General features: G+C 34.3%; 8 protein-coding genes across 16 annotated transcripts; 4 read left to right on the top strand and 4 right to left on the bottom strand.

The window, feature by feature from the left end:
- The first annotated feature begins 19543 nt into the window (after positions 1-19543).
- On the top strand, positions 19544-23970 carry LOC133032985 (probable serine/threonine-protein kinase PBL3). The gene is made up of 6 exons (XM_061107477.1): positions 19544-19939; positions 21194-21513; positions 21602-21737; positions 22354-22490; positions 22576-22699; positions 23209-23970. Exons 1-6 carry the CDS (start codon positions 19879-19881, stop codon positions 23601-23603), a joined length of 1173 nt encoding a protein of 390 aa, XP_060963460.1. The 5' UTR covers positions 19544-19878; the 3' UTR covers positions 23604-23970.
- Positions 23971-24265: 295 nt separating this feature from the next.
- On the bottom strand, positions 24266-27679 carry LOC133032986 (ABSCISIC ACID-INSENSITIVE 5-like protein 2). Of its 6 annotated transcripts, none has more exons than XM_061107482.1 (4): positions 27347-27679; positions 25899-26714; positions 25732-25803; positions 24266-24818 (listed from the first exon to the last, which is right to left on the bottom strand). In XM_061107482.1, exons 2-4 carry the CDS (start codon positions 26673-26675, stop codon positions 24738-24740), a joined length of 930 nt encoding a protein of 309 aa, XP_060963465.1. In that variant the 5' UTR covers positions 26676-26714; positions 27347-27679; the 3' UTR covers positions 24266-24737. The 6 variants fall into 6 exon arrangements, with proteins under 6 accessions (XP_060963465.1, XP_060963466.1, XP_060963464.1 ...); XM_061107483.1 differs by having other exon boundaries at positions 25899-26711; XM_061107481.1 differs by having other exon boundaries at positions 25899-26732; positions 27347-27657.
- Positions 27680-39731: 12052 nt separating this feature from the next.
- On the bottom strand, positions 39732-41428 carry LOC115720637 (UBP1-associated protein 2A). Its single transcript, XM_030649803.2, has one exon. The coding sequence runs from the start codon at positions 41333-41335 to the stop codon at positions 39980-39982; it is 1356 nt and encodes a 451-aa protein (XP_030505663.2). The 5' UTR covers positions 41336-41428; the 3' UTR covers positions 39732-39979.
- A 7856-nt stretch (positions 41429-49284) lies between these two features.
- Positions 49285-63925, top strand: LOC115719634 (la-related protein 1A). Of its 4 annotated transcripts, none has more exons than XM_030648749.2 (14): positions 49285-49896; positions 50715-51255; positions 51458-51617; positions 51765-51855; positions 51992-52063; positions 52306-52850; positions 54272-54341; positions 60957-61061; positions 61140-61447; positions 61673-61816; positions 61895-61958; positions 62278-62423; positions 62639-62743; positions 63283-63925. In XM_030648749.2, exons 1-14 carry the CDS (start codon positions 49618-49620, stop codon positions 63434-63436), a joined length of 2784 nt encoding a protein of 927 aa, XP_030504609.1. In that variant the 5' UTR covers positions 49285-49617; the 3' UTR covers positions 63437-63925. The 4 variants fall into 4 exon arrangements, with proteins under 4 accessions (XP_030504609.1, XP_030504608.1, XP_030504607.1 ...); XM_030648748.2 differs by having other exon boundaries at positions 54269-54341; XM_030648747.2 differs by having other exon boundaries at positions 52306-52856.
- A 116-nt stretch (positions 63926-64041) lies between these two features.
- LOC133032952 (early nodulin-like protein 20) lies at positions 64042-84883 on the top strand. The gene is made up of 2 exons (XM_061107438.1): positions 64042-65215; positions 84398-84883. The coding sequence occupies exons 1-2, from the start codon at positions 65044-65046 to the stop codon at positions 84760-84762; spliced, it is 537 nt and encodes a 178-aa protein (XP_060963421.1). The 5' UTR covers positions 64042-65043; the 3' UTR covers positions 84763-84883.
- Positions 84884-85210: 327 nt separating this feature from the next.
- LOC133032964 (uncharacterized) lies at positions 85211-86603 on the bottom strand. The gene is made up of 2 exons (XM_061107452.1): positions 86565-86603; positions 85211-86335 (listed from the first exon to the last, which is right to left on the bottom strand). Exons 1-2 carry the CDS (start codon positions 86601-86603, stop codon positions 85211-85213), a joined length of 1164 nt encoding a protein of 387 aa, XP_060963435.1.
- Positions 86604-94717: 8114 nt separating this feature from the next.
- LOC133032948 (early nodulin-like protein 20) lies at positions 94718-95684 on the top strand. The gene is made up of 2 exons (XM_061107436.1): positions 94718-94939; positions 95085-95684. Exons 1-2 carry the CDS (start codon positions 94759-94761, stop codon positions 95438-95440), a joined length of 537 nt encoding a protein of 178 aa, XP_060963419.1. The 5' UTR covers positions 94718-94758; the 3' UTR covers positions 95441-95684.
- Positions 95685-101553: 5869 nt separating this feature from the next.
- On the bottom strand, positions 101554-108653 carry LOC133032951 (protein argonaute 4-like). Its single transcript, XM_061107437.1, has 23 exons — positions 108498-108653; positions 107101-107349; positions 106797-107002; positions 106494-106703; positions 106252-106388; positions 106067-106164; positions 105903-106000; positions 105607-105769; positions 105390-105506; positions 105155-105262; positions 104963-105025; positions 104739-104852; positions 104481-104646; positions 104263-104375; positions 104043-104180; positions 103801-103928; positions 103490-103555; positions 103046-103109; positions 102857-102968; positions 102680-102753; positions 102425-102519; positions 102305-102336; positions 101554-102132 (listed from the first exon to the last, which is right to left on the bottom strand). The coding sequence occupies exons 2-23, from the start codon at positions 107344-107346 to the stop codon at positions 101957-101959; spliced, it is 2724 nt and encodes a 907-aa protein (XP_060963420.1). The 5' UTR covers positions 107347-107349; positions 108498-108653; the 3' UTR covers positions 101554-101956.
- Between the last annotated feature and the right edge of the window lie 35526 nt (positions 108654-144179).

The raw sequence follows: 144179 nt of genomic DNA, 5'->3' as shown, positions 1-144179 counted from the left end.
TGAAGCATTTTTATTATTAATATTTAAACTGGTTTTCACAGATTTTTAGTTATGCTTAATGTTATGAGGAATGTAAATAATCTATGAAGCATTTTAAACCAGTTTTGACCGTATAAGAAAATCATATAATAAAGTTAATTGTTTGTCTGATGAAACTGGTTTCAATTAACTTTATTATTAACATTTGTATTTTGTTATGATTTTTTATAGCGTCAAAACTGGTTTCACAGGTCGAAACTGGTTTCACAGTTAAAAACTGTTCTGTAATGGGGTTGCTCTATTTTTATGATATTATTGTATAATTTTAGTTTGCATACAACAATTTTATTATTGTATGATATTTTAACAATAATTTTTATTTTATTTAAAATAATCAGTTTCTGACACACATTATTTTATTATTTTCATAACTTGTTTTTTTTTTAAGTAACTAATTTTCATAACTAGTTTTTTTTTTATTGTTGTTCATAATTGAGTTTTAAGTTTTAATTTCTTATATGATTATTTGAAGAGCTGGTTTTTATTTGTTTGTTTTTATTTTGGTTGTTTTACTAACTGGTTTCTCACATTCCACTATTTTTTTTTTGTTATTCTTTTATGGTTATTATTGCATTTTTGTCTCTTTAATTTTATTTGTTTCTTTTTTTCTCTTTGATTTTAATTTCTGATTCTCTTTGTTATACTTGCTGCATATTGTATGTTTAAATCGGTTTTTGAGCAAGAAAATAAAAAATGAAATGTCAAAATAAAGAATGAAGTTAGAAGTTTGGTTATTAGGTATTGATATGAACTTTATATGTTCGAAACTGATTTTTAAATTTAGTATCGTTTGTAAAAGTTTAATTATTAGGCATTGTGTATTTTTCATTATGTTATTGATGAAAATATTTTTTTTGCCTCTTTTAATGAAATAATTAGTTTAATATTGATGACACTGATTTTAAAGTTAGTATCGTTTTTAGATTGTAATTTTTTTCATTATCTTGTTGATGAAATTAGTTTTTAAAGTTTGTATTCTTTTTAGATTATATTATTTTTTTTTCAGGATAATGTTGATGAAACTGGCATTTTTTTTTTCAGCTGTTTTTAATGAAATAATTAGTTTTTAACAAAAAAACAAAAAAAAAAACAAATAGTAGTCTAAATAACAAAACAAGTTTAATTTCTGTAAAAAATGAGATATAAAAATGTACACTTATTATATATTTTTATATATATACAAAGAGAAAAAAAAATAGTTTGAGAAAAAAAAAAGAGAGACACACAAAGAGAAATTAGAAAAAAATAAAAAAGAAAAATAGAGAGAGAGAAGAGAAAGAAAGAAAAAAAAAGTCAGCACTTAAAAAATGAAAAGAAAAAAGAGAGTTAAAATTGACTAAAATATATATACAAAGACAAAAAAAAAGTTTTTTGAAGCTTTAATAAGTAAAAAAACAGTAAAAAAGGAAAAATAAAATTAAAAAAAGTATAAATGTAAAAATTTCCTTGTCAAATTATAAATGTATTTTTGAAAAAAAAATTAGTATTTGGTGTAAATTTTCCAAATAGAAAAAAACCTTAAAATGTAAATGTAAAATAAAATAAAAAAAAAAATAAAACTAATTAAGCTATAAATAAAAACATGAAATATGGGTTTTGATAATAAATTTACAAAAATATGGCATATCAAATACCATAAAAAATCTTAAATGTAAAAAAATGTCATAGAAGAGTGGCAAACTTATAAATGCCATATTTTTATAACTTTTTTTGTAAAATCTCATATTTCATGTAATTTTTACAAACATTATTACACAAACTTTTGAGGCTATGGACCCCCTATACAAACTCTCATTTTATCACTAATATACAATCTCACATTATTTATTTTACTAACTAATCGCTTTTAAATTAAAAGTTGAATTCTTTAAAAAAAAAAGTTGAGTTAAATGAACTAGTTTTAATGATTTTAATAGATTTAATAAATTAAAGTTAATTTACCTAATTGTTTTCGAAATGTATATCTGTAATGTAATAGCTTGGGATCAAAAAATTTCAACGAAAAAATAACAGTAAGAACTTTTTTTACAAGTTATAATGTTATAACGTGAGCTCTAAAACAACATTTAGATTCTGATTTTAAGTATAGGCGAGCTAGGTCCAAAAATAATTATTTTTAAAAATAGACTATTTACAAAAATATAAAAAATAAATTAATATTATAACATGTAAACTTAATTGCATCAAATATGATTTTTTTTTTTAAAAATAAAACTTAAACATATGTGATAAATCATTATAGATAAGATGAAATATCATAAAAAAAATTTAAAAACTCATATATAAATTTTACTTCTATATAATTAAAACAAATTTCTTAATGAAAAATTCAATTTCTGAAATACAAATATACGATATATTTGGCTTCTCTGATTTATACTTCAAACAAAGAGAAATAAGTTTTAAAACATTAAATATGAAATTTAGAGAGACATTTACAATAATATGACAAACCTAAACCCATAAAAAAACTAAAAAAAAAAGCATAAAAAATAGGCAAAGTTAAATCAACCATATTTAATTAAAAAACTTTTAAATCTTATATTAAGTATAATTTTCTCTTTAAAATATATATATTTTTTTTACTGATTTTGAAAAAATACTACAATTTTTTTTTTTTTTTAAATAAGAGCATTAAAATATTTGTTTTCTTATGGCCCACTAAATTTTAGGGCCGACCCTAACAACATCATATAATCCTTTAATTTGGTTTAAAAAAATTTATTGTAGTTGCCCTGACGTATTATAGAATCATATTAGCAAAATAAAATTACCCTAATGTAAAGAATCATATTAACAAAATAGCCCCATGTAATATTGTGTTTACAACATACATACCACACATGTATATTATAATAGGAGTATCAATCTTAACTTTTTTTTTTTGCTGAAAAAAAAATTAGGTGGCGCACATTCAAAAATCTAGTGCATCTTTAACATTATAACAAAAAAAAAAAATTATTTTTAAAAATAGAAAATAGTTTTTTTTAATACAATTAGGTTTGTTTGGCTTTATTTTTTAAAACATTTTTCAGAAAACAAAATCACAAAAAAACAAAAATTTCAAAAATAACAAAATATTGTTTACTATTTTAAAAAATAATTCACTTTGAGCCAGTTTTGAAAATTTTAAAAACTATTTTTATTTTCATTTCTAAAAACACTTTTTTAAAACAAAAAATAAGAATGAATATCAAACATGCTTCTAATCTCCAACTCTTTCGGCTTAATAACAGTTTTGGAAATCACTCAGTTGAGACTTTAATATAGTTGCCAGCCCATCCCATGCTGGGAACCGTGGCCTAATCGTACTTCTTTTTTTCTTTCAATAGTGATTTTGTTTTTAAATGTACATGTACAGTACTGTACTGAAGATTACGTCATTTCACTGAAAACTAGATGCCTTACATTTACACCTAAGCCACAAGTTCCAAAGTACATACATACACTAAATAAGGAGGGAGAATCATCATTTACTTTTGAGGATATCCACAATTTTACTATACTTGTTATTTATTTATTTATGCTTTCTTTGCATAGCTATGTGACAACCAAATCACATGATCTTTTACTATCTTAGAAATGGAAGATACCCATAGTAGACATTGATTGACTACTTGTGGGTCTTGTTTTGAGCCGAAGCATATTAGGCATAACATAACTACTACTTATTCCCTATTCCCTAACAATGGGCCGATCGACTTAGCTTAGTACCACTAAAAACAATTCATGTTATAAAAATTGTTGCCAATAAAATGTCAATATATCATATATGACCTCTCTGTGAGATACTCTCTTATTTACAGAGTTTTGGTGAAGAAGAAAGCAGTGGAGAGAAGATGGAAAGAGAGAAAGAAACTGGAATGAAATGAATTGCTCAATCAAACTAGATTGGCCTTAGCTTTATTTATACTGGTGTAAATACAAGAAGAAAGAAAAGAAACAGAAATCGGTTAACCAAAACTGTTACAGCAAAACAGTTTTAACTGTGGTCTTGTATTTCAACATCCCCCCTCAAGTTGTACATGTCTGAAACATGTGTCAACTTGTTCCTAAAATGCAGAAAAGGTGTGGCAGCCAATGGTTTAGTAAAAATGTCTGCAATCTGGTGTGATGTATCAACATATCGGACATCTAATTCTTGTGTAATAACCTTGTCTCGGACAAAATGGAGATCCACTTCAATGTGTTTTGTACGAGCATGAAAGACCGGATTTGAGGCAAGAGAGCCAGCCCCCAAATTATCACACCAGAGAATAGGGCAGTGCTGAAAAGAAATTCCAACTTCTTTGAGCAAAGATTGAATCCAAACAAGTTCGGTGGTGGCAAGAGCTAAAGCTCGATACTCGGATTCAGTGCTACTTCGAGCCACAACAGTTTGTTTCTTCGAACACCAGCTCACCAAGTTGCCACCAAAGTAAATGCAATATCCAGATGTAGACTTGCGGTCATCGTAGCAACCAGCCCAATCAGCGTCAGTAAATCCTTGAAGATCAAGTGTTTTGGCAGGGGAAAAATGGAGTCCTTCATGAAGTGTGCTAGAGAGATATCTCAGGATTCTCTTGCAAGCACTCTAATGATCTGATGTGGGCGCTTGCTGAAATTGACTCAGTCGATTTACAGCAAACGCAATGTCGGGCCTAGTCATTGTGAGATATTGAAGTGCACCCAAGACGCTTCTGTACATAGTTGGATTTTTCATAGGAGTACCAGTATGTTGAGACAGCTTTGTGGTGGAGAACATAGGTGTTGGTTGAGACTTAGAGTCATTCATTTGAGTGGAATTTAACAGATCCTTTGTATACTTATGTTGAGTTAAGTATACGTGGCTGCCATCACGAATGACCTCAAAACCTAGGAAATAGCTTACTGGACCTAGGATTTTGAGAGCGAACTTGGATTGAAGTGTGGAGATGACATGTTGAACCTGATTTTGATCTTGGCCAGTGATTAATATATCATTCACATACACTAGTATTAACAGAAGTTTACCATTAGTGTTGCTGAAAAAGAGACTTGAGTCAGCTTTGTTGTTGGAAAATCCCCATTGTTGTAATGATTGTTTGAGTTTATCAAACCGCCCTTGGAGCCTGCTTTAGACCATAGATAGCCTTATTAAGTTTGCATACATGGTTGGAAAATTGGGGATCAACAAAACCTTGTGGTTGATACATGTAGACTGCCTCTTTGAGTTCTCCATTTAAGAAGGCATTGTTGATGTTCTCTAAACAACTCAACTCTATATTCAATCCTTATAGAGGTGATCATATATACATCTTTATATTAAAAATTATAAGTTTCCAACCTACTTTAATAACAAATATTGCATAAATTTTCCTCATAAGTTATGCAAGATGTCATGGGCCGATTATTTAAAAGTTTCTGTCTCATCTTATTGTAAGAGAAGTTTGACACTCATTGGCATAGTTTTAAACCAATTAAGCCTCGCATTTTATTCAATATAAGCTATCTAAGAATAAAAAATCTAATTATGTTCCTAAGTTACTTAAATAAACAATCAATAATACTCATATACACTTTGAAATAAATAAGATGAAGAATTGTGGAATACATTCATAATAGACAATTTACTAATAAGAGGATCAGTGTCTATATGAACATCATTTTAATATAAGCTCAGCAATGTGAAAACTCTTATTGTTCGTATTGTTTTTAAAAGTTCTAAAAAAATGAAAAAAAAAAAAAGTACGATAATAAAATGACACTCTAACTAAATTTTCTTACTAATTTGGCAGTGGGTTGTTAGTGCGCGAGACTATTAATGCGTGTTAAAAACGTGTGTTTGAATTTTCTTTTCCACACAGTAATCTCTTTTGGCCTCTTTTTAATTCTGTTTTTTTTTTGTCCTTTTTTTTCAAAAAAAAAAATATATTTATTCTATATAATAAAATTTTTGGTTTATGAAAAATTATTGGGTGATTTTTTTTTAAACTTAAACTATTCAAAAATAAGTTTTTTTTTTTTGAAAAATAATAAAAAAAATAAAATTTTACTATCGTAAGCTAGTTTCCCAACAAATATAAAACTAATTCCCTTAATAAAACTCACTTTAACTCTAAAAAAATAAAATATATATATATATATATATATATATAAATAAAACCTTACGATCCTAAGCTAATTCTCACAAAAATTTAGTCGAGCTATAACCTCATCCAGTGACGGACCGAGAATTTTTACTATGGGGGGCTTATTTATCATAAAAAAAATATTTATACCTACATTATAATCACTATTACTAGATTTATTTAATTTTGTGGGGGCTTTTCTACTATTTTGATCCATAATTATCAAAATAAAAAAAATTATATTTAATTTTTTAAAAGGCAATATTTTTGTTATAGCCCCCACATTATTATGAGTGGGTCCGTCTCTGACCTCATCACCTTAAGTGACATATGCTCATCTCATCACCTATTATTACTCTCTCTCACACACTATATATATGTATGAATAATGTATGTATGTATGTATATATATATATATATATATGCTTACACTCATCAGTTATGAATTTAAGAAAATTCAATCCCATCATATATAGAGAAATTTACATGGTATACTAACTTTTGCCATTTTTTTACAAAAATACTGTCAGGCGGTATTTTTTACTTTTTTACTGTATTTTTTTTATAAGTTTCATACTGTAGTATACTGTGTTAAGTTTTCACTGGTGTTCTACTGGTGTTTTACTAGTGTTCTACTGTTATTTTGAGTTGTTCTGCTTTGTGTTTTACTGGTGTTTTATAAAAACACAATATTTTTGAAAAAATTTCCGTGTGACAGTATTTTTGTAAAAGTTAACCCAAATTCCAGTATTTTTGTAAATTTCCCTATATATATGAATTTTTTTTATAGCTATGTTGATAAAAATGAAAGACTAAATTAAACTCTGACTGAATTTAAACTAATATTTATTTTTATTGTGTATTCTATTAGTAAATTTATTTTCAACATTTGATTATTAAATCTTTATTGCATTTTTTTTTTTCAATTTTGAAACTTTGTCTCTGTTTTTTTAGATTTGTTATATATATATATAATGTATACAATAATATTATACATAAACATAAATGTATATATATGATGAAGCAGTATTTGCAAGAATTGTTTCCAGAATCAACGAAAGGGGATCTTGCATATGCTCGTGGCCAGATGATGAGAGAGAAATAATGATCAAGCTTATTGAGATTAAAAGGGTAATTTTAAAAATTTAAATTGAGTTTTGATTGGTAGGTAATATCAAAATTTTAAAAAAATAAAAAAGGAAGTAAATGTTGATTTTTTTTTTGCGGTTGATTTAGTTAAATTGTATAGAAATTTTTTTCTTTCATTTTTAGTGGTTAATTTTTTTTATTATTGATGTTAAAAAGAGATTTTACAAAAATATATATTTTTTTTTGTTATTTTTATATTTTTACTATCACATTTTTTTTACATATTTTTTATACTGTACTAAATTTTTAAAAATATTATGTTAAAGTTTTAAAATTGTAAAAATACCATGTTTCAGTAAAATTAAAAATAACTCTAAAACAACTTAACAAATAACATTAAAACAACTATAAAACAACAAAAAGATAACTATAAAACAACAGAAAAATAACAAAACAATTACCTAATTGCAATGTACAAATAATATCAACTCCTCAACATGCTTTTGTATTATGATTTTTTTTTTACTCAGATTTGACAATTTGATTTATCTTTTTGTAAGAAAATAAAAGATTATCGGTGATAGTTCTTGACGAACGAGAAGCAGACAATGTACACCTGAGATTTTTAAAGTGATACTAGTTAGTAAACTAGAAAAATAAATATGAATAAATAACACAATAATTCCTAGTAACAACGCTAAAAATTTGATGTGTGTTGTATGTGGTATCAAATTTATTAATTGCAATATGCAAACAATATCAATAGGAAATTAGAATTTCTATGCATGCATTAGGGGATAATTTTTTCCCTAAACTAATAATTTTTAACATTGAAAACATATGACTACTTTTCCAAAACCCCAAAAATACCCCTCTCGAAAACTCAAACCCTTTCTCTCTCCTTCCCTCAAACTCTCTCTGCCTCTTCCCCTTCGCCCGAACCCACATCGCACAACCCCCACACAACCCACTCCGATTGACCACTCCGACCGAGACCCGCACCCACCATTCCGATCCTCATCACCGCCCTTCGCGAACCCACATCGCACAACCCCCCACACAACCCACTTCGACTGACCACCACGACCAAGACCCACACCCACCATTCCAACCCTCATCACCGCATCACGAAGGAGACCCACTTCAACACGGAGACCCGAACGGTGCCCAACAATGTCCAAGGTTCAGATCTGCGATTTGGGGAAATCGCAGTTTGGGGAAGACGATGGCCTGATGGGGTCCGATGGGGACCCCGATGGGGGTCCGATGCATGTGCAAAAAAATTTAGTTTTTGGGTCAGACGGGTCCGATGCATGTACTGGAAAAACTTTTGGGTCCGACGGGTCCGATGGGGACCCCGATTGGGGTCCGATGGGTATGAAGAAAGAGAGAAGAAGAGATGGGATAGGGGATAATGTAAATGGGGGTATTTTAGGGATATTGTAAAATGTGTAATATCCCACAAATATTACATGTTATGTGTTTAGAGAAAAAATATTAGGTATTTGTAAGCATAAAAAATCAAATTTTCCATTTAAATTTTATGCTGAAATAAATTAGTAGGATCATAATCCTACTTATTACCTGATTAATCCATAATATAAATACAAATCCTAATTATTTACCATTAGGCTTATTGGGATATTATAACCATTCCCTCCTTATAGAAATATCATCCTCGAAATTTATTTAAATAATTCGAGAAATTACCTTTTATTTATCATTTTAACTCTCAAATTGCTCTTTCTATCTTGCTATATTTTTTTTCTGCAGCACTTTCTTAACTAGTGGAACTGTCTCATTTCATAGTACCTCCTCTTTCTAGTCCAAAACCTGGTCAAGATATTTTTCCCATATAATAAATTTATCTGAAGTTTAACATCGTCACAACTCAGAATATGGGTCGAGTTTGATATATATTTTCTTAGCATGGAGACATGAAGCACATTATATACTCATATGTCTCCATGAGTTGGAATACTCTTTGATTATCGGGCTAACCCGGTAGTGCATCTAAGAATGCTGCTAGAGGTTAGAGGGTACATTTCCATTAGCTTACTGGTATGTTGCTTGAATGGAACATGGCCTAAACCTCCAAGAGACGTTGCGGTGCACCTTGGCCATGAGTCTCAACACGAGATGACACAGGTAGTCATTCGTGGGTTGGCTTACATACGCGCATGGGACGGATGCACCATGTTGGGAAGAGACAGAGGTCTAACGTATGCTACTAATTTGGTGGCTTGTCTCGAGGGCCTGCCAACATGCGTAGAGGCATGGTGCCTTGAGCATTGGACCATGGACGTATGGGAGTCCTTGGGCGATGAGGGAGACTATTCGGATAATATCGAATGCGGCATGATTAGAAGCGTCGACACGTTAGCATAGTGTTGCATCTTGCCACCCATGCTACCTTGGTCACGAGTGACTAGGTGAGTGACGATGTTGGAATTTGCCTTATAATAGTGAGAACTTATGGACAACGCGAGTATCTTGGCTAGAGAGTCTCAATGTATGGATGCACTCATGGGTGCTTGTGAGCATGACTCGGCGGGAGTTATTCAACGCAAAAAATGAGCCCATTGTTACTCGGATAGTTGGAAGGTTGATCTTGGCTTAGAGAAGTCAAGGTATCGCACATGTGTTCCGCTACTTGAAAAAGTGAGCCCTTGACACTAGTCATAGATATAGAATCTATAACTTCTATAACTATTAGAAGTGAAACAATGGTTTCATTAGAGCTTAGCTTAACGTGATAAATGATAGAGCGCTCATTTTCGTAATTATATTAGTTTACTAAAATATAGGGGTGTTCATCAAACCGCTCAAACCGCTTAAACCGCCCGCACCGCAAAAAAAAACGTGGTTTGAAATTCTTTGCGGTGCGGTAGCAGTTTGAATTTTACCTAAACCGCGCGGTGCGGTGCGGTTTGCGGTTTTGAATTATTAAAACTGCGGTTAAAACCGCACCGCACCGCATGTTTTAAAATTTTAAATTTAATATTTATTTAGTTAAGCCCATACATATGAGTCCAACCCAATCCCATAAATCTTAAGGCAAAACCCATAACCCTTCACTAATCCTATACAAGTTTTGAAGTAATTTTCTCAAGGTGAGAAACAATCAAAACACATTTGATCATTAAAAATGTAAACATTACTACTACTATTTTTTCATTTCTTTCTTATTTTTTAACTGAATATCAAGATCAAATAACTTACTAAAAATAAAAACTTTAGGTACAATATGAATTATTTCAATTTTTTTGGTTTTCTTGTTTAGACAATTTTTTTTCTTCATAAAATTGACAATTTTATTTTACTATTGTTAATTGAAAAAATAAACGTGAATTAATTTAGTTTTCTATAAAGAAGAAAAAGAAATCAATTTTTATATATGCATAATGCATTACATACTGTAATCATGAAATATGAAGTGAAGGGTTTTATAAAAAAAATTAAATCAAATGAAATGAGAGATCAGAATTCGTTTTTGTATCTGTTGAGAAACCGCATAAACCGCAGAAACCGCACCGCACCGCACTATTTTTTGCGGTGCGGTTTTTGCAGTTTTTTAGTATCGCTGTGCGGGTGCGGTTGGAAAAATTGGAAAAATCGCATGTGCGGATTGGTTTGAAAAAATAGTTAAAAACCGCACCACTCGCACCGCGAACACCCCTACTAAAATACCATTTACAAGTAGCTAAATATTTTAAGGATAAGATACATTGAATAGTAGAACGGTAAATTTATTCTTACTCGATGTAGATCATCTATAGAAGATCTTTGATTATTTGGATTTAAACAATGGATAATTTATAGCGTATTAATACTTGGTATAGAGTATTCTATGTAATCATGAGTGCAATTTCAAATCTATAGTGGAATTAATAAGTTAGGAAATTTACTTCGTAAATCTTAGATCTACTTAATAGGAGCTTAGTTACATAGGCCCATGGTCCCTGCATTGTCTGGGATAATATCATCTTGTAGACTCAACTAATTGATTTAATAAGTCAATTAGAATTCGAAAATAGACTATGTCTTATTTGAGAATTTTCACCAAGTTTGGGTAATTTTGAGAAGAAAAGAGAAATAGGGGCTTATTTGTTAATTAGTACATTTTGTGAGTCTAATTAATAAATATATTTAAAGTGTATTTTATTTGATAATTATTAAAATAAAATTTGTATTTAAATAATTAGAAGAGATAAGTGGTAAAATAGGAAAACACACATTGTTTCATTTAAATAAAGTAAAATGACATAAATATAACTCTATAGCCCATGAGGAATTCAGCCCTAGAGTTAGACTTTAGCCCAAGTCTCTATTTTAAGCCCAATTTCATCTAACCTAGCCCTAAGTGAAGCCTATATAAAGAAAGTGATGAGAAGAGAAAATTAACCTAAGTTTTCATTATCGGACTATTCTATTATCTTCTTTCTTTGTATATTTCAAAAATTACATGTATTTTCTCTCAAAAATATTGTTCCGAAGGTGTAACATCCTATTCAAAGAAATGTTACGTGTGGTGATTGCATTAAACTAATCCCCTTAATCAGGATTCATAAATCAAGTGATTTAAAACCAATATTAAACTTAATTTAAATAAACAACTTGCAATATTACAAATTTATTTTAAACCAAAATATTTAAAGTTACAAATCCAGATCCTTTAAAATTTATTTTTAAAATATTACAAGTAATTTCTCATAGGCTGACCTAAGCAGCAAAATTAAAATTTCTACACGAGTCCCTGTTGGGCCCAACCCTCATGGTCTAGCATGGATGAAACATGTACAACTCATTTTCAAAACCCTTGAACTCATGGCTGAACAAACACCACTTCACTAATGCTTGCACATTAGAGCACTCGTGATACAAGGCCCAGTAAGACAGAAATAATAATACAACATGAATAATCATAATAATAATTACACTTCATATAGTACGATACTACATATATATATTGTGCCATTGTACTAAATTACATTATTCCATACAAAAATGCCACTATAATTAATATTTATGTAGCATAGACCTAAGTGTTACGCTCACACGTCTTTTTTACATTTAAGGCCTTACTAGGGTTTGTCTCGGTTATAATTATAGAGTCTAACCTGGTTATGCCTTACCTGCATAACTCTACTCATATATACATAATCCATACATTATGCTCTTATAGTGATTTATCTTGATGATGTTTATCAGGTCTAACCTAGTTATGTCTTATACACATAACGTTTGACATATATATGTAAATAATACATTCAACATATACTTTACTACATTAAGTTTTAGAGTAATAACCCTAACTTACATAATTCTAATAATTCACTCATCTAATACATTATTGCATGCTCAAGACAATATATATTTAGGGCAATAACCATGGCCGGCTATTTAGGTGTGCAAACAGTGCTAATGCACAAGGCCCAAAATTTGAAAAGGCCCAATATGATTTTTCTGATTTTTTTTTAACCCAATCTTCCATCAATGTGTCATGCCAAATAATAGAAAAAAAATAATTTTTCTATGATTTTTTTCCTTATTTAATGCCTTTTAATTTTTTTACATAAAATTTGATATTAGTTTGAAGTTGTATTAAAAATAATAACAATTTTAATAAAATTGTTTGAGTTTTTAGGTATTTAATTATGTAAAATATATTTTTGTAATATGATAATATTTAAAAATATTATTTACAAATTGTAATTTTTTTTTTGTTAGGGCCTACTTTTTAAAATTAGAACATGGCATCTAAAATATTTGAGACGACACTGACAATAACCCTAACTCACCATATATAAAATTTGAGGATGGTAACCCTAATTCAAAATAACATATTTAGGATAACCTTAACTCACAACACAAGTAATTAGGGGGCTAAAATAAGTTTCAACATTGGTCAGGGAAACAAGTTAACAAACTCAAAACCTTTATCTTCTTTAGTAAGTAAACTAGTGAAGGTATGCAAATAGGGATTAAGGATTTATTGGTTATTGAAGGGCTGGAGGAAAATATGACATATTTGAGGCTCCCTTTGTTTAGATATAGATAAAAGGATGCATACTTCAGTTTCCTTTTGGATAACCTTACCTCTAAGCTTCCAGGTTAGAAGAAAAAACTCTTTCAAAGGCTGGGCATGCTTCTTTAATAAGGTATGTTGGACTTTCCCTGCATGTGTATTCCATGCAAACTACCAAACTCTCCAATAGGCTTGTTACAAAAATAGATTACATGGTGCGAGATTTCTAGTGGAGTTTTGAGAAGGGGGACAAAGGCTTATACCTTAAGGCTTGGGATAAGTTGTGCCTTTCCAAGTCTCGAGGAAGTCCGGGTTTTTTCAAGACTAGTAAGATGAGCCAGGCTTTTCTAGCAAAGTGGGATTGGAACCTATTGATTGCTAGCAAATCTCTTTGCTACAAGGTTGTGGAAGTAAAATACCTTAAGGGAAATAAGCTCCTCAATTGCCATTATAAGATCTCAGACTCTTGATTTTGGAAGAATATTATTAAAGCTAGTGATATTCTTAAGAAAAGAGCGTGTAAATTGGTGGTTGATGGAAAATACACTAAAATTTGGGAAGATCCTTGAGTGACTCATGGAATTTTTTTTTACCCGAAACCTAATGGGGTGCCAACTCTTGGGCTAAACAAAGTAGTTGATCTTTCGATGAAAAATAGAGATTGGGATCTTCAGAAATTTTCCTTTCTTTTTGACCAAGAAATAATTGGTGCTATCTTAAAAGGGGGTAGAGCCTCGACATGGGGTCATGACTATTGAATCTAGACCAAGGAGACCAATAGTTGATTCTCTAGTAAATCGACGTATTTAGTTCAAGCTCTTCAAAGGCCCCCCAGTGTGATGTCCCCTTCTCTTTGGAATAGGTCTTGAAGTAGTAGAATCCTTGAACGACATAAGATCCTTTGGTAGAGTATCTTCTCTAATGATGTCCTCATTTGTTCAATATTGAGCAAGAGAATGCATATCAATGACACTCAGTGCCCTGTCTGTGGTGGTAATGAAGAATCAATGGAGCATCTCTTTCTCCACTACAATTCGAAATATCAACTGAGAAGATCATCCCCGTCGAGTATTTAACTTGTTTCTGAGATTGGGATTCAGATGTGGGACTGGATCGAATTCATATGGGGTTTTGGCAAAGGAGGAATCAATGCTGAGGAGGTTTTTTTTTATGTTTCTATTGTTGTGGACACCATTTGAAGAGCTCAAAATGATAAGGTACACAATAATAATCTGAGTAACATTAAATATTACATTGACTCAATTACTTACAGTTATGCAGATTACATAGTTTTCCTTCCTCATCCTACTTCTGCTTTGGTGGAGAGGTGGTCTCCTCCCCCTTAAGACTAGGTCAAATTGAACTGTGATGTTAAAGTGGGGGTGGATCATGGATGACATGTACCACGGTAGTTTCTAGAAACCATATCAGTGCAGGAGTTTGGGTGGCTACTAAGAGATTGCACTTTTCTAACCCTTTTTGTGGCAAGATTGTGGATTGTTGCTTGGCTCTCGATACAGCGTCGGGAAAGATTTATAAGTTTGTAATTGTGGAAAGCGATTCTAGTATGATCATCAACACTCTCAAAGAAGTGAGCTCTAGATGGGAGATTGATTATTATACTAGTCATTGTAAAATATTGTCTTTCCTTTTTGTTGGTTGTTTGCTTTCTTATATTGTAAGGACTTGTAATTTTTTGATCCATAATGTAATTAATTGGACATTTACCCACAACTAGTATGATATATTAGATATTCTCTATATTTATGAACATCTCTTTTAATGACCGTTATGAACATTTTAAATTAAAAACAAAATATCTAATTTAATAAGTAATCTTGAGTTGTTCAATTTTTTTGTAAGAATAAATAAATAATATTGAGCACCATCAAACGCATAAAATATCTATTCATGTGAATTGTGATGTTTAATAACAAGACTATTTTATACTTGAGTGAGACACACATTCATAACATACAAAGTCAAATTTGAAGTCTATAAACCTTTTGTCTTAGGCATAATATCACCATTTTAGTTTAAAATATTATTTTGATGACTTAGTCTCTTATTCGAGTCATTGTTTTATAGTTAACATTTAAAACTTGAAAAGGATAGGTAGGCCAGCAATGTGGAAAATAGTGTAAGAGGAAAAGAAATGTCATCCTCATCCGTACACATTTGTCAAAATAAAATTATATCATGTGGTAAATTTGTCAAAAATTGACAAAATATAACGAATTTTTCTTCTCTTTCTAAATTTACACTCAAATTATTTGAGATTTTCTTTTCTTTCAACTGAGAGTAATTTTATTAAATTCTCAAAAATTCATAAAAAACATAAATGTGTATTTTTATTTAATTTTTTTTTAATAAAAGTGGATTTTTTTTTTTTGACAAAAAGGATCATATAATGCAAATTTTTTTAGGATTATTTTAGTAGTTTAGATAATTTTAGAAACTATGTGTGAGTTATAGAGGTTTTAAACATGACATTGCATAATAAACTAGCTGAGAAATTCTAAAAGATATCAGTGGTCTTTAGTATTCTCTAATATATATTGGTACAATTACGTATGTGTCCTATATAATTTAAAATAATAATTTTTATAAAATATTACTAACCAATCACAAGATAACACATCTACACAATGTCTTATTGTAATACTCCAAGCTAATCTAAGATTAAAATAAGAAAAATACCTTTACCATTGTTCAAGCTATTCCAACATACACAATGAGTTGTTTTCGTCTACCTAAGAAGACTATTAATAGTATCCATAGTATGGCTGCACGGTTTTGGTGGGGATCATCGGAAAAGGATGCTAAGATTCATTGGTGTAAGTGGTCCGTTATGTGCAAACACAAGGAGCAAGGTGGTTTAGGATTTCGAGATTTGGGTCTATTCAATCAAGCTCTCCTAGCTAAGCAAATTTGGAGGTGTATAAGGTTTCCAAATTCTTTGTGTAGCAAGGTTTTGAAAGTTAGTTACTATCCTTATAGTGGGGTGTTGGAGGCAAAATGTGGGAATCATGCTTCCTTTGTTTGGCGAAGCTTGGTTTGGGGAAAAAAGATTGTTCAGAAGGGATATCGTTGGCGAATTGGTAATGGAAACTCGGTTCGGGTCCTTGAGGACCCGTGGCTACCTCGACCTCTCACATTCAAAATATATGACAAACCGCCTTTACCGGATCAACTTTATGTCATTGATTTGAAGGAACCCAATGGAGCTTGGGATAAGGAGTTTGTTAGAGCTGTCTTCAATCCAACAGATGCGGATCTCATTCTAAGTATGCCTACGTCGGAGTGGGATATTGAGGATAAAATCTTATGGCACTATAGTAAAGATGGTGAGTACTCGGTTTGTAGTGGTTATCGTATGGCGGCTGCTTTGCAGGTACGGGATGTACAATCGGATACTGAAGCCACTGAGAAATGGTGGAAGCTTCTTTGGAAACTCAAAATCCCCCCAAAGGTTAAGCACTTTGTTTGGAAGATGGCTCATTCTTGGATTCCAACTAATGCGGCGCTTGCTCACCGTAACATTTAAGTTGAGCCTTACTGTAGTCGATGTTCTAATGGTGATTATGAAACTGTTTTTCATGCACTTTGGAACTGTCGGGTGAACCGTGAGGTGTGGACTTCTGCTTGTTTCTATGGGAAGATTCAAAGATTGGGGAGGGAGGATGTGTTAGCTTTCCTGATGTGAATCTCGGCCACTTTTACAAAGGATGAGCTTGAATTTTTCTTGGTTCTTTCATGGAATCTCTGGTATGTTCGCAACTCTGTTACTCATGGGGGTCATAAACCCCAAGCTAGTGCTATTTTGGAATGGTGCAGTAAGTACCTCAGTGAGTTTCGACAAAGTAATGCACCCAAATGTGATCGGGCTCGTAGGGAGACTGCTTGTTGGCTACCACCAGCCACAGAGGAATTCAAAATTAATATTGATGCTGGGGTGAAAGTGGGGGCAGGAGTAGCTAGTACAAGCTTGGTGGTGCGTGATCATGTTGGGGCTGTTCATTCGGCTGCTGCAACAGTGGTGCTGCAGGAAATGACTCCACTTCAAGCCAAGTTGCAGGCGATTGCTGGGGGGCTGCAAGCTGGAATACAGTGTCAGTTGCCGACCTTCTCTGTGGAATCCGATTGCCTACAGGCTGTGAAGTTAGTGCATCAGGAAGAGGGTGGATGCAGAGATGTTGATGGGGTTCTTGCTCACATTAAAAGCTTGCTGCAGAATGTGAGGGTGAGAGGGCTTTCATTTGTTTTTAGGGAAGCCAATCAAGTAGCATGTATTAGCCAATGAAGCTTTGAATAACAAAGCTAGTGCCATGTGGGTTGGGGTTGTTCCCCCTTGTGCGAGTCAAGTTGTGCGAAAAGATTCGCCTAATCCATTGTATTGATTGTTGTTTGAATGAATCCTCTTTCAAAAAAAAAATTACATTTTATCAAATATTTGTATATATATCATTATGTACGCACTGTTAAGATTTGAATTAAATCTAAATAAATTGAAAAGGTAAACATAGAGAAAATTGCAATCCTTTGATGCAAATTCAAGATTTTGCTTTTTCAACTACCATTTTGAAATTCATGTATTAATTAAAAAATTGCAAGAAATATAGAGGTAATTATTAAATATTTGTTTTTTGAAATTGCAATTATTAAATAATGACCCCAAAATTCTGACTTCTGTAATTTTCCACGCTACAACAGCAAAGACAGAGAGAAGCCCAAAAAGTTAGGAAAAAGAGTGTGTAGTAGATGATGTTTACAATAAATGGGACCAATATAAAATTTTCCTTTTGATTTTTTAGATTATTTGTTGGCAAAGTAATAGAACTTCTAAAAAGATTTTTTGGTAGAGCTTTCACTACTTTGTTTGTTTGTTTTTTGTTTTGTTTTTTATATAAGGTTCACTAGTTTGTTATTTATGATAGTTTTTTAGTTTTATTTTTTCTCAATAATAGTCAATATTATAGTTATTTAGAGTGTAAATCTTAAATTTTTTTGATAATTTATTTATTTTATTACATCGATTACTTTTTTTTATACATATTATTGTAAAAAAAAATTATTTAAATTTTATTTTTAGCAAAAATTACTTAATTTTTTAAAAAAATTAATTGGTAATTATAAATAACTATATTATGGAAAAAAAGATGAACTATAAAATTTTCTCCAACCAACATTTATTTATTTATTTTGCAAGAATCAACATTTATTAAGGTGTGCTATTTGTTATTTGCTCGTTTATTATTATTTAGATCTCAAAATTAATATTCAATAAGGGTATTTTAAAATTAATTGATTATAAGTGAAGTAGTTTATGTTCGAGAAATGTTAAATGACATTTATGGTGCTTAACACGCTTATCAGGTGTAATATCGCTATTGGTGCAATTTAATATCGAGTCTCATTTATTTTAATTTAATAAAGATTATAAAAAATCGTTAACTAATTATAAAACATCATATATCGTGTAATAATACTTTATATATGGCTTAATATTTTTATATAATTATCTCATAATGCAACAAAAGTATATATTTTTCTTATTTTTATTAGGGAAATTTGGTTCAATATGCTCAAATGTAAAATATGGTGTTTGAATATACTACTAAATTAGAAATAGTATATTTATACTTTTGATATCTATTCTTCCTAAAAATACCTTTGCATTTCAAAAAAACTTCTCTCTCTAACTCTCTCACTCTTCGGCATTGAACCCCGACCTAGATTCCCTGTCGTCGAACACACAGACCCAAAACCTCGGTTGCAAGCCCCTGTCGTCGTCTTCTCTCACGACCTCTCTCGTTTTTTGCGTTTTTTTCTTTTAGTTTTGTAATTTTTTGTGATATTTGCGATGTATTTGCAATGGTAGACTAAATCTGAGGTTAGGAATGAAATTTAGCAATGATGAATGATATTTGGTAATATTTTGTGTATTTAACGATATTTTTTGATATAAATACACAACACATTGCTAATTATTGTGAAAACTTGAGTGTGATTTCAAAAAAAACGTAGAAAATAAACGAGTTGAGAACTCTAGCGATGGGTAGGAATTTTGGAGGTTTTGAAGTGGTTGAGCTCATGGATTTTGAGGCTTTAGAGTGGAGACAAGACTTAGTTAGAATAAAAGAGTGAGATTAGATAATCAGATATAAAAACACTTTTATGAAATGTAAATATATTTTCAGAAGAAAAAGATATTAAAAATATAAATATTTTATTTTTAATTAAATGGTATATTAAAACACATGTTTTAAAGTGAAATTTCCCAGTTATTAATTATAGTTTGAACAAATCAGTGTTATCTTATTTTTACACTAATGAGCCTTGAATTCTTTTTTTTTTTTTTGATAACAAATGAGCCTTGAATTCTTACGAAGTCATTCAACGGCTGATTGATTCGTTGACCAACTAAGCTTTCTCAAAACAGCTTTCCCATACAGTTCATCAATGGCCCTTGTTGACCCTTCTTCTTGCTTAGACGTGTATTCTTCTTCCTCCTTAAATATTTCTCTGTTTCCAAGTGGGTTTCTCATTTTTGTCTCTAAGATTATATGGGTTTTGAAGATTGATTACTTTTAGGAGACAATTTCTCACCTTTAAAGCTATTCATTTTCTGCCATGGGAAACTGCTTTAGAAAATCTGCCAAGTGTGCTCACGCTTCTTCTGTCAACTTTTCTGGTACCAAATTTACTTTCTTTATGATCAACCTATTCCTGTTTTCTGTCTTTAAAACCATTGATGAGTTAGATGGTATTGCTAGTTTTATACTTTTGGTTTCGTTTATGGTTTCTGTGAAATAGATTTTGATATAGATATTAGATTGAAATTGTGTTCTTATTTACTTTGTTTAAATTGGTTCACTAAAGAGGATCATTCACCACCCACTGTTATGATCCTCTAAAAGTCATCATCAAATAGGTTTGCAACCATTGACTTAGTTTAAAAACCTTTTGTTTTCCTTGCATTTCTTTATATAAAATCACAACATGTAATGTTATAATTATTCTTTGTTTCAAAATCCATATTGTTTCTAAACATAATTTTGGTTTAATACTTTAAATCATAGTTTTTTTTTTTTGTTCCTGAATGATGTTCTCTATTCCCCCTAAAAAAGAATATAAATAACATGATTTTGGTTGTAACTTGTTTACATTTCTGGTGGACAGTGAATTGTGTTTTTGTCAATTCAACCAAAAATGCTTCAGTACTCAATATGATGCAGAAAAGGATTTGAAGTTATCTGCAATTAAAATATTGTCCACATTTCTGTTGGTTTGGGGGTTTGTAGTCATATAGTTGGCTTTAGCCATCAATATCATCAGTGTTGTTGCTGCTATTGTTATTTATTGCTGGAGAAAGAAAGTTACTAATTTTAGTTAGATCATAGGATGGAAAGAAAATTACAATGCTAATTAGGATTTTTGCCCCTGAACTTTTAAGGTCGTTAAAAATGCCTCCTGAACTATTGAGATTGTGAATTTAAGGACTTTTTTCTAATTTCATTGAATTTTACTATTTCAGTGATTGTTTATGTACTAAACCATGCTCCCCAGACTTTGATAACAACCAAATCATGTCTCTTAAACTTTAACATGTACTAAATTATACCCCCTGAACTTTCATCCATGTTAGACTTTTTTACTAAAATTAGATAAAAATTCTTAAATCTAACAATCTCAATAGTTCAGGGGGCATTTATAACGATCTTAAAAGTTCAGGAAACATGATTTGGTACATGTCAAAGTTTAAGAGGCAAAAATCCTAATTAGCCAAATTACAATTGAAAAGAACAATACCAAGTCAAATAATGCTTTAAAATCGTGAGTGTTGTCTTTAAAATTGATTTAACATTATTCATTTTGTTGAGTCTTTCCAATTTTATTGGTAATCTATGATGATAAAGGTGAGTCTAATTTCTTCCTACCCTTTCAGGTGGGACAAATCCAGGTAGCAATGCCAAGATTGTCTCAGCATCATCATCATCATCACAGGACCCAGCATTAGGAGATGCTGCACCTGCCAAAGTTGATATAACTATTTTCGACACAGTTAAGTCCTTTAGCTTCATTGATCTTAAGAATGCCACGAAGAACTTCCGATCAGACAGCCTACTTGGGGAGGGAGGATTTGGGTGGGTCTTCAAAGGTTGGATTGATCCAAACACATTCGCTCCAGCTAAACCAGGTACTGGGACGGTGGTGGCTGTCAAGAGACTCAAGCGAGAGAGCTTTCAAGGACACAAAGAATGGCTTGTATGTGTAGATTAGGTCCCAACTTTTCTTTAGGTTTTTTTCTTGATTGCTTGAATCTCAAGTACTTGACTCTTTGTTCAACTTGCAGGCAGAAGTGAATTATTTAGGCCAGCTTCGCCACAAAAATCTGGTGAAACTCATAGGCTATTGCTCAGAGTCTGACAATAGACTTCTTGTGTATGAATTTCTGCCAAAAGGAAGTTTGGAAAACCATTTATTTAGGAGTGAGTATTAGTATATTTCCCTTATTCTCTTTTTTCTGTTATTGACCATATGAAAAGCTAACAACAATAAATAAATTGCAACAGTAGGGACAGCCAACAGTATATACCTAACAAAACCATTTTTTCCTTTCTCCTTTGACATAAATTGCAATGGTTAAAGTCATTGGATGTTGAATTACAGATCAATTGACATGAAGAGATTCCTTGAAAAAACTCTACAATAATTCCCTTTCTTTGTTCAAGTATCTCCTTCCAGTACTTGATATGTGTTTGTATGTATTTGTAACCATCTTTGATAAACCCAACACACTCTTCGTTACCTCAAATAATTTGTGTTCGAAATTCGACAACCATATAGTTTACCTCAAATAACTTCCATTGGGTAGAACTTAGTCGAATTTGATCAAACATGTAAACTATTATTATTGTTGCATTTTCATCCTCTGCTGATAAAATAATAACACAAGGCTTTCTAGGTTGATTTGATAAACATATATGAGAGAAGATTGAGGTTTTCTATAACAAAAGCATGGAATTGTCCCGAAAGAAGGATTAAGATTATGCATAGCTTAAACAAATTTTGCATTATGTAACCATATTTCTTTTCTTCTTGCAGAAGGGGTACAGCCAATTTCTTGGGCTACACGCATGAGCATTGCTATTGACGTTGCACGGGGGTTGTCTTTCTTGCATAGTTTAGATGCTAATGTCATCTATCGTGATTTAAAGGCTTCCAACATTCTACTTGATTCGGTATATATTAATGAAACTAATGCTACTTCCTTGCTGTTGTTGCATATGAATTTCAAGTCTGATAAAACTGTTTACTTTTATGTAGGATTTCAATGCTAAGCTTTCTGATTTTGGCTTAGCAAGAGATGGCCCTACAGGAGATAATACTCACGTTTCAACCAGAGTAATGGGAACTCGAGGCTATGCTGCCCCAGAATATGTAGCTACTGGTAAGTGTAACCTATTCAAACCCCTGTTTATTTGTTTTGAAAGAATAAAAAAGAGGACATTTTAAACTAGGAACTAGGAATGAAGTAAAAAAAAAAAGTAAACTGCTTTGCAACTATGTAGACCAATGACCTCTTTAAGAAACTCTAGAGAGAATTGTTTCACGCCAGTTCTTCGGAAACTATTGTATTCTCCTATCAAAACTGCTTACTCATTATCTTCAATCTTCATATAGGCTCTTCATTTTTGTTTGTGTATTTTAAACATCATACAAACTTCAACTTACTACTGTAAGCACATTGGTTGTGCTCCTTTTTCATGCTGATTCTGGTCCTCTTTCCTCCTTGCTTGCCCATTAATGGTCTTTACTACTAATATGATTTTCTAATGTTGCAGGGATTTTTTTTTTATGCTCCTTTCCCATTAATGGTTAATTTTTTTATGCTCCTTCCTATTATGTATTAAAGGCAGATTTTTTTTTTTTAACTCAAAACTGCTTCAATAATTGCAGGGCACTTGACTCCAAAGAATGATGTGTACAGCTTTGGTGTAGTCTTGTTAGAATTGCTCTCAGGAAGACGAGCAATGGACGATGATAAAAATGGTGGTGCGGAAGAAACATTGGTAGAGTGGGCGAAGCCATTCTTGTGCGATAATAGACGGGTTTTAAGAATCATGGACACAAGGTTAGGTGGTCAATACTCCAAGAAAGCAGCTCAAGCAGCTGCTGCACTTTCCGTGCAGTGCCTCCACACAGATCCAAAACATAGGCCACTGATGATCGATGTTCTAGCCAAATTGGAACAGATTCATACATCTAAAGATGTTTCGACCACCAGACAGTCTAGGCCGGATCATCAAGGCATCAGGCATTCAAATCATCATCACAGAACAACAGCAAACTAAAATCGAAAATGTTCCTTTGCTGTATGAAAAAAGCACCTATAATATTATAGAGAGTCAAAATCCTATTTGGCTCGCAGTTTGAAATCCAACAACAAAAATTGCAGCTCGCTCTTTGGATTTGGTTGATTTGTTGTACAATAACATCACACGGATTAAGTAGCTCATGTAAATAGAGAATTTTTTCTCATTCCCTTCTTTAGGGAACTATAGAATTAAACTAGCCATGCCCATTACTCACTAAGTAATGGGCATATCTATTCTACACCATTTTCTTAGAAGTGTTTGATTCTGTATTATGGCTTTAAACCTCATTAAGGAAGAGCATTAGAATGAAAGTATACAAGATAGAGGTGTTTGGTTAGTGATAGTCAATGTTTTGATATGAAGTATTGAAATATTCTCTGAATTTTTTTATGGTAAATATTGTTAGACAATATTATAAAGAATAAATACAGTAGCTGCTTGAAAGTATGAATAAAATATGTAAATGTATTAATAGAATTCTTTCTTATTTGCCCCCCAATCTTTACTTTCTCCCTCCCTCCACCAGTGATTAATTCCCTTTTTTTCCCTAACTGATTAATCCCCTCATTACATGAAAGTTGAAGCTCAAGCAAAATTAAAACGTTCTCTACTTCTATTTAAATAAAACCTCAATATTATTTTGTAACTAGTATAAGCCTTATTAATTATACTATAAAGTTGAACGAACAAGAGTCTTTTTTTTTTTGTTAATTTGGGTAGGTAATATCTAGAAAACAAAGATCATCAAACTACCATGGCTAACCTAATATGTATTAGAATGTTAAGATTGAGCACCAACACACACACACACACACCATGCACTCAATTCTATGGAGTGTGCACCAGCAAAACAGGACCAGAACTTATCAACATGGCACTTTTGCTGTTCTGTATGTATATGTATTATATATTTTTATATATTCCTAGTTAACCAAACATGTATACACAACCAAACACTAATGGATGGGTAGAAGTAGAACCATATTTGCAGAAGATACTGAACAAGAAATCTGGTGATGCAATCCTAAAACAGCTTCGATGCAAAGACATGGAGTACTGGCGGTCCAAATAATTCTGAATTTTGTTAATGGCGTTGGTGCATGTTATGAGTCAGAACGTAGCTGACCTTGTTCTTCGAAGCTGGTATTTTGGATCAGGAGAGGAATTATCTTCGAGCATAATCTCAACTTCCTAAACAGGGGGAAATGAGCAAGACGATCGGTTAATAGAAACCTCCACATAGGGATCACACATTTTATTTTAAGCATCTGAAGAGTTTAACATTGTATTTCACCTTCACTAATTACATAACAAATATAACTTTCTGTCATATATGTTGAGTCTGTAGAAAGAAAAAGGCTTTAAGCACAAAATACTGAAATAATGTCAAACAAAATAACTGATTATAAAGCTTGAGGATGGTTTGTTGTATTCCATTTGAATGATTTCTTTGTTTTTCAATTCAAGTCTCTGTAAACTTCAACCTAGATCCAAAATGCTAGACTTCTTTATTTCATCATTCGGTTACCTAAGTCCGAATTCTTGGAAATGTCTACAGCATTGATTTCTATATTAGAGTACAATTCTCCATGATCATTTAATTTTAATAGTAGTCACAGTACACCTTCATGCATATAAACCAGCACAGAACACAGCAAAAATTCTATACTTCAACTCCCAGTGCATCTCTCTCATAATGTTATTTAATGTAAAGCTTTACTTATCTGCACTTACCTATCAAATATCTGAGGTACATACTAAAATGGCAAACACATCCAAACTAAGGATTTCTCTTTTCATTAAAAAAGACAAAAACTAGGACCCGTCTAACGATACAATATTTGAGGACCAGGAAATAATGGCAATTCCTGTGGAGGAATCCAAGAGGGAGTCAAACCTCAGACCTTGTTGGAGCAAACCACATGCTAGGCCACTAGAGCTAGCCCTCTTGGGTACTATGAATGATACTTAAATTATCTATACAATGTCAAATCATTTGCAGTGTTAATGTCTTGGGTGCTTCCCTTGTAAAGTTTATAACACTCGAGGAAAGCCTTAGCAACCAAATACTAGAAATCGAAAAATCAGACATGAAAATTATCACCTTCTCTTTCTTGAGCCACGAGTTCTGTCCTTTTAAACGTGAAACCTTGCTCACCAATTCATTGTGGTAAGCCTGAATATATCCACAATGAATAAATCAACAAAAATAATAGGCAAAAGTATTTTTTTGACACATAGAAAAGCACATCTGCACTTAAAAATATATACCTGCTTTCTTGCTCGCGATCGGGCAGCTGACTCCCTGTTTTTGATTTTTCTCTTAAGCCTCCTTTCCATGCTCTTCTCATATGCATCCGATGAATCCCCTTTTCTCCCAGGAATTGTTGGGTCTGATAATGCACCAAGTAATGGGGATGGCGATGACAAACCAAACTTATAAGGATAACTCTGTGGTGTCACTGCATCAATGGGATGCAATCCTATGGGAGGTGTCACTGCATCAATGGGATACAATCCAATGGAAGGTGTCACTGCATCAATGGGATGCATTTCAATTCCTGTGGGTGGTGTCACTGCATCAATAGGGTGCAATCCTACCGCAGGACTAGGAGAAGCTTCAGCAAAAAGCCCTGCTTGTACCAGAAAGTCTTCTAGAGTTGTTTCACCAAGTGTAGGCTGTCTATCTTGGTCAATCATGTGCTCATAGTACCTCCGCTTCTGCCCTTGTTGGATCTCTTTCCACACATCATCGACTGTCTTGCTACTCAGAGCTCTAGCCAATGTTAGACTAGCTTGTCGTTGAAGCGATGATGATGAAGAAGTATTCTCCACATCAACTGTACTGGATTCCTTAGCTTCAGTAGTATATATGGTTTGAAGAAGGTCATGGAGATTCATACTTCCAAGTGGTTTGCCCATGTCTCCCAGCTGGTTATTAACTTCATCTAGAGTCAGGTTGTACCATGAATTCTGCCTTGTCAATGAGGATGGTTGAAAATGAGACTGCTGACCACTACCTTGAGATGCCATTGTCTGAATCCCCATTCACTAAGCATTCACTACCCCACAAACCTTCTTATGCTGCTATGCAAAAATCAATGACTACAACCCATCAGTTTATTTATTTATAACTTTATAAAAATCATTAATAAGTGCTTTCAAGAGCCAAAACTATGTTCATCCTAATTATTTCTAAACTTGTCATAAAGTCTAGTACCCTTTTCCCTTAAAAATTCCCAGGCAGGGCAAAAGAAAAACCCAATTGTCTTCTTTTTCCACTTTTCTTCTTTTTAATAAATAGGAAAGACACTATTATAGTATTTGTGTTAATTTTTCTAACCAGAAATTCACACGCAGTAACTGACGAAATAAAGGCTAATTCAAACGCTTCCATTTCGATTTGTCGTCACCACCACCTCCAAAAGAAAAAGAAACTTTCTTTTTCCTTTCTTTTCTTTTTCTTTTGTTTTTATTTGTTCACTTTTCAGTTCCTCAACCAAAAAACACAGCACCATTAAACTAAACCCAAAAGAAAGAATACCCATCTGAAGAAAGAAACTGATAAAAACAATTTATACAGCTTAATTACTAATCACAATTTTGTACAAATCCATAAGAATCGTCTCAAAGCATAAAGAGCCATCAATAGTGAAAAAAAACAATAAAGAAAAGCTGAAGAAATATACTTAATGTTACATTTATGTAAACACATATACCTATTTGAAGATGGAGGAAATGAGAAGAATCCGATCTGAATGGAAGTTTTTGGTTTGGGAGGTTACATGAAAGAATGGAACGTAATGATTGCGATTAAGGATGAATTGGAGTTGGGGTATGTGGAAAATGGAATGATGGAAAGGGACAAGTGAAGTGAGAAGTGAATGAATCCAAAAGAACAACGTTGTTTTTTGTTTTGGTATCGAAATTTCAATTCAAAAGTTTCGCTTTCAGTTAAGACCACCAACCAAGGAAGGAGTTCTTTCTTTCTTGTGCGAGCCTAATTCTCATGCCCACTTCGTTACTGCCACCTCGCCTCACTCAAATTTCTTATATTATATTATATTACATTATATTATATTATAAAAATATTTTGACACGATTTTTCTTTTAAAAAATACTGTGTTATTATAAAATAACATTAGAACACAAAACATACTAACGAAAAATAACAGTAAAATAATTAAAAAATAATCGTAGAACAATAGTAAAAACTTACACAATATTTTTGAAAAAAATTCTATCCCATAGTATAAAAGTAAAAAAGTTGAGATTTTCAGTATATGGTGTAATTATTCTTGAGAAACTTACAAAAATACTAACTTTTGGCCCAATCTATACAAAAATACTACCACACATCGGAAATAATTTTTATACTGTCTTGGCCAATTTTTTTTTCTTTTATACTGTAAACACTAAAAAAAATGAGGCATCTATCTTCCACACACACGGACAGAACCACCACAAGAACACCAGAACAATCGAAAAATAACTATTAATTCCGGTGAGATTGAGAAAAAAACAATAAAATCGACGTTAAATAAATAATCATGGCAAAACAACTGTAAAATAACACTAAAACAAATTAAACAAAAGAAAGGAAAACATGATTAAAAAAATTAATGTTCTGCACAACCTTAATACCAAATGCAATAGCAGTTATATTTGCAAGTCCAATCTTAAAAAACCAGAAGAAAAAAAAAACCTACTAAAACAACACAAAAATAGATGTAAAACAATAAGCAAATATAACCACTTAGAAAAACATAAAAGAACAACACACCTCAAAACTTTTTTTCTAGTGAGCTCGTCAAATGTATTTTTAGGAGATCCAAAAAAAAACCACAAAATAACCATAGAGAAGAAAAAATAAATGTATTTTATAGCCTCTATCTTCCACACTCACGGATAGAACCACCACAGCACCACAAGAACACCCAGAAAATTATCATTAATTCCAGCAAGATGAAGCAAGAACAGTGAAATCAACGTTAAAATAATTAATTATGCAAAACAACCGTAAAACAACACTAAAACAAATCAAAAAATAAAACAAAAAGAATAAACACAGTATACTGCAGTATAAAACTTATAAAAATACACAGTAAAAAAGTAAAAAATACTGCCTAGTAGGGGTGTTCAACAAAATTTACAAATTGTCCAACCCGAATAAACTTGTTAGGCTAAAATTAGTCTAAGTTTCGGGTCATATTTTCGGTTAGTTTTCACTCTTTGTTTCTAGTTTTAGGGCTATTTTACGCTTGATTCTTTTGTTTCAGGTCCCCGGGTGTTTAAAGAAAGTATTTACAAGAATTGAGGACAAGCAGTGAAAGAATCGAGAAGAAAAACCAAAGATTGTGTCGCTGCCTATTCCAGTCGCGACTGGGAACATGCCAGTCGCGACGGGAACTGGCAGAGAAATTTCAATAATTCGCTGCTTAACCCCGTCGCGACGGGGGCTTTGCCAGTCGCGACGGGGACCCAGTGACGGGATTTTTGGGCAGTTTCGTAATTTTGCGAATTTTAAGGATGAGACTTGGTTTAAATAGATAGAGTTCGTGAAAATTAGGGATTATTCAGATTTGGAGCCCTAGAAATAAAGGAGGAGGCTAGAAGAGCGGCTTGTGGCGACCCGGATCAATTGCTTCAACTAGTTCTTTCTCTTCTCTTTAATTTTTCTATGCTATTTTCTGTTTCAATGTTAATTATGGATGTTTTGAACTAAACTCCTATTTAGGGAGAATGATGAATGTTGTTTAAGTTTTTCCTAGTTAATGATTAATTGCCATTCCTTCAATCTTGATTTGTGAAATTATCTATATTTGTGCTTAATTCCATGTGTAAGCTTGATCACCTTCTACATGTTCTATGATCTCAATTCAAAATCTGAAAAGTGAGAATTGAGAATGCTAAAATTAGATAATCTAGGTTTTGATGTGAAACGAGAGTATTTGCATAGCCTTTGTGACAATTATATTATTGCTTAATGCTGATTTCATGTTAGTTTAATTAAGAGATTAATTAGAGAACATGTGATTTAGAACCTAAAAGATCTGAAAAGAGTTAGGTTAATTTATAATCTGTCATTCACTTCAAGAAAAGGATAGCGATTAGGCATTAACGATTGTGGTAAACTAACAACAGGATTCTCCTCCCTAATCTCTCATCTTGATTAATATTCACTTGTTTCTTTAAGTTTCTTGAATTTCTTTCTTCCTTTTTCAATCATAAATACTTTTGATTTGCCAAATAGAATTATAAGTATAGTTTAGTAGTAATTAATCTAATTCCCTGTGGTTCGACCTCACTTGCGTGAGTATACTACTTGATTGCGTGCACTTGCGTAGTAATTAATAATTTTCGCAACAAGTTTTTGGCGCCGTTGCCGGGGAATTGTATAAAGATTGATATTACATAAAATTATACTATCTTCTACTTTGGTTAATTATTTTTGCTTATTTCTAATCTGTTTCTTTTAGATTAAATTTTGTAATATTATTAAAAATTAAATTTTGTTCTAATTTGGTTTTTCTTTTTAGTTTTAGTATTAATTTTATTGTTTCAAATTTTTATCTTTTTAGTACTAATTTAGTTTTTTTTTTTTTTAATTTTACTAATGTTGTACTTATGAGTTTGACCTGCAAGATAAATCCATATGCTATATCTTGAGGATTTTGCCCAACAACACAATGAATCATTCTATTCTGCTTGGAGGAGATTTAAAGAGCTTGGAGAAAGATGTTATCCCACTTTCTCAAGTGGATGTTTTACGTGGCTCTTTTATAATGGACTTGATGATGAAACAAAAAGTTGGGTGGATTATGGAACAGAGGTTACTGGAGAGCATTTGTTAAGGAGAGGCCATGAAGCACTAAATCTGTTGAATGATATGGTAGATTTTGATTATGATTGGCATTGGAATCCATCACTTCATGGTTGGAGTCATCAATACCCTCCTTATTGTCCAAACTCACCCCAACCAATTGAAGAAGAGGAGGATATTCTATCACTTCCAAAAGAGATTAATCGATTGGCAGACATGGTGAAAGCTCTATGTGATAATTTAATGGCGCAGGATTCAGAGAGTTTTAAGGATAATAACTCAAATAACGAAAGTTATGAGAGTTGTTTGAATATAGTAGAAGAACCATCAGATGAATACATAGAAGAGACTGAGCCTAGATTTGAAGAGAAAGAATCCTTTGAAGTGGTTGAAAATTTGGATACATTGGATGCTTGCTCAACAAATGATGAACTCAATTTGGTGAATGAAGAAACATCCATCCTCAATGATGAAATTATTGAAGATCAAATCATAGTCAAGGATGTGGATGGTCATGAGGAAACTGAACAACCAATTGAGAGGTTATTTGAGAAAAGCAAGAAAGAAGTGCCATTGGTGGTAGAAGAATCACTTGTAGTTGTTGATTTGAGGTTGTCAACACCACTATATTATGAACCACCAATGGACCCTTATTTTCCACTAATGCCGCATTCTCCATATTGTATTCTCTTCGAGTTACCAAAGGCTTCTCCCCAAGCACATCATCCAAAGTCTTATGTTGTTGGTGCTGACTTTTGTTCAAACTCATCGCTTGCCAAGCTTGAAGGCGAGTACAACAATAATTTTCAAGTTGTCTTGCATGATGCTTATTACGGGTGTCAACCGCTTGTTGATGTGCCGCTCAGGTAAGTATCTCTCAACCACAATTTTATTTTAACACATTGGGGACAATGTCATATTTAGTTTGGGGGGAGAGATTTAAAAATTTTATTTTCTGCACTTTAATTTTCTGTGTTAGTTTTTTTTTTCTGTTTTAGTTAAGGATGGCAATAAGCTAAAAGATAATCGTGTGCTGCTCTTTAATGTAATGTGCTCTGAAATTGCAAAATAATTGTGTGCTTAATTTTGTTAACTCTTTGGATTAGTTTGGATGCTCGTATAACATGTGTAAGAATGCAATTTGATGATCTGTGAAATATGTTATAATTGTTTTACTATGGTTTGTGGTAAGATTGACTGAGTAGCTTAGAACTTGCATGTCTTATTCTTTTGAGGCGAAATCCTTGATAACATTCAATAGGAATATGATTTAGGCATTTGTTGGATAGTTTGAGCCTTTCAAGCCTACCATGAAATGATTATCCTTAGTTAACCCTCTTGAGCCTAAACTTGTTTTGTTCTTCACCTGTTGAACCGAAATATGTATCCACACTGTTAAATTTTGTCCTCACTATTTTATCAATGATATCATAAGCTATATAATTAGTTTAGGGGAGCAAAATGCATGGTGTGAGAGAAGATAGAAAAAAAACGTGCAAGATTGAGAAAAAAAAATATAAGTTGTAAGATCAATATCATTGAAAAAAAAAAGAAAAAAATAATAAAGAAAAAGAAAAGAAAAAAAAAAGAAAAAAACATGATTCAGGGAAAAATAATAAAATTCAGTGACGTTGAGGATAAGAAGGAAAATAATTTTTCTCAATCATGGCGAGTTGTGGGAACACTTTGGGAAATTTGAAATTAGAAGAAGTTTGGGGGTTATTTTTGTGCTTATGATATCTTTAGCCAAAATTGTTTTCATTTTCCAAAGATCTAAGCCACACTCTCTAAACCTCAAAAAGCCCTATTGATTCCGAAAGGATGTTGTCAACATTAGTGGAGAGAGGTAAGCATGCAAGCATATGAGTTATTGGGTAGTGGAATGGTTGGAAAGAGTAAAAACTATTATAACATTGTTTCGATTGTGAAATCATCTTGTGTTTATGCAGTATGTGACAAACTGAGCATCTAAATTAATTGTTAGAGTTAGTGGAATTGAAATTCTAGTTTGAGCAATGGAAGAAAACAGAACATGATGCAGTAGTATTGTGATTATCTGAAAGCGTAATTAGTAGTTAGTAGTATTTAGTTTTTTTTTATCTTACTTGAGGGCGAGTAAGAATCTAGTTTGGGGGAATTTGTTAGGCTAAAATTAGTCTAAGTTTCGGGTCATATTTTCGGTTAGTTTTCACTCTTTGTTTCTAGTTTTAGGGCTATTTTACTCTTGATTCTTTTGTTTCAGGTCCCCGGGTGTTTAAAGAAAGTATTTACAAGAATTAAGGACAAGCGGTGAAAGAATCGAGAAGAAAAACCAAAGATTGTGTCGTCGCTCGTTCCGGCCGCGGCGGGAACATGCCGATCGCGACGGAACTGGCAGAGAAATTTCAATAATTCGGCTGGCAACCCGTCGCGACGGGGGCATTGCCAGTCGCGACGGGGACCCAGTGACGGGATTTTTGGGCAGTTTCGTAATTTTGCGAATTTTAAGGATGAGACTTGGTTTAAATAGATAGAGTTCGTGAAAATTAGGGATTATTCAGATTTGGAGCCCTAGAAATAAAGGAGGAGGCTAGAAGAGCGGCTTGTGGCGACCCGGATCAATTGCTTCAACTAGTTCTTTCTCTTCTCTTTAATTTTTCTATGCTATTTTCTGTTTCAATGTTAATTATGGATGTTTTGAACTAAACTCCTATTTAGGGAGAATGATGAATGTTGTTTAAGTTTTTCCTAGTTAATGATTAATTGCCATTCCTTCAATCTTGATTTGTGAAATTATCTATATTTGTGCTTAATTCCATGTGTAAGCTTGATCACTTTCTACATGTTCTATGATCTCAATTCAAAATTTGAAAAGTGAGAATTGAGAATGCTAAAATTAGATAATCTAGGTTTTGATGTGAAACGAGAGTATTTGCATAGCCTTTGTGACAATTAGATTATTGCTTAATGCTGATTTCATGTTAGTTTAATTAAGAGATTAATTAGAGAACATGTGATTTAGAACCTAAAAGATCTGAAAAGAGTTAGGTTAATTTATAATCTGTCATTCACTTCAAGAAAAGGATAGCGATTAGGCATTAACGATTGTGGTAAACTAACAACAGGATTCTCCTCCCTAATCTCTCATCTTGATTAATATTCACTTGTTTCTTTAAGTTTCTTGAATTTCTTTCTTCCTTTTTCAATCATAAATACTTTTGATTTGCCAAATAGAATTATAAGTATAGTTTAGTAGTAATTAATCTAATTTCCTGTGGTTCGACCTCACTTGCGTGAGTATACTACTTGATTGCGTGCACTTGCGTAGTAATTAATAATTTTCGCAACAAAACTGCCCAAACTAAACCGAATAATCTGACAAAAAATACAATCCGAAATAATATAATAAAAATTCAAACCGCTCAATGAATATATTGGGTGGTTTACAAATTATTCTAAACCGCCCAATTAACTTGAATAAAACGAATTAAACAGATTAATATATTTTTTAATAAAAGTGTATATAATATATTACATAAATTATATTTATTAGTCATATTTAAAGTTTGGACATTTTAGTGTTTAACTTAAAATCTAGACTTTATAGTTAATAATTTTTATTGTATTTGAATATTTAAGTTGAAGTTTAAAATCAATACAATATTATTACTTTTTTTTATTATTTTATTCAATTATTTCATGTTTACTCAATTATATTAATCTTATATTAAAGTTTTTAAAATTAATTTAGACTATAGCATTTTTTAACTTGAAATATAAATAATGTATTTTTATTTTTTAAAATTTAATTTTTTGAATTAGAAACTAAGAATAATAATTGTAAAAAAAAAAAAGTAAAGAATCGAGTTAACCCGACCAAACCGATAAAATCATTGGGCGGGTTAAACTTTTTCTAATTTTTTAATTGAATGTGTTACAATTAAATATTTGTAACCCGATATTTATATTGGGTTAGTAAATATATATTATAACCCGACTAAACCGATCGACTAACGAGCCCAATTGAGATTGTGAAACAATATTTTAGCTTCCATTTCATGAGGGTGATAGCATCCAATAAAAAGTTTTGATAATGCCTAGGACCGACTTTGAGATTGGGTGAGTTTTAAGAAAAAAAAAATTATTAAGTACTTTATTTTTTTTAAAAAAAAATGTGGTATTTTCAAAAACTATTAAAATATATATATATTTTTTTTAAAAAGAAAATATTTTATTTTTTCAATTTCCAAATACAGATTCATTCTGTAAGAGATGGTAACTCTCAATTGATAAATAGAGATAAGCTTTATAGGGTGCATCTCTCCATCCCTACTCCATTATGTCAAATTTGTCATGAATTTTTTAGAGAGTCATGATCATTTTTTTTTTTCTTTACCGGTTCTCTGTTGGGTTGATGTGCAAGGTTCATAAGTGGCTAGGTTGCACCACCTGGCCAATTGTCTTTTCAGATTGGAAGAATTGGATTGGGCAACTTGGTTCTAGCTTACAACAATAGGTTTTGATGGTTGTTATGGCACGATTGTCTATTTCATCTAGATTAATAGAATTTTATGTGTTTTTTTAGCATAGTTCTTATACTGTTAAGCATGTAAATGACTTAATTAAGTATACTATAAAAGTTAGATTGGGTTGCTTAGTTAGAAGGAAATTATCCCCCAAAAATAAATACATAATTAATGTTGTAAATAGTAAAGTCTCTTTGCTTTGAGCTTATTTAAACTTTGGTTGTAATGGTGTTGGTTGATTTAATGAGATTTTTTCTTTTATTGTAAAAATAATATATATTTTTTGTTTTCACCCTCTAGATTGGGTGGGCTTACGTGCAGGTCTAGCTCGCGCCCAAGCCCACCCTTGACAGTGCCACAACTAACTACATGTTTAGTGTGGTCGAGAACAGTTGACCAAGCTCCAAGATGTGAGAATGTCCTATACTAAGTAGCATCAGTCCTTCAGCGTTTGGTGGCTTCCAAAATAACTTGTACTACTAGAATAAGATTTCGAGCTACATATCGAACTAGATCAGAAAAAGATGCTGAGAAACAAGCATTTTTTTGGTTTGTGTCCATGTACCACTTGGTTCCCTCTCCATCCAAATTGACCACATAGTACCAATAATTTTAAGTCCGACTTTGAGAGGACGATGGAGAGTAGAGAATTATTCATTTGAAACTCATTAGAAAGTAACAGGTAGTTGCAAATGTTATTATTAGTATCCTAGCAAAAAAAAAATAGTATTATTGGTAGCATATTTTAAACTAATAATAACTTATGTGAAAAATATATATCATTAAAAATAATAGAGACGAAAGAGTTTTTTTTTATTTTTGAAATTAGAGAAGAACAAGTTTATTAGTCGAGCATTGCTTTTTCTTTTTGTACATACTAAGAGCATCTCCAATAGAGATGCAATGAAGAATACTTATGAGATGAATATATATTTAGTATTTTTTAATTGATATTTTACCATTGAAATGAAAAAAAAAATGCCACAAAAGAATGTCATACCATAGCATCCTTTACATCTTCTCTTTCTTATTTTATTATTGGGTAATACCATTTTGGACCCTGTGTTTTGCAAAAGTTACAGATTGGACCCTGTGTTTTGTTAAATGACAAAATGGACCCTGTATTTTCTAAAATAGTACAAATAGGACCATAAATTGATTTTTTTGGTCAAAATAAAGTTTAATTATAATCCGATCTAAAAGTGCTATGACAAAACTGTTTACATTTTTTGTATCTGTTCGTATTAAGCATCGTCTTCAAGTTGGTTGTATTAAAAAAAAAAAAGTTGTCAAAAATTAAGCTCAGGGTCCTATTTTTACTATTTTAGAAAATACAGGGTCCATTTTGTCATTTAACAAAACATAGGGTCCAATCTGTAACTTTTGCAAAACACAGGGTCCAAAATGGTATTTACCTTTTATTATTATTATTTTATCATAAAGTAAGAAAAGTTATTTATTTAATAGAGCAATTTGCGGCGAAACCCCCTTATGTTTTGATTTTTATACACTTAACCCCCTTATCTTTATTTTTTGTGGCAAAACCCCCTTATGTTTTAATTTTTATACACTTAACCCCTTATCTTTTTTTTTTGTGGCAAAACCCCCTTATGTTTTAATTTTTATACACTTAACCCTCTTATCTTTTTTTTGGTGGCAAAACCCCCTTATGTTTATTTTTCTTTGCAAATTTGACACGCCAGTTAAATATTACCGTTAAATATCAACTGCATGACCACTGTATACACCTTTGTATATGTAACGGTAAAACCTCGAAGTCGATACAGTAGTAATCCGATTAGTATTTAACGGTAATATTTAACTAAAACTTTAAATTTGCAAAGAAAAGTAAACTGAAGGGTTTTGCCACCAAAACAAAAGATAGAGAGGTTAAGTGTATAAAAATTAAAACATAAAGGATTTTTGCCACCAAAAAAAAAAGATAAGGGGGTTAAGTGTATAAAAATTAAAACATAAAGGGGTTTTGCCACCAAAAAAAAAGATAAGGGGGTTAAGTGTATAAAAATTAAAACATAAGGGGGTTTCGCCGCAAATTGCTCTATTTAATATATATTAAATAATAATATAATGTGGAAGAGAATAGAATAATATATTTTTAAGTGATGTGGAAATTTTTGACACTTTTAAAAATGTTACCATTGAAGATGCTCTAAAGAATTATTTGATACTACTTAAAAAAAAATAAGATAAAATTTTTAAAAAATTAAGCATTTTTTCCCGTAGAATAGTTGAACAAAATCACACTGCTTTTATAAATTGTATACACCTGATGTTATTGAAAGAAAATAGACAACACAAAAAATCATAAATATTTGAGATAAATAAAAATATTCACTTACAAAACTGCGAGTGTTCACCTAAAAGAGCGAATACCCAAAGTAAAATAGCGAATAATAAAACAAAAACGTATATGTAAATTGCAAAGGGAGATAGAGATTTATAGTAGTTCAATCAAAACTTAGTCTGCCTAGTCCACTTTTGCAAGAGTAAGTGATTATTCTTATTTCGAGTTATAACACTTCTTTATATAAAAGACAAATGATCATTTAAATTACATAACCGGTCAGACAGGACCGTTACAACATTAACTATGGGTGTTCACAAAGTATCCGATCCAATCCAATCCAATCCGCAAAATGCGGATATCCGCACTTGTGCGGATTGGATTGGATTGAAAAATTTAAAATCCGCACTTGTGCGGATTGGATGTTGTTTGACCTCAAAAAATAACCGATCCAATCCAATCCGCACTAAATTATATATATATTTTTTAAAAAATATAATATATAATATATATATTAATTAAAAAAAAAAGACACAAATTTCTAATTTATTAATCTTTTTTAGTAATATATTGAGTTGGTGTATTTTATTTATTTTGTAATAAAAAATACAAAAAAAAAATAATTCTTATTCACGTAGACACATACACATAAAGTTTAAACATATATATACTAGCTTATTTATTTTAGTAATGGATACATATATATATATATATTTTAGTGTAAATCTAAAGATAAGTATATATATAATGATATATATGTATATTGGTTTAATTTGTATATAAATAGAGATGAAAATAGATTATTATTGGAGATTAAGAAACAATAGTTTTTTTTTAATTTTTTTTTTATGAAATATTAAATAATTTATTATGAAAAAAATAACCGATCCAATCCGCACTATTGCGGATTGGATTGGATTGGATTTAAACTCTCATGCGGATCGGATTGGATCCAAAATATGAAATCCGCACTTAGTGCGGATTGGATGTTGTTTGACCAAAAAAGTACGGATTGGATCGGATGAACACCCCTAACATTAACTACATTTAATTGAAACATAAAACGTTTCCAAAATAAATAAGAGAACGATTTCAACCATTCTTAATTAATACTCGAACGTATACAATTTTTAGAGTCGCATATTGACCATTCACTTTCCTAAGTAACATAGGTTGTATATAGTCTCGAGACTACAACCTCAGGGTCATATATAAGATTAAACGCTTACAACTATACTAATCTTATATTGAGTGTTCATGTACTGACAACATTGAACTTTACAAGTTCAAGAAGAATTGTCGCACACTTTAGTTATTCGAACTACAATCTTTACATGGAGCACAAGAGAGAATCATTTGATCCTCACATATAACTGATGTGTAAGCATATGCTACGCACAGTGTGCAACTAGACTTTGTCTCAGACACACCTTTTAGCAAATTTCAATCACGTGAAGATAGCTCTACAGGAGCTATTACTGACACGTCATCTTTTTCCAACTAGGAATTAGATTCACGTGTCACATACATACGAGATTGTATGTATTTCTAAGCCAAAAAATTTGCACTATAACACCACCTTAAAAAGCCTATAGGCATTGCACGCAGGTGGTAAATAAAATACTGCATGAATTTTCATTGATTCACCCATTAATAAGCACACGTACGTGAAAGCAACTTAAGAATCTGTCACCAAAATATGAACAATAAATTTTTTAAATAATTTACATCAACAAGCCATAATGCCACCACCGAATACATTAATACATAAATCCAGTGTCCTCTACCATAGCTGAAGGGACCTGAATTCTTCAGAAAAACATTACAATAAACTCAAAAGAGACCTTGAATTCATCTGACAATCTACACCAAGGTATTGTTGGTTTGATTGGGAGTAATAAAAACAAAATGATGATACAATAAAACTTAATATACGCCATACAAACTTTTGATAACTTCATTTTTCATCATTTTTTTTTTTTTGAAGGAATATCATTACCAAACTTTAAAATTCAGCCAAACAATGGATTCTTTTCCATTCCAATTAAAACTGTCAAAAGCAAAGAAATAATCCAAAAACAAAGTAAACTAATGCTGCTTTAAAGATTAACAAATAACAGCTCATCAACAGTCAAAATGGCACTAATAAACACCTAAAATCCTCATATCTCAACATAATGAATTTAATACTGTACTGTTTCAAATGTAATAGTGCTATTACTAGGTAGATTAGTTGTAAGACTCTTACATTAGTACATTCTATAACACATGCCACTGAACTTGAGTCTCAAAATGTCTTGGAACAAAAGTAAGATACTTTGATATAAATGTGAAGGAAAGTAAGATTTGCAATACTTCAGACTTATATACAACAATGTCTGCACAATTACATTTAAACAAACATTAGACACAATATAATAACCCCAAAGAGTTAACTAGCTGTAATTCTCAACCAATAAATTCGGGGGCAATGGACTAAAAAATACCCCAAAAGGCATTTGCTTGGTATCATTCATTTCACATGTAAACTACAGCAATGTCGATTACAAGGAATCATAAAAAGATGCTACTTAAGATTAAAACATAGATATCACTATTGAAAACAGCAACTTAGCAATGTGAAAACCTAATTGAACTATGAAGTCATGACCAATACACTAGAGTCACAATGAACTTTTAAGTACCACAGAAAAGGGTCTGATAAGAGTTGATACATCACCTAGCGTCGTATGTACGAGTTTGTGGCTCCAACTGAACCAGCACCAGGTTGAGACTTTGCTATGGGAGCTGCTAACGCAGAAGGTTGAGCCAACTGAGCATTCTGATAAGCGCCAAATCCTTGTAAAGCAGCTTGGGAGCCGTAACCACTAACCATACTTGAGTTCATACTATTAAAATTAGGCTGCGCCATACCAAACCCACCATTGATTCCTATAGTAGGAGCAGCTCCAACCCCATTCAAGGTATGTGGAACTCCACCAGCAAATGATGGAGCCAACCCCATCCCCAAAACTTGATTCATAACCCCAAGAGCAGGATTCTGGCTCATAAGAACAGCACCCGGATTCATATTTTGGGGAACCAACCCAACTTTCAAAGCTGGCATAGCAACATTATTAGGAGCCAATGCCTCACCTGCCCCTGAAACCGGCATTGCAGGAGCTAAGTTCTTGGTGGCACGGCCTTCCGTTGCCACAGAACACCTCAACTTAAACCCTTCAAAAACCTTAAGCGGTTCTTCTAAGGCTTTCTTCATACCCTCCAAGCTCCTGTAAACAAACATAGCAAACCCTTTAAACTTCCCGGTGGCCTTGTCAATCCCCCATGGACCATCCTCAATCTCCCCATATGCTTCAAAAAATGCCCTGAGCCTCTCGGGGCTAATGTGTGGCCCAACATTCGACACGTAGATTCTACGGCTCTCTGATGACGAAGCCGACGCCGAGGCGGCAGCAGGAGTGGACTGACCTTGCAGGGTTCCCGCGATGGCGAGCTGGCACGAAGCAATTCGGTTGCCGATCTTTTTCTGAGGCTGCTTTAGGGCTTTACGTGCTCCGGCGCGTGTCTTGAAGAGGAGGAAGCCGTATCCCTTCGATCTTCCGGTGACCTTGTCGGTGACGACGTTGCAATCCTCGACGGCGCCGTATTGCTTGAAGGCGGAGAGTAGGGTTTCGGTGGTGGTGTCCCATGTGAGGCCGTGGACGAAAATCTTGCGGTGAATAGGGTCGGACTCGACGGACTTGACTATACCGGAGACAATTGAGGGGTTTGATACGGCGACTTCTTTAAGGATGTTGATGAGTTGGTCTTTGCTGAATGGTTCAAGAAGATTCTTCAGGGCGTCTCGCTTAGAAGCTTCATCTGATTCTGAATCTTCTTCATCACCATCGTCGGAGGAAGAGTCCGTTGTTGCTTGGACTTCCTGCTTCTCAACTTGTTCTTCTTCTGAAGAGGAGGAAGATGATGATTGTTGCCAGTCCAACTGAGGGTCTTTGGTGGCCATGGGGTTTAGAAGGGGTTTGGTCTCTACAGAAGAAGGAGCTTCCTTGGGGATAGATTTTCGCTTTCTCGCCATTGGAGAATAATGGAGACCAGACACAGTGAGAGACAATGCCCAACGCAACCGCTGAAAGAGCCAATTTCTTTCTTTTTTTGTTTCTTTTTTTTTCTTTAAACTAAATTCATTCATAAAAGCAACATTACAAAGGATTAGTGCAAGCTTTCACAAGGGTAATTAACCCCAATCCATATAGCTATTATTTTATTAATTAAAGGGTAATTGGCTAATACATTTGCAACCTCATTTGTCTCTCGGTATACAAAAGAAATTCTAGCAATTGAAGCATATAACATTTCCCTAATACATGTAAGTATTCCATCAATATCTCTGTAGCCCTCCTCCTTGTTATGGATTAGTTGGACGGTCTCCTAATAATTAGATTCGATACTAAATCAGTTTAAGCACCTTTGTATTCTAGTTTGCAAACCAGCTTGAATGGCAAGGAGCTCGACATGGAGTAGCGAATACTCCTGCTGCAACATCGTAGCAGAAGCAAACACGCACTGTCCATTTGTCTCATGAACAACACAACCAATACTAGATCTGCTCCCCCTTTATTCACTCCCCCATCAACATTAATCTTAATTTCATTTTGTTGAGGATGTACCCATTGAGCTTGCTGCCTTTTGTTATGATTTTTCTTGTTTAATATCGGTTGCCTATACTCCATTATATACTGAGCACATCAGTCCACAACTGCAGTCCCCTGTGGCACCCTTCCTCCATGTTTGGTGTTGTTCCTAATATACCACAATTGCCAACATAATACCAGAAAAAAATTCATATGTATCTTGGGTCATACATTTTGCAATTCTCATGAGGAAGGTAATGATATCTTCATTCTCCACCCGCTATGTTTCAGCTTTAAAACCATTAAGTTTTCACACCCCTTTATTAGTCGTACACCCCCATAATGCATGGAAAATATTTTCTCTTACCCTTTTAGAGCAACGATGGCAAGCTGGGTCCCCAATTAGCTTTTGAGAAACAAGGTTAGAGTTCGTAGGCAGCCATGAATTTGCCATCTTCTAGACAAAATGCTTGATCTTGGGCGGTAATTCCAATTTCCATAGCTTTGTCCACCATTCTTTCATTACCTTTTCATCAGAAGTAGCCACATCTTTTCGCATATCAGAAGCCATGTGACATCCTCTTCGTACTGAATACTCCCTGTTCTTACTATAATGCCACATCACTTTGTCTTCTAAGTCTTCCTTAATCGGTGGTAGCCACATGATTAATTCCGCATCCTTACAATTGAAATTAGCTCGTATAAATTCCTCATCCCACTCTTCACTTGGAAGTGTCAAATCCACAACATAAAGTTGTTCTGAAAGTGCGGGCTTGTCATATACCTTGAAACTCGTTGGCCTAGGTAGCCAAGGGTCTTTTAATATTCTAACATTCTGCCCATTGCCAACTCGCCATCTATACCCCTTCAAAATAATTTATTTTCCCACACTAAACTCCGACATACAAAGGATGCATGTGCGCCACATTTTGCCTACAACACTCCTTTATTAGGTTAATAACTTGTTTTGAGAACCTTGCTGCATAGAGACATTGGTTGCCGAAGACATCTCCAAACCTGTTTGGCAAGTAAAGCTTAGTTAAACAATTTAAGGTCTCGAAAGCTCAAACCACCCTCCTCTTTTGGCTTACATAAGTACTTCTATTTACACCAATGCGTATTCTTCTTCTTTTCCAAGGAACCCCACCAAAATCTTGCTGCCATTTTATGGATACTATTGATGGTGTTCTTTGTGAGTCGATAACAACTCATAATATATGTGGGAATGGCCTGAACAATCGCCTTAATAAGTACCTCCTTCCCACCCATTGAGAACATATGACTTTTACGTCCTCTTAACCTAGTCCACACCCTATTCTTGATAACATCAAATAATTACTTTTTATTTTTGCCAACAAAAGACGGCAACCCAAGGTACTTCCCATGATTATCCACCATCTGCCAATTCAAGTTTCCTCTCTGCTGCCACATTCTTCCCAAAGCACACTTCAGATTTGTGGAAATTAACCACTTGACCCGACGCTATAGAGTACTTATTAAGCAATGTTTGAAATCGTTGGCATGCCTCCCATGTTGCATCAAAGTATACTAATTATAATACGCCAATTCATTGAGGTATTAGGTACTTTGGTACTTCATAGGGCTGTTCATTTGATCCAATCCGTAATTTTTCAGTCAAACAACATCCAATCCGTACTAAATGCGGATTTATATTTTGGATCCATTTCAATCTGCATAAGAGTTTAAATCCAATCCAATCCGCATAAAAGTTTAAATCCAATCCAATATGTGTAAAAGTTTAAATTCATTCCAATCCAATCCACAATAGTACATATTTGATCGATTATTTTGGATAGATTACTTTCTTTAATGTTAAATTATTTTATATTCCAATAAAATGCAAAAAAAACCAATGTATATAAAGGAATGTTAAAAGAGAGGTGATGTGGCATCTTATGTGAATTTTCTTTGCTTTTCATTTTTTTTTCTCATTTTTTTTTAATTTTTTTTATACTTTTGGTAATATGAGAGTCATGTTAAAAAAGTCTCACATGGTTTAAAAACCATTGTGAGTGATATACTTTTGGTAATTTAATTTTAAAATATAATTGATCTTCATTAAAGTTTTATAAGGAAATAAATTATTAGTTGACTATTAGGTTATAAGTTAATTATTATTTATTTTTATTTAATTACTAAATTAATCACAACCATTCAATAATAGTTTAATGGCTAAAAAAAATGTAACCATGATAGTTAATATTTAATGTAACTATTGGAACCTCATCCATTTATATATTTATAAGCTAAAAAATATGAGTTAGCAATTTATTTATTTTTCCATATTTTTTATTCATTTCTCTTCTAAGTGATATTTGATATACTTATCTGAAAAACTTATATAAAATAATAAATTATAAATAATGATAGAATATAATCTAATTATATAATTAAATTAAATAATAATACACATATAAAAATGTTATGTTTTAGATTATATCATTCATTATAAGTAAATTATATATTTATATATAAAAATTACAAAAGTTTAGGAATATTGTGCGAAGCACTACTTAGTTCCCTAATAAAAAATAAAGAAAAAGAAAAATATATATAGCAGTAGCACAACCAAAATTTAACAAACATTAAAAAATAAACTATTATTTCTTAATCTCCAACAATCATCTCTTTTCACCTCTATCTAGATAATCATTTCTTTCTATCTCTATTTACATACAGAACAAACTAATATATATATATATATACTCATCTCATATGACAAAAAAAATCATTACTATATATATTTAGATTTACACCAAGATATATATGTAATTATTACTAAAATAAATAAGCTAATATATATTGGACTCTTATACTGTGAGGAATTTTCTAAATGCCCTATTTGTAGGGCATTTAATAGCTTATTCTAATTGGGTAAGTGCATTGTAATGCAACATATTTAAAATAGGATTGATTAAAATATTTTTTTTTATTTAACTCTATTTTTTTGACATTTGCTATTTAATTAAGAAATGCTATTTGTCTCCCACGTGTCCATCCTACAGTGTATCATCTAATTAATTTTTTATAATTACTTTTTTTTATTAATTCATTATTTAATTTTTGGGCATTTGTCAAAGATATAGAAATAGATAAATTCCTAATCAATTTTACGGTGATATTATATTTAGTGCAAAAATGTAGAAACTAAAACTTTTAAATAAAAATGCATTCTCCATTTTACCGGCAATCAAAAGCCGGTGACCTCCATCTTTAGCGGCAATCCAAAATGTGACCTCCATCTTTAGCAGCTATCCAAAATTCGGTGAGCTCCATCTTTACGAGCCATCAAAATCTGGTGAACTTCATCTTTATTGACCATGTGAGCTTCATTCGTAAAATGTCAATTCATCGCATAAAATCCTTACTTATGTCTAAAATTTCTAAATTCTTTCTTAACAGGGTATAGAAAATTCATACCTTGAAAATGCCAGTCAGTCCAATCACAAATCTTTTCTTGGGTTTTGGTTAATAGGGTCAAATGATTGAGCAATTCCATATTAAGAACTAATGAATTGAAATATAGGTCAAACATACTAAGAACTCGAATGGTGGTGGACGCACTGAAGTCCTCGAGGTTGTGATGCCCCAACATAGCTGGTTGAGTTTGGGAGAAGAAGGTGGAACGATGGTCTTACTGCGTGAAGAGTTATTGAGATTATTTTAGAAGAAAATGTGAAAACGAATATAAAAAAAGTTTTTTAATAAATATTTATGTAATAAGTTTCATAAAAGTAAAAAATACAAATTAAAAAGGTAAAAAATGAAAGAAACAGGTAAAGTAGCATATAACGAGTACATTTCCTAAAAAATGGGTTTTTTAAAATAAAAAAATAAAACATTAAATAAGTGAGACTCACAGTATAAATTAATAACAATCTCCTACACTGCACCACATTGTAGTGACCATGTACCCCTTTTATATCCACAAAAATATAGTGGGACCTATTTTCTAATAAATCCTCATAGATTGGGCATTTTCAAAATTTCCCACCTTAGAAAAATCCTATATATATTTCTCTAAATTTATGTGTATGTGTCTAAACGAATATGAATTATTTTTCTTAGTATTTACTATCTTCCATTATAAAACAGATAAAATGCATCAACTCAATATATTACTAGAAACAATTTTAGCAGATTATTTAAATATTAGAAGTTTGTGTACATATTTTTTTTTTAACTAGATGAGAGTTACGTGGCGAGCCACGTAAATATTAGTTTTATATAAATTCTAGTGGTTTTTGTTTAAGAATTCAGTAACTAAGCAACGGCAACAACAATGTTAGATAAATCTATTTAAGTTTTTCATATTTAAGCTTTGGAGTGTTATTTGTTTATGAATTTATTGAAATACTTGAATATTTATTGGTTATGATTTTGAATTGTTCTGATTTATTCATAATTGAATATTTACATTGATGCAATACTTGAATATTTATTGGTTCTGATCTTGAATTAAGGTCATGACATCATAGAATGTTCATACAAATGATTCCACATTTTATGTTCATAAGTACCACTTCATTGTTGTTAGAGCTTATAATACCTTTAAGTTCACCCCGTGAATTTGTTGCTTCCTTATACTGACCCTCTCGAATTAGTTGCCTAATCTTCTCAAATAAATTGTTTTGTGAAATGAGATTTTTGATTAGATACCAGAAAAGCTTTTCCAATCTCAAGAACATAAGAACCAAAATTAAAAAAAGAACCTTTGTGATTGCTTAAATCCATTATCATCAAGTCTTGACACATCTTTAAGAAAAGGACCCCATGAAAACTATAAAATCAAACATTGAAATGACTTGATTCCCATAGTTGTAAAATAAAAAAGAAATTGAAAATTCAGATCATAGTTTTTTTACCACAAAATTTGCAGGAGATATCCAACTGTCTCCCAATGAAACTCCTACATATATTGAAATTTGAAACCCCAACATAAATTTATTGATTAATTGTAAAGATTGGTTATGAGAATTGAAGATTTTTACCTCCAAATTTAAGTTTCAATTTCCCAGCTTCAATGGCTTTCAGAGCTGATAAAGCAAGAGTAACATCAAATTTTCCTCCATAAGATTCAGCAACAATGAAAAGAGGACTCTTTTGAAGAGTCTCATCTCCATTAAAGAGCTTCTTCAACAATGTGGTAAAATCATCTGCAACTTCTAAATCATTTTTCACAAACAACTTTGTGTCCTCCACAAAACTGTAACCAGTTCCAACTGATCATCCTAAATTTCACAACAAAGAAAGAAAAAGCATAAGAATCAAAACTCACAATTCCACAATACTAATTTGAAACCAATTAACTCACTTACAACAAGCAATAGATCTGATTTTTGTAACCAAGTTGAATTCCTTGAATTTAAGCTTGTATCTAATGGTCCAACCTCTTGAAAATTTCTAATTCCAACACCTGAAACTCTCCTTTTTTTCTCAAGAAACAAACAAAGGAAAAGATTCATAGTTTAATACATACAGACATATATACAAACACAACACAATCATACATATAAAACTCAATTCTAAACAAAATAAAAATATAAATTCAATCTTTACACTTCCAATGCCAAAAGACAATAGAAAAGAAACGCCAAGCTTAAAACTCAAACCCACGTAAAAACATTCTACGTACCAATAGAAGTGTAATTTCTAAAAATTCTAAATGGGTTTGCTCCCGTTGTCTTAGAACCACATCGGAATACAGTCTCGTACACCTATAAATTTCACCAATTTTTTTTTAAAAAAGACAAAAAATAGAAATTAATTCCATGGCTAAAAAGAAAGAAATCTTAAATTTAGAGAGATTGAAAACGTACGGAGTTTCGAGGATTGGAACAACGAGTGACGCTGTGGAGGATTGGCATTGTCGTTTGTTTTCACTTCGCAAAGTTCGTATCTTCTATTATTTACTATTTTTAATACTATTTATTTTTAAATACTAAGTACAATTCAACAAGTTACTTTAAATAAGTAATATAAAAAATATTAAATAAATAAATTAATAGAGTTTTAGTCTGTAGCTTTATGTTTCTAAAAAAAAGGTATTATTTTATACGGTTTGTTAGAGAGATAGGTGGCTAATATGATTTTTTTTTAATTTAAAAAAAGATTATTTAATTTTTTGGGTTTAATTATTGGGTTTATTTGTTAACGGGAGATCAAACCTATTAACATCGTTAAATTTAACAGAATATTCTTTTATTTTTAAGGTATATTCTGTTAAACCAAGAAATGCCGTTAAATAGGCACTTTTAATATATAAAGATATTACTTGAAAACTAATATAATATTATATATTATAATTTTTGTAATACACTTCCCAATCAACCAAAATTTTCGTCAATGTTATAAGTGAGATACGATGATGATATTGATTTTGAATGTAGTGGTTACGATAATTATTTTGAAATTATATATATGATGAACTTTTTATAGATTTTTTTTAATTCTTTATGTTATGTGAGGATTGTTCACTTTTAAATTTTTCTTCATTACATTAAGGGTCTGTTTGGCACAACTGTGCTGTGGGAAAAAACAGCTATAGTGTGCTGTGAGAAAAAACTACTGTAACAAAACTGTAGAAAAAAACTAAGCTGAGTGTGTTATAACATTTTTTAATTATGTTTTATCAAATGTAAAAAAAAAATTAGAAAGTAAGTATATAAAAAAAAATTTAGGTTGATGTTGTTTGCTAAAATTAAAATAAAATATAAATTATTTTTTTTTAAAAAAAATAAGAAATTTAATATTAATTTATTTTATTATAATTAGTTTATTTTAATTTTTTTAATATGTAATAAATAAGTAAATATAGTTTTAATAAAAAAAAATTATTATAATCTTTTAATCAAAATAATTTTAACTTCTCTAAAACTTATGTTTTCTTTTACTGTTTAATAAACATATTTTTATCACATGTTTTTTTAAAAATCTTTTAATTTTTCTAAAAAATTGTGCCAAGTGCCAACTGCCCCCTTAAAAGATATTTCTTTATGTGATTTTTTCCTTATATTATAGGTATGGTAGTTTGTTTTTCAAAATTCTTTTTCTAAATCTATAAAATATCTAATTTTAAATTATACATAAATAAATAACCGCACATTAATTTTAAATTCAGTTAAATGTTTACATTAATTTTATATTTACATTATATTAATTTTAAAATATTTTTTAGATGGAACGACCCATTAATTTTTAAAAATTTGTTAGTTATCTTTTTATTTATTTATTAAACGATGAAAAAATATCAGTAGATATTAATCCCTAATATAGGCTTAAGCAAAAACAGAATATCATTTATTTAAAATATTGGAAAATAAAATTAAAATTTGGTAAGACTATAAATAATAATATAGACTTACAAAACCTAAATAGAATTTTCACCGTAACATACTTTCTATTTTTTCTCCGTAACTGTCAATCGCTATTGCTCGGAAAGGAACACACTCACTCTTTCTCTCTCTCTCTCCTAAAACCCTAATTCTCTCGCATTCTCTCTCCTCGTCCTCTCGCGACTGAGTTGAAACCCTCGCCATGATCACTGGCTACTACTTCTACCTCTAGCTCTATTATTGCTCTCAAGATCTTTGATTTTGCTGGATTGTGTCAGTGACTGATTTGGTGCCAATACAACAATCCGTTATTTCGGTTGAGAAGAAAAGAGAGGATTTTCGGTTGGTTGGTTGGTGAGATCGTAGGAGGGATGGTGGTGGCGGAGAATGACGGTGGGGATGATGGAAGGGACCTCAATGGTGGGCCCAAGTCTCCGTGGAAGACTCCGGCTGCGCTTGACGCTAAGGCGGCTGCGGATATGCCTGTGATGGGGCCTGCGGAGTCTTGGCCTACTCTTACTGCTGCTCAACTGACTAAGAGCAATCCTGATTTGGCTAAACCGCCCTCTATACCGGCTGCAGAGGCAACGACAACTGGTCCCCCTTCTAATGCAGTGGCGCCGCCGCCCCAATCTCCAGTTACTGTGCAGGTTTGGATGCTGATAACCAATTTGTTTCGATTTTAATACGAGTCATTGTATTTGTCTCATTTTGTAAAACGTTGGATAGTTTGTTATGATTATATATGCTGAGAAGTATTAACTTATACATTTGTTTTTTTAAAGGAGGAACTTGGATATCGATCTAATTTGTAGGGTTTTTGTTTTCAAAGAGCTTCACCATATGGGTTGTTGATCTAGTAATAATACGTTGGAGGAAGATAGTATTTTGTTGATGTCGCTATTTAATGGGCTTAGTTGTGTTGGGTCTTTATTATTTAGATACTTTCGTTGATTTAAAAGCTTATCCTTGAATATTTGTCTCCTAAAGCTAGGAAATTGGTATCTATGTAGTGGGATTCAATATTTTTCAGAATTAATTTCTTGCGCAGTATCACTATAACATTCTGTTTCGCTATAAGTTACTTTTTTATCATTATTGTCATTTTTAAAATTTTTCTTAAATGAACTTTGAGAGAGGTCTGGCTATGATTTTTGAGCCGACAGATAACGTGGTTGATGTGAACTTGTAATGCTTAAGCTGTGTGGTTTGATTTTGTGGAGTTTCAGGATACACTACATTCTTGCTCTTTGTCTTATGATGTGTATTATTTTTTAATTTAGTTTAAGTGTTATATTATAGGTGTCATGCTGTATCATTCTTGTTTTTAACAAAACATCAAATGGAAGGTGAGAGATCTTTGTATCTCCACCATTTTATTTGTTGTAATTAAATATAATATATGATCTTACGCCTAGGAAACATTAACAAAACTAGCTGTTGTTTACATTTTTGTTTGGTCATCCAGGGATCAGTTGGGCATCAAAAGACTTATGGCTCAGGAAATGTTAATCCTTCACACAAGCATCCATCACGACATCTAAGATCAGGGTCTAAGCGTAATCCGCACGGCTCTGGTTCTGTTCCTGTTCCTGTTCCATTCTTTCACCCGCTTCAACCTGTAGCTCCGCCCGTAATTCATTCTATGGGACCTCCACCTCCTATGGCAGTTTCTGCGTATCCATACCAGCCATTCTCTGGACCTGTTCAAAATGTTGAAACTCATTTGGGAAAATCTGGATCTGAGACACCAGTTCAAGCATTTATGACACCAGCTCAGCCTCTCCCTCTCCCGCTCCCACGAGGGGACCAAAATGTTTACCCTGCCCACTTTTCCAATAGAAGACCCAATGCACAAGAATCTGTCAGCCATTGGAATCAGAATTGGCATCATCAACGAGCATTTAGGGACCCCCCCATTCAAATGCAACAGGGTATTGGGCCTAGACCTTTCGCTGGACCTCATTATTTTCCTGCGGGTCCTGGGTTCATGGTACCAAGTTTCCAGGGTAATTACATCAATTAATTGTGTGATTTTTTAGGATAATGTTATTTTTCATCATCCAACTGAGTTTTTTTGTTTGTGTTCTCACTCACCAGAATTTTCTTGCTACATATACAAAATTAATATATGCATTTGTATGCCATATTCATCGTTTCCGTTAGCTTTTAAATATAATAATCTACAACTGGCTTGCATTTTTTGCGCAGGACCTGGACCAATGTACTATGTATCAGCTGGACACCAAACTGCTACTAGGGGTCCTCCATATATGGTTCCATACCCTCTCAGCCCTGGTGCTCCAATGGTGTCCCCGAAGACATTGGATTTAAAAAGTGATTTAGTGAAACAAATTGAATACTATTTCAGGTAAGAGAGCTAATGTGAATAGAAAAATGCATCATTCTATTTGTTGCTTTGTGTGTTCATGCGTGCGATTGCAGACATTTACTTTTATTTATTCTGTTTCGTACAAGAGCATTGATAGCCACTGACTTATTAATTTTCATTTGGCAGTGATGAGAATTTGCGAAATGACCGTTATTTAATTTCTGTAATGGATGACCAAGGACTGGTTCCAATATCCCTCATCGCAGAATTCAAACGAGTAAGTTCAGAATTAATAGATAAATAATTCATATGGTTGATGCTTCAATGATTTCATGATTTTCTGTTTAATTATTTATTTATCTGAGAGCAGTAATGTTAAGACTTATTTGGGAAAATATTTCTGTTTGATACAGGTTAAGAAAATGACCACAGATATCTCATTTATTCTTGATGCGCTGCAAGGCTCAGTTACTGTAGAAGTGCAGGTTATTTTCCTTAAGCTCTATCTGTTATTTCATTGAACTTTATTCCTGCTCAACTTTTCATATTCAAAAGCATTAGTGTTTGGTGCAATCTTAAAGTTCAGTGAAATTTTTGATATGAAGCCTTCTTAGAGTTATCACTAATTTATTTTCTAGAGTTTCCTGTTTTAGCAAGTCCCTAGAGGTCTCTTTTTCTCCTAACTAATGTATATTTTAATTTGGAGTTTTGTGTTATGTACTTTTAGGGAAACAAGATACGGAGGCGTGATGGGTGGGAAAAATGGATTCCAGCTCAGGCAGATTCCAATGTGACATCAAAACCCGAGACTCCCTCAGGCCAGCTTTCAGAGAAGTCTGTTTTTAACAATGATGGACATGGTGATAGTAAAAGGGAGGCTTCTGAAGAAAATGTCGACCCGGCAAAAAATGATGATAAATTGACTGAACAGTTTCCTTTAAACAACAAGGCTCAGGAAAGTAATAGTTTTTCCATTAATGGTGAATCCCCTTCAGGCGGATGTGGCGACTCAATTGGGAAATCAAATGTTCCATCCAACAGCAAGTGCTCAGATCTTGGCAGCAATATTTCAACTTGCACAGATCACTCGCAAGGTACCAAACCTTCTAAATGTGATGAACCTTGTACTGAGGGCACTCAAATGTCATCTGAGGTGGCTATTAAGAATCATGATGACATATCCAATGATTTTGCCAATACGTTTATGCTCGACGAAGAACTGGAGCTTGAGCATAAAGTAACAAAGAATGATGGTCTTTCATCAGCTAGAAGGTACAGGTAGTTTCTCTGCTTGCTGCTGCACTTGTTTTTATGTTTTGGCAACACATAATTTAGGGATGAAAGAAATTGGTAAGGGTAGGGAACTGGCAGATCCAGTTCTTACTTAGGCTGCCCTCCTTATTTATTTATTTACTTTTTTTTTTTCGTTTTAGCCTTTTCTGTATAAAAGTTCACTATAATGCACCTGTTGAATTTTTTTTGTTTTATTTTACATGTAAATTTTTATACTTTGGTCATTATTTGTAATTTTATAGTTTGGCAGTTGCCCCACCTGAATTTTTTTAAAAAATGTGTAATTTCTTTCTTCATTTTAGCCATTTCTATATAAAACTTTGCTATAATGCACATATTGAAACTTCTTATATTTATTTTTCATGTAATATTTTACTTTGGTCATTATTTGTACATTACTACATTTACAAATATATTATATTTCTAATAAAATTTTCATATATAAATTTTGTGAGTGCATATAATTGTATTAAACATACATGTTTTTTTTTATTTCAAAAAAAAAACATACATGTTTTTTAAATCTTTTTCCGGTGCTCATTTTTTTTTGGGTCTGCTACTCTTCAAAAAGTAAAAGAGAAAAAATGTGGACGAATAATAGAAAGCATTCTTTTCTAGAGTTTGATAGAGGGAGAAAAAGTTGATTTAAAGTTACTGTTTTCCCCATACATCATTACTTTAAATCTCCCTGATTTTTCAAAACCCTTATCAATTTGAGAAGTTTTCCATTCCCTTTTCTTAATTTTTGGAGGATTTAACTTTATGTTGCATCATTCCATTTTTCTCCTTTTGATAATAAGATTGTATAAAAGAGGAGAATAATTACTAGAGACTGCTAGGTATTTTTCATCTAAAGATACACAGAATCGTCTTAAATTGAAAAAGAAAAGGGATTTTAATCTTTTTTTTTTTTTTAAATCCCAACTGGCGACCAATATAATTTTTCCCAAAATTTGTGAACAATCCAATTTTACGTAAATCCTAGTTTCCCTACCAAAGAGCCAGTAAGTTGCCTTATTAGCCATGATCCCTAGTTTCTGTTTGCTTGCTTACCTACATCTGTGTCAAAACCCATTGCACTCCAAATTCTGTCAGAAACAAAGACTACATTTTGGTTGATAAAGATAGTGTAGAAATAGAGAATCCCCCATTCCAATTTTTCCTTCCGCATTTTTGTATCTTCTTCACAATCTCTTCCATTTTTTTTTCCCTTTCTCTTCCTTTCTGACCTTTAACAAACATTTTAGTATTTTGCATCCAAGCATTTAGTATTTTTTTCCTACTTCATGTGGAAGTATTTAAATGTGTACAGTTCCTCATTTAAGGGATAGTTCATCTGTAGTGTGCCCTTCCTAATGCCTCCATCCATTTTAATTTTGAATGACCTTGTTGACCAGTAGAATTGACGATGAAGATGAAGAGGTGATAGTTAATGATCAAGATGTCCAAAGACTAGTCATCGTCACTCAGGTACGAGCTGGCATCAAGTAAAATAGCTATACCTTTTTTAAGGTTCTGTAATGTATAGCGAGTACGATGCCATGACATTTACTTATTTGATTTTAGAATCTACAGTAATTATCGTCTACTATTTAGCCTAAGTTCTTGGACAGGGTTGTGTATGTTTTACAAAATGTTCAATTGTCCTGTAATACATTGTGTTCATAACTTCTTTACCTCCTGAAGCGTGGAGACTATTGGTTGTCCTTGCGTTTGGCTCTCAAACAAAATATAATTATTGGCTTTTTCTTTTTTCCTTTGGAGTCACTCAAACTACCCTTTCATTTAGTTTCTCTTTTTCTTTATAAAACACTAATTTTTGTAGTGCTTTACTACAATGGTAATATGTTTTATTAGATTAATCATGTGTTTTACAATGTATGATTCCACCCCTTGTATCTTGTGATTACTGTCCCTGAGTTTGGTTGTTGAGCAAGTCATGTTTGTGTGAGTTTTTCTGGAATTTAGATTAACAGTGCTAATTAACATGCTCTTTGTCTTTAATTGCTTTGTCAAATGGATTATTGTTGCCATTTTTTTTATTTAACTATTTTGACACTTCAAATCCAAGAGGTCATTGGTTCAAATTTTCCAAGGAAAAGAATAAGAACCCTATTCAACTTCAGGAGTAACGCTACTAAATAATTTGTGGCTCTATTGTCACTTTTTATTTTTGCTTTCTTTCTCTAATCTGTCCTTTTTTTAATCAAATGTAGGACATTTAAATTTTATTTTCACATCTCTTATATTCTAGAACAATTATTTTCCAACCACGTAAATGCACACATAAACTTCTAGTCTTTTTCCCATTTCATTCACATATACACATGCACATGGACTAAGGAACTTTAAATATATATGTGTATATGGCTTCAGATTCACAATCTGTTCATTCGTGCTTATATAAAAGCACATTGAATACAATTTCGAAGATTCATGATAACTTAACCCGAATAGTAGATGTGCTTGTGGTGTGAGGGAGAGGGGATTGCTAAGAAATAGGGCAGTATTGTCAATACTAAATGAAGGTGTTCAAGTCAATTTTCCAAAAGATATTTTTATATATGTAGCAATTTGGGAATGATACTTCTAATCTGATATTATTGATGAAAATGTAGCCTTTATATAGGCTGATTACATAGTAGAATTAGGCAACAATCAAGGAAATTAGGAAAAAAGACAACCTAAACTAAGCTGTCAAAAACACCCTAAATATAACTGTACAAAGCTATTTACATAGATATTTCTACACTCCCCCTCAAGCTGAGTTGTATATGTTATACAAACCCAGCTTGGATTTAAATTCTTCAAAACTTGTTCTTGGTAGGGCTTTTGTTAGAATGTCAGCGATTTGTTTCTTTGTAGGGATGTAGTTGAGTTCAATGATCTTTGAATTCACCTTTTCCGAAATGAAGTGTCTGTCTATCTCAACATGTTTAGTTCTGTCGTAGTGAACTGGATTTTTAGCAATGCTAATTGCAGCTCGACTATCACTATACATTTTAAAGGACTCGGGAGATTCAAACCTTAATTCATTCATAAGCCTTTTGATCCACATCCCTTCACAAATACCTAAGGCCAAAGCCCGATATTCTGACTCTGCGCTACTCCTTGAGACTACAGACTGCTTTTTGCTGCGCCAGGTAACTAAATTACCCCATACATAAGTGCAATAACCACTGGTTGATCGTCTATCAGTCAGCTCTCCAGCCCAACTAGAGACTGTGTAAACTTCCAAGTCTCGATTGTTGTATTTTCTGAAGTGCAAACCTAGACCTGGTGTCATTTTCAGATACCTTAGAATACGATACACCGCTTCCAAATGTTCCTCACAAGGATTGTGCATATGTTGACTAACAACACTGACAGGAAAGGCGATATCTGGTCTAGTATGAGAGAGATAGATTAGTTTTCCTACTAATCTCTGATAGCTCCCCCTCTCTACTGGAGTTGAATCCTCTCTTCGATTAGCTTTCAAGTTTGGATCCATGGGAGTGTCAACCGGCTTGCTCCCAATCATTCCAGTTTCCTTTAGAAGATCTAGGATATACTTTCGTTGAGATATAACAATTCCTTCTTTCGATCGAGCTACTTCCATACCAAGAAAGTATTTGAGGGTTCCTAGATCTTTGATTTCAAAAGCTGAGGCAAGAAGTCTTTTGAGATCTGAAATTTCTTCTGTGTCATCTCCAGTTAAGATTATGTCATCCACATATACAATGAGAATTGCTAGCTTTCTAGTTGGAGAGAACTTGAAAAATAGAGTATGATCAGCCTGGCTTTGAGTATATCCATGTTTGACAACTAACTTTGCAAATTTGTCAAACCATGCCCGAGGTGACTGTTTCAAGCCATAAAGGGATTTGAGAAGTTTGCACACTACTCGACCACTGTAGTGTTTCTTCATCCCTGGTGGAATTTCCATATAGACTTCTTCTTCGAGATCCCCATTCAAAAAAGCATTTTTTACATCCAGCTGATATAAAGGCCAATCACAATTTACAGCTAGTGATAACAAGATTCTTACTGTATTAAGTTTGGCGACGGGAGCAAAGGTCTCCTGATAGTCAACACCATATGATTGAGTGAACCCCTTGGCGACAAGTCGAGCCTTGAATCTGTTGATACTCCCATCTGAATTATACTTGATGGTGAAAATCCACTTACAACCAACTGTCCGCTTTCCTTGAGATAACTCAGTGACAACCCAAGTACCATTCTTCTCAAGGGCATTCATTTCTTCATCGACTGCACTCTTCCATTTAGGATCTTTCAAGGCCTCATAAATGTCTGTGGGAATCTGAATAAGATCAAGAGAAGATACAAAAGCTCGATACATAGGTGTTAGTTTCCCATAAGCAACATACTTTTGAATGGGGTGATTGGTACAAGTTCTGACACCCTTTCGATGAGCAATAGGAAGGTCGAGATCATCAATAGTAGGAGAAACTAACTCATGAGTCACAAAATCCTTACCTTCATGATTTTCAAGGTTGAGAGGGCTATGATGAGTGTTTGAACAGCTCTTGTCTTGCATGTTGGCCTCTATATTCCCAATTTTCCTCCTGCTATAAACACGAAGTTCTTTGTTACCTATTGCTTGAGTTTGAAGTGGTGGTGAGTTTGAAAGAGTGTTTGGATTTTCTGAGGAGGAAAGTGATGTTGGATTGAGTGTAGAGAATGACGGGTTTGATGTGTTTTCTGGAGATGAGTTGGATGTGTTTTCTGGAGACGGGTTGTAGGGGTGAGCAACGGTTGGTTTGGTCGGTTTTTTACACAAAAAAAATCCAAAATTCGATTTTCGGTTTTTATGGTTCTAATCCGAAAACCGACCGACCATTATAAAATATAAAAAAACCGACCGTTTTAATCCACGGTTTGGTCGGTTTAAACCGACCAAACCGAACTTTATTTATTTTTTTTTAAAAAAATAAGTTTTTAAATTTTTTATAAATATTTGAAAACTAAAAAAAATAAAGTATTGTATCAAATATCATATAATTTAAAAATAAAACTTTCTTAGTTAAATAAATAATGTAAAATAAATTTTTTTAAATTTGTTCAAATTATTTGTACTACTAATATGATAATGAGTTATATTAAAAAACTAGTATTATTTTATGAATGTGTGTATATAATACGTAAATGCATCAAATTATAATAAAATAAAATAATGAATAATTGAGACTTTAAATAAAAAAGATATAAGTAAAATTAGTTTAATAAAATTGTATATTAAATATGTAGAAAAATAATATATATTATATATAATATATATGTTCGGTCGGTTCTCGGTTTAATCGGTCGGTTTGCCATTGACACTAAAACCGACCATGTTAAGGCGGTTTTAACCGAAGGCGGTTTTTTCGGTTTTCGGTTTTTTCGGTGTCGGTTTTTTCGGTGTTCGGACGGTCGGTTTACTCGGTTTGGTCGGTTTCTTGGATTTTTTGCTCACCCCTAACGGGTTGGATGTGTTTTTCTGGATTGATATCCAATTGGACAGGGAAAAGAGGCAAGGAAGGCAAAGGTTGAGCACTTTGATGTTCGTGCGCCATAACATTAGATTGAGGAAAAACAACTTGATGATTCTGAAGGATTTCCCAAAACTGATATTCATGTGAATGCTCTCCCTGAATACCAGATTTGGGAAAGAAAGGTTGATGTTCAAAGAATGTGACATCCATAGTGTTATAAACCCTTTTTGAAATTGGAGAGTAACATTTGTACCCTTTTTGAGTGTTGGCATACCCGATGAAGATGCACTTGTGAGATTTTGGATCAAGTTTTGTTCTGTTGTGATCATAAACATGAACAAAGGATGTACATCCGAAGACTTTGAATGGAAGATCTGAAGAAAAAGCTGAGATATGAGGGAATGTAGCAAGTAACAAATTTCTTGGGGCTTTGAATTGTAATACACGGCTAGGCATACGATTGATGAGGTAGGTGGATGTGAGTAAGGCTTCCCCCCAAAACTGTTTGGGAACATTATTTGAAAACATGATAGATCTAGAAACTTCAAGAAGATGCCTATTTTTTCTTTCAGCCACTCCATTTTGTTGCGGAGTATCAACACATGAACTAATGTGAACAATTCCTTGATCTAACAAGTATGGACCAAGTATGGAGTTGAAATATTCCTTTCCATTATCAGTTTTCAAGATTTGAATCTTTTGGTTAAATTGATTTTGAATCATGGAATGAAATTTTTGAAAAATGGAAGCAGTTTCAGATTTTTCTTTCATAAGGAAGGTCCATGTTGTCCTAGTATGGTCATCAATAAATGATACAAACCATCTAGATCCATTAATATTTGTTACTCGCGATGGTCCCCAAATATCACTATGTATCATTGAAAAAGGTCGGGAAGGTTTGTAAGGAAGACTAGGGTAAGAGTTTCGAGTATGTTTAGCAAGTTGGCAGACTTCACAATAAAAGAATTTTGGTCTTTTGTGGACAAATAACTGAGGGAACAATTTTTCAAGATAACCAAAATTTGGATGTCCAAGCCGAAAATGCCACAACATGACGAGATTTTCATTCGAAACAGACACAGAATTGAAAACTGAATCTAAATTAGAGTAGTTACCACAACTTGGTGTATGAACTTGTTTACTTTTAGAAGAAGCCTTGAGAATATAGAGCCCATCATGCATTTCAGCACTGCCAATCACTTTTTCCGAGCCATCAACCTGAAATTTACAAAGATTTGGATAGAATTTAGTTACACAATGTAGATCTCGAGTAAGTTTACTTATCGAAAGAAGATTGCAATTCAGTTTAGGGACAAATAGAACAGATGAAAGGAGAAGGTCATCTGATAATGTTACGGCAACCGGTCCCTATCCTTTGGTGTGAGAGAGCCATCAGCAATTCTAACTGTTTGGGAATGAGCACATGGTTTGAAGGTGTTGAAGAGTTGGAAATCACCCGTCATGTGGTCAGAGGCTCATGAATCAACTATCCAAGTACCTTTGTTGGAGGCAGCAGTAAACGTGTGAGATGTAGAACCTTGATGACACACTATACTAGCATTTGCCTTGATTAAGGGAGATTTTGGCTGCTGTATAGACTGTCGAAGAGGATTCATTGAAATGAATCAAAAAGACAATGAATCTAGAGAAAAACTTAGCCAAAGAAATAATTTATTGTAGCGAAGAACCCCAGATGAAGAGTCACAGCCAAAGCAGTGAGTGCCAGGGAGGAAGACGTCAAAGAAACGATAGTTAGAGATGGCTCACACGCCTGCACGCACGTGGCGTGTGGGTGATGATGTCAGAGGATGGGCGGGGCGTGTGGCTCACGCACCACTGTTATGGACCCTGAACTTTGGGGTTTTGCCGATCGGGGCTGTGGTAAGCTTTTTGGATAGGAGGTGAGATTAGAAGAGGACTGTGTACCAGATTTCTAAGATTGTGCCTCAAAGAACTAAACCCTAATTTTTTTTTTTAAAAAAAAGGCAGAAAAAAAAAACGATTTTTTTTTTACTACAAATGCTCTGATACCATGTAGTAATTTGGGAATGATACTTCTAATTTGATATTATTGATGAAAATGTGGCCTTTATATAGGCTGATTACATAGTAGAATTAGGCAACAATCAAGGAAATTAGGAAAAAATACAACCTAAACTAAGCTGTCAAAAAACACCATAAATATAACTGTACAAAGCTATTTACAAAGATATTTCTACAATATACATATATATATAAAGATATATATATAAGCTGTATATGTAATTAAATAGGAGGGGATGGGAAGAGATAAGGGAAACAATAAATCCACCACCCAAATACTTAACATAACCCTTCATTTAGTAAATTTTTTCCTGTAAATATATCCTATATGAGAATATACAAATGTACTCTTATGACGTTAAATATGAGATTCTTGTTCGTCTGAATATTGCAATAAGTCCTGTGTTTCTCATTCCATTTACTTGAAATCAGCTAGTTATAAATTACAAGGGATTGATGGCCTCTTTACTATGCTGCATCATATGAAAACTTACCCTTTCTGGTATGCGAGAAAGTTGTGTACCAAAGTAACTCTAAACAGTTGTCATGCTCTACTCTGCCTTTACAGAATAGTGGGGTAATTGATGGATCTACAATTGGAGGTAAACAATCGAAATCCATTTCCAACGAGCTTGCTTCAACTATAAATGATGGTCTTTACTTCTATGAGCAGGTTGAGAAGAATCATTTTGGATTGTTTGTTGACCCTTTTACATTATGGTGCCCAATTCTGATGTCCATTTTTTGGCAGGAACTGAAAACCAAGCGTTCTGGTCGTAAAAAGAACAGTTCTAGCTATTGTGCATCAGGACTGTCAAATTTGAAACCTGGAGAGAACTTTGCTGGAAACAATGGGATTGAAGACTCTGGAAGTGCTAATTCTCGAAAGAAGCAGAATAAAAGCTTTCCAAAACACCAGTCATCCCACAAACAAAGATTCTTTTCTAGCACATTTAGGAATCACGGAAGTGGTCGACAATCATCGGGAATCATATCAGAGAGCCCACCTAGTAACTCGGTTGGATATTTCTTTGGGTCCACCCCTCCTGAAAATCATTGGTTAGTCTAAAGCGACTGTTGCTTCTGTTTTTGACGTTGTTGCTCTTTCTCAGCAATGATATTGTTCTGGCTAGCATTTTTGAGGTGTTTTATTTTTCAGAGTCTTAAGAGTGCCAAAATCCAAGTAAATCTTAATAGCAAGAATGTTCGCTACCTGGTAACAGATTGGTTTTGAGTCCCTTTTGTGGTTCTAGTATCTAATTCTCATTTACTTTGGGTTTTCAGCCTAAGGTCTTCAAAAATGAGTGTTTCTCCACATGGGATCCTCTCAGGTAGTAGTCCACCCGTGGGTTCTTTGCCCAAGTCATTTCCACAGTTTCAGCATCCAAGCCATCAGCTTCTTGAGGAGAATGGTTTTAAACAACAGAAGTAAGGATATAATAATTCTGGATATATTCATAGAGTGGGCTCAAAATTTTCTGTTTACTTAGTTACCATTTCTTTTAGGTACCTGAAGTACCAAAAGCGATGCCTGAGTGACAGAAAGAAGCAGGGCATTGGTTGTAGTGAGGTGTATTGCTTTTCTGAACTTTTGCCTCTTTTTTTTTTATTTGTTGAATAGTTTGTGTGGGTGAGTTTAGTTACAGGGGGGATTATGGAAATATTTTTATATTTAAAGATCTTGATAAAGTTTGGTATTTTGGCTACAACTTCTCACCATTTTATTATCCCCTTTGAGCGCAAGGGTTTGGTTACAGTAATGAAAGTATGAAACTGTGAACCTGTTTACATGGTCTTATGGGATTTGTTTCTTACTTTTTTTACTGGTCATAAATAATCATGGATGACACTGACATTTGAATTGTATCCCTTGCCACTTTTGAATGCAGGAAATGAATACTCTTTATAGGTTTTGGTGTTATTTCCTTAGAGATAATTTCGCCCCTTCAATGTATAACGAGTTCCAGAAATATGCGAGAGAAGATGCTGCTGCAAGTTATAATTATGGAATAGAATGCCTTTTCAGGTTCTATAGGTATGTGCAATGCACTAAAGATCTTCTAGTCTTATTCTTTATTCTCATAATCTTAGTTTCTAGATTTTCGCTTTATTCAAAAAAAAAAAAAAAAAGTTTCTAGATTTTCGCTTGGTTTATATTCAATAGAGAAGTTTAATGTTCTTGGGCAGGGTGAGTACTTCAAATTATGAATTATGGAGATTGGAGATTAATTGAAATTTTTGTTATTGTAGTTATGGTTTGGAAAAGGAATTTAAGGAGGACTTATATAAGGACTTTGAACAGCTTGCACTTGAGTTTTACCAAAAAGGCAATCTTTACGGCCTTGAAAAATATTGGTAACTATTTTCTTGTACATTTTATAATTATTATTGTTATCATTTAGCTCGATTGTTTTTTTTGCTTGATTTAACTGTAGCTCAGAAAAATAGTGGTATATGAGTAGAGTTGAAAATATAAGCGAGAAAACGTTAAACGAGGGGATGAGTTAAATTAGGAGAAAATTAGTTGGGTGCAAAGTTATGATTTTATTTTTCTTTGTATTGAAGTACAAGAAGATCAAAATTGGATAGGATAATTATTCAGTTTTTAAGTGAGCTTAATTTTTTTAATAACAAAATTGCATGATAAAATTTATCTAATTCTATCCGATCCTACTCTCTCATGACCTATGAGGAATGTCTTACTCCTTAAACAAGCTCACACGTTCAATAACTTGAGTAATTATCAAGTTTGCTTATGATGGTTTGCTATTATATGAATATTTCTGACATTGAAATATGTCTGAATTTGAGAAGTTGACAAGTTGACTACTGGTTATTCCCGACAATAAATTGATAAGGGTGACTGTTTTTAAGAGTCACTTATTGTATGGCAGGGCATTTCATCATTATCGCGAACAACGTGACCATAAAGAGCCTCTAGAGAAGCATCCAGAATTGGATAGACTGCTTCGGGAAGAGTACCGTTGCTTGGGGGATTTTCGCGCCAAGGAGCGAGCTGCTGCTACCTTAAAAGGGAACAATCATTAAGCTAGTTATAATGCCTACCTGAGTGGCATTAGAAATGGTGAAATGATAATCAATTTTGAATGACAGATTCAGCCAGCTTATTAAAGATTTTTGGAGTTGCACGGCCAATTTTTGATTTGGAGGCAAAGAAAGAGAAAAGAAGAGATGGGTTTTCATTTGTATAATATTTTGTTGCTGGGATTATTTTACACACCTCTGTGAGAGGGCTGCTGACTGCTGAGTTTTTGTTGTTGAAGGTTTTCCTTTGCTCGTCGGTATGTCTTTTGTACGGAGTTTGTCTGAGCTTGGAGAGGAGGTGCCTGTCATTTTACTCTCTCACATTTGATCCTTCTTTGGATTGTAACATGTATATATCAAGCGAAAAAAAATTAAAAAAAAAATATAAAAACGAAAAACAAAACAAAAAAACAAATTAAACTTGTAGTTTAGACATTGTGAAAAATGAAATAAGAGTTTTGAAAGTCTAATTTTGTTTTGGTTACATTTCAATTCAACAGTCTATTTTCATATATTTTCATTCATTGATCTTTGTTACGAATTTACTAGCTTCTATTCATCTTATATAAATTGAATTCACTGTAGATCTACTCATTTTACTTGAACTGATTTGGTTTATGCAGTTCTTACAATTTTCTGAATGAACAAAATACGAAATGGAGGGTTTTCTTGTTTTTTGAAAACAACAAACCTTGAGTTTAAGGTTTGCTATTTAGTGATTTTGTTACTTTTGTGCAAAACCAATAGTGATAGAGTATTTTTTTTCCCTATCCTAATAGAAATACTGATTTACCGCTTGTAAAGACCCAACAAAATATAACCTAAAAAATGCAGCAAAAATTTAAACCCCATTTCAAAAAGTATATTTATTAAACTTTTCAGCAACTTAATAGTTGGGCATAAGTAAACCAAAGTTTGTCCAAAAGCAAGTTTCTCAGAAGACATTTCCAAAAGTCGTTTCTCCAACATGTACATCACTTCTTACAAACAAAGGTATGCAACCAAGAGAAACCACTAACTAAGCAAAACAATACCAAAAATCCTGATGCATGTTCGAACAAGCGTTTTTGAAATCTCAAATCCTATCAAAAACTTGGAAATACCAAGACGTCCATAGTCCATCATGCCCAGTCAATATATAACATAAACTCATAGTGAATCCGCACCTCGAAAATCCCAGAACATGTATATGCAAACTCACTAATTCCACAATTCCATCCATAATCCATCATAATCTTTAATCCAAATAAACGGTAATAGCCTGAGGTTTTAGCTAACAAAACTATAACATACTCAAACAAAAACAATACCTGCGCTGATTAAAAACAACCTTCCTTTATTGGTAATAATAATAATAAGAAGAAGAAAGACAAACGTAGTGGGACCCATCTAGACACGTGGAAGAAGAAGCAAAAGTAACGGTGAGCGAGTAGAACATACACATATATAAACATGCATTAAGTTGTGAAGTGGTGCCAACTTTTCTTCCCAAAACTTAATTACGACTCTCTCAAATCTCCATTCATATACCCTTTATCTGTTTTTATATATATATATATATTCCTTTTCTGTCTATATATAAACTGTGATATATAGAATATAGAATAGTAATGGAGAATAAAAGGGTGATGATTTTGATGATGGTGATGATATTAATAACTAAATTTGGTTGTGGAAAAGCTGAATTACATTACGTTGGAGGAGGAAAGAGTAATTGGGCTCCCAACATCAACTTCTCCCATTGGTCTTCTCAACAGACCTTTCACTTGGGTGATTGGCTATGTAAGTTTTCTTTATTTTTTTCTTGTAATATATTATTATATATAATATATAAAACAACGTTTCATTTTGGCTTTGATTGATTCCAAAAAAAAAAAAAAAAAATGAAAGATGTCGTGAATGGATTTGAAAAAGTTGTTTGGCTCATAAAAAATAACAGTTCAGATCAGACTATCGATGGAGGATATAGTTCTAATTAATCCAATACAGGTTTCTGAAATTTCTATATTTTTTTTAATTTTTTTTTTCAACAATTATTTTTCTTCTTTTAGCAATATCCTTATATATTATATATAAATAATAGGTATATTTTTTGTCAAAAAAAAAAAATAATAATAATAGGTATATTTTCTTTCATATATTATAAGATATCGATCCACCACAATAAACAATCTAGTATACCAAAACTTTAAAAGGAAACAAATGGATTATCTACCATCAAACCTTATAGCTAGCTAATACTCTCTCTATATATAATTATAGGGATATGATTTTGTTCCGTTATTGTACTTACAATCCGTGATGTACGTCAGCCGTCAGATGAGGGAGTTATTTAATCTGACGGCTGAGATTAATCTAGGGGTAGTTAGGGTTAAAAAGTAGAAACGTACTCTGACACTCATTTAATGTACCCTGAGACCCATCTAATATACCACGGAATACATTCCGTGAAAGTACATCACCAGATAAAATTATATCCCTATAATTATATGTATATATAATAGGGTAATTATATATAAAGTTGATCAGGTCCTTGAGGAGGTATTATCAAATAAATAAATAAGTGTGAAAAACTAAACACGAAAGGGTTTCTCTCCTCTGTGAATTGTCTACTCATAATCAGGACGGACACACTAATAATGATAGTGTCGGGGGCTATAGGCTCCAGTATTTAGTTAAATAATTATATAACAAAATAATTATAATTTTAATGTAAAAAAGTATAAATACTTTTATAATAATTAAGTTCTCACAGAAAAAAAATTGTAGGTCTCACTGCTCATGATATAAGATATGAACATTTTTTTTTCTTAATTTATTTGCTTCTTGTTTTGGTAAGGGTTTGTATAGGCATTATTATGTAGCTAAAACTAAATATAAGAAACTTATGTAGGAGCTAGTAGTAGTTTTTACTAATCTTGGTTATAAACTTATGTGTGTGGGTGTATAGAAGAATTTTTCAGCTTTGAATGTTTTCAACATTAATTAATTTGTTTCTTGTTTGAATTGTACACACAAAACCAGTTCTTCATCTTTTCCGGTTTAGAAACGAAAATTATTGATTGCCGAATTTTGTGGTTTTGACTATAGAAGTTTTCATTACGATTCTCTTAATTATTAGATTTCTTATAATTCTTCTATCTCAAATAAATAAATATATATATATATATCTATTCTTTCTATATAAAGTGTGCCTATATAACTGAATTTTTGGTTTATGAGAAATTCATGCTAACTTTTTTATTTATATTTAATAAAATATTATTTATATATAATAAAATAATAAAAACTAAATAAAAGATTAGTTTGAAAATAATTTCTTAAAAAAATAAAACCTACGCAGAGTACAAAACATATATAATCCTAACTTTACTCCAACAATATAATAGAAAAATACCAATGGTGAAGGAGGAAAATTATTTATTTCTATTACTTTGATGTTTCAATATTGTAGCCACAACTCATCTGGTTCCCAATTTCTTTCTATATACGAATAGGACTATGGCTGCCCATTTAATACCATACATTTCTTCTTCTTCTTCTTTCATGTATATGCATGGTTTCTCTTAAATAAATTATTCATAGTATTATTAGAGTGAGAAGCAAAAATGGCTACCCAAAAGTGCAGTTGCTGCGTAGTTTCAATGGCGCTGTTCATCGCAGTTGCGTTACCTCTCGTGACTATTCTTCCACAGTACCTTCGACATTTGGTATATGTTTTTCTCAATTGGTTAATTATTTAGTTTTCTAGGAAAGCATCACATCACCTCTTCTAAACAATACTTTTTATATCTATTTATTTTTCCTTTTTAAAATTATTGGTCATTGTTTTTTTAATTATTTATTAAAAAAAAGAGGAGAGTCATATTCATTCATTACTAAATTGGTTAAGTCATAAATTAAATAAAAATTCTAATCACCAAAGTAATTTAATATATATATATAGTTGATTAAAATTACATGCAAGACACGTATTTTTGTTATATTTTAGATGTTATAATTTATTTTTTTAATGATACAACAAATAATTATATATAATTTAATTTAATTTAATTTTGATTAATTAAAAGTTTTTTAATATAAAGTGATTAATTGAAAAAATAATAATAAATAGAAGAAATAAGTATAAGTTTTGAGTTATTTTTTTTTTATTTATAAGAAGTACTTTTAAAGTGTTTGGATATCATTAAAAAAATTATATAAATTATTTTAATTATAAAAATAACTTCTCAAAAGTCTTTAATGGAAAAACTATAAGAGTTGAAATTCCAGTATTGTATAAATTTTCAATTTGTTCTATTTCTTATATTAACTGAAATTTTGCTACTTTTTTTTTTTTAAAAAAAATTTACATCTTTATTGTTTATATCTTATTAGGGACATTCATGGAAATTTGGGTTTCTTTAAAATATACAATTAATGAACATTACTTTTTGATCATAGTGTGTTTTTCATGGCTGAAAAACCTCAATAATCTTTATCATTTGATATCAAATAAAATAAAATTATCATGATGTATACATTATGGTTATTTAATGATGGTTATTTAATGAGTAATTAGTATGTTGAAATTGTCAAGCTGATATTTAGAATTGTTTATAATTGGATTGTTTCTTTTTCAAAATTAATATTAAGTATATTTATATGTTTGTAGGTTTATTTATTTTCTCTTAGATCAATCATGCTCATATAGCAAAAAAATCATACTCATATAGACATGTTATTTTCATTTTGTAATTTAGATCTTCTTAGTCATTATTTAGTTCACTTAAACCTTTTCCGATTATGGTAACTGAAGTAGGTACTCTATTACAAAGATTTGTATTACATGTATTATTTATTTTCGACTATGAGTAGGTGGATTTCTTTATTGAGAAACATATAGCGTGACAAATTTATTGTGCATATATTGAATAATTATTTTTGATTAATGGGATTCATATAAATAACTGTGTGTATATTGAATTCTTTATTCAAATAATTATTTTTGATTTTTACGTGATTATTTATTGTTCATATATTTACAATCTTATTTGATTAAAGTTAAGATTATAAGATTAATTAATTTGTGATTTCTTCCTATACACATAATAATAATCTCACCTAATAACTAATAATATTTTTTCTTTAATTTTGCAATTGTATCACTTTAAAATAATATAGAAAAAAAACTAGCATAAAATTTAGTATACGTGACTCGCACGTAATTTTTTACTAGTATTTATATATATATATAATTTCACGTCAAAAAAAAGTATATAATTTGGACTTAATTACGTATTCATTATTTTTTCATTTTATTTTTCTTGTATATACACAATTGTCAAATATCTTTAAAATAATTATAATATAGCTTATATAAAGAACTTACTAGTACTAGTGAATCTGTTTTGTTTTTCTTGACAAAATGAATAGTGAATATTTTAAACACTAAAATATGATATATACCAAATTTATTTCCTAAAAAATGTACTCACTACCAAAAAAAAAGTTACTAGCTAGTCATAATTTTTTAACATATTATTTAAATATAAATTGTCATTAATTTAGTTTTAGTCACAATAATTATTGTTGTTGACCGAGGTTTTCGGCAACTAATAAAATATTATAAAATTATAGAGCTGTAAGAAAATTAGAGAATGATTTTTACGTGGTTGGGGGCGTTAATGAGCCTTAGTCCACGAGTCTTTGTTATTTATGGATGTATTTAATACATAGAATGTATTTGGTGAGTGTTTCACCCTTATAAATACAGAGAATGTTCTTGGTGAGTATTTACTCTACTTGCTCTTATGCAGCCCAAGATTCTCGATCCCATTTAATGAGCTTTGAGGGGGTATTTATAGTGTTTTTGGTGGGGTGATCCCCAGAATTATCCTTACAAATGTATCTGTAAGTATCCATAAAGTTGGGCATTCCCAATGAATATACCATGAGTAATGCATGGTCAAATCCCTAGGTGTTGTAGGGCTTTTATGTGGAATGTCCTTATTGTCTTTTGACTGATGTGACTCTTCACAGTGTAGCCGTCGCTAGACTTAAATGATCATTACTTTGTAGCTGCTAGTTGGAGGTTGTGTCGTCAGACTTTATTGCGTGTAACAGTCCCAACACGCTTCCTCCCATGCGGCATTAAATTTGACTTGATTGCTCAAGAGAAACCTGACACTTCGCGGAGATGCCTTAACGTTACTTCGAGCTTCCGGGAGCATATGGGGTTCCATACGCCTTCTCCGGGAGCTACGTCCTGGAAGCCACCTTACGGCATAAAGACTTAGCCAATATTTTTGGATTGTACATTGCTTGATCTACGTGTCCTTGTTTGGTTGGTCCACGTATATTGGGCAAAATCAGGGGCAACATTTACCCCCAAGCCTTGTTTATTTGAAAAATAAAAACAGGGCTTGCTCAAGTGCTTCCGGTTGACTCCTCGGTTTCCTGGCACGAGCTTTGAGCGCGTGAGGGTGTATTTGATGATGGCTTTTAATGCAGCGATTCACTTTTTGCAGAGGTCGATTCGTTTCACGCCCATTGATTAATACGGCGCATTAATGGTGTCAGATGGATACTCAAACGTTTCTACCGCCTTAATTGCAAACCAATCTGGTTCGTTGATTTCTGAGAATTCGAATCGTGCGCTTCCCCCACCGTTCGATTGGTAGGTGACGACGCCTGTTCCTCATGCAGCTTTGCCTATAAAAGCCACCACCTTTCCTTCATTTCGGTTACTTCCCATTTCCTGCCAACTTTGCTCAAATTTCCCAGAGAGAAAAATTTCTCAGACCCAGGAAAACACTTTTGAACACTTTGCAATTTTTTCCAGTTCTTCTTCGTTTGCTACTGTCAGTCCTTCTTATCTTCATTTGATCCACAGCAGGACCCCCAGTCTCAACACTTCATTGTAAGTTCCTTGCACCCTTTGCTTTATTGTTAATATGCATGTCACGCTGTTACTTATCTGCTTGTTCTTTTCTGGGTTTTGTATTCGAAGTTTCTACGAATGCAAATGTTTAGATTCTTCATATAATCGGTTTGGGTTCACTGCTCTAGTGATAGGATTACTCTTGTCACGCATTTGTTGTTATTTTTTGTAGAAGACCATACGTTCTTCGTATAATGGTCGCTTAGGTAGGTTAGATTGTTTTCTTCCTACTTTTTTCCCTTTCTTTTTCTTTAGTGCGCAATGCCGTCTTCTGTGAATTTATTGCACCCGACTCTTGCCCAGGGAATCCTTCTAGGGTTTCCTATATGACAGGTGTCCGGAGGGGGCCTCTTTCCAGCGGTTAGGGTACCCCCATTCCCTTTTTCTTGGTTTAGGGTTTGGTATGGGGCCTAACTCCTGGAACCTTAATTCTTTTTACAGAATCGAAACATGTCTGCTTCTGGCTCAAAGTCATCTAAGAAGAGAGGTAAGCGCCTGGCTACCCCAGATGAGGTCTCGCTGGGTCCTGTTGCCCAGGAGGGGTACAAGTCTCGGACAACCGGATGGGAGGCGGCCGAGCTTCACTCCACTCTAACTTGTCCCCATCAGCTAGAAAACATCGTGGAGGTAGCTGGAATCAAGCCTTCCACATCCAGGACCTACCACCGGCCACCTCGTGATGCGGAGACGCCCAATCATAACTACGGCGGCTTCGGGGCCTGGAGCCAGACGCATTTGATGGCCGGGGCCATGCTTCCTCTCCAAGACTATTTTGTTAATTTTTTAGTTTTTGTCGGCCTTGCGCCATACCAACTTATTCCCCAAGCATACCGCTTGCTTTCAGGCTTATTTATTTTTTACTCCGCCCGGGGATGGGGCTCTCCTAGCCCGGCGGAGATATTGTATTTTTACGAACTTGTTTCTGTCCCCAAGAAGGGGGACAAACTTAAAGACGGTTTTTACGGGTTCCGAGCCCACCCTGCCAATGATGGGGTGGTCCCGTATAATAGGCAAACTCATGTTAAGGAGTATCGCCATCGTTTTTTCTTCTCTTCCCGGTTCCGGGCAGTGGACCATCCGGAGCAACTCACTCAGTGGGTCAGGATTCCCCCTTACGAACGGACCGCACCTACTCAGGTCTTTCTTCGGAGAGCCCAGGCCTTTGCCTCTTATGACCGGGCTGATCTCGACGTCGGGGGCCTGGTTACTACGGAGAACTGCAGGAAGGCAAAACTCATCCTGCCGCACCAATCCGTGGAGGACTCTAACCTTTCCCGGGTTATCTGTCCCAACGTGAGGGTGCCTGCCGCGGAGGAGACCTTCCGGGATGAGATCATCGCCGCTGCCGAGAAGAAGTACCAGGACTATCTCTACCGGAAGGCTCAGGAGAAGGCATACTCTAAGGCCCATGCAGCTTCCGGGAGGCCACTTCGCGTGGGGAGCCCGGTCGAGAGAAGAAGCCAGGCAATCGCCGGGAAGCCCCTTCATATTAGGGACTCAGCGGAAAAAAGGGCTCCCAGGCCACAGCCTTCGGCTCAGGAGCCGAACACTGGGGCTCCTGGTGCCAGCACTTCCGGCTCCGGTGGTAAGTCTCCTTTAGCAGTTAATTATGTCCCCTCTGTTGGCGAGTATGCCAGTCTTAGGCCTATAGGGTTCGATGAGCGTCTTTATAGGTTTAGGATGCCCTCGACCCGGTGGGGAGACCATTTGAAGGAGTTTTATTTTTCCAACTTAGGAGATTTCCTAGGTCGGTCCCGGATGGGTTTTGGTCCTCCGGAGCCTGTCCCCTTAGGCCCTTTAGCTTATATTTCATCCAGCTGGTTCCGGCCTTCGGACAGCTATCTCGGAGATGATGTTGCCAGCATCAAAATTCGGAACTTTGCTAGGGCCGAATTAGAGAGTCAAGGTAGGACTAGCTTGCTTGTCATATCTGAGTGTTGGTGGTTTCCCACGGATGTTCTAACACTTGCTTTCTTTCTTTTGTTGTAGCAGGTGCTTCCATGGACGCCATTTTGGCCGAACTTGCCGGGGTTCACACTCCTGAGGCTCCCCCTCCCTTTACTTCTTCCCAGATGGCCCCCCTCTAAAGATTTCTTCCAGCGCTCCTCCAGACACTATTGACTTAGTGGATGAGGAGGTGCTCCCGGGAGAAGGTCAAGAAAAGCAATGGGGCTTTTCTGAGGAAGTTGAAGAAGGTGAAGGAGGGCACCAGGCTCTTCCTGAGGAAGTTGAAGAAATTGAAGAAAGCAAGAAGTTGCTCTGATTCGCAAACGCAAAGGCAAAATGGTTGCCCGAGAGGAGCCCAAACGGCCACGGAGAGCTGATACTCCAGCCCACGGTCTTCATGGCGGGGTCTCTCCCATGGAGTAACACATTGCCCCTCCCAATATTGTGCTGACTCCGGTTCCTGGAGATGAAGCGAGGCAGGAGCTCCGGATAGCTAAACACAACTACGCCATGGACGAATACTCCCGGGGGTATGCTGAGGTGGAAGCCCTTAAAAGGATCTTGCGAGTTGAGATGCAAAATACTCTCAACAACCCGGAATACCAGAATCCGTGGGATCTAAATTTGGATCTCCTGTCGGACTGGTTCGGTCGCTTCCTCGGGCTCACCTTAGCTCCCTTTGCTGCGGAGATGACTGGCGAGTTTGCGTCCCAGCTTACCCGGTGTGCACCTAGGCGGTTCGCTGCTTGTGCGTCCTTGAACTCCATCTTCCAAGTCCAGGATCTCAGCCACTCCCTCACTGTGGTAAGTGTTTTGTAGTTTGCTTTTTTCCTTATTGTTTTCTTTTTCGGAGATTCTTACTTATACTTGTATTATTTTTTTTTAGCTTGCTGTTGAAGCCGGTCGTCTCTCCAAGAACATAATCAACCATGGTTTCGTCCTGTCCGATTTTGGGGACATGGACGAAGTCAGGAAGATTCTTCAGGATCTTACTGCTGAGAGGCGGCTTTATCAGGAGGCTGCTGAGCGTCGGGAGGCCGTTGCCAAAGCTAATGAGGAAGAGGCCAAGCGGAGGGAAGCGCAGGCAGAGGCAATGATCCGGGAGGAGGCCCTGCGGAGATATAGGCTGGAGGCCAGACACCAGGAGGAGCTGAGGACGGAAGGTGAAGCCACTGCGAAGGCCAGGCGGGAGCTTCGGGAGGCCAGGGAAGCCTTGGAGGAGATGACTGCCAAGGTGAGGTCCTTAGAGGAAACTCACCAGGAAAACTTAGAATCCAGGGCCACCCTGGCCGCGGAGCTGAAGGAGCTCAGGGATTTCAAGGAACAAGCCTCAAAGAAGGCAAAAAGAGATGAGCTTCTTTCTAACGTCTCCTGCAGCCGGTGTGCCAAGCATTTTGATGATGGCGTCTTCATGGCTTGGTCTACAAACGACCAGAACATCAAGCTTACCTTCTACCCCAAACCCGAGAAGATGATCGCCAAATTCCGGGAGAAGAAGAAAAAGCTTGATGCCATGGTGGAGGCACGCATCGGACCTCGTCTCCCTCCTCGCATCGATTAGGCCGCTCCGAGTTTGACCCAGTTCAACCAGGATTTCACTCTTTTTTTTTTATATATATATTTGTTTATTTACAACTATTTTTCTTTTATTTAAGACAATATCTATATAGCTGTTTTATTTAAAGGGGAGACAATTTCTAAGGCCTGTCCCCGGGCCATTTGTATATATTTAGACCTGCCCTTTAAGGCTAGGATTTTTATATTTATATATGATCTCTTTTGATGCACATATTTTTCTTTTGGACCTGTCCTTTGGATCAGGATGTTTATACTTATGCTTTTTATTTTTGTGCATACTCTTTTTGACCTGCCCTTTGGGTCAGGATATTTTACTTAGTGACCTGCCCTTTGGGTCAGGATATTTTACTTAGTGACCTGCCCTTTGGGTCAGGATATTTTACTTAGTTGTTTTTTGTCTGTCCGTGCGGTATACCCTAGTACCCCCCTGAGTGGCATAGAAACTTTGTTTTTAAGGCACTCAATTTTATTTAACATGCGGAGGCCGTATACGTTTAGACGGTACAAACTCTTTAAACGAAATCTAAGTTATATTTTTGGCTATTGGTAATATTTTCTGAGGTGATCGGCATTCCAGGCCCTTGGCACAATGGTTCCATTCATCCTTTTTAGCTTGTAAGTGCCTGAGCCGATTTCATCCTCGATTTCATATGGTCCTTCCCAATTTGGCCCAAGTACCCCCACTCCGGGTTCTTGGGTGGCTGGGAAGACTCTTCTTAAGACCATATCCCCAATAGCAAACTTTCTGTTTTTAACTTTGGAGTTAAAATACTTGGTCACCTTCTTTTGATAAGCTGCCATCCGTATTTGAGACTCGTCCCGGAGTTCTTCAACTTGATCCAGGGCTTCTTGAAGCAAAGCCTGATTCGTGACTGGATCGTAAGTCGTTCTCCTGTGGGACGGGAATAACGTTTCTACCGGGACCATCGCTTCACAACCGTACGCCATTGAAAAAGACGAGTGACCGGTCGTGGTTCTAGGGGTCGTCCGGTAGGCCCATAACACTCTTGGCAACTCTTCAGGCCAGTTGTTTTTGTAGGCCAGCAGCTTTTTCTTCAGGGTGACCTTTAGGATTTTGTTGACTGCTTCCGCTTGACCGTTTGTTTGAGGTCTGGCCACCGCGGAGAAGCTTTTCACTACTCCGTGTTGGTTGCAGAAGTCAGTAAATTCCTCGCAATCGAATATCCTGACCCAAAGGGCAGGTCAAAAAGAGTATGCACAAAAATAAAAAGCATAAGTATAAACATCCTGATCCAAAGGACAGGTCCAAAATAAAAATATGTGCATCAAAAGAGATCATGTATAAATATAAAAATCCTAGCCTTAAAGGGCAGGTCTAAATATATACAAATGGCCCGGGGACAGGCCTTAGAAATTGTCTCCCCTTTAAATAAAGCAGCTATATAGATATTGTCTTAAATAAAAGAAAAATAGCTGTAAATAAACAAATATATATATAAAAAAAAAGAGTGAAATCCTGGTTGAACTGGGTCAAACTCGGAGCGGCCTAATCGATGCGAGGAGGGAGACGAGGTCCGATGCGTGCCTCCACCATGGCATCAAGCTTTTTCTTCTTCTCCCGGAATTTGGCGATCATCTTCTCGGGTTTGGGGTAGAAGGTAAGCTTGATGTTCTGGTCGTTTGTAGACCAAGCCATGAAGACGCCATCATCAAAACGCTTGGCACACCGGCTGCAGGAGACGGCAGAAAGAAGCTCATCTCTTTTTGCCTTCTTTGAGGCTTGTTCCTTGAAATCCCTGAGCTCCTTCAGCTCCGCGGCCAGGGTGGCCCTGGATTCTAAGTTTTCCTGGTGAGTTTCCTCTAAGGACCTCACCTTGGCAGCCATCTCCTCCAAGGCTTCCCTGGCCTCCCGAAGCTCCCGCCTGGCCTTCGCAGTGGCTTCACCTTCCGTCCTCAGCTCCTCCTGGTGTTTGGCCTCCAGCCTATCTCTCCGCAGGGCCTCCTCCCGGATCATTGCCTCCGCCTGCGCTTCCCTCCGCTTGGCCTCTTCCTCATTAGCTTTGGCAACGGTCTCCCGGCGATAGCAGCCTCCTGATAAAGCCGCCTCTCAGCAGTAAGATCCTGAAGAATCTTCCTGACTTCGTCCATGTCCCCAAAATCGGACAGGACGAAACCATGGTTGATTATGTTCTTGGAGAGACGACCGGCTTCAACAGCAAGCTAAAAAAATAATAATACAAGTATAAGTAAGAATCTCCGAAAAAGAAAACAATAAGGAAAAAAGCAAACTACAAAACACTTACCCCAGTGAGGGAGTGGCTGAGATCCTGGACTTGGAAGATGGAGTTCAAGGACGCAGAAGCAGCGAACCGCCTAGGTGCACACCGGGTAAGCTGGGACGCAAACTCGCCAGTCATCTCCGCAGCAAAGGGAGCTAAGGTGGGCCCGAGGAAGCGACCGAACGAGTCCGACAGGGGATCCAAATTTAGATCCCACAGATTCTGGTATTCCGGGTTGTTGAGAGTATTTTGCATCTCAACTCGCAAGATCCTCTTAAGGGCTTCCACCTCAGCATACCCCCGGGAGTATTCGTCCATGGCGTAGTTGTGTTTAGCTATCCGGAGCTCCTGCCTCGCCTCATCTCTAGGAACCGGAGTCAGCACAATATTGGGAGGGGCAGTGTGTTCCTCCATGGGAGAGACCCCGCCATCAAGACCGTGGGCCGGAGTATCAGCTCTCTGTGGTCGTTTGGGCTCCTCTTGGGCAACCATTTTGCCTTTGCGTTTGCGAATCAGAGCAACTTCTTGCTCTTCTTCACTTTCTTCAACTTCCTCAGGAAGAGCCCAGTGCCCTCCTTCACCTTCTTCAACTTCCTCAGAAAAGCCCCATTGCTTTTCTTGACCTTCTCCCGGGAGCACCTCCTCATCCACTAAGTCAATAGTGTCTGGAGGAGCGCTGGAAGAAATCTTTAGAGGGGGGGCCATCTGGGAAGAAATAAAGGGAGGGGGAGCCTCAGGAGTGTGAACCCTGGCAAGTTCGGCCAAAATGGCGTCCATGGAAGCACCTGCTTCAACAAAAGAAAGAAAGCAAGTGTTAGAACATCCGTGGGAAACCACCAACACTCAGATATGACAAGCAAGCTAGTCCTACCCTGACTTTCTAATTCGGCCCTAGCAAAGTTCTGAATTTTGATGCTGGCAGCATCATCTCTGAGATAGCTGTGCGGAAGCCGGAACCAGCTGGATGAAATATAAGCTGAAGGGCCTAAGGGGACAGGCTCTGGAGGACCAGAACCCATCCGGGACCGACCTAGGAAATCTCCTAAGTTGGAAAAATAAAACTCCTTCAAATGGTCTCCCCACCGGGTCGAGGGCATCCTAAACCTATAAAGATGCTCATCGAACCCTAGAGGCCTAAGACTGGCATACTCGCCAATAGAGGGGACGTAATGAACTGTTAAAGGAGACTTACCACCGGAGCCGGAAGTGCTGGCACCAGGAGCCCCAGTGTTCGGCTCCTGAGCCGAAGGCTGTGGCCTGGGAGCCCTTTTTTCCCCTGAGTCCCCAATATGAAGGGGCTTCCCGGCGATTGCTTGGCTTCTTCTCTCGACCGGGCTCCCCACGCGAAGTGGCCTCCCGGAAGCTGCCTGGGCCTTAGAGTATGCCTTCTCCTGAGCCTTTCGGTAGAGATAGTCCTGGTACTTCTTCTTGGCAGTGGCGATGATCTCATCCCGGAAGGTCTTCTCCGCGACAGGCACCCTCACGTTGGGACAGATAACCCGAAAAAGGTTAGAGTCCTCCACGGATTTGTGCGACAGGATGAGTTTTGCCTTCCTGCAGTTCTCCGCAATAACCAGGCCCCCGACGTCGAGATCAGCCCCGTCATAAGAGGCAAAGGCCTGGGCTCTCCGAAGAAAGACCTGAGTAGGTGCGGTCCGTTCGTAAGGGGGAATCCTGACCCACTCAGTGAGGAGCTCCGGATGGTCCACTGCCCGGAACCCGGAAGAGAAGAAAAAACGATGGCGATACTCCTTAACATGAGTTTGCCTATTATACGGGACCACCCCATCATTGGCAGGGTGGGCCCGGAACCCGTAAAAACCGTCTTTAAGTTTGTCCCCCTTCTTGGGGACAGAAACAAGTTCGTAAAAATACAATATCTCCGCCGGGCTGGGAGAGCCCTATCCCCGGGCGGAGTAAAAAATAAATAAGCCTGAAAGCAGGCGGTATGCTTGGGGAATAAGTTGGTATGGCGCAAGGCCCACAAAAAATAAAAAATTAACAAAATATTCTTGGAGAGGAAGCATGGCCCCGGCCATCAAATGCGTCTGGCTCCAGGCCCCGAAGCCGCCGTAGTTATGATTGGACGTCTCCGCATCACGAGGTGGCCGGTGGTAGGTCCCGGATGTGGAAGGCTTGATTCCAGCTACCTCCACGATGTTTTCCAGCTGATGGGGACAAGTTAGAATGGAGTGAAGCTCGGCCGCCTCCCATCCGGTTGCCCCAGACTTGTACCCCTCCTGGGCAACAGGACCCAGCGAGACCTCCTCGAGTGTAGCCAGACGCTTACCGCTCTTCTTAGATGACTTTGAGCCAGAAGCAGACATGTTTCGATTCTGTAAAAAGAATTAAGGTTCCAGCAGTTAGGCCCCATACCAAACCCTAAACCAAGAAAAAGGGAATGGGGGTCCCCTAAGCGCTGGAAAGAGGCCCCCTCCGGACACCTGTCATATAGGAAACCTTAGAAGGATTCCCTGGACAAGAGTCGGGTGCAATAAATTCACAGAAGACGGTATTGCGCACTAAAGAAAAAGAAAGGGCAAAAAGTAGGAAGAAAACAATCTAACCTATGCCCTAAGCGACCATTATACGAAGAACGTATGGTCTTCTACAAAAAATAACAACAAATGCGTGACAAGAGTAATCCTATCACTAGAGCAGTGAACCCAAACTGATTATATGAAGAATCTAAACATTTGCATTCCCAGAAACTTTGAATACAAAACCCAGAAAAGAACAAGCAGATAAGTAACAACATGACATGCATATTAACAATAAAGCAAAGGGTGCAAGGAACTTACAATGAAGTGTTGAGATTGGGGGTCCTGCTGTGAATCAAATGAAGATAAGAAGGACTGACAGTAGCAAACGAAGAAGAACTGGAAAAAATTGCAAAGTGTTCAAAAGTGTTTTCCTGGGTCTGAGAATTTTTTCTCTCTGGGAAATTTGAGCAAAGTTGGCAGGAAATGGGAAGTAACCGAAATGAAGGAAAGGTGGTGGCTTTTATAGGCAAAGCTGCATGAGGAACAGGCGTCGTCACCTACCAATCGAACGGTGGGGGAAGCGCACGATTCGAATTATCAGAAATCAACGAACCAGATTGGTTTGCAATTAAGGCGGTGGAAACGTTTGAGTATCCGTGTGACACCATTAATGCGCCGTATCAATCAATGAGCGTGAAACGAATCGACCTCTGCAAAAAGTGAATCGGTGCATTAAAAGCCATCATTAAATACACCCTCACGCGCTCAAAGCTCGTGCCAGGAAACCGAGGAGTCAACCGGAAGCACTTGAGCAAGGCCTGTTTTATTTTTTCAAATAAACAAGGCTTGGGGGGTAAATGTTGCCCCTGATTTTGCCCAATATACGTGGACCAACCAAACAAGGACACGTAGATCAAGCAATGTATAATCCAAAAATATTGGCTAAGTCTTTATGCCGTAAGGTGGCTTCCAGGACGTAGCTCCCGGAGAAGGCGTATGGAACCCCATATGCTCCCGGAAGCTCGAAGTAACGTTAAGGCATCTCCATGAAGTGTCAGGTTTCTCCTGAGCAATCAAGTCGCATTTAATGCCGCATGGGAGGAAGCGTGTTGGGACTGCTACACGCAATAAAGTCTGACGACACAACCTCCAACTAGCAGCTACAAAGTAATGATCATTTAAGTCTAGCGACGGCTACACTGTGAAGAGTCACATCAGTCAAAAGACAATAAGGACATTCCACATAAAAGCCCTACAACACCTAGGGATTTGACCATGCATTACTCATGGTATATTCATTGGGAATGCCCAACTTTATGGATACTTACAGATACATTTGTAAGGATAATTCTGGGGATCACCCCACCAAAAACACTATAAATACCCCCTCAAAGCTCATTAAATGGGATCGAGAATCTTGGGCTGCATAAGAGCAAGTAGAGTAAATACTCACCAAGAACATTCTCTGTATTTATAAGGGTGAAACACTCACCAAATACATTCTCTGTATTAAATACATCCATAAATAACAAAGACTCGTGGACTAAGGCTCATTAACGCCCCAACCACGTAAAAATTATTCTCTAATTTTCTTACATCTCTATAACTTTATAATATTTTATTAGTTACCGAAAACCTCGGTCAACAATTGTGATTTATAAAAAAATAATAAAATACTATAAAGAAAATATAGTGTATATATAATTTTTTAGCTGATGTTTATAAAATAAAATTTCAATAGTGGTGTAAAATTTAAATTAAATATAACATTGATTTATTTTTTTTAGCTATATTTAGAACAAATTCTACACCATTTATTGGAGACAATGTAAGATTTGTAAAAGTATTTTATTTCTTCAATTAATTGTATATATATAAAAAAAAAAAGAGGGGGGGGGGGGGGGGCGGAATTACCCTATATACTATTTTTTTAACCTTTTTTTTTTTTTCAAATTTACGGTTTGTGTATCCTAAAGTGGTTGCAGCGCTAGTTGCAAAGGATTTCTATACGATTTTTTGTTGTAATTTAGATTGCAGCGATAGTTACAATAGGAGTTTCTATGTAGAATTTCATAAAAATGCAAAATAAAAAAATTGTTTAGAAGTGTAAAAATAAAAAAGCCTCAAAAAAATATTGGAGAATTATCTCATATGCTATTTTTTTTATTTTTTTAAATTTACAGTTTGGGTTGCTCCAGTAATTTTTATGTGGGTTCCTATACGGATTTTGGTTATGATTTATGTTACTCCGTTAATTGTTATAGGGATTTTTGTGTGAAATTCTATAAAAATGCAAGAAAAAAACTGTTTTGAATTGTATAAATAAAAAAACCCAAAAAATATATATATATTGTTCGGTTGGTCCCTCCTCCAATCTTCCCTAGTTCTGCCACTGCCCAGTCCATTGTAATTGGATAATTAAATCAAAAAAGTGTAATTTTATATACTGAAATATTGTTTATTTATTTAAAAAAAATTTAAAAAAAAAATAATACAATAATGATGGTACAACTTCAAACCAATTAACCATTTAGATTACTAAACAACATTTTTAACAATACTGTTTTTTTCGCTAACATTAATTTTAAAAATTGCACCCCTATAACAAAATGAAATTTATAAATAATATTTTTAAATATTATCATACGAGTATATATTTTACAAAATACCAAAAAACTTCAATTAATTTATAAAAATTATTATTGATTGCAATACAACAAAAAAATATGAAAGGTTTGAAAAAAAAAATAATAAATAGCAACAATGAATTTTTATTTTTTTGATTAAAAGGAATAATAGAATTGAAAATGAATTTTGGAAATTGACATAGAAATGATCAATGATAAATTGTTAGCCCTTTAAAAAGTTGGATTCATTAAAAACAATTGAAGAGCTTTAAAAAAAGGACTATTTACAAAAATATGGGAAAATTAAAATAAGTTTTGATATATATGGCATAAAAACTTAATTACACTAAATATGGTATTTTTTAAAAAACTTACAAATATGAGAAAAGTCATGAGAAATGCCATAAAAAACTTTAAATTTGTGTTTATTTTTTTTTTCTTTTTTAAAAAATAAAACACTAAAATAAATAAAAAGTGATCTCAACTGTAGATGTTTTTTTTTTACAGAAACTAAACTTGTTTTTTTTTTATTTAAACTACTGTTTGTTTTTTTTTTTCTTTGTTTTTTTTGTTAAAAACTAATTATTTCATTAAAGCAGCAGAAAAAAAAAAACCAGTTTCATCAACATCATGTTGAAAAAAAAATATAAAAAATTATAATCTAAAAATAATACAAACTTTAAAAATAAATGTCATCAACATTGAAAGAAACTAATAATTTCATTTAAAGAATGAAAAAAAAAAATAATAGTCTCATTATGTTATTAGAATTTTTTTTTTATTATTTTGTTTTTAGGTTCGAAACTTACACTTATATTTTGTTATTAAATTATTGGTATGCATTATGTGTTATTTTGATTATATTTGTGATTAGTATTTTTTTTTTTTTGTATTTGTGTGTGTGTGTGTGTGTTTTATTTGATTGTCTGATGAAACTGGTGTCAGTTAACTTTATTATTTAAATTTTATATTTTGTTATGATTTTTTATAGCGTCAAAACTGGTTTCACATGTCAAAAACTGGTTTCACAGGTTTTAACTATTCTGTAATAGGGTTGCTTTATTTTTATGATATTATTGTATATTTTTTAGTTTGTATAAAACTTATTGTATGATATTTGAACAACAATTTTTATTATATTTTAAATAATCAGTTTCTAACACACATATTATTTTATTATTTTCATAACTGGTTTTTTTAAGTAACTAGTTTTTAAAACTGATTTTTTTTTTTATTGTTGTTCATAATTGAGTTTTATTCAATTTTTTAAAGGGTAAATACCATTTTGGACCCTCTGTTTTACAAAAGTTACCAATTGGACCATGTGTTTTGTTAAATGACAAAATGGACCCTGTATTTTCTAAAATAGTACAAATAGGACCCTGAATTGATTTTTTGTCAAAATAAAGTTTAATTATAATTCGATCTAAAAGTGTTATGACAAAACTGTTTACATTTTTTGTATCTGTTCGTATTAAGCATTGTCTTCAAGTTGGTTGTATTAAAAAAAAAGTTATCAAAAATTAAGCTCAGGGTCCTATTTTTACTATTTTAGAAAATACAGGGTCCATTTTGTCATTTAACAAAACACAGGGTCCAATCTGTAACTTTTGCAAAACACAGGGTCCAAAATGGTATTTACCCTTTTTTAAATTATTTCAAGAAACTAGTTTTTATTTGTTTGTTTTTATTTTGATTGTTTTACTAACTGGTTTCTCACATTTCACTGTTTTTTTTTTTTGTTATTCTTTTATGGTTTTTATTGTATTTTTGTCTCTTTAATTTTCTTTGTTTCTTTTTTTTCTCTTTGATTTTAATTTATGATTTTCTTTGTTATATTTGCTGCATATTGTATATTTAAATTAACTCTAATTTTTGAGCAAGCAAATAAAAAATTAAATGCCAAAATAGAAAATGAAGTTAGAAGTTTGATTATTAGGTATTGATATAAAATTTATATGTTCGAAACTGGTTTTTAAATTTACTATATCGTTTGTAGAAGTTTAGTTATTAGGCATTGTGTATTTTTTATTATGTTATTGATGAAACTATTTTTTTTTTTTTGCCTCTTTTAATGAAATAATTCGTTTCTTTTAATATTGATGAAACTGGTTTTTAAAGTTAGTATTGTTTTTAGATTGTAATTTTTTTCATTATCTTGTTGATGAAACTATTTTTTTTATTCTTTAAATGAAATTATTAGTTTCTTTCAATGTTGATGAAACTAGTTTTTAAAGTTTGGATTCTTTTTAGATTATGATTTTTTATATTGTTTTTTTTTTCAGGATGATGTTGATGAAACTAGGTTTTTTTTTTTTTTTTTAATGGAATAATTAGTTTTTAACAAAAAGAAACAAATAGTAGTTTAAATATAAAACAAGTTTAATTTTTGTAAAAAAATGAAATATAAAAATATACACTTATTATATATATTAAGAGAAAAAAATTAATTTGAGAAAAAAAAAATTTAAAAAAAAAAGAGACACAAAGAGAAATTAGAAAAAAAAAAATATAGAGAGATAAGAGAAAGAAAGAAAAAAAAAACTAGCAACTGACTTGAAAAATGAAAAGAAAAAATAGAGCCAAAATTGACTAAAAAATATATAAAAAGACAAAAAAAAAAACTTTTTGAAGCTTCAATAAGTAAAAAACAGTAAAAAAGAAAAAAAAAATTAAGAAAAATATAAAAGTAAAATTTCCTTGTCAAATTAAAAATATAATGTTTGAAAAAAAATGTAGTATTTGGTGTAAATTTTCCAAATCAAAAGAAACCCTAAAATATATATGTAAAATAAATTAAAAAAAATAAAACTAATTAAGCTAAAAACAAAAACATAAAATATGGGTTTGGATAATAAGATGGCATATCAAATACCATAAAAAATCTTAAATGTGAAAAAATGCCATAGAAGAGTGGCAAACCTATAAATGCCATTTTTTTCTAACTTTTGTATGAAATCCCATATTTCATGTAATTTTCCCTTTAAAATAATATATTAGGTCTTTTATTCTTTTGGAGCCTTGTGCAATAGCCCAACTTGCACCCCATAAGAGCCGCCCATGAATAAAGTTTTACATTGATAATTACTAGCTAGCTAATATCCTATTTTTAAGTATATAATTCTATTGTTGTGTTGTATTTCTTGTCAAACTTTTTGTTAAAATAGATTTTGGATATAACAAGTACCAATTCAATGTGCTGGAGGTAAACGAAACAAGCTATGAAAAATGCATTGAAAAAGATTTTATAAAGAACATAACAAAGGGAGGACGAGATGTGTTTCAGCTGACTGAGCCTAAAACCTACTACTTTCTCTCCGGTGGAGGCTACTGCTTCGGTGGAATGAAAGTCGCCATTCATGTCGTCCACGGTGGCCCCCCTCCTACTCCCGCGCCCCTTGCCCCCGCTACTAATCGCTCCTCAATGGCGGCGGTTCCTTCCATTACCGGCCATGTCATCACTCCTCTTCTGCTAATTCTTATTCTCACTTCACCTTTCCTCTATGTGGACTTTCTTCATTATATATTTTAGTTAATTGATATTTTGCTTCTTCTTAATATTTGTGATTTGATGTAATTTCATCTTTATTATTTTAGAGAGAGATATGGCTTTTGTTATATATCTTATGGTTAATTTATTTTCATTATTGAAACCTTATGACTTATGTTAACCTTTTTAATTGTATGGACTCCATTGATTAGATAAAGTTGATGAATTTAAAAACAAGATACTGTTTTTATTTATCTTATATAATTTCTTTTGGTTAATGGTACAATTGTTTTTATGAACAAAAAATTTAGATTTATCAATTTACTAGTATATATGGTCAATAATGGCGTGTGTGAAGCATCGTACTACTCTTTTGTTTTTCTGGGATTTTAATGAGATCAATTTTTCTAAAAAAGAAAATCTCACGTGCTCATTTATTTTATTTTTGAATTTTTTTTTTTTTTTTTGAGAAAAGAACTGTTATTATAAATTATAGAGCGTCATTTACAACAACAGAGAAAATGGTAGAGGGAATTTTCTCAAACCACATACAATCATCATCCAACTCCAATGCATGTTTAGCCAAGCCATGAGCAGCTTGGTTAGCATCTCGCTTCACATGAGAGACACAAACAGAGGAGAGATAGGATAAACGATTTTTAATATCCAAAACTAAATCACCAAAAGAAGAGATAGCATTAGAATTACTATTAATTGAATTAACTAAAATCAAGGAATCAAATTCAAAAAGATTGACCGATAAGTTGCAATGAGCTGCCCAATCGATTCCCATAATTAATGCTTTGGCTTCCATTTCTTGTGGCTTTAATCTACCCGTGAGAGGCTTTGAGTAGGATGCAACAACTTGACCAGAAGAATTTCGAATGATGATACCAACACCAATTTTATTACGGGAAATATCACAAGCAGCATCAACATTCATTTTTAATTTATCCAAAGGGGGACATATCCAATTGGGTTGAGCAGCTGCACCTGTAGAGTCTCGGATGGATTTTGATGAAGTGGACTGCTGCTGAAAGTTGCAGAAATATGCAACAGATTTGGCCCAAAGTTGTGTTGGTGAGAGGCCTGGTTTGCCGTGAATAAAGTTGTTTCTGTCATTCCATAAAAACCACAAAGTGCAGAGTAGTTGTTCCATTTCCGAAGTAGATTTAAGGGTAGATAACAGCATCAAAAAATCATCAAATCTCATTCGGGAAACCAAATCAAAATCCAGAGAAAAACCAGCGACACGCCAAACCTTTTTAGCATGTTTGCATAGAAACAAGGCATGCTCAACCGATTCCCAGGCATTCGAACAAAGGCTACATGCTGCAGAATCAATGACCTTGCGCTTGCACAGAGCAGCAGCAGTGGGAATGGCACAATGAAAAGCTTTGCAAACAAAAATTTTAACCTTGGATGGAAGTTGCAGGTTCCAAAAGTATTTCCACCAAGTATGCAGGTTATTGGAAGAGTTTGAGAGCTCAGAATCTTCAAGGTCATTTGCAAGATGATAACCCGACTGGACTGTGTACTCATTGGAGTTTGTGAAGTGCCAAATCCATTGGTCTGAAACTGATGAAGAAGATAGAGGAATGGACAAAATATAGTCCTGTTAACAAACTTCTTGCTGATGTCACTTAATAGCTGTACTGTTTTGTATCTGTTATAGTTAGTTATTTTCTGTTGTAAGGTAGTTACATCTTCTTGATTTGTACCAGACTGGATTCTATAAATAAAGAGGAAGTCTACTCAGTTGAGTAAGGCTCATAATCATTTTCTCTGTTTTCTCCTTTAATTCTTTGTCTTGCTCTTTAGCTCTTTAGCTCTACAGTTCTTACCATTCTACATGGTATCATCGTCACCTGACTTGCGTCCATGGAGTCTTCAACATCTGATCCTCATACCACTGCTAACGCTGCTCCTCTGAATCACTCTGTTCACAACTGGAATCCTTTTTCAAATTCCTTAACTGCATCTCTTACCCTCAAGCTCGATCGCAACAATTTCCTATCTTGGAAATCTCAAGTGGTACCCACGGTAATCGGCCATGATCTTGATCAGATTCTCTTCTCTGATGTGTCTCCTCCTCAACATCTTGTTACAGGCATCCCAAACCCCGAATATGCTCAGTGGAAAAAGAAGGACCAGCTTCTTCTCTCATGGTTACGTGCATCCATGTCCGAACCTGTTCTTGCGTCTGTGGCCAATTTCCACACATCATTCGCTGTCTGGCGCGCCCTTGAACAACGTTTCTCAAGTCAGACCAAAGCCCGATTGTTACAACTCAAAGGCCAGTTCTCCCACTTACTCAAGAACAATCTATCTATATCTGAATATGTTGATAAAGCCCAATCGATTGCTGATGCCTTACTAATTGCTGGTTCGCCTGTGTCAACCCAAGATTTGATTCTGCAATTACTAAATGGACTTGGGCCTGATTATGATCCTGTCGTTTCTGGCATAACTTCAAGAAGCGATTTTCTCTCCTTCGAAGAAGTACAAGCTCTCCTTCTCTCTCATGAAACTCGTCTTGATCACCATCATTCTGTCAATGACCTGTCTGTTAAAATGCAAGCAAATCTTGCTGCAAGAAATGGCCCCTACAGACCTCCCATTGGCTCGAATCGTGGCTCTCACACTGAATCCAATCGAAACAGATTCTATGGTCGTCCCCCTGGTGCAAGATTGCTTTGCCAAGTCTGCCTTCGCACAGGACACACTGCAGCCATTTGCCACTACCGATTCGACAAGAATTGGGTTACCCCCAAATACGGTAATTCTCAATCTCAAGCATTTCTTGTTGAATCTGACTTTCACTATGATCCTCAGGCTGCTACAACTACCATGTTTCCTGAACTTGGAGATGATGAATCATGGTATGTTGACACGGGTGCCACCAATCATGTCTCTATGGATACATCCAACCTCGACATGAACACCAACTATACTGGTAATGAAACAATGGCAGTAGGGAATGGTAAGAAGCTTCTTATTACTCATATTGGTCATGCTTCCTTTCCTTCTACTTTACCAAATAAGCCATTGCATCTCAATTCTGTCCTAAATGTTCCATCCATGACCAAGAACCTTATTAGTGTTTCCCAATTAACCACTGATAATGATGTATTCCTTGAGTTTCACAAATCGTGTTGTTTTGTTAAGGACAAACAAACAGGGACAGTGCTTCTCAAAGGGAAGGCTAAGGATGGACTGTACCAGCTTGGTGAAGCAGCTAACACTTCTCTTCAATGTCATCTTACCAATCTGTCTAGTGATAATAACACTTCCTCATTATGTACTTGTAATTGTCACTCAGATAAGAATGTAATCTCTTGTAATAATGATGATATCAATAAAATCCCATTCTCTTCATGCTCTTCCAATCTGGCACTTAATGTTACTAAACAGAATGACATTAACATCTGGCACCATAAACTTGGGCACCCTGCCATCAATACCCTCACCAAAATTCTCCCTCACATCAAATACACAGGGACATTACAATCTTTAAAGTTCTGTACTGCTTGCCATCAAGGCAAGAGTCACAAACTCCCCTTCTCAATATCCACAAGCAGAGCTAATCAACCACTTGCCCTTATACACATTGATCTTTGGGGGCCGTCCCACATCTCATTAAAGGAAGGTTTTAAATATTATGTGCATTTCCTAGACGACTTTAGCCGATACTGCTGGATTTTTCCTCTTACCACCAAAAACCAAGCCTTTGATGTATTTGTCAAGTTTAAGAGTCTTGTCGAGAAACAATTTGATTTACCAATTAAAAGTGTGCAGGCAGATTGGGGAGGTGAGTACCGGCCTTTTGCTCGCTTCTTAGCTGACCAAGGAATACATTTCCAACATCCTTGCCCCCGCACCAGTGAACAGAACGGCCGTGCTAAACGGAAACACCGGCATATCACTGAAACAGGCCTCACCATGTTAGCTCAAGCTGGTTTATCCCTCGAATACTGGTGGCACGCCATGTCCTCTGCTGTGTTTACAATTAATAGATTACCAACCCCGGTTATTGGTAATATAAGCCCTTATGAATGCCTATTCAAGAAAAGGCCAGACTTCAACATTCTGAAACCATTCGGGTGCTCTTGCTTCCCTCATCTTCGTCCATATAATGCACATAAAATGGAGCTAAGATCGACCCCGTGCCTATTCTTAGGTTACTCATCACATCACAAGGGCTATTTGTGTGAACACACTGATGGCAGAATTATAATTTCCAGGCATGTTTCCTTTGATGAAACTCAATTCCCTGCACATTCCACACCAGCAGAAATGCCACAGGTATCTACTTCTATGCACCCTCCCACTTTTTCATTCAATACATCTCAGTTCAATACTAGTGTTAACACTAATAATTCTGTTGTGATGCCTACTGTTACCAATATCACCCCTCCACCAACATCTGGAGTGAGAGAAGACCCATCTCCCATTAATAGACAGGTGCCTCATGTTCATGATCCACCCCAAACAGCTGCCCGAACCACTCTTGAACCAATCCCAGAGAATAACACCTATGTCCATGACTCCCCACCACTAGAAAATAATACCACTTCCCAAATACCAACACCTGTCCCACTCACATCCACTCACCAAAACTTGCCACTTGTCTGCTCACAAATAAACCATATACCACCCACTGATAGCAACTCGTCTCAACCAAGTCACTCTCTCAGAACACATACAATGATCACCCGAAGTCAAAATGGCATAACCAAACCTAAAGCTTACTCTGCAACTAAATTTCCCCTCCCTGAAGCCCTTATACCCTCTGAACCTAAGTCCACTAGTGCTGCAATTAAAAACCCTCAGTGGTTCCAAACCATGCAACATGAGTTTGCTGCTCTAAAAAAAGCTGGCACATGGACTCTTGTCCCATACACTCCAGGGATGACTATTATTGGTAACAAATGGCTTCACAAAGTTAAACTAAATGCAGATGGAAGCTTGGATCGGCTTAAATCCAGATTGGTGGCCAAAGGGTACTTGCAAACACCTGGCATCGACTATGAAGAAACGTTTTCACCTGTGGTTAAACCAGCTACAATAAGAGTTATACTCACTCTTGCCGTGTCTATGAATTGGAGGGTTAAACAGTTGGATATAAGCAATGCTTTCCTTAATGGAACATTGCATGAAAAAGTATATATGGCTCAGCCTGAGGGGTTCATTGACACTACCAAACCCACTCATGTATGCCTATTGCACAAAGCCCTTTACGGTCTAAAACAAGCCCCTAGGGCCTGGAACCAAACTCTCAAAGACACTCTATCTCAATGGGGTTTCTCGGCTTCAAAATCAGACAACTCCCTATTCATCTATGGCTCAGGAGATCAACAAATCATATTGCTTGTCTATGTGGATGACTTTCTAGTCACTGGTCCTAATGACACTGTCATTAACAACTTCATTACCAGACTACATCAAGCTTTCTCTCTAAAAGACCTTGGTAATGTGCACTACTTCTTGGGTGTTGAGATATTCAGGGATACAACCGGCATGTACCTATCTCAGTCCAAATATATCACTGATCTCCTTGTGAAACTCAAAATGGAAGGGGCCAAACCCTGCCCCAATCCCACAAGTGCCAGTGTCAAACTATCTCTTACTGATGGTGAACCCCTTGAAGACAAGACTCTGTACAGGAGCACAATTGGTGCTTTACAATACCTGACCTTAACACGACCTGATGTCGCGTATATCATCAATAAACTGAGCCAATTTATTCATGCTCCAACCTCCATTCACTGGGATGCATGCAAGAGACTCATGAGATATCTAAAAGGGACCATCTCTGTTGGACTACACTTTACACCTGCCTCTTCCCTAACTCTTCAAGGTTACTCTGATGCGGACTGGGCCTCATGCATCGACGATAGGAAGAGCACAGGTGGATACGTGATGTTTTTTGGCAACAACCTTGTCTCATGGTCTGCCAAGAAACAACATGTTGTTGCTCGCAGCAGTTCTGAAAGTGAATTTCGTGCCCTTGCTAACGCAGCTGCTGAAGTAAAATGGCTGGTGTCTCTTCTCTCTGAACTTCAGATTCATCAACCTCAGTGCCCTATACTTTGGGTTGACAACCAAAGTGCTGCTGCTATCGCAGCAAATCCAGTCTTCCATGCTCGGTCAAAGCATATAGAAATTGATTTGCATTTCGTTCGAGACCTCATTCTTGCCAAAGAACTATCTGTGAGATACGTTCCTGCTCTTGATCAAATTGCAGATGCTTTGACAAAGCCACTTTCTACTGACAGATTCAAATACTTGACAGCCAAACTCAAGATGTCTCCTACACCTTTTCGTTTGAGGGGGGATGTTAACAAACTTCTTGCTGATGTCACTTAATAGCTGTACTGTTTGTATCTGTTATAGTTAGTTATTTTCTGTTGTAAGGTTGTTACATCTTCTTGGTTTGTACTAGACTGGATTCTATAAATAAAGAGTAAGTCTACTCAGTTGAGTAAGGCTCATAATCATTTTCTCTGTTTTTCTCCTTTAATTCTTTGTCTTTCTCTTTAGCTCTTTAGCTCTGCAGTTCTTACCATTCTACAAGTCCCCATCTACAGCTGAGAAATCACGAGCAAGGAGTGGTAGATTCCATTCTTTATCATCAGTAATGTAGTAAGATACTAAGTTCTGTGTGTCTCCCAAAAAGCAAATAGGAGTGAATTCAGAGTGACGAGTAATCCACGGATCTGAAATACATTGAACACTTGAACCATCCCCAATTTTGAGTCTTAATCCTTTCACAAGGAGATCACGCCCCCAACAAGAAATTAAGAAAGTTAAGCAGCACAAACAACATAGGAAAAGTCCCTATTCTAAAAATCACTAACTCCGTGATCAATGGAGTACTTAGCTAAATAACAAGCAACATAATTTGCCTTTCGAAAATCTAAACGAAAACTCGAGAGCAATATTTTTTTTATATCCCAGATGACACCCTACATCCAAACTAGAAAGAAGAGAGTCAATGCCACAATTATGTTCAACCATAAACTTGTTACATTGAAGCTGAGAGCTAAGTTGTTATCCTCCTTTATTACCATAATGTCCGCAGTAATAGGATCAAAAGGCCTTAGCAAAATTTTAGTTTTGGCACCCAAACACACTTCATTTTCATCCTTTTACACTCCAACAATTACCATCAACACCTCGACCGACATCAACATTAATTTTTTTGATACACTCAAATAGAGGACGCCACTTGGCTGCTTCCCTTCTTCTTTTATCTGTCTTTGTAGTTAATTGGCAACCCTGAAATTATTGTTGTAGTGGAGCATTCGATTCTCCCCTACTTTCCAATTGTTCCTCAAATACCAACGCTGCCAGGATATTGTCACAAAGAGCTCGAATTCTTCCTTTTCAAGATCAGAAAAAGTAGAGGATCGACTTCCATACATTCTTTAATGAGCCTCTAGAATCTAAGAGATTTTCAATATTTAGAATTAGCATGACATCTTCAAATTGCATGAACACAGTCCTCTGGGATGGTTAGTTGGAGGCCAATTGTGGCATAGTTTCCATAAAAACTCTCAAATTCCAAATAGACATCCACAAGGACTTTGTTTTCTTAGTATCTGAAGTCTCAGTTGAAATATTCTGTCCCATGGTAACTTTGTAACCACTTCTTGCTCTATATTTCTCATTCTTTGTGTAGTGCCAAATCAGTTTATCTTTTACAGAACTATCACTACTCGACAAACCCAATATTTAGGAAATATAAATAAATTAAAATTTTAAACTTATCTAATATTTACTTGTTATACTTATATTTCAAGCTAGGTTGATGTTACGTGAAATGGATGTATAATAAGTTTTATTTTTTTTAATTCGGTGATCTTTAATGTAATACATGTATAATTTTTTTTTTAATTAAGTAATATATTTTTTTTTAATTTTTGAAATAACATTTAAGATTTTAATCTTTAACAATTTTTTTAACTATTGCTTGCGTGTCATTTAAATGCAATTATATACATGCGTACTTTTTAAATTTTTAATTTTTTAATTAAGTAACCTATATATTGTAATTTATTATATTTTTAAATTTAAATAACTTAATACACTTATCACAAAACGTCCCAATACACTTGATCTGTATATACTTTAAATTAAAATATTACATTATTTATTAAGTATATTATTATATATTGTAATATTATAATGTAATATTTTAAATTTAAATTTCTTTATATAAAATATCTACATAATTGTTTTTTTATTTTAATTCAAATTTAAACCAATAAATTTAAAAATATGATTAAAAATATCTATAATATTTTAAGTATTTTAAATTTAAATTAAATTTTCTTTATATAAAATATCTATATAATTTTTATTTTTAAATATATATAATGGCCAAGATACAGGAATTTCTAGTTGTGGATTTGCCTTTTATAACATGTTGATAGGTCGACTCGCACTTATGGGATTAGAGGCAATTAGTTCAATAAAATACTTTTCATCAAAATTCCCAATACAATAAGGATTTCGAGATGTCTGAGGAGATCAACTGATGATAAAACAATATTATAGTGCTGAAATTAAAGGAAATCAAAAAATAGTGTGTGAATCAACTAGACCTGACCAGAGCCACGTCGTTAGGCCAAGAAATGGTTGGTGAGCCCTGATTAGGCAAAAAAAAAAAAAATTAAGGGGCGGCTAAAGACTTCTAGAGAGAATTCTACTTTATTCGTGTTATTTGGTTTATAAAAATTTTTACAAAATTTTCAAATCAAATTATAAATGTTTCTTCGGATCACCCATAAGTAGTAGGCAACCATAGGAAATTACATTGATTACTAAAATCTAGTCATAAGAATAGTATTGTTATTTGGCATTTTAAGATGCCCAAAACCATACTGATTTGGTGCCTTAAAATTAGTTAACAGATTCTCATATTATTTAAAGTACCTATTAGTATTTCTCTATAAATATTATTGTCGTATGTATTACTTGATACAAGGCCGATCTTAAAAATAAATGAGTCCAAGATTTGTGTGTGTGTTGTACTTAAAACTAAGTTTAAATATTATTGGACCTATTTTTTTGAAACATTTACAAAATTATGATTTTTCTCCACTACATATAAGTATATTAGATACAATTTTTTTTTGGTTGGACTTTAGGCACAAATTTATCACACCTTAACTTAGGGTCGAACCTGACTTGATATTGTCCCCCTACCATTTATTTCTTCGCTCCGTCCTTGATTAGTACCCGTAGTAATTATAGTAATAATTACACTACTTAGTAATTACACAATTACTTAACTATCAAAAATAAACCGCAGTCAATTTAATATTTATCAACATAAGTTTTAGAAAATTTGAATTCATTTTGAAATAGTGCTATTTATATAAAGATGAACTGATGTTTCTCTTTTAATTTTATTTATCAATTGCTTAAGGAGCCAAATTTAGTGATAATATTTAGCATATACTCTATTGCATTTTACAAATTATTTAGTGCATATAAATCCTATGAGATGGTTTTCACATGAACCTCAATGGCTCAATGTCATGACTCATGAGTTATGAGTGTCTTACGAGCTAAATGAAAACAAATAAAAACTGAAATTGAAATTGAAATGTTGACCAGACAACGGCAAGATCAACTACTCTGTTCACGTAAGGCCATAACGGCCTTTACATGTTTAAATGTGACCAAATCTTTTAGTACATTACATAACTCTTTATAATTAATAAGAAATAAATTTCACTAAAAACAAAATTAAGTACCAAAAGCATTTACAATTTACATCTACTCCACTGTTACTGCCAAAGTTTATTATGCAGTTATTCCTTCAAATTAGTTGTACTTAATAGCAAGAGAATAATGTTCAAACTAAAAATTTAAAAGTACACTCACCCATGCTAATTGTGTGAATTTATATTATTACTTACTAAATGTTAACCACGTAGCCTTCAAAGATTTATATATGTAGAACAAAATATAAACCCCATTGAACTAGCCTCAACATATTTTTTTTATATGTAGAACAAAATAATTATGAGGAGTTTGAGAAATGGAGTTGTGAAAGTATTGATAATACTACTTGTTAACCTTTTATCCACAGAATGCAGAAATCCAGTTCTCCATAGGGTCGGAGGAGGACGATTTTCTTGGAACCCAAACATCAACTTTACAAATTGGTCAATCCATGAGCAATTCTACGTTGGTGATTGGCTTTGTAAGTTCTTGTAGTTTTCTAATATTAATTCCCAACATGACAATGTGAAAGAAAACAATAAGAAACAATTAGCATAACATATGATGACACTATACATCATTTGGGCAATTTTTTTTCCAAATTTGAATTTTGATTTCTTTAACAGATTTTGGATTCGACAAGCTAATTTATAATGTTTTGGAGGTGAACAAAACAAACTATGAGAAATGTGAGGACAAAGATTTCTTAACAAATGTAACAAGAGGCGGTCGCGATGTGTTCAACCTCACCGATGCCAAGGTTTTCTACTTTCTTAGTGGTAGAGGTTTCTGCTTTAAGGGAATGAAAGTTGCTGTTCTTGTCAAGGATTTTTCTGAAGATCAATCACTAGAACCTCCTCACAATAATCAACATGGTGATCATGATCTTCTTTTCACCAACAATGTCTTCTCTTCTTATCATTATGTTTCACACATCATTATCTTCCTTGCTATCTTTGTTTTTCAATGCTTTCACATGTAATAGCTAATTCTAATTTATTATCACTTTACACTTTTGGAAGTAGCCTTTTTATGTAACAAACAAAAGTATGTTTTGAATTTCTTTTTGCAAAATAGTGTTTCTTTCTTATTAGGACTATTTTATAATGAAATGTTTAATATTAGCTTTTTTGTTTTGTTTTTTTGTTAAATTAAGAATGTAAGAAACTTATGTCTTGCTCGTATCTTGTAAGAGCATCCATTTTATATCTTGATCGTGTTTTTAATATGAAGGATGTCTCGAATGATTTGTTATCTGCATTGGTAGCAGAATTTGATGGTTAATAAAGTTTGATTTTCCATTCAAAAAAACAAATATAAAAAACGTGTAGGGTACTTTGCACCAAAAATGACCTAAAAATTTTTCTACCCAATTTTTTCATGCAATTTTTCAACCCTAACATGTTTCTAAAATAATTTTACAAGTAAAAAAATGTAACATGCAAAATATTTTTACCTAGAAATAATAAAAAAATTCAACAAAAATTGAAATATTTACAACTTTTCATAATTACGTAAACAAAATACAATACTAACCAAAACTAAGGTTCTGAGACCAGTTATTGGAAATACATACTTATCGAATTACTTTATTTTTCGTGTAACATTTAACATAAAAATTAATTTCCTATAACATCTTTTTCACATATTCAGTATCGAATATACTTACAGAGATGTTGCACAGCAGAAAAAGACTCATCTCGTTTAGTGATCTAACTCTTGTTCCTTTCTCTCACAGACTATGATCAATCATTAAACCTAAATCTTTAGAAAACTAAGAATACAACTTTAATCTCTTCACAATCTTCCACAAAGATCTAGATGTTGTAACAGAATTGTGTGGGAAAGTGTTACAACAACACTTGTGTAGGGTTTATGTCTTGAAAAGTCTGTAAAGATATTTTTGATTATAAATAGTATAATTTGATATATGTTTGAATCTTGAATTATTAATGTTTTATATTTAATAATTTATGTATAAATATTGGAATTTTTTTTACTCATATATGAGATATGACTTGTCTTGTACAGAGAATTAAGATCATTGGCTATGAATAAAATAGTTAGCAACATATTTAAGTTATAGAATTTTGAATCAATAATTATTAGTACGGTTCATTGATGCCCGTTATCTGGTACAAGAAATCTCGATTCGGATCGCTGATGTAGAAAGACATCATGTTGAAGGTATTGTATATAATAGAGATTATATATGATAAGGACGGATAAGTAATTAGGTTATCTTTATCAAACTAGATGTTTACTACAAAGACCTAATTCATATCACAGAGATGATCAATTAGTAGATCGGCCTAAATCATGAGCAATCATGAACTCTTGTTCTTGTCATTGGTTTCTTTGATTCACTCGTTAACATTTCTCAGAGAAGAAGATTCTTAAAATTTTTGTTTTGGGTGTGAAGGAATATGAAGAAATAAGGTCATAACAGAACTGCACATGTGTCCTTAAATAGAATCTTTGTGGTCTAAAATCAATGATTGTGTAATGAATTTATTAGAATATTCTTTCCTTTGTTATTTGCTTTTTATTTGCAATGTGTCATGGCCACAGAGGCCCTTGTAAAACCCTTGTACCTTTCTTATGAGGCTATATAATGAATGAAATGCACCAGCTACCTTTGAGCTAATTTTTTACATAAATCTTTTTCCTAAAATTTTTACTTGGTATCAGAGCCACAAAGGCCAATGTCGTCACCATGTCAACTGGAAATGATTAGACTCCTCTAGCCGCCTCTGCTACTCAAGGCAAAGCTCAATTTGTAATAACTAAGCAGAGCTCTGTCTCTACCTCAAGCATCCAACCAATACCAATATCTCCCTTCAGGAGCACCCTCAGCCAACCTTTTGTTGTAAAGTTGGATAGAAACAACTTCACCTTCTAGCGCGTAATGGTGTTAACCATTATTCGAGGGCATCGACTCGATAGATTCCTCAATGGAACAAAATTTTTTCCCCTGAGTTCATCCATATGACTATCTCAACTAGTGATGGTACTCCATCATCTAAACACTATCAAAACTCGGATTATGAAGCTTGGATCATCAATGACAAGCTTCTTATAAGCTAGTTATACGGCTCAATGATTAAATCCATTACATCAGAAGTAATGGGATGCACATCTACCTTTAGTCTTTGGTGTGCACTCGAAACACTCTACGGAGCTTACTCAAAGGAAAAAGTTGATGATACCCACACTTGGCTACAAACAACTCACAAGAAAAACATGACAATGGATGCGTACCTTCGTCAAATACGCACATGGATAGATACTCTTGCAATAGCAGGTGACCCCTACCCTGAATCTCACTTACTTACTAATGTCTTAAATGGTCTTGGTCTATAATATCTCACCATTGTGGTTTAGCTTGAGCCTAGAGGTGCCTCACTGACCTGGCTAGAACTTCAAGACGTATTGCTCAGCTTTGACAATCGATTGGAGAGGTTGAGTACTCACAACTCCAACACTAAGTTACTTAAATATGTTGTAGCTCCATCAGCTAATCTTGCACATAAAACTCTATCACAGCAAAATTCTCCAAAATGATAGCAAAATCACCCTTCCAATGGTCATGGCACATGTCATGGAGGCTATCGTGGTGGTAATAGATCTCGTGGAAGGAGTGGTAGAACATGCAGTCATTCAACAGTAGTGTGTTAAAGTCGCTATAACTTCATGGTAAGTGACCCTTGCAACAAACAGAACACGCAACCTCAATCTGGATCTAGCAATCCCACTACCTTTGTCACAGCTCCATAGGTTATTGACCATGAGGTTTAGTTTGCAGATAGCAGAGCTAGCAACCACCTCATTACAGATCCCAACCAATTGACTCAACGCACTCTGTATGGTGGTAAGGAGAGATTGACTATTGGAGATGGTAACTCATTATTAATAACTTATATTGGAGCTTGATCTTTACCTTCTCTATCTCAAAAACCTCTAATCTTAAAATATCTTTTGCATGAACCTCATATTGCAAAAAACTTAGTGTATTCAAGCTCACTGCAGATAATAATATACTAATGGAATTTCACTCTGATTTTTGCTATGTGAAGGACAACACCACAAGAAAAGTGATACTCTAAGGAGCTCTAAGAGATGGCCTCTATTAGTTTCAACTACCATCCTCACCTTCTGTGTCTTCTTTTCAATTTGTTATTAACTCGTCTGTTGTGTCGCAATGTTATTCTAGTGAGTTTAATGTAAATTGATTTGTGATCGATGAGTCTTTAAATTCAATAAATGGAGTTTGGCATAGACGACTAGGTCACCCCTCAACTAGAGTCTTGAAACATGTTCTAGTTTCAACAAATGTAAGAGTCCTAGTTAATGAACAAGTTCCTTTTTGTGATGTATGTCAAATGGAAAAATTCCATGCTCTTCCTTTTACTCTTTCCACTAACAAAGCCATAAAAGTCCTAGACATACTAGCCTTTGGGGTCTGACTCCAATCATGTCTAACACCAATTATATAAATTATACACACTTCTTGGACGACTATTTTCCCCATTTAAAGACTAGTTTGAGGCTTTGACACCTTTTTCTCAGTTTAAAAATCTTGCTGAAAATCAATTTCAAACTAAAATAAAAGTCTTAAGATCAAATTGGGGGGGAGTATGTTCCATTTGGCAAAGTTTTCCAAGATAGTGGGATCATTTTTCAACACTCATGTCCCATTACCTCGGCACAAAACGAATGTGTTGAACGCAAACATTGACATATAGTTAATATATGGCTCACATTGCTTGCACAAGCTAGTATGCCATGAAATTTAGCAAATAAATTTTCTAACTTATAAATTCATCATGACTCCAGTACTATAGATTCATAATTACACTTATGATTTCATGGAACACTCTGTTGGAATTTTATGTCCTAAATAAAACTCATTTCAATATAATCAGATTTACTAATTAATAGAAGATCAAAAATTATTTTATGATGCATGGTTCACATGATTATACTTTCATGATTATATGTTTATTATATAAATCTATTAAATCCTGAACATTTAGTTATTCACAATTACAGTGATGTCATCACAGTAGAAAGTAATTGTGATTATATGCTTCAAAGGCTTTAGTCTCATGATTTATCAGTGCATTAGATTTACACTGACGTGATAATTAGCGATAAATTTTACTTACACAAGTATAAGTAGAATGTCCTTTTCAGGGTATTAGCAAAGTATACTAGTATTAGATGTATTGGGTATATATCAGACTAGACTGATATTGACAATGGAAAAGATATCATAAACTTACTGTTATATCTTTCTAAGTCAATATCACTTAGTTGATCTTAGGTCAACAGATCTTAATTCTGAGATGGTTAGGTTCTATCTTAAATATATTATTTGTGTTCTTTAACTTGTTCGTCAAAGCTGACCTAATAGATCAACCCAATACTTACATCTTGGGAACATGGTAGTGCAATTGAGTGGGAGCGCTAATCATAGATATGAAATCTATAGCTTCCATAACTATTAGAAGCGAAATGATAACTTCCTTCGAGCTTGGCTTAACACGATAAATGATAGAGTGCTCATTTCAGTAATTATATTAGTTCACTGAAATATCATTTACAAGTAGCTAAGTATTTTAAGGATAAAATACATTGAAGGTACAACGGTAAATTTGTCCCTACTTGATGTAGATCGTCTATAGAGGATTTTTGATTATTTAGATTGAAACAATAGATAATACATAGCGTATCTATATTTGGTATATAGAGTGTTCTATGTAATCAGGAGTGCAATTCTAAATCTTTAGTTGAGTCATAATGAATTAATAAGTTAGGAAATTTACTTAGTAAATTTTAGATCTACTTATTGGGAGCTTGGTTACATAGGCCTATGGTCCCCGCACTAACTAGGATAATATTGTTTTGTAGTCTCAATTAATTTATTCTAATTAATTAATTAGAATTTTGAATAAGACTGTGTCTTGTTTGTGAATTTTACCAAAGAAGGGTACAATTGAGAAGAAAAGAGGATTTAGGGTTTTTTTTTATTAATTAAGAGACTTTGTAAGGTCTAATTTTTTTTTTTTTTATCAAGAAGGAACTTCATTAATCACAAGCAATTACACAACAACTACAACAGGCAACTCGGGCAAACACAAGCTAATTACAATATATTTTCTCTCTATATATCTCTTCTTATGATTTTTTAGGTTCTTTTTTTAGCAATTTGTAATCTATAATGCACTATATTTTAATATCCTGTACAATTTTGGAAGTTGTACTCGAGTAGTTGTTGAAGATGCAGTTGTTCCTATTGATCCATAAGTTGTATATCATAGCTACCAGAATTGCCGTATGAACTCTTTGTCTTTTTTCCTTCCTATTCTGTAAAAGCCAACTTTTCCATCTTTGAAAATCAGTTGGCCTTCTTCCTGTCCCCATCCAGTTACATACCTGATCAAGGACTTGTTGAGAAAGGCAGCAGTTAGAAAATAAGTGATAGTCTCAGCTGCTGCACCACACACCGGACAAAGAATGCTTTCAAGGGCTATTTGAAATTGAACGAATTTATCCCGAGTTAACAGTTGAGCGTTGATCGCTTGCCACAAACTAATATGAATCATTTTCATTTGTTATACATTAAATAATACAATGCACAGAGTCTACCAAACAAGTCCTTGGATGCATGCATGCAGTAATAGTCTATAACCAAACCATTGTACTTACAACCGGAGATTTATTTTACCATAAACTTCAACACAATCCAGTAATAATGGTGCCTAAACTACAATACATTATGTAACTAAATTAAAGCACAACAAACACTAGAAAGAGTATTCCCAAAACTGATTACCGTTAGATTTTACCCCTAAATGTAATTTTAACTGCAAGTTTCCCTTTTACTGCTTTGTACAGTCTGGTTGATACTAATCAGAACAATTTCGCTAAATGAATAGTTTAAAATTCTCCTTGTAAACAAAAAAAGTATCTACTGGGAAGTAATTTGGAAAATTAATAGTTGGATCGGTAGTTAGGCAGAAATAACAGCTGGATGTTTCAGCAAAACCCATTCGATTTACATTATAAAAGAAGAATAGAGAAAATAGAATGTAATACTTTAAATCCTTTTTCCATGAAGAAACTTAGTCATTAAAATACGTTTCATGAAAATCCAACACAACAGCTGCCATAAAACCAGGCTCCATCAAAACACAGCACAGCCATCAAAACAGGCTATATTAAAAACAGACCTAACAGATATAGAGCCACGGTAAAATTCCAAGGTTGGCACTACTACATGCTTAACATAGATAAAATATCAAAGCACTAAACTTAACACACCAAACAGTAATTACCTAGTCTGCATATCACTAGTCCTAAACAAGAGACCAACCTCAAAATTAACAAAACACCAAAGGTAAGGTCTTCAAGTTCAGACATGCAGAGGTTCCCATAGGAAGGACCACAACAAAAAAACGAAACTAATTACATAAAAGATTAGGATTTGGAAGCTTCAACAAAAGAACATGGAATTGGAGACATTTTCCTTCAACCTAGGGAGTTGAGGAACAGGTGGAACTCCAGCTGAGGACAGCCCACCGTGGCTAGATGACGTCTCGGAACTGTCCTCAAACTTCATAAACTGACCAACCTGTGCAGCCGCCAAGTGTGCGTAACAAATAGGGGCAACTGCAAAAGGAAAAAATAAATTAAACGTTTCAAATGGATGGGAAAAAAAGGTGGGGGGACAAATCTCGTGTAATGGTCCTTGTCATATGGTCACATTATTTGTGGAAACAAAAACATGAGAGCAAGCTACACCTATTTTGAGTAATTATAAGAAGGACCACAAAAACCTTACCTACAGAAATGGCAGTTGTACTCCTCTGGTAACTGCAAGAATGAGAAATATAATTCAATATCGAGTTTAATGCCAGCCAAATTAGTAAACGATAAGCTATCTTGGAGAATTTTCACTTACACATATGATAGAGAATGTACGAGCTCTTGTAGATCATCAGCTGAAAAACCCACTTCATCTAACAGAACATGATAATGAGTGGGCCTTGTAGTACCCTTTTCAGAAAAACAATTAAATAAGTCAATCTAACAAGACAACGAAGCAAGAAGATTAGCATATTTTAGATACTTTTGATAAAATAAATCCTATGATTAAGCAGGTTGGACCTTAATATCAACAACGAAACATGAAAAAAATTATCCACAATCCACTTACAATCATGCCAGCATGAGCACAGAGGTAAAAGTCATTGTTTTTTGGATGACAAATCTTGTTGTCAATAATGGTACCTGAAGAAAAAAAAAAGGTGAGAAGAATTGTTATTTGAATAAAAAGTGAAGATATGGTTTATTGGCATCATGAAGGTGAAAAAAAAATAAGTAACATATATACCAGGTGGAACATTGTCTGGAGTCGACTGCTGGAAAAACTTTGTATGATGATTTTTCTGAGCAATGATAACCACAAACTTGGGATTCCAAGTATCATCAAGAAACTTGCACGCCTGCAAGAGCATTAGAAGTCAACATAATTTCAAAGTTGAGCACGTAACTTGCTGGAAAAAGGCACAGAACTAGATACCTCAATGATTTGATCCAGTTCGATGTTCAAAACTTGATTGAACTGTGATTCACTGACCCCATCCCTAATTAAATTCACAAAAAGCTATTAACAAATCATTTCAGAAGGACTGCATACATGTGTAAACATAGGTAGACAAGTCTGTATAAGAGAATGAATAGTGAATTTACAACAAGTTTCTTAAAACAAAAAATCATACTAACAACTAAAAGCAAATCTTGGATCCAGTTCCAGACCAAAATTCAAAAATGATAATAAAGCTAATTGAACTGTACCCCTGCTTGGATCTTTAAGTTATAATTTTTATCATTTGGCATAATATATAAATACCTTAATTCAGCTAATTTTAATGAAGATTAATTAACCTTCTGTTCAATGGAAATTGCTTCAATTTACAAGTATATTGTAGTGATACAATTCTATTCATAATAATAAATACAATACCTAAAAATGATGATCTGATCAGGCTTTCGTTTAGCTGAACTCGTAAAGAAGTCAACTAAAAGCTCCCTGAAAATGAAGGAAAGTGAATCACAAAGACAGTATTAAATAATATAACAAAAAATAAAGAGCTAGAGCCAGCATGAAGCTCAATAAAGAAAGAAAAAGTCAATTTTCATTCAAACATATTTAATAGACTTTCGTTCATTAATCAGTTAGGTTTGCATACCAAATAAATATATATATACATATAGGCAATGTCTCTCAGAGAGGGGGATAACACAAGAAGTAAATCTATATAGACATGCTACTACCTTATGATGCCTTCATCATCTTTACCAGCTGGCTTAAATAATGAATCGATCATTTCCACCTTAGGTGACTGGGTACGAACAGAAGCCCTGTAACGTGAAATTGAGGGCCAATTTCTAGAACTAACAACCTGTCAATAAAGAAGTCATCAAAGTATCAGCGTCTGAAAACTAGCACTTTCTCTGACAAGTCTTAATAAGCTACAGAATGGAACAGTTGCACTACACAATCAAATCAACATTACCGCTGCAATTGATGGTATGTCAGACTGCCCTGGAGATCCATGTGAAACATCCATCCCAAGGATGAGAGTGGGACTTTTGGAGACCACTGGGATCATTGAATTACGTTCAACAGCTAAAAATGAGTTCAACCCACCTAGCTGCAAGGATTGAGAGCATGGAAAAGCATGATAACCAAAACCAAAGATATTAAAGGAATGAATAGCGTTAATCAACATATACCTTTGCGTTAATCTTTAATAGAACATTTGTAATGTATTGATCATTGACCCTTTGGGGAGCAATGCATTGAGTCACAATTCCAAACTCTGAAAGGTTCTTCTTTTTCCATGGGCCTGGGAGTTCATTAAAAAACAAACATCAGTAACATTCAAAATGGGGAAAACAATAATCCTTGCAAATTAAATATAAAATAAAGAACTCGAGAACAATAATCTAACCATAAAGATCACAATTTTTCCTCTCTGGAAGCAAACAAAGGAGAAAATCTGGAGCCCCAGGAAGTTTTGACTGTATCTCATCAAACATTTTCTCCACGCGAACCACAGGTGGGGCACGCCTGAACTGTCCACCCTCTTGAAACACTTCAAAAGGAGGTTTCATCAACTGTCAAAAATAAATCCAACAACGATAATCAATTACTTAATTGCCACCACCAGCTCAGAAATTCTTAAAACACTGTAAGAAAACCAACTTACAATTCCCTTCATCTCTCCACATTTTATCAGTGTTTGCACAAGGTTATCAATGTCACATCGTGCATTGAAGTTAACAACAGCCCACTTGTCTATCTTCGTTGGCTGTGCTAATTTCTGCAAATTTAAATATAAAACAAACATAAAATTCGTCATTTGTTAGAAATAATACATAAACCAAATTTAAATATAAAACAAACATAAAATTCCTCATTTCAACAGCCCACCTTGTTGTTGAAATTCCATTTACCATTTCGGGGAAAGAAGTCCTCCCCATTACCAGCTTTCAACTGTGAGGAGAAAATACAAATTAAAGGCACAAGTCACAACATAATTAGCTATTAGTAACAAGAGCTCATGCTAACAACTATACATTACTTGACCAAGAAATCAATATAAATACATATATGTATATAGACCTTGGGAGCAGGCAGAACACGGCCTTCCACCTGAGTGAAACTACTATTAATAGAAACACCACAAGTGCGCAACATAGGCTCAGCATCATAATCACTGCGCTTGAGAGCCTGGAACCAAGTACAAAAAACTTGAGACAAATCTAGCATGTCTTGAAGATAATAATGATTGACACAAGAAACTTGGAATAAAATCTTGCATGTCTTTTTGAAAATAAGACATATAGAAGAGACTTACACTAGACAAGACTTGCATCCTCTCATGAGGCTTCTGTCTAGATTTCTCCACCAGTGAGGATCTTTGGAATGTTGATAAAGACTTCGTGTAACGCTGCAATGAAACCAACGTGCAGAGCTAGCAAACACAAACAGACACTCTATTAGAATGATATAATAATGTTAACACCGAAAAAAAAAAACAATATTCAACAACAGCTAGAGCATTCTCAAGTAACCTCAACAGGGAAAAATGTTGGACGTTTAGGTTTCCCAACATTAATGCAAGGCAGATCTCCAGAGTACTGCAAATTTATATTACGTTGATTTACAAAATAATCATAGACAGTCATTTCTACTGGTTCACTGTCATCACCCCCTCCTCTCTGCTTCAATGAAAATCTGATAACAATCAAGCATGTCAATTACATCCAACAAAAAAAATAAACGAGGGGACAACAAACTTGATAAAATGAAGCACAAAAGCAGAAAGACACAATAAAACAAATGAAAGCGTGATTAAAAAAAATCATACGTTTGTTCTCTGCATGGCTTCTCGCTCAGACCAGTAATCTTGTATTCAGTATTAGAGGGCTCAACTTTGATCCTCAAATTTTTGAGTGTCCGTTTAGCCTGTTTTCAAAGACAAAATGAGCAAAAAAAAAATACAAACACACTAAATATACAAATGTTGATTACCTTGGCCCAATCAATCCTATAAGGATCATTCACATTTTGGTTAGAAATTAAAAAATCTACAACTGGCCCAGGTTGTATGATCATCGTTGTAGACACATCTAAATAGAGATGAGAGATAAATGTGAGCAAAACATTAAACGAAAAGCAACTTTTCAAAGATCATAAAAGAAAAAGTAAAGATGAACCTATGTTTAAAGACAATCCTTCCTGGGCTGTCCTAAAACTGGAATGAAATCCTCTGCACCCAAGAACTCCTTGACCAACATCAACGAAATTTTTTGGATCATTATGAAAAAAAGATTGGCGAACAAGTAGACATCCCCTGGAACAACTCACTTATGTTAAATGTCATAAATTAATGGATCAAATATCACACCAAACTACAGAAAGCTCCTTACAAAATGGAAAAACAACATATTTCACTTACTGCCTAGATGCATGTTGTCTTAAAATTATATCCAGAACCCTTAGAGCTTCCTGAGAGTTTTCAGTTTCTTGACCACGCAGAGCACTAGCAATAGCCTGCATGGGAATTTTAGCAGCAAAGCTAATTTCCACTTTAAATGTTTTGGAATGGAATTGGCGCCTCAATCTCTTTCTGTCACCCTCAGCATTAGGGCTCTGACTACCATTTACTCTGAACCATAAATTTTTTACAAGAATCCTTTATAAAAGGAACTAATAAACAGAAGAAAATAAGCTCCAAATAAGTTGAAAAGAGCAAGGCTACCTGTCGGATGAAACATCGTCAAGTACAACAGTGAATTCAAGTTTATTCCCAGGAAGAGGCCCAACAGTGAACAGACTCTTCTCACCATCATAAGCAAAGTTCTTTCCACCTAAATCAGACTTATAGGTTTCATGGAGCCTGTCTATGACTTTCCGCCCAACACCCTTGGCGTCAACAGGGCGGCCATCTTCGTAAAACAGGGCAACCTACTCATTCCATTCATAAATCAGTCAAAATTGTCTACAGTACATAAACAGAATGATAAACAAACTGGCTCAAATCTACGAAAGAAAGATAAACTTACACTATAATGAAAAAATTGATCCTGCAGATTACTGACTTTCACTTTGAAATGATTGGTTAACAGCGGTATCTTTTGCCCCTTAGTTCCAAGATTGCGTCTGGCCATTGGAAGCCGGGCAGGTTTCTTCTTAACTGGCTCAATAGCCTGTTCTGACTCAGCCTTGATTGGAACAATGTCTGGTGGAATAACAGGAGGTGGAGGAGGCAATGCCTCCTCTGTTCCGTTTCCATCGTCGGAAGATCCCATTTCCTGTGCACAAAGCACAAAAATAAACATGCAAGCTAGATTCAGAAAAAAGGCAGAAGTTCAACGAAGACAAAAAGGAAGAAAAAAAAAACTAAGAACCAACAAACATGCAAAATGAAAAACTGAAGAACAAAATTCCAAGACAGCAAGGAAAAATAAGGAATAACCAAAAATTATGACCAAGTAACAATTATAAATCACACCAAACCAATCACATATGGTACACCATACATGTAGAAAATAACCAGCACGGACAAAAACACTCGAAACAAATCTACCTAGCACGAGGCAGGATTTTCGGACGAAAGAAGTAAACTCGATTCTACACTACACATGCAATTTACAAAATGATATACACAAAACTTCCACATAAAATCAACTACAGAAGTAAAAGAAACAATATACTTACACCAAAATAAGCAAGCGAAGACCAAAACCCTTAGAGAAAAAATGATGATGAAAAGTACGTAATGAAAAATACTCTCATCTCAGACCCATAACAACCACAGCCATCTAACAGAAACTAAAACCCAAGTAACATATCAAAATGATAAATGAAAACGGGAAGAAAATATTTACATGCAAAGTAGCAAACACACGCTCGAAGTATATTTACCTTAAAAAAATCCAAAAGAAATCTCTCCAAAAAGTGTGAGTTACCAGAGTAAAGCAGATAAATAACGCAGAAAAAAACCCACAATATAAAATTAACGAAATAGGGAAAAACCCTTAACGAGGGAGAGCAACAGTTCTGGGATTCTGGTAACCACCAATCACAAAACACAAAAACGTGATGAACAACAGAGAAAACACGCTCCGTCAAAGCCAATGCCCCAAAATAAAACCAGTAAAAGTCAAACGCAAAAGCAATGTGCCATCAATCAAAAGCAAAATAATAAAAATAAATAAAATAGAATCCAAACCAAAAGGGAACAAAACCCCAACTACCAAAAAACTGAAAAAAAAAAAAAAAAATCAAAGAGAACAATTGCAGAGAAAACAAAACTATTCTCACTGGACCTGAGAAAGGCAAGTATAAAAAAAGTACAGAAAAAACGAAGCTGAAAACAACCCAAAAACGAACCACATTGAACAGTTGACCATCAAAATAAAAAAATCCATAAGAGAAAAGAGAAAACGAGATTGTATACCTGAAACACAGAAGAGAAGCGAAGGAAGAAACCCTAGAAACTTGAAGCGATCTCTGTTTCTCTCTCTATAGCTAATTTTCTCTCTCAGAAAAGAAAATTGAAGAGTGAGTGAGAGAGTGATAACAGTGGAGCTATGTAGTCCCTTCCGTGTGTCCCCGTTTTAAGTGCTGTGAAACCCCTCAAGTATCACACTCTACAGTTCGTAAAGTCTAAAAACCATTTACCCTCTGATCAACGGCCCAGATTTAATAAGCTCAATAAAGTAACCGCATTAATTGCTACGGTTATTTCTATGTAAACTCCATCTCTTCTTTTTTATTATTATTTATTTATTTATTATTATAGGTAGTACTAATTTATTTATGTCTACGCTCACGGTCACAGACAATGACAGTCACGGTGACCCAAGCGCACGCACACAAATTTCGCTGCTTCGCAAAAATATGGTTATGCGGATCAACTATGCCCCTCCTCGGGCGCAGATTTTTCTATTTGACGATTTTAACCTTCTGAAATTAATAGTACGGATATGGTGGCGTGTCGGGAGAAGAGAAACGAAAAGTTAGTGGTAGTTTAGTCATTTTACTATCGTGTTGTTGCGTGGGGCCCGCGTGTTTTATCTAAACCAGAACGGATAATAACTCAAAAATAATGCTGAGAATTTAGTTTCAAAAACTTTTGAAGAAAAAAAAGAAATTAGAAAATATTAATTAATAAAGAATAAAAGATTTATTTAGAATATTGATGACGTATATTGGCTGTGACGTTAATTTGTCACAGCTTTTTTGTGATTTTTGTTTTTGTTTTTTTTTTTTTAAGTAAAAGGAGTTTGGTTTAGTGTGACCTTTCCATACACTTGTCAATCAAAATCAATTTGGTTTAGTGTGACCTTTCCATACCTTAAACAAGAAATAAATTTCCACATAAATATTTCCACAAATTTTATCTCTGTTTAAAATGTATCTAAAAAGTTTCCAATATTAAAAATATTTTGTAATAAAATAATAATTATGATTTGGAAATTTTTAAGGAAAGAATATTGAGTTTTTTTTTCTTTTTTGCAAAGTGAAAGAATATTGAGTTTGATTTATCATATGGGAAATTTGAAATTATATGCATATTAGGGATTAAAATTGGTATTCTAATCTAAAACTATACATAATTTGTAAAATGGGATAACTTTTACTTAAATCTAATTTTACCCCCCTCATTTCTAAACTCTCTCTCTCTCTCTCTCTCTCTCTCTCTCTCTCTCTCTCTCTCTCTCTCTCTCTCTCTCTCTCTCTCTCTCTCTCTCTCTCTCTCTCTCTCTAGCGTTTGAAATTGCACCACCACGATTCCCCACTCGAACGAAGAACCCACCGAACCCACCACCCCACGGAGGGAACCCATCCACTGAGCACGCGACGAGCCTTTCCCCTTTCGGTTTTTTAATTTTTTTTTCTTATTGATTATGGTGAAAATGTTGTTAGTTGATAGATTTAGGTTGGATATGTGCATTCTTGATTAGATCTAGGGTTAGGTGGAGTAGATCTAGGGTCTGTGATCTTTCTGGGCAAGAAAATCTGATTTTCTGGTTTGATATGAGCTTGAAGATGAAGGCCCGATGCATGGCCCGATGTAGGCCCGATGGTCTGATGCCCATTTTGAATTTTTTAAATTTTTTTTTCTATTTATAGGACTGGCCCGATGGGCTCGATGTAGGGCCCGATGGTCAGATGCCCATTTTGAATTTTTTTAAAATTTTTTCTATTTATAGGACTGGTCCGATGGGCCCGATGTAGGGCCCGATGGTCAGATGCCCACTTTATTTTTTTTAATTTTTTTCATTTTATAGGACTGGCCCGATGGGCCCGATGTAGGGCTCGATGCCCACTTTAATTTTTTTTTTTTTATATAACAAAGAGAGAAGAAGAGAGTGGGGAGGCGGTAATGTAAATGGGGGTATTTTAGGGATATTCTAAAATGTGTCATATCCCACAAATATTAAATGTTATGTGTTTTAAAAAAAAAATATTAAGATCATATTTACACATAACAATATTTTTAAAATAGCTCAAAAAGTAAAATATGAAAAATATGTGTTTAAATTATGCTTATCAAGTGAACTATAATATTTTTTTGGGGCTTTTTTATTTTTATACTTCAAACTAGTTTTTTTTTACATTTTTACGAAATTTTATAGAAACTCATATTGCAACTAGCGCTGCAACCTAAATTACAACAAAAAATCGTATAGAAATTCCTATTGCAACGAGCGCTGCAACCACTTTAGAAACTCAAACCGTAAATTTGAAAAAAAAAAAAAAAGGTTAAAAAAATAGTATATGGGGTAATTCCCTTATTTTATTTTTTTTTAGGTTTGGTTTCAGATCTATTATACATCATAACTAGGTTATGTTTGCAAATCACATTTGGAAGATCTTCCTCAACCTCTCCTCCCTTTAGTTCAAACTGCTAAGGTAAGGTATTTAAAATATAAAGACTTCCTTCGTGCCTCAAAAAGCCACTGTACTTCAGCCACTTGGAGAAGCATTTTGTGGGAAAGAGATCTACTCCTTAAAGGCCTCATATAGAAAGTGTGAAATGACAATTCCATTCCAGTTATTGGCTCTTCCTAGGTTATCAATGTTGGGCCTCTCAAATTCAAAGATGGCACCTCTTCTCATAACTCTTTGGTCTCACACTTCATTCTAGACAATGGATCTTTGAACGTTGATCGCCTAAAGATTACTTCAATACTAATAATGTGGAATATATCCTTAAGGTTCCTACTTGCTCCTCTATGGAGGACACTCTCATTTGGGATTGTCACCCCTCAAGAATTTTCACTGTTAAGTCAGCGTATCATCTAGCTAAATCCTTGGTCTCTTCACCCTCTCCCTCTTCCTCTAACCCTGCAGCTTATAAAACCTGATGGAAGTCTATTTGGACTATGAAATTCCTTCCAAAATCAAGTATTTTAATAATAAAGCTTACCATCATGTGTTACCCTGTAATACCAATCTTTTCCATAAAAAATCTATCTCTCACCCCTATTGCTCTCTTTGCAATGGCCAAAAATTATGAAACGATTACGCATGCCATTCTAGGGCGTACCAGAGCTAAGTCCATATGGAAACACACTAGTCTTCACTCCTTCTACTCCACAAATAGTCATTATGACATCAAGGATTTTTCACTATGAACTTTTGATACTCTACATAAGGATCAACTTCCTCTTCTATCTGGCATCTGTTGGATGGCATGGAACCAAAGAAACAAGGCTATCTTCAACAAGCCTTGCCAAACTTTTATAGATATGGAACTTTTTGTCTCTAATCTTTTGTAAGATTACAGGGAAGTTCAAATACGTGGCTCCCATTGGAATTCAGAGGCCTTTGCTCCCCCCGACCGTGATGATCACCATCAAGAATTGGATAACACCAAGCTTCCTTCTGATGGGATGTTCAAACTGTTGGAAATTATTTTACGAGGATCTAGATTTACTACCAAGTATGTTTGATTAACATCCTAATATGAATTCTAAAACAATAAAATAAACACATAAGAGTTTAAGAAAACCTTACAGTGGGTGCAGTGGAATAATATGACTCCTTCCATTCAGATCTCTAGCCCTTGATTCCTTTCTGTAGCAGAGCATAATCAAGATCTGAATCTGGATCTTCTTTTCTCCTTCTTTGATGCAGAATTTCTATAGTCTTACATACTATGATTGAGGTACCACTTGATGTGTGTGGGCACTACTCATCACTCAAAGGTTTCGAAATTTAGAGAGAAGAAAAGAGAGAGAGAGGGGCGTGTGGCATTTTCTGTGAGGGAAACAATATGTGAAGTTGTAAATTTCCTGAAGCCAACACTTTCTATTTATAGAATTTCCTCTAGGTTTAGGTTAGAATTGTATGGCATTAAAATAATAAAAACTATAAATGGTAATTTCTTGTGCATAGTGGGCGGCCATACAAAGGGATTGGACCTCACTTTGCAACTTTCCCATTTTGTTATTTTCCATTCCCATTTTCTCAAAAATGTCAATTTTCCAATTTAAGCATTTAAATGCCAATTTTAATTATTTAATAACTTAAAAATAATTATTAAATAATATTGTCATTTAATATATTTATTAATTTAGACATATAAAGTCTCTTAATCAATAAATAAACCTAGAATCTCTTTTCTTTACAATTTCGCCCTTGCTTAGTGAAAATTCATAAAATAGACATAGTCTAACTTTAGAATTATAATTGATTAATTAAAATCAATTAACTGAGTCTTACAAGCAGTATGGTCTCAACTAGTATGGGGACCATGGGTCTATATAACCGAGCTTCCAATAAGTCGAACCGAATTTACCAAGTAAATTCCCTAACTTATTAATTCCTCATTGAATCCACACTTAGAACTTAGAATTGCACTCTCAGTCATATAGAACGCTATATATGTTCCATGATATAGACACGTCATTAGTTATCCATTGTTATAACCCTAATGTGATCAATGATCCTCTATATAGATGATTTATACTGTAAAGGGATTAAATTATCGTAACACCCTACAATGTATTTTATCCTTAAAACACTTAACCCTGTATAAATGATATTTCAGCTAAGTGAAATGAGATCTCCACCATTTATTTTCGTTTGGTTAAGCTCGAAGGAAATCATCCTTTACTTTCTATTCGCCAGATAGAAGCTATAGATTCCATATTTATGTTAGCGCTCCCACTCAATTGCACTACCGTGTTCCCAAAATGTACGTATCACCCTGACCCAAAAGTAGGCTTAACTAACAAATCAAAGAACACGAGTAACACTCTTGAGATTGAACCCAACCATATCAGGATTAAGATCATTTGATCTAGGATCAACAGGTAATATTGAATTAAATAGATATTATAGTAAATTTTAATATATCTAATCAAAGTTCAATATCGGTCCCTTCCGATGTATACTCCATACATCCGATACTGGTAAACTTTGCCAATGTCCTGGAAAGGACATAACACTTTTCCAAGGTGTAAGAATACCTATCGCTGATTATACCATGTCAGTCTAAATCCAGTGTTCTGACAAATCAGGGAATAAACTTTTGAACATATAATTAAGATTATATTCAACTGTGCTAACAACACTATAATCTTTAACAAATTCATATGTTTTGGACTTAAAAAGAATTCATACATTATATACATATAATCATGAAATAAATCATGTGAACCATGCAACATAAAATGTTATTTCTGATCTTTATTAATAAGTAAATCTGATTATATTGAAATGAGTTTTATTTAGGGCACAAAACCCAACAAACTCCCACTTGCTCTAATATAAAACAAAAAGTGCATTTCAAATAATCATTAACACCTTGATATACAAATCAAGTGTAATAGTAGTAAACTCCTCGTAATAGGATCTGATAGGTTGAATTAAACACAACCTCTTCTCCACCATTACTCTTCCTTAATCACAAAATCCTTGATAATGTGAAATTCCTCTCTATATGTCTACTCTCTTGGGATACTGGATTCTATACTTTTGGCAACTACTTCTTGGTTATTCAGGATGTAACACTAGTAGTTAAGGCAAGTTGGAACGGTGCCACAAATGTATAGAACTTTCCTTAGACTGAATAAGTACCTTTCCTGCAACTTTAACATTCAGTCTCTCTCTGGTAGACTAAGAGATTTCAGATAGGTTTTTACACTTCTCTAAAATCACTACTCCACTCCCAAAGTAATCACCATCTTATCAGCAGACTTTCTAGCACACAGGGAAGTCTCGAAATCTGATGTGGTGTAGTCTAAGAGTTTCAAAACCACCCTTATTGACTAACATATAGTTCCTCTTCTTAATCTTAAGATTTACTTGATTGTCTTCCAATGTTCCTCTCCTGGATTAATCTGATACTTAGTCATTACTCCCACTCAACAGCAGGTGTCTGGTCTAAGGCATACTAAAGCATATCTGAGACCTCTCACTGTTGATTTAAGAAATTCCTTCATGGCTTTATCTTCTCTGGAATAGTTGAGACTTTTCCTTAGATAAATAAAATCTATGTCTAAGAAGTTGTGAAGCTTCTATAGATTGCCATTGGAAAGAAAATGCTTCAGCATCTTATGCTTGCATTAGAGTAAGTAATTACCAGGTATACCACAAGCCATAGGTTTAGATAAACTCAAACCTATAATACTAGGAACAGGAAGTTTTGTTAAGTCCATTGAATAGACTTATTAACGAAAATTTCCTTTCATGTCCTTGTAACAGAAAACTTTAGGTTACTCCATGTGAATGGATCAAACCATAGTTCTATTGGCTTTCTTCTTAGTTTCTTATCTTGACAATCCATTACTTGTTTAAACTCACAATGGATTTTAATCACTAGTGTCTTCCAAGTCATAAGAAGAGTGAGTTCCTAGAAACTCTCCCACTACGACAAGGTACCGTGAACTATGTCTAAGAAAATTAAATGGTATTGACCTCTTCGGTTGTGTTAAGACAACAGAGGCAGTGGGATCATCTTGTAACGAATAAGATGATAGAACACTTATGGAATCAAGAAAAATTATCTCCTTTATTTGCTACTTTATTTTCAGACTTAGTCATTTTCTTAGAAAAGTAGTATTTGTTTGAACAAACACTTTCTTATCTAATGACTATGGGATGGTCCACCCCTAATCACTTAGAATAGCTAACAAACATGCAAACCAGGGTTAGCAGTTCTAGCTTTTCTTTAGATTTCGATATGTCATCCATGAATCTAGTAATGATTTACATTAAGTATACAACCATTACATCATTCTGAAATTATATTACCATAGAAGGATTTAGGCAACGACTAGTAACTAATTATCAATATGCAACTTGAATTTCTGGGGAGGTAAGTTTGGATATAATTCAAAATCAAATTAATGATCTTTGAACTGCATATCTACTAACTTTTTCTCCACCCCTATCAGTTCGCAAGATCTTTAACCACTTACCATTGCTAAAAATTCATGAAATTTTTCAAACATTTCAAATTTCTTTTGCATAAGGTAAAATCTAGAGTGATCGCTTTAAGAATACAACGAAAACTCATATCCACCCCTGAATGTACATCCATCTACGAATGAGAGGATTATACTTTCAGTGGATATAGGCATATTAACTCTTTGCAGAGAATGATCTTGTCAAAACCACTATGAACAAGATACAAATGTCATAGATTTATAAAATGTGGTTGTATCTTTTAGTTACAACAAATTTAGTTACATCAAAGAGTTCTTAGAATAGTGCAAGTGGATTCTGGTCACAGAATACTAAACTCATACAGTTTAAATCCATTGATAGAAAATGGTTATTAAACACTTGTGAAAGTATAACTGTATAATTAGTAATTCTTTCTTGGACCACCACTACTAATCTAACTCTAAGTTGATTTGCCCATACAAGTAGGAGATTTCTAAGATTGAGGATTTATATCATTTTGGGATAGAATTTCGGGAATATAATCATATGCTTCATTTAATTTCTTAAGAGAAAATATGAAATGACTTTATATGATTTATAGACCATTCATCCAATGATATGTTATAGAGCTAATAAGCTAAGAGGAATTAGGATAATTTCGTTTTAAATAAGAATCCAACGATGCTCCGATTAGCGAGAGTCAAAGTAATCTTATTTATACAATCTTCTTGTTTCATATTGTAAAATACTAGTCTAAGGTGTCATCAATTGATGAACAGCTAGATGTTACATATACAATATTTATCTTTCGAGATCTAACACTATTATGTTAGTCTAATGGTGAAAATCCATTAGGGATTTATCTCATTAGAAAAACAAACCAAGTTAGACCAACAATGAAGATTCGAAATTAAACTGCAATTTAATAACAGAAAATAACATGGTTCAATACAAATTCATACACAATTCAGAAATTATTAAGCATATAGCAAGTAAGAATGATAAGTGAAAATACTAAAACATACAATCCTAAATAATTTCTAAGGTTTTCAACAAACTGATATCAGTGTCCCGTTTAGGCGAGAGTCAAAGCTACCATCCATTGAATAGAGTTGTCAGCTCATCTAAAATGATCAACATTCAGCAACCTTTTATTCGATCAAGATGTGAATCCGCGTTGTCCCGTTTAGGCGAGAGTCAAGGCTATTCTATCTTATGAGCTTCCACTATTGTTTCATATTCTTGCAAGTCTTATACAGTCGCCACCATTAGGGTGATCATAACTATATAAAAAACTTACAAGATTACTTATCTTTCGAGATTAAACGGTGCTAACTTGCTAATGAGCGTTCCTCCATTAGGGATGATTACTCACTAAAACAATAGTTATGTAAAACCAACAATGGAGATCGAATATCCTTATAATAATAAAGCTCATTATTTAATGAAGGTTGTATTTTCTTCTAATATTTATTTTAAATATATATTTATTTAATTAAAATTTCCAATTTAGAATGAAAAATTCTAAATATAAATTTTAATTTAATATTTATAAATTATACTTAGATGGATATGAAAATAACGTGAATTATTTCCATCTTAGTAATAATTTCCATAAATATTTAGAAAATTATTCAATTTAAGTTGTTTCAAAATTAATTTAAATTAATTTACAACTCAAATTTAATTTTCTATAAATATATATTACATTTCGAAAAATGAAGTGTATAAGAATACTACTTTCGAAAATGCTTTAAAATAAAATAAAAATAAATCCTGGAAAATTACTCTAATTTTATGTTGGCCCAAAATTAATAAAAATTAATTTTCAACAAAAATATAATTTTCCTATTTAATTAAATATCTAAGAAAAATTTCAAATATTTAAGTATCATGATTAAGAATCAACTTAAATATTAATTTTCTATTTAATTAAATACACTAGAAAAATACTTCAAGCAGAACAGATAATATCTATCTACACTTTCACTAACTAATTAATTCAATTTCTAATTATAATATATTTTAGTTCATTTATTTTAATTAATCATTAAATGAAAAAATCATTGATTTAAGTTGGTCCAAAATAAAATAATTTTCAACTTTAATCTATTTTTCAAATAAAATTCGAAATTTCTGCATTAAAGAAATGCAATTTCGAAATTTTGGGAAAAAGATTAATAAAATAAAATAAAATATATTTTGAAAATTATTCAAACTTAAGTTATTCTGAATTAAGATTCCAAACTTAAAATAATTTTCAACTTTAACTAAATATCATGAAAATAACAATATTTAAGTATCATGATGAAAATCAACTTAGATATTGAAATTTTCAATTTAATTAAAAGTATTAAATTCAAGAAATAAATAATTAAGTATAGAGGAAACTTAATTATTAATTTTAGTTTAATACTAGGAAAATATGCTAAACTTAGATTGTACCAAAATTAATTATTAAACAATTAATTTCACAATCAATGATATTTTCCTATTTAATATTAGAAATAATAATTAGTACTAGAAATAACTATCTAGAATATATATCATTAACTAAGTGTTTTTCTAAAATTAACTTTAAAAATATTAAAATGAAAAATAAATTTCATATATTTTAAAAGTTAATTATGTTGCTAATTCAATTTTAATTAGGTTAGACTAATATAATTAACCTAATACAATTATTTAAATAAGGCAAATGAGCCTTCACAATTGGGGTAGTTCATGTGAGGGGGAGCTGGGTTCAGTATGTCGTACCCACTTCTATTGACCCCCAACTCTCACACAAGGCCCAAAAGAGAGGAATTTAACCTTAAAATAAATAATTGTTATTCATTGAATAAGCCCAAATCTAATTGGGCCTAAATAAAATTACTTATGTCAAATTTTATTTTAGCAACCTAGTCCATTTACTTAGTAAAATTTAAATGGGCTTCCTATATGCATCTAAGCCCAAAAGTAAACATATAGGCTCACACAGGTCAAATGATTTGGATGGGCCCTATCATGTTACTAGGTTTACACAGATGAAAGAAGTACAAAATTTACCTGTTACAAATTATTCATAAGATCTATTGACAATTGGACTATGATTAAAATCAGATCATTGGATCTGTCAACAAGTTAATCATAGCAATTTAGATCAGATAAATAATAGGTTTGTTAAAAAAAAGTTTTGAATAAACAATATAAAATAAACAAACATTGTCCATGTAACAGATGTGAAAATAATATATTAATATAATTAAATTATTATTCTTAAACTAACCAAATAAAGGAAACTAATTTTAAAATATCTAGGTTTATTTAAATCAAATTAAATTAAATATCTAATAAGATCAATGATTTGAAAGGAAAGAATCTTCAATCACTTTCAGATCTTATAATTTAATAAAATTAAAGTAATAAAATAAACCAATTTTAAAATAGATTTGGTTAGATAATTATTATTTTAGGAATAAAATAATAAATGAATAATAATTACCATAATTATATGTCAAAATATCTTAGATTAAGCAACATTCAAATATCTACAAAATATCTATGTTATTTAAATATTTAAGATATGATTTATAAATTTCTAATAAGGAAAAAAATGATATATATAGAAAAAATATCATTTTTATACTTACAATTTATAAATAATTAAATATTTAACAAAATAACAAATTTTGAATTTGAAAATATTATGGTAAGTATATTTATAAAAATATCTATGTTAATTTCAAATTTATTAATTATTTAATTTGTCATATAAGATAATTTTAATATAATATTTTAATTAAAAAGACAATGGTTAGATGACATAGCATATGGATATCGTGAAACATATAATATGCTCTATATAAGTCTGAGAGTGCAATTCCAAGTTCTAAGAGTGGATTCAACAAGGAATTAATAAGCTAGGGATTTACTTGGTAAATCGGTTCAACTTATTGGAAGCTCAACAATATAGATCCATGGTCCCCATTCTAGTTGAGACTATACTGTTTGTAAGACTCTATAATTGATTCATGATTAATCAATTATAATTCTAAAAGTTAGACTATGACTAATTTGTGAATTTTCACTGTTTAAGGATGAAATTGTAAATAAAATAGTTTCTAGGTTTAATTATTAATTGAGAGACTTTGTATGTCTAATTAATAATTATTTTAAATGACAATATTATTTAATAATCTATTTTAGTTATTAAATAATTAGTTTTGGCATTTAAATGGTTAGAATTGGAAAAGTGGCATTTTTGGAGAAATAGAAATAAAATTGAGGAAACTGCAAAATCCAAGTGAGGCCCATATCACACCATGGCCGGCCACCTCTGTGCATGTTTCCCAATTATTATTTTTAATTTTAATTGCCATGCAATTGATAATCAAAGTCTAGCAATAATAGGAAAGTGGTGGATCACACTAAATAAGACAGTTAATCAATTACACAGTAAAAGAGGAAACTGTTTATTTGGAAAGTTGAGCTCTTCCCTTTTCCTATATATAGCCGCCCCCTCTCTTCTCTTGATATGATTTTGTATGCCTTTGAATGCTTTGATATTCATGCCATATGGTATCACACGAAATCAAGAGAGAAAAGAGAGTGAAATTTCGAATTCCTTGTGAGAGAGAAGTGCCCACACACAACATACAGTACCTCAGTCATAGTTTGGAAGACTGTGAAGGATCACATCCAACTGAAGGACATTCGGGCTCAGATCTTGATTATACTCTGCTACAGACAGGAATCAAGGGTTAGAGATCTAAGTGGAAGGAGACACTTAATTCCGCTGCCATCACTGTAAGTTATTCTTAACTCTTATGTGTTTTTTTGTTTATCGTTTTAGAAGTTCATATTTAGGTTGTTAAATCAACATACTTGTGAGTAGATCTAAGATCTTGGTAAAATTAATTCCAACAGATAACTCAGTCTAAAGCTGGAGTATTCAAACCCAAAGTCTATTTGGGACAAGCTCAGTGGAACCCGATTAATGAAGAGCCAAGAACACTTGAAGAAGCACTGAACTCACCAGTCTGGAATCCAGCAATGAACTCTGAAATTATTGCTCTCAAAAACAACAAAACCTGGACTCTTGTACCTAGGTTGGACAGCTACAATGTTGTTGGCAATAAGTGGGTTCATATAATAAAAAGAAATGTCGATGACTCAGTTGAAAGGTACAAGGCAAGACTCGTGACTAAAGGCTTTCATCGAAGGTCGGGTATAGATTTTTATGAGACATTCAGCCCTGTGATTAAGGCAGCAACCATTAGAATCGTGCTCACCATAGCTGTGTCTAAAAACTGGCAGATAAAGCAAATAGATGTCAACAATGCGTTCTTGAATGGACAACTGGAAGAAGATGTCTACATGCTACAAACTCTTGGTTTCGAGGATCCAGAGAAACCAAACCATGTTTGTAAACTCCATAAGTCCCTATACGGTTTGAAACAAGCTCCAAGAACATGGTTTGATCAATTAAAGAAGACCCTGCAGCAATGGAACTTCACTAAATCAAAGGCTGATTCCTATCTTTTTGTCTACATGACTGATGAAATTATTCTCATGGTGTTGATATATGTGGACGACATTATTATAACAGGAAACAATGAAAAAGGGCTGAATGAGTTCACCTCTAAGTTGAATAAAAAGTTTGCTCTCAAGGATCTAGGGCCACTTCATTTCTTCTTGGGAATTGAAGTCTGCCATGACAACACAGGGCTGTACTTGACACAGTCCAAGTATATATCTGATTTGCTACACAAGTATGAAATGCTTAACATAAAATTGTGCCCCACACCTATTGTTGCAGGCTAATCCATGTCAAAATTCGATGGAGAAGCTCTTCCTAATCCTACAGTTTACAGGAGTGCAATAGGAGCCTTCCAATATCTGTGTCATACAAGACCGGATATTGCCTTCGCAGTAAACAAGTTGAGCCAATTTTTACAAGCACCAACTACAGGTCATTAGAGTGCAGTCAAGAGAGTGTTAAGATATCTCAAGGGAACCATTCACCACGGTCTTCACATTGGCTTCAGTCATCACTTGAATTTAGTTGGTTACTCAGATGCAGACTGGGCATGTTGTCTTGATGACAGAAGATCAATTGCAGGATATTGTGTCTATCTTGGAGAAACACTAGTTGCTTGGTCATCAAAGAAACAAGCGGTTGTGTCTAGATCGAGCACTGAATCCGAATATAAAGCCCTTGCTCATGTTACATCTGATATTACATGGGTCGAATCCCTTCTCAAAGAACTCAATTTTAAGCTTCCCAGTTGTAACGCCCTGTCCAACAGGAACGCCACGTGTGTGTGCAATTTATTTAAAATACCAATAATTATATAAGATGTAATTATACTAAAAGTGTGGGTAATTAAATTTTGATAGTTAAAACTCAACCTTTAAACTTTTTAACAAAAGATAAGTAACATGAATTACGGGGTTCCCCTGTTTTCAAAATATATACAAACTGATTTCAAAGTATTTTACAACATAAGCTTTATATTTTCCAAAATACAATCAAAATAGAGCATCCTCAGAATCGTCGCCTACTACTGGTATGTACATTCTTCTTGCGACCATAAACTCATGGTTGCTCGACTTTGGCCTTCCCTTTACTTGCACCATAAAGCACCAGTGAGTCACAGAGACTCAGCAAGAAAGTGATCAAAACAATAATTGAAAGAAGATAATTATTAACTTAATCTCGTGCCATTATGTTCACTTACTATTCGATAATAATAATCATTCATTTGAACATCACACATTCCTGGTACTTAATAAAGTACCACTTTTTACCACTCGTCACATACGAGCTGAATATGTCACTACCGTTGCCCGATAAAGCAAACGATAAGTAAGAAACCTAACCGCGGTTTCAAGAGTAATTACTCATAACGGTAATAACCGTTTCCAACCCTAGGTCATAACCTAGGCTTAATAAGCTTTTAATCAACATCATGATAATAATTAAGGTCACTTCCATTCATCCATTGATTTTTAACCACATACGGTGCTTACCACTTTTCTTACCTTAACTCAGAAGTCAAGAATATGGCCGACCTGGGTGGAAAAACAAGCTAGGCAATCCCGGTCCTATGTCACGACAATTGAAACACAATAAATACCTTAACTTAATATTCCGCATTAAAACCCTAATTTAAAACCGATTAGACTTAGCCTTCACCAACTATATATAATAATTCAAATAACTCAAAATTATTCAAAGGCAGGTACTAGGTTCAACCCCGAGCTAAACAGGGTTCAGAGAAAAACCCGAGAAATTTTCCCCTGCTGTAACCGGTCGACCGGTTCTGATACAGCAGAACCCATCCAGTCGGCAGTTCTTTGTCGTCGACCGAAAATTCTGGTTTTTCTCCCCCGACTCGAACCAAAACCATCTCGTACCTAAATTGCATTTCCAGAACAGTTCAATATACCAAATACAACATATTCAACACATCATTCAATCACATTTCACCACTTAACTCAAAATCACCATCTCACTTGAAAATCAAGCTCATATTGCTTAATCAAATACATTCAAACTAAACAGCCATTAAAATCACATGATACTAACTTCAACACACCCCAAAAGAGACCTAAAAACACCATCACAACCCAGACAAAACCTACAGCCACGAAATCCTACAACCCTCATCCAAAACCAACCTAAATTAGTGAAGTTTTCAATCCCCAAGGAAAAGAACTTACCTTCAAAGCTTCTAGGATGATCTTGGGTATCCAATTTGCTCAAAAGCTGAGAGAAATCAAAATGAATCCCCTGGTTTTAGCTAGCTCTAGGTCACGAAAGAGAGAGAGAGAGAAGAGGAAGGAGAAGAAGAAAGGAGGCTTCCTTGCCTTGGAAGTTTTCTTTCTAAAGAAAAATGAGGTTTTCTACTTTTTTATTATTTTTATTTCCTTCCTTAAATAAATAATAGGCAGCAGAAAAATAAAAGAAGAAAAGTCAAAAAGTTCCATTGAATTTCCTAATTTACCCCTCTCACATAATTTTTTTTTTTTAAAAAAAACCTTAGGGGCATTTTGGTAATTTTACTAATTCCCCAATCCGACATTCTAATAAAATTCTAACTTAATCCGGGATATTCTCAAAATAATTCTTTCATTTAATGTCGTGACATTGCTAACCACATAGCTAAATTTCCACAATTGCCGGGCCCAAAAATAACGTATTTCATTAAATAATTTCTCAACAATTTACCTAAGTAAGATCATAATCCTACTTCATTTCTCAAGTACTCACATATTTAATAAAATATGTCCATTTAAATATTATTTATTTTCTGGGATATTACAACTATCCCCCACTTATAGGAATTTCGTCCTCGAAATTTACCTGAAAAGCTCGGGATACAACTCCCGCATCTGCGACTCTAATTCCCAAGTCGCTTCTTCAACTTTGCTGTTCCGCCACAGCACTTTAACTAGTGGAATAGTCTTGTTCCGCAGCACCTTTTCTTTCCTGTCTAAGATATGTACTGGTTGTTCTTCATATGACAGGTCGGTTTGAAGCTCAATGTCTTCATAACTTAAGATATGAGTTGTATCAGATACATATTTCCGAAACATCGAGACATGAAAAACGTTATGAACCCCAGATAAAGCAGGAGGTAGAGCCAACCGATAAGCTACCTGACCTACTTTCTCAAGAATCTCAAATGGACCAATAAATCTGGGACTCAACTTTCCTTTCTTCCCGAACCTTCGAATTCCTTTCATTGGGGACACCCGAAGAAAAACAAAATCCCCAACTTGGAATTCAACATCTCTACGCTTTGGATCTGCGTAGCTTTTCTGTCTACTTTGGGAAGCAAGCATACGAGCTCGAATCTTTTCAATAGCCTCGCTCGTTCTTTGGACAGCTTCAGGTCCAAGGTACCTACGTTCACCAGCCTCATCCCAGTGAATAGGTGATCGACATTTCCTTCCATAAAGCATCTCATACGGAGCCATGCCAATGGTACTCTGATAACTATTGTTATAAGAAAACTCAATCAGAGGTAGGTACTTGTTCCAAGAACCTTCAAAGTCCATTACACATGCCCTCAACATATCCTCAAGTATCAGGATAGTCCTTTCAGATTGACCATCGGTTTGAGGATGAAAAGGCATCTTGAATTTCAACTTAGTACCCATTGCTTGCTGTAAACTTTCCCAGATTTGGATGTAAATTTTGGATCTCGATCTGAAACTATCGACTTTGGGGCACCATGAAGTCGAACTATCTCCTTGATATACAAATCAGCATATTGATCCACTGTATACGTTGTCCTTACCGGGAGAAAGTGAGCGGACTTCGTATATCGATCCACTATCACCCAAATAGAATCATAATACCCTACTGTTCTGGGAAATCCTACCACAAAATCCATGGTGATGTCTTCCCATTTCCATTCAGGAATCTTTAGAGGTTGAAGCAAACCTGCCGGCCTTTGGTGTTCTGCTTTAATTTGTTGACAGGTTAAGCATTTTGACACATATTCAACAATATCCCTCTTCATACCCGGCCACCAGTATAAAGCTTTCACATCATGATACATCTTGGTTGTTCCCGGGTGTAAAGAGTACGGTGTAGTATAAGATTCATCAAGAATCTCCTGTCTGATTTCTTTATCAACCGGTACACAGATTCTGTTTTTGTATCGCAACAACCCATCTGATAAGCATGAAAAGTCTCTTGCCAATCCAGCCTCTAACTTCTCCTTATGTCCCTGTAGCTCAAGGTCACCTTGTTGGGCTACTCTAATTCTTTCCAATAGATTAGATTGTATGGTGATATTAGCAAGTTTTCCAATTACAAATTCAATTCCCGCTCTCGTCATATCCTCAGCCAACTTTGCTGAGATTTCCTTTAGTTCACAAACTTGCCCTGGTCCTTTCCGACTTAGAGCATCCGCTACCACATTTGCTTTACCAGGGTGGTAGAGAATCTCGCAGTCATAATCTTTGACCAGTTCTAACCATCGTCGTTGCCTCATATTTAAATCCTTCTGAGTGAAAAAGTACTTGAGGCTTTTGTGATCTGTATAAATTTCACACTTCTCACCATACAGATAATGACGCCAAACTTTTAGTGCAAAGACAACCGCTGCTAATTCAATATCATGGGTAGGATATCGTTGTTCATACTCCTTCAATTGCCTGGATGCATAAGCAATCACTTTCCCTGACTGCATAAGAACACAATCTAACCCTTGTTTGGATGCATCACAATAAATCACAAACTTTTCATCACTTTTTGGTAGGGTTAGCACAGGAGCGGTAATCAACCTTTGCTTCAATTCCTGGAAACTACCTTCACACTTGTCAGTCCAAACAAACTTACAATTCTTTCGGGTCAACTCAGTTAAAGGCGTAGAAATCTTTGCAAAGCCCTCAACAAATCTTCGGTAATACCCTGCTAACCCCAGGAAACTTCTAACTTCAGTTGCTGACTTAGGTCGAGGCCAGTCACGAACTGCTTCAATCTTTACTGGATCCACTAAAATACCATTTTTACTCACCACATGCCCCAAGAAACTCACCTGAGGTAACCAGAATTCACATTTCTTAAACTTGGCATACAACTTATGCTCCCTGAGACGTTGTAATACCATTCGAAGATGTCTTTCGTGAGTCTCTTCCGAGTCTGAATAAATTAGAATATCATCGATAAAGACAATAACAAAATCATCCAGAAAATCTTTGAACACTCGGTTCATCATGTCTATAAATGCTGCCGGGGCATTTGTTAATCCGAAGGACATTACCAGGAATTCATAATGACCATACCGGGTCCGAAAAGCTGTCTTGGGAATATCCTCCTCTCGAATCCTCAGTTGGTGATAACCAGATCGAAGATCAATCTTAGAAAAGACAGTCTTACCCTGCAGCTGATCAAATAAATCATCTATTCTTGGTAAAGGGTACTTGTTCTTCACTGTCAACTTGTTTAACTCCCGATAATCTATACACATTCGTAACGTTCCATCTTTCTTTTTCACAAACAAAACTGGTGCACCCCAAGGTGAAGTACTAGGTCTAGTAAATTTTAAATCCATCATCCCCTGTAATTGAACTTTTAACTCTTTCAGCTCTGCAGGTGCCATCCTGTAGGGAGCTTTCGATACAGGCTCAGCTCCTGGTATTAAATCAATCTCAAAATCAATTTCACGTTTTGGTGGCAACCCTGGTAACTCTTCTGGGAACACATCCAGAAATTCTCGAACCACTGGGACATGCTCCGGTCCCGCTAGTGGTTCCATAGTAATATCCACAATACTTGTTAAGAAACCAATGCACCCCTCACACAACAAATCTTTTGCCTTAAGAGCTGAAATTAAGGGAATCCGGGATCCCTGCATCTTACCCACAAATACAAAGGGGTCCTCGCCCTCAGGCTGAAAAGTTACCATCTTTCTTTTACAATCAATGGTGGCGTTGTATTTAGCAAGCCAATCCATCCCCAAAATAACATCAAAATCCTCCAGATTTAATTCTATCAGATCAACTGATAACTCTCTTCCTTCCACAAACACTGGAAGGAATCGAACCCACCTGCTGGAGATAACCAACTCCCCAGTAGGCAACAAGGTTCCAAAACCTCTAGAAAGCACATCACTAGGTTTATTTAGCTTCTCAATTATTCTACTTGAAATATAAGAATGCGTCGCACCAAAATCAATTAACACAGTCAATAAAGTACCAGCAACAGAAAGCTGACCTGTCACAGTAGAAGGACCAGCATCAGCCTCAGCTTGAGTCAGGGCAAACACTCGGGCAGGAGCGGGTGTATCATCCTTCTTTTGCTCTAGCCGTAGCAATTGTGGACAATTTCTCTTCATATGACCCACCATTCCACAGTGGAAACAGGCCCTAGCCTGACACTCGCCCAGGTGATGCTTTTTACACCTCGGACATTCAGGAAAAGTCCGCCAGTTTTCGTTTCCACTACGACGGAAACCTTGGTTACCCTGGAATCTTTTGTTTGGGCCTGCTGCTGATGATTCACTAGGTCTTTTCTTGCGGTCACCGGAATCAGTACCCCTACCCGAACCAGCACCTGCTGTTTGCTTCCATGAATCTCTTCTGGCAATATTTTTCTTTCGTATCTGAGCTTCTGCACCCTCAGAAACTAAGGCCAACTCAACTATTTGAGCATAAGTTCGGGCAACCCCCGGTTGTTTAGAAGCAACAATCACATCCCGGGCGATGTGTTCATCCAGCCCCCGTATAAACTTTGCTTTTCTAGCAGCTTCAGTAGCCACCTCATCTGAGGCAAACTTTGCCAGTCGATCAAACTTAGTAGCATACTCTGTCACAGTCATACTACCCTGAGTTAACCGTATAAAATCTTCTGCCTTTACTGCCTTAATAGACTCATTATAATACTTCTCATAAAATAAGGCCCGAAAAGTTTCCCAGGTCATGTTATTCAGATCATGGCCCTGAGATACAATCTCCCACCAAATACGGGCATCATCTCGTAGCATATAGGTAGCACACCTGACCCGGTCATTATCTTCAACTCGCATAAAATCAAAAATGGATGTTATCATACTCATCCATTGCTCCGCCTTGAGTGGATCAGCACTACCCTCAAACACTGGTGGATTCTGCTTCCTAAATCGCTCATACAATGGTTCCAAACGATTCCCTGCATCCGGTGGCACTACTAGAGGTGCCGGAGGATCAGGATTAAGATTTAGAGCAGGCTGAGCTCGCTGCTCTCTTAATTCTCTGATTTGTTCACCCTGCTGCCGAATAGTTTCTTGCATAGCAGCATATAACTCTTCCCAATTAGGTGGTGGTAAAGGGTTCTCACCCTCACCGGCAGCCCCGAGCCCAGCTAGCTCGCGGGTACCCCTACCAGTCCGCCTCGGGTGCATAACTATACACCTGCGATCACATTCCAAGTAATAACAAATGCTGATAAGTATTTCCATATATTATAATTCTTCCCACACCATTCCGATATCAACATAATTCAAATAATCAGGTAATCAGAAAATTAACAAACTATCTTTTAACTTAAAGCTTACTAAACCATGAGTCGATCATGTCCTTGCAGCCAATGTACATATCCAACCAGTCTTCAGGATCTAAAAACCTTGGCGCTCTGATACCATGTTGTAACGCCCTGTCCAACAGGAACGCCACGTGTGTGTGCAATTTATTTAAAATACCAATAATTATATAAGATGTAATTATACTAAAAGTGTGGGTAATTAAATTTTGATAGTTAAAACTCAACCTTTAAACGTTTTAACAAAAGATAAGTAACATGAATTACGGGGTTCCCCTGTTTTCAAAATATATACAAACTGATTTCAAAGTATTTTACAACATAAGCTTTATATTTTCCAAAATACAATCAAAATAGAGCATCCTGTAAACTGGGCTGCCTACGGCTGGTATGTACATTGCTGCTGCGTCCATAAACTCATGGTTGCTCGACTTTGGCCTTCCCTTTACCTGCACCATAAAGCACCAGTGAGTCACAGAGACTCAGCAAGAAAGTGATCAAAACAATAATTGAAAGAAGATAATTATTAACTTAATCTCGTGCCATTATGTTCACTTACTATTCGATAATAATAATCATTCATTTGAACATCACACATTCCTGGTACTTAATAAAGTACCACTTTTTACCACTCGTCACATACGAGCTGAATATGTCACTACCCTTGCCCGATAAAGCAAACGATAAGTAAGAAACCTAACCGCGGTTTCAAGAGTAATTACTCATAACGGTAATAACCGTTTCCAACCCTAGGTCATAACCTAGGCTTAATAAGCTTTTAATCAACATCATGATAATAATTAAGGTCACTTCCATTCATCCATTGATTTTTAACCACATACGGTGCTTACCACTTTTCTTACCTTAACTCAGAACTCAAGAATATGGCCGACCTGGGTGGAAAAACAAGCTAGGCAATCCCGGTCCTATGTCACGACAATTGAAACACAATAAATACCTTAACTTAATATTCCGGATTAAAACTCTAATTTAAAACCGATTAGACTTAGCCTTCACCAACTATATATAATAATTCAAATAACTCAAAATTATTCAAAGGCAGGTACTAGGTTCAACCCCGAGCTAAACAGGGTTCAGAGAAAAACCCGAGAAATTTTCCCCGTCAGACCGGTCGACCAGGTTCGATACAAGACGAACCCATCCGATCGACCGGTTCCGTCGAACCGAAAAATTTCTGGTTTTTCTCCCCCAGCTCGAACCAAAACCATCTCAGACCTAAATTGCATTTCCAGAACAGTTCAATATACCAAATACAACATATTCAACACATCATTCAATCACATTTCACCACTTAACTCAAAATCACCATCTCACTTGAAAATCAAGCTCATATTGCTTAATCAAATACATTCAAACTAAACAGCCATTAAAATCACATGATACTAACTTCAACACACCCCAAAAGAGACCTAAAAACACCATCACAACCCAGACTAAACCTACAGCCACGAAATCCTACAACCCTCATCCAAAACCAACCTAAATTAGTGAAGTTTTCAATCCCCAAGGAAAAGAACTTACCTTCAAAGCTTCTAGGATGATCTTGGGTATCCAATTTGCTCAAAAGCTGAGAGAAATCAAAATGAATCCCCTAGTTTTAGCTAGCTCTAGGTCACGAAAGAGAGAGAGAGAAGAGGAAGGAGAAGAAGAAAGGAGGCTTCCTTGCCTTGGAAGTTTTCTTTCTAAAGAAAAATGAGGTTTTCCACTTTTTTATTATTTTTATTTCCTTCCTTAAATGAATAATAGGCAGCAGAAAAATAAAAGAAGAAAAGTCAAAAAGTTCCATTGAATTTCCTAATTTACCCCTCTCACATAATTTTTTTTTTTAAAAAAAACCTTAGGGGCATTTTGGTAATTTTACTAATTCCCCAATCCGACATTCTAATAAAATTCTAACTTAATCCGGGATATTCTCAAAATAATTCTTTCATTTAATGTCGTGACATTGCTAACCACATAGCTAAATTTCCACAATTGCCGGGCCCAAAAATAACGTATTTCATTAAATAATTTCTCAACAATTTACCTAAGTAAGATCATAATCCTACTTCATTTCTCAAGTACTCACATATTTAATAAAATATGTCCATTTAAATATTATTTATTTTCTGGGATATTACACCAGTACTCCTATCACATGGTGTGATAACCAAAGTGCTAGTGCCTTAGCCTCAAACCCGGTGTACCATGCAAGAACGAAACACATAGAGATTGACATACACTTTGTTCGTGACAAAGTGCTGAAGAAAGAATTAGAAATCTGCTACATTCCTTCATCAGATCAAGTAGCTGATTGTCTAACTAAGGGCCTATCACATTCAAGATTTCAGTACCTGATCGACAAACTTGGAGTGAGAGCCTCACCCCTTCGTTTGAGGGGTGGTGTCAGGAATGGTGTATAAACAGGGGACACAAACCAGTAGCTATTGCAGCCACACCTAATCATTACCAATGATTAAGTGTCCTTTCAATCATTCCAGAATATTCCTTTGTTAAGAGTTTGTTATGCATTGTTTTTTGTGATGCCATGTGGCAACTCTGTATTGGATATTTTGTATTCCCTTTTATCTATTTAATGAAGCTGCTGCACTCAATCTCATTTGAGCTGAGAATTTCATTCTTCACTATTTTCTTATCTCACTTTCCACTAGAAGAGGTAGGATCGGACTGTCAAGTGTTTTAACAATATCAAGCACAAATGGAGAGATAGATCCTCCCTCTTGGATCTTGTACATTTGGTTCAAAACTATTTTTAGGCTTAGATAGAAAGATCGTTTGGAATGGTTCTTTTCTAAATCAGTCTTTGTAATTGTAACCTATTTTTATTGCTCTTTCTTTATTGATTACTTTACACAAAAATAAAATAAAAAAGAAAGTGAACTAAAATAGCTCAAAATTTAATATTAGTGTTTCTCTACTCTTTAAACAATATTTTAATAATTTCTCACTTTTCTCGTTCTATTTTTTTCATTTAATATATTTAACTTTTTTGTTTGTATAATTAAAATATATTATAATAAATAAAATATTTAAATGATATAAAGAAATAAATAAGTTATGTGTGGTATTGTTGCTTGGAATTTTTTCCAAAATAGCAATTCAAGAGTAAACCATGTGTCAATGGGACATGATAAGTGTATAAAAATGCACATTATAAAGTAATAATTAAGTAATAAAATTAAGTTTTAGTATTTATTTTTATAAGTTTTAAATGAAAAATTTGTTAGAGATTTATTCAAAAAAAAAAAAATTTGTTAGAGATGAAAATATTATTCTGATTTAATTTTATTTGTGTTATTTTTCAAAATGTGCAAGGTTTTAAAATTCAAAGAAAATGAAGCCCACATTGAAATATAATGCTCACGTGTCAAGCTTTCTTCTCAAATTATTTATATGTACATATATGGTCTAAATTTATGGGTTGGGTCCACCATTAAATAGCCCAACTAAAGCTCCACCGATTGTTACGCTGCAAATTAACTACTAAATGCGCCCAAGCTCCAACAATCCTACGGAAGAGGACCCACCAGCTAATCCACTTACCCATGCACCATGTCCAACCAATGCTCCATTCTAATAAAAATCTGCTATCTCAAATTTCCTATACCAACTCTCTCCTACTAATAAGACACATCATTTATGTAGATAACAAATTTTTAACTAGAACATTGCTATTAGGCACCAGTGGTGACTAGCACCTTCTCGACATGTCGCGTTGCGATTGGTTAGCGATACTCCCTAAAAACTATTATATTAAATTATATGGGACCCGATAGTTAGTTAGACCAATAGTGATATTGACACATAGGAGGGTACTAGGCACCAGTAGTACCCTTTAGCATTTCTCGTTTGGTACGAGATGTTCAAAATAATTTGATTATAGGGAATATTATGAAGGAGAATATGATTATAGGGAAATGTGTAAACTGTGTTTGGTTGTGTAGGGTAATATGTAATCATATTCCTATTAATTAAATTAAACTGTTGGGTTGAATACAAGAATCTTATATATTATTTTAAAAAATTAAAATAGAAATATTTTTTATATATTTATTTAATGTTAATTATATATATAAAATAAAATAATTATTTATTAAAGAAATTTATTTATTAATTAGTATAAATATTAAATTGGGGAATTACCCCATATACTGTTTTTTTAACTTTTTTTTTTCTTTTCAAATTTATGGTTTGGGTTTCTAAAGTGGTTGCAGCGCTAGTTGCAATATGAGTTTTATACGATTTTTTATTTCAATTTAGGTTGCAGCGTTAGTTGCAATAGGGGTATCTATGTAGAATTTCGTAAAAATGAAAAAAAAATAAATAAAAAACTATTTTCAAGTGTAAAAATGAAAAAGCCCATATTAAATTTTATTGTATTTTTTATTAATTAAAATGAATATTTCTACATATTTTATCAGTACATTATTTATTTTTGTTTGCTATGTCATTTATATGTACACCATCCGCATAAAATTTATGTATAATGAATATACATATATTATTGCTAATAATATAAAAATAACTCAGTTAAAAAAAACCGATTTCACAAACTAAATATATACCGTAATATTTTATTTATAATAAATATTAATATTATTGGTATTTAAATTAATTTATTAATTCAAAAATTCTATTCAAATTAATAATAGAAGGTAATGATTCAATCCTACCTTTTTTTAAAGTATCAACATTACCCTCCTCAAGGGTAGTTATAATACTAAGGTAATAACATTCCAAGGCTAAAGTCTCAAAACAAACAAGGTAATGTTTCACATTACCATTCCCTTGTTAACATTAACACATTCCAAACACCCCATTAACGTTAACTTGAGAACAATTTTCTCTCTCCTTAATTAATATATTTTCTCTTTTTAATTAACTAGGGAACTAAGCTGCGCTTCGCGCGGTATTGTCAAATATTTTTAATTTTTTTTATATATATTTTATTTTCTAGTGAGTGATACAATTTAAAATATAATATATTTTTATGTATGTATGTATGTATTATAAATAAATTAATTGTATTAAATTTAAAAACATAGTTTGCTATTTTTTTTTAAAAAATTAAACTCATAGTTTGTTATTTTTAAAATATATAAAAAGATAAAAATTTTGTGATAAATATTATCGTTATTATTATTTAAAAAATATAATTTATTATGATTTTTTTTATTGTATTTTTTATATCAAAAATTCATAATTTAAGTAGTTATTAATATGTATACTATATAAGTAAAATATTATAAACCATGATCATTTGCTTTTTTTTTAATGAAAATATAATAATTTGTTAATTCCTATTCTATTACCTTAATTTTTTTTTTTCTTATTTCATTTAATTATTATTAGATGTTGCTAATCAAAAAGATAATTAATTAAAACTTACACATAAATATTTGAAAAGAAAGAAGAAGAAGGCCTTGATTAAGACGCCCAAACTTTTTTTTTCTTCAGATGGTACAACTATAAACCCAAACATATTTAAGTAAAATATATAAATTTACAATAAGCATATCCATACTTTCAGTAGTTTCATGGCAATAATTTTTCATTAAAAAACCAACTTGATCAATATTATTATGATTTAGATTGAACATATGTAGTGATGATAGAGACTGCAGCGGATCTAGATTAGAGATGAGAAGAAATGTGAGAAAAATATCACAATAGCAATTAGAGTATCAATTAGCAAAAGAGAAAAAATAGCCTTAAGAGTATTAAGTTCTTTAGTACAAAACTTTATAACTCTAAAATAGTTGGCCAATAATGATTATTGTTAGTATATATACATATACATGAACAATAATATAAAGAGTCCAACATTTAATTTATTTTTAAGCAAATATTATGAGAATATAAAAAGATATAGTATAATAGATACATAATAATGCATATATTTATGTGTGGGAGTTATAAAATTATAAGACACTACCATAATGTATATATTTATGAATGGGAGTTAGAAAAAGAAAATATTATATCATCATTTTTTTTATTAATTATTAATAAATCTTAAAAATTAAAATTATTTAAAATAATTATAACATAGATAAATTAAAAAAAAAAAAAAAACATGCCACATAAACTCTAAAATGCTTTTCTTTATATATTATACCACTTTTTTCTATTTATATGATAGTGGTTTAGTTAATAAATAAATATTAATAAATTTATAATTAATTAGAAAACTCTCAAGGACTATAGAATTACTATATTATTTGATAAAAATGATAATATCCATAATATTAGGTTAATATTGTTATATATATATAAAATAGTAATTTTGTAAGTTTGTCAAACCTTGAGTAATAATTATATTGCCAATAACAATCTTCAAACTATTTCACTTTTTTTTTTTATCTCAATTTTTTATCATTAATATTATTATAAATTACTGAGTATTAATACTCATAAAGAATAATAATTGTCAAAATTACAAGAAAATAAAAATGGCATATAACTAATACTCATGTGCATATGTGCATTACTTACAATTCATATGTATGTGCACTACTTATTAAATTATTATAGGATAGATCATACTTTTCAATTTAAATTAATGTGCAATTATGTTACTTCTATAAATTAAGTGAGTTTACACATATTATAAATTATATTAGTGAAAAATTTGTAGAAAATTAGAATTAATTTAAAAATTAAACTACAAATTAAAAAAATTATAACATTAGAGCGTCATCTCGCTAACCCTATATATATAAATATATATAAACTATTTAAAGACTAAGAAGCATATATATTTATAGGGTGGACATATATATTTATAATAAAAATAAAAAAATTATAAAAATATAATTGATCTCTAATAAAATCTAATTTTAAACTTAATAATGTATATCAATTGTATTAAAATTATTATTCTTTACAAATAAAGTTATTACATGATATATTAAGGTGGCGTTTGGTAACACTTTTTTAATCAGTTTTCTGTTTTTAAAAGTAGAAAAGTGAAAATATTTTTCAAAAACATGTTCTATAAAACTGTTTTTACTTTTCAATTTTATAATTAGAAATCAAAATTTTAAAAACAAAAAGAATCACTTTCAATATTTTTTTAAACAGTTTTTTTTCTTAATCAATCTTTTAGATTAGGACCAGACCCGGACCCAAATCCCCTCCCTACGGCCCTGGCGCTAAACCCGACTTTTGACTTGAACCCGAATCTCACCCCGGACCTAGACCCGACTTAAATAAAATCAAAAAATAAAAATAAAAATAAACTTTATAGAACACACTTTTGTTTTCTGTTTTTAAAATTGAAAAACAAAAGTGGTTACAGAACGCATTTTTGTTTTTTAAAAACAAAAATTTTACTTTCATTTTGTGATTAAAAAATTAAAAAACAAAAGTGTTGCCAAACGGCACCTAAATATATAAATATAAATAGATAGTATATATATTACAAATTATATATATGTGAGAGACTAATATTTTAAAATAAATTCCACAAAAATAAAATTTGAGTAAGGTTATTAACTACAAAAAAAAAAAAAAAAATCAAAACAAACTCAAGACTTCATAAGAAGTTTCAAGATTTACCCAAAATAATAAAATTAAAGAGATGTATATATAACATGATATATTTACCTTTTTGTTAAGAAAACAATTTTAAGATTATTATTTCTCCACTCACGAACTCACCAAATGAAATGCCAATAATATATAAAAGCAAGATTATTAACTACAAAGAGCTCAAAACTTCTTGATAAAATTAAAGAATTACTCAAAATAATAAAATTTAAATGAAAAAAAATAAAAGATTTACCTTTGAAGAAACCAATTTTAAAATCCTATATAGTTTCTTCACTCTAACAATGAAGTGCCAACAATATGAAAACTAAATTTCATATCATCAAATTGAAAGCTATTTTTTTTGTATGTGATTGTAATTTTATGTGTGCTTTATATAGAGTATTAAGTTAGCAATAGTTAATTGAGAATAATTATATTTTGGCAGTTTTTTTTTTTCAATAATAATTGTCTTCTTAATTAGTGAAGTGGAATTTGAAACAAATAGTCTTTTGCATCAAATCCTATTTTTTTTTTTTTAAAAAAAATTGATTTAAATACAAATGATTAATAAATTATGATAAAATTAAAATTAAATTTGAATTTAAATTACAAAAATTCAAGGTTTTTCACGGTAGATTTTGGCCATAAAAAGAATTTTTTTTTATTTAATACATGTATTATATATAATTTGTTCAATAGTAGAAATAGAATAAAAAAATGTTTGATGCTACATAGTAATTTTAAATTAATTTATATATATATTATGTTAAATCATTAAAATAATATTTTTTTGCCAAATTACTATTAAATTACAATGTATATAATTAATACAATTAAAACGTTATAAATATATCAAATAATTATTATTACAATCAAAGGTCACTTAAAAATTAATTGAAAAATTGGTTATGTAATAAAAAATAATTAATTAGCATAATATAAAGTTTTTTGGCTGTTACATAATTTTTGTTGTTACATGATTAATGTAATTTATGTATGTTTTTTCTTGGACAAAATATGAAAGCTTCAAAAAATTAGAAAAATAGAATAAAAGAGTTATAAAATGCCACATAAACTTGCTCGTGCATTCCTTTATATATATATATTGATTGATGATACTACCCTCTTAATACTAATTCCTCTATCCTATAATAATAATAATAATAATAATAATAATAATAATAATAGTAAATTAATTATACACAGATAATATATTTTGTTTAAGCATAAGTTAAATATTTTTTTATAAATATAAAATAGTATGTTTTTTTAGGCTAATTAGTAATTTTTCCCCTTTAACTTTGACATGTAGTAAATTGTGTCCCCTGAACTTTTTTGGCCGTTAAAAATTCCCATCGAACTATTGAAATTGTTAAATTTAAGGACTTTTGTCTAATTTCATTCAATTTTATTGTTTTATGTACTAAACCATGCTCCCCAGACTTTGATATCTGCCAAATCATGCCTCTCAAACTTTAATATGTACTAAATCATGCCCCTTGAACTTTCATCCATGTTAGATTTTTTTTACTAACATTAGACAAAAGTCCTTAAATTTAAAAATCTCAATAATTCAGGGGGAATTTTTAACGGCCAAAAAAGTTCAGGGGCACAATTTAGTACATGTCAAAGTTCAGGGGGAAAATTACTAATTATTAAAACAAAAAAGAAGAAGATAAATATCTTGTTATACTGCTAAATTAATTATATAATATAAGAAGTTATTATAATATAATTTTACTTAAAAAATTTGTAACAATTTTAAGAAAACAAAAATCTCTAAAATATAAACAAATAAAATATTGCCACGTAATATTAAAAGTCACATATATCATTTAAAAATTGAAATATGAGAGAAATAAGGAGAGAAAACTAATATATATCTTTCCTTTATATATATAATTTTTTTTTATTTTAAAAAAATTATTAATAATAGTATTAAAAAATTAGAAAAGATATATGAGATTAATTAACGAATTAAAAAAATTAAAAAATTGAGAGAATTAAAGAGAAAAAAAAAATATGACTTTAAAATATTTTTAGACCGCCATGTCACTACCTCATACTTCTCCTTTATATGAATATATGAATTCTTAGTATAACAATTGTTGCCCCTGATTTTGCCCAATGTACGTGGACCAACCAGACAAGGACACGTGGACACAAAGGTTTTATAACTCAAATTAATAGCTTGTAAAGAAAGGCATTATCCTGGATATGCCTCCCGAGAAGGCATACAAGGTTTTCTATGCTCCCGGAGATCAAGGTGGCATCAAAGCACCTCCGGGAGATGCCAGGCTTCCTCTGAGCAGTCATCTCGCATTTAATGTTGCATGGGAGGAGGCGTGTTGGAATTGCCACACGCAATAAAGTCTGACCACACAACCCCCGATCTGCACCTACAAGGCTATGACCACTTAAGTCTAATGACGGCTACTCTGTGAAGGATCACATCAGTCAAAAGACAATAAGGACAACCCACATAAAATCCCTACAACACCTAGGGATTTGACCATGCATTACCCATGGTATATTCATTGGGAATACACAACTTTACTGATAGTTACAGAAATACATGTACTATAATTCTGGGGATCACCCCACAAAAACACTATAAATACCCCCTCAAAGCTCATTAATGGGGGTCGAGATTTTTGGGTTGCGTTAGTGCAAGAAGAGTAAATACTCACCAAGAACATTCTCTGTAGTAAATACACTCATAAATATACAGACTCGTGGACTAAGGCTCATTAACGCCCCAACCACGTAAAAATCCTTCTCTTAATTTCTTACAGCTCTTTAAACTCTTATTATTTTATTGGTTGCCGAAAACCTCGGTCAACATTTTGGTGCTTTCATTGAGAGCTGAAGAAAGCTTCTGTAAACACACAATACATTACAACAATGGTAGAGACTCAAAGCACTCGTCAACCTCGCCCTCTTGAAGATGCTCAAGACCCGAATGAGGAAGACGTAGCCTCAAGAGCAGCTGAGGGTTCCGAGGAAGAAGAAGGAATTCTTGATGATGATTACGAGGAAAACCTCGATGAGTACGCCTACGATGATGGTAGCTACTCAGAATTGGTGCTCTTAAGAGAAAAGGCTGTCGATCATGAAGCTGAGATCGCAGCCCAAAAAGCACAAAACCAAAAGATGCAAGAGGTAATGCTGGCCATGCAAAAAGCCATGGAGGCAGCTGGAATCCACGTGCATCCCAAAGCCATGTCTACTGGACTTGGAAAGGAACCAGAGGAATCCTCGGCAAGTACCCTAAGGCAAAAATCTAGGGAACCAAGCCCTATAAGGTATCCCGTTGAAGGGAACCAAAAGAAGAACCATACTTCTACCCCCGAGAAAAAGAAAAAGGTGCAGGATCCGCGAAAGGTCCGCTCAGATTTCCCGAAAGTGAAAGGTCCGCAGAGGGGCAAACTCCAAAAAGGGAGTCTTGGCCCTCAGGATCGAGAGGACCGAAAAAACGTTTCCGTGCACCAGGAGCCCGGAGGAAGAGGAAGAAGAGGACAAAAATGTCCTCCCGTTGATTTGAGGAATCAAATCAATGGGAATCAGGGTGACCTCCGGGATCACCTTGACCAAAAGAAATACGGGCCCGCGGTTTCCACGGGAACGATAAACGAAGGAATCATGGCGGAACTCGCCATACTCCGAAAAGATATCGCCCGAGTCTCCCGGAGACAGAAAGGCGACGACTCCGACTCAAACTGTGAGGACCGGGAGCCGTGTGCAAAGCACATCCTGGAAGCAGAGCTCCCCAAGAACTTTAAGATGCCCGAAATGGTAGCTTATACCGGGAACTCCGATCCAAGCGACCATCTGTCACGGTTCAACCAGGTCATGACGGTCATGAGAGTCAGCAATGACGCTAAATGTCTGTGCTTCCCGCTTACTCTAAGCGGGTCCGCGGAAGAGAGGTTCAAGAAACTGGAGCCAGGATCCGTGGGCTGTTGGAATAAGTTACAGACCAACTTCCGGAGACAGTTTGTCGCCGCAAGAAAGGTTAATCTGGAGGTCAGCGCCTTAACTAACATCAAGAAGCTGCCTACGGAGACCTTAAAGAATTATATAAAGAGGTTCCGGGAGGAAGCCTCGAAGACCAAAAAAGTTGATGACGGACAACAGCTTGCCCTTCTCCGTGTGCATCCGTACAGGGACTCCATTCTGGAACGAACTACAATAGGAAGGAGCTGCAAACCTTCAGGATTTCCAGAAGAGAGTCCAAAAATACATTAATCTTGAAGAGGCCCAAATAGTGGCCTATGGAGGATATTATCCCACTGGGATAGCAGGATATGTGCCCAGAGCCCAGCCCTCGGGCACTGTGCCAGCAGCAGCTCCGCCGATGAGTGGCATACAGTTCTCTGCTACTCCCGGATACAGCCAGGGCCAGGCCTTGGCCCCTGCATCGTCCAATTTTGGAAACCCCTCGGGGATAAATGGACAAGCACCCTCGCACTCCGCTCCAACTGCCAGCCTAGCCGGTCCTTCCCAGGGCTCGAGGAGTAGAAGGTCCTCCAAAGGCAGCACCCGGACGGAGGAAAAGCGACAGAAGAGGGGATACCTCCCCAGTATACCCAGTACACGGAGTTAACGGACTCCCAAGAACGTGTGTACTTTGCTAACTACCAGAGACCACCTCCTCTGTACGAGGATAGTTCCTGGAGGGACCCCACCAAGAGATGCGAGTACGATAACGACATTGGGCACAGCACCAATGAATGAAAAAACCTCAAAGACGAGATCGAAAACTTAATCCGACTGGGACACCTCTACGAGTGGATCAAGAATCGGTTGCCTCATCTCAACTCTGGTAAGGCGATTGGAGCTTTGCCACAGGGAACACCAGGGGGTGCGACAGGAGTATTGGCTCCAGTTGTTCCCCCCGGAGATGCCCAACATATCCCCGGTCTGCCACCTAGACCCAACGGGAGAGTAGCCATGATCTCGGGAGGACCCCATATCGGAGGAACTACCCGCAAAGAGCTGAAGCGGTATGCAGGGGCCGTGAAACACAATGAGGTTTGGGAAGTTACTCAACTCCCAGCTCAAAGGCCCCGGCTGATGGATCAACCCATCACATTCACGGAAGAAGACGCTAAGACGGTGCGTTTTGCCCACCATGACCTGTTGGTCATAGAGACCCTCATCGCCAATAAAGTGGTGGCCAGAGTCTTGATCGACAACGAGAGTTCTGTGAATTTACTTTTCAAAGAGGCCTTTACTACAATAGGCCTGATGGACCGAGACCTCTCACCAAGTGGTTCCCAACTCACAGGGTTTAATGGAACAACACTTATCCCAATAGGGAAGGTGAGACTTCCAGTCACCTTGTGCCCGGACACCCCCCAGAGCACGTTCAAGTACTGTACTTTCGTGGTGGTGGACTGCCCGATAGCGTACAACGCAATCCTCGGTCGACCGGCCTTGGTAGACTTTGGCGCGGTCACATCAATACGGCACTTGTGCTTAAAGTTCCCAACCCAAGAAGCTGGGATAGGGACGGTGAGAGGAAATCAAGGGGAGGCGAGGCAATACTACAACGTTGCCACCCACCTACCCGTGCTGATGGTCCGAGAAACTATTGAGCCAGAAATGGCTGAAGAAGACGAGTTGGATCCCCGCGTGGGGTCCGAAAAAATCGTAGAACCAATGGAGGATGTCGAGGAGGTATCAGTGTGCGACCTCGACTCCACCAAGGTACTCCGGCTAGGAAAGAGCCTAGACCCGGAGGAAAAGGAAAAAATTAATAAAAACACTAAAGGGCGCCATTGACGTTTTCGCATGGTGCCAAAAGGACATGACTGGCATAAGCCCCCACGTCATCACCCATGTGCTCAACGTCAACCCAGACATGCCGCTGGTCTAACAAAAGCGACAACCCCTCGATTCAGTGAAGGCCGAGGCCTTAGAGAAAGAGGTGGATAAGCTTTTAGCAAACGACATGATCCACGACGTTTACTACCCGGAATGGCTAGCCAATCCGGTCCTGGTGCCGAAACCTAACGAAACCTGGCGAGTTTGTATAGACTTCACTGATCAAAACAAGGCTTGTCCAAAGGACTGTTTCCCTCTGCCCAGGATCGACCAGATGGTAGACGCCACTTCTGGATTTAAGCTACTGTCCTTCATGGACGCGTACGCCGGTTACAACCAAATAAAGATGCACACGGCAGATCAAGAGTGCACTAGCTTCAGGACCGATAAGGGGGTATACTGCTACCTAGTCATGCCTTTCGGATTGAAGAACGCTGGTGCAACCTATCAAGGAATGGTCAACCGGATGTTCAAAGGCCTCCTCGGGCGAAACATGGAGGCGTGCGTAGATGACATGTTAGTTAAGTCTAAAGCGTGCAATAGCCATGCGGACGACTTAGAAGAATGTTTCGAGGTAGTCCAGAGATACGGAATGAAGCTCAACCCAAAGAAATGCACCTTTGGGGTCAAATCAGGAAAGTTCTTAGGCTTCATCGTCAGCCAGAGAGGGATTGAGGCAAACCCAGAGAAAATTCAAGGTCTCCTGAGCATGCCATCCCCCAAGAAGCACAAAGACGTGCAGAGCCTAACCGGAAAGGTTACTGCTCTGAGCCGTTTTATCTCTCGGTCTACAGACAAGTGCATTCCCTTCTTCAACATTCTGAAGAAGTGCCAAAAGTTTAAATGGTCAGACGAGTGCGAGGAGGCATTCAAAAAATTGAAAGAACACATGGCCAAGCCTCCAATCCTGTCAAAACCCGTTCTCGGAGAGGACCTGTTTTTGTACTTGGTCGTCTCTGAGCACGCGGTCAGCGCGGCCTTGGTCCGGGAAGAAGAGAAAACTCAACATCCCGTGTACTACGTCAGCAAGCGCATGATAGGGGCGGAGACGCGGTACCCCGTCATCGAAAAACTAGTTTTCTGCCTCCTAATGGCCTCAAGAAAATTGAGGCCTTATTTCCAAGCGCACCCAATCAAGGTGTTGACCAATCACCCACTCCGGCAAGTCCTGAAAAAGCCAGAGGCGTCCGGAAGGCTCCTCAAATGGGCGATGGAGTTAAGTCAATTCGACTTGCACTACATACCCCATATCTCCATAAAGGGACAAGTGTTGGCAGACTTCATCACCGAATGTAATGAAGCCGAGGCAACCGCGAACGCGCCGGTACCATCGGTACCCACATGGAAAGTATTTGTGGACGAAGCCTCCAACGAAAATGGATCTGGAGCGGGGGTTGCAATGATATCCCCAAGCGGACTTCGACTCGAGGCAGCCCTACGGTTCGACTTTTCAGCTTTAAACAACGAAGCCGAGTATGAAGCCTTGATAGCAGGGCTGAGATTAGCAAAGGCTATGGGGGCCAAAAGAGTAGAAGTGTACAGCGACTCCTAACTGGTCATGAACTAGATATCGGGAGAGTACCAAACGTGCGGTGAAAGAATGGCCGCATATGTAACGATAGTCCGGGAACTGCTCATGGAGTTCACGGACTATAAAGTAGAAAGAATCCCCAGGGAAAAGAAGCTCACGCGGACTGCCTGGCTAAGTTAGCTTCGGACAGTGAAATCGAAGGACTGAGGGTAGTACCCGTGGAACGCTTGGCAGAGCCAAGCATCAAAGTAAAAGAGGCCATAGCAACGGTTGGGCAAGAACCCAACTGGGTGGTCCCCATCATCGAATACATAACAAAAGGTGAGCTGCCCCAAGAAAGGGCACTGTCCAGAAAGGTTCAGTATCAGGCTCATCGTTATGTAATGATGGATAAAATTCTCTACCGAAGAGGACTCAGCATGCCTTATTTAAGGTGTGTATCAGATCTTGAAGCTAGGCAAATTATGCTAGAGGTCCATGAAGGGTTCTGTGGAGATCATACAGGAGGACCAAGTCTCTCAAAGAAAATATTGAGACAAGGATACTTCTGGCCATAAATGAAAAAAGATTGTATAGACTATGTCCAAAAGTGTGATTCGTGCCAAAGGTTCGCGAACATACCGAGAGCTCCTCCCAATGAGATTACCCTGATGACTAGCCCCTGACCCTTCGCGGTCTGGGGGATAGATCTTATTGGGTCCCTGCCAACAGGAAAAAGAGGAGTAAAGTATGCAATAGTAGCAATAGACTACTTCACCAAATGGACAAAGGCTGAGCCCATGAAGACTATAACTGCTAAAAAA

The sequence above is a fragment of the Cannabis sativa genome, unplaced genomic scaffold (assembly GCF_029168945.1).
Source record: "Cannabis sativa cultivar Pink pepper isolate KNU-18-1 unplaced genomic scaffold, ASM2916894v1 Contig1, whole genome shotgun sequence".
In the NCBI taxonomy this organism is placed as follows: Eukaryota; Viridiplantae; Streptophyta; class Magnoliopsida; order Rosales; family Cannabaceae; genus Cannabis; species Cannabis sativa.
Note: the sequence above shows the minus strand (reverse complement) of the source record. Positions and strands in the feature narration are given on the sequence as shown.

Bases quoted from the DNA above. Each gene is read 5' to 3' on its own strand.
- LOC133032986 (XM_061107479.1), bottom strand. From the start codon at position 26,675: ATGGGGATTCAGACAATGGCATCTCAAGGTAGTGGTCAGCAGTCTCAT. The intron at 25,804-25,898 runs GTATATATTTTT...GGATATATTCAG, and splicing joins GATCGCGAGCAAGAAAGCAG to GCTTACCACAATGAATTGGT.
- LOC115719634 (XM_030648746.2), top strand. From the start codon at position 49,618: ATGGTGGTGGCGGAGAATGACGGTGGGGATGATGGAAGGGACCTCAAT. The intron at 51,256-51,457 runs GTAATTACATCA...TTTTTTGCGCAG, and splicing joins CATGGTACCAAGTTTCCAGG to GACCTGGACCAATGTACTAT. The intron at 61,959-62,277 runs GTGTATTGCTTT...TTTTGAATGCAG, and splicing joins AGGGCATTGGTTGTAGTGAG to GAAATGAATACTCTTTATAG.
- LOC133032964 (XM_061107452.1), bottom strand. From the start codon at position 86,603: ATGGACGCAAGTCAGGTGACGATGATACCATGTAGAATG. The intron at 86,336-86,564 runs GTAAGAACTGTA...GTTTGTTAACAG, and splicing joins CGATGATACCATGTAGAATG to GACTATATTTTGTCCATTCC.
- LOC133032948 (XM_061107436.1), top strand. From the start codon at position 94,759: ATGAGGAGTTTGAGAAATGGAGTTGTGAAAGTATTGATAATACTACTT. The intron at 94,940-95,084 runs GTAAGTTCTTGT...TTTCTTTAACAG, and splicing joins CTACGTTGGTGATTGGCTTT to ATTTTGGATTCGACAAGCTA.
- LOC133032951 (XM_061107437.1), bottom strand. From the start codon at position 107,346: ATGGGATCTTCCGACGATGGAAACGGAACAGAGGAGGCATTGCCTCCT. The intron at 106,001-106,066 runs GTAATCAACATT...CTTTGAAAACAG, and splicing joins ATAGGATTGATTGGGCCAAG to GCTAAACGGACACTCAAAAA. The intron at 105,770-105,902 runs GTATGATTTTTT...GATTGTTATCAG, and splicing joins AAGCCATGCAGAGAACAAAC to ATTTTCATTGAAGCAGAGAG.
- LOC133032985 (XM_061107477.1), top strand. From the start codon at position 19,879: ATGGGAAACTGCTTTAGAAAATCTGCCAAGTGTGCTCACGCTTCTTCT. The intron at 19,940-21,193 runs GTACCAAATTTA...CTACCCTTTCAG, and splicing joins TTCTTCTGTCAACTTTTCTG to GTGGGACAAATCCAGGTAGC. The intron at 21,514-21,601 runs GTATGTGTAGAT...TTCAACTTGCAG, and splicing joins AAGGACACAAAGAATGGCTT to GCAGAAGTGAATTATTTAGG.
- LOC133032952 (XM_061107438.1), top strand. From the start codon at position 65,044: ATGGAGAATAAAAGGGTGATGATTTTGATGATGGTGATGATATTAATA. The intron at 65,216-84,397 runs GTAAGTTTTCTT...TTGTTAAAATAG, and splicing joins TCACTTGGGTGATTGGCTAT to ATTTTGGATATAACAAGTAC.
- LOC115720637 (XM_030649803.2), bottom strand. From the start codon at position 41,335: ATGGCGAGAAAGCGAAAATCTATCCCCAAGGAAGCTCCTTCTTCTGTA.